Source organism: Arvicola amphibius, chromosome 8 (genome assembly GCF_903992535.2).
Source record: "Arvicola amphibius chromosome 8, mArvAmp1.2, whole genome shotgun sequence".
NCBI classification, from domain to species: Eukaryota; Metazoa; Chordata; class Mammalia; order Rodentia; family Cricetidae; genus Arvicola; species Arvicola amphibius.
In genome coordinates, this window is record NC_052054.1 from 490,376 (window position 1) to 634,554 (window position 144,179).

At 37.0% G+C, this 144,179-nt stretch overlaps 1 protein-coding gene, 1 long non-coding RNA gene and 1 pseudogene across 2 annotated transcripts; all 3 read left to right on the forward strand.

Moving 5' to 3' along the window:
• Positions 1 to 523: 523 nt before the first annotated feature.
• LOC119821143 lies at positions 524 to 94,604 on the forward strand. The gene is made up of 4 exons (XR_005286581.1): positions 524 to 588; positions 86,384 to 86,441; positions 91,024 to 91,062; positions 94,547 to 94,604. It is a non-coding gene; the product is annotated as an uncharacterized LOC119821143 (long non-coding RNA).
• Positions 80,988 to 81,415, forward strand: LOC119821142 (transmembrane protein 14C-like). Its single transcript, XM_038340022.1, has one exon. It carries the CDS (start codon positions 80,988 to 80,990, stop codon positions 81,327 to 81,329), a length of 342 nt encoding a protein of 113 aa, XP_038195950.1. The 3' UTR covers positions 81,330 to 81,415.
• Positions 94,605 to 126,055: 31,451 nt separating the features above from the next.
• Positions 126,056 to 126,814, forward strand: LOC119820671 (annotated as a pseudogene).
• The last annotated feature ends 17,365 nt before the right edge of the window (positions 126,815 to 144,179 follow it).

The window sequence follows — 144,179 nt, forward strand, 5'->3', positions numbered from 1 at the left end:
TGTGGTAGGTATAAGATAAACATACTTCGTTTATGTTTTGCTGGTATTCTGGTTGTTTAGAAGTTGGGATTTTTTCCTTGCTTTGGGCTGTTCTTTTAGAAAACCAAACAATCACCAGTTTTTCCTGGGACTTTGATCTTTGTTTTGTATTTTGCTATGCAAGGCTCGAAGCCTTACCGTTTGTTGTGTTTCCTACTTTGTCAGATCATCCACTCTCTGAACATATTACCAACAGATGGCTGGAAGAAACAAGTGAAGAAAAGGTAGTGTGTCTTACATTGAAATTTCTCATAAATCCCCGGAGACTGTTATATAAATACCCACATACTTCTGCAGGTGCTAAAATAGATTTCTGTGGCCTTTCACCTGACATAACTAGCCTGCCTTTCAACCCTACTGTTTACCATATCTTTCCCTAACCTTTGTGTTTCACAAGAGTGCCTTTGGCATTAAATTAAGCAATACAGACACCTGCATGCCAGAAGGTAAACACCAAAACTCACTTAAGCCCCAGGACAACTATGCTACATGCCAATGCTGCAGATGTCCCCAAATGTGCTTCACACCAGGACAATCAATCATGCAATGGTATGTAATCAGACTATGGAAGAATTTTGCAATTATTTGTTAATTTTGACATTCATAGAAATATTAGTACGTTGAGTACCTAAACTTTACAAGATTATGGGTTTTTTTTTTTTTGGTTTTTCAAGACAGAGTTTCTCTGCAGCTTTTTTAGAGCCTCTCCTGGATTATGTTTTAAAACTCATACATGAATCCCTCTCTTCCTTTTTTTCTTGTTTGTGTGTGTGTCTGTGTGAATGTGTGTTTGTGTGTGTATTTTGCTGACACAAATTTGAGTAGTTTCTAATACATAGTAGCTTCTCAATGAAAAGAGGATTAAATTGAATTTCTAACATTATACATATTTAGAAAATTTTTATTGGGGAGACAGTATTTATGTTTTAAGCAGCTAGATCCTGTAATAATAGATTAATTTAATGAGCACACACATGTTCACCAAGCAGCACATCACACCTAGAGTTGAAGTACTCAGTATTATGTTTAATTTTGACTTAGTCCTTTCTTACTGTATAATTTTTTGAGAAAGAAAGATTTATTTTTAATCACTTCAATTCCAGATTAACAAGTTAGAACCTTTAGTTTTGTAGGCCATTAGTTACAGAAGCAGTTGAACATACATGTGGTAGAGTTGTTCTAGAGGATAGCTGAGTAAATGGCAAAGGAAAATACATGTTTCTGTATGTTACAGCATGTTAGACCTGGCATAGACACCAAGATAGCCTTGTGCAGATGGATGCATGATAATTAGTGGGCTTCATGGGGGTAAATGAAATGAATACTCAAAAATTGTTTTGATGGTGGATTTTACTTAATGTAAAATCTACCTCTTTAAAAATTAAAGCACACACATACTGTATAGTCTGAGGACAATAACTATAGAGTAAATTTCTTTTTTTAATTTAATTTTTAAATTTCATTTTACATTCCATCCACAATATTATTCCCCAAACTCCTTCTCCCACTCCCTTCTCCCCAGCCTCCCCACCCTCACCAACTTCCTCCTAACTGGAAAGGACTCCCATGAGAAGTCAATAAAGTCTGGCAAATTAAGTTGGGGCAGGTCCAAGCATCTCCCCTCTGCATTAAGGCTGGGTATGGCATCCCACGATAGGGAATGGGTTTCAATAAGCTAGCTAATGCCTCAGGGATAGGTCCTGGTCCTATAGCCAGGTGCCTCACAGGTGGTCCAAGCTTCACCGCTGTCTCACATGAGGAGGTCCTAGTTCAGTCCCATGGAGGCTTCACAGCTGTCCATCTAGAGTTCAGTTTCCATGAGCTTGGTTCCGCAGTCTCTGTAGATTTCTCCACCACGATCTTGACCTCCCTGTCGTCTATTCCCTCCTCCCTCTCTTCAATTGCATTCCCAAACCTTAGCTGTGTGTTTGCTTGTGGATCTCTGCATCTGGTTCGGTAGTTGTTGGATGAAGACTCTATGATGATAGTTGGGGAATTCACCCATCTGATTACAACAGAAGTCCAGTTTGGGCTCCTCTACACTATTGCTAGCAATCTTAGATGGGGTCATCCTTGTGGATTCTCGGGAAAATAGCGCTGTGTTTCTCCCTAACCCCATAGTGGCTTTCTCTATCAAGATTTCTCTTTAACTGCTCTCCTACTCTGGCCCTCTCATCCCTCAGCCATCCCATTCCCTCGTGTTCTCATCTCCCATCCTCTCTCCTTTACTGCAGATTACCCAGGAGATATCATCTAATTACCCTTCCCTGTGTGATTTATGTGTCCCTCTTAGGTTCTTCCTTGTTATCTAACTTCTTCGAATATGTGGATTGTAGTCTGCTTATCCTTTGTTTTACATCTAGTATCCATTTATGAGTGAGTAAATACTGTGTTTGTCTTTCTAAGTCAGAGTTACCTCACTCAGGATTTTTTTTCTAGTTCCATCCATTTACCAGCAAATTTCAAGATGTCATTGTTTTTTTACAGTTGAGTAATATTCCACTGTGCAAATGTATAACATTTTCTTTATCCATTTTTCAGTTGAGGGACATCTAGATTCTGGCTATGACAAATAATGCAGCTCTGAGCATTGTTAAGCAAGTGTTACTGTGGTATGATATAGTATCCTCTGGGTATATACCCAAGAATGGTATCACTGGATTTTGAAGTAGATTAATTCCCATTTTATTTTTGAGAAACCATCCTACTGGTTTTCAAAGTTGTTGTACAAGTTTGTACTCCCACCAGCAGTGGAGGAGTGATCCCCTGACTCCACATCCTCTCCAACATAAACTGTCCTCAGTACTTTTGATTTTTTAGTCATTCTGATAGGTACAAGATGGTATTTGAGTCCTTTTAATGTACATTTTCTTGATGACTAAGGATGTTGAGTAATTCCTTAAATGTCTTGCAGTCATTTGAGATTCTTCTGTGAGAGTTCTATGTTTAGCCCTGAACCCCATTTTTAAATAGTTATTTTGTATTTTGATGTCTCGTTTCTTAAGTTCTTTATATATTTTGGAGATCAGTCCTCTATGAGATGTGAGGCTGGTGAAGATCTTTTCCAATTCCATACTTTGCCATTTTGTCTTATTTACAGTGTCCGTTGCTTTACAGAGGCTTTTCAGTTTCAGGAGGTCCCATTTACTGATTGCTGCTCTCAGTGTCTGTACTACAAGTGTTATATTTGGAAGTACTATGTATTCAAGGCTACCTCCCACTTTCTTTTCTATCAGGTTCAATGTAACTGGATTTACTTTGAGGTTCTTGATACATTTGGGCTTGAGTTTTGTGCATGGCAATACATATGGGTCTGTTTGCAATCTTCTACATATTGACATTCAGTTATGCTAGCACCATTTATTGAAGATGCTTTTCTTTTTCCATTGTACCATTTTGACTTCTTTGTCAAAAGTCAAGAGTTCATTGGTTTGTGGATTATTTTCAGGGTCTTCGATTCGATGCTATTGGTCTACCTGTCTGTTTTTATGCCAATATCAAGCTGTTTTTATTACTATAACTCTATAGTAGAGTTTGAAGACAAAATAGTGATATCCCTGGAAGTTCCTTTATTGTACAAGATTTTTAAAAATCTATTCTGAGTTTTTAGTTTTTCCATATGAAGTTGAATATTGTTCTTTCAAGATCCGTGAAGAATTATGTTGGGATTTTGATGGGCATTGCATTGAATCTGTAGATTGCTTTTGGTAAGATTGCCATTTTTATTATGTTAATTCTGTCTATCCAAAAGAATGGGAGATCTCTCATTTTCTGGTGTATTCTTTGATTTCTTTCTTCAAAGTTTTAAAGTTTTTGTCATATAGGTCTTTCACTTGTTTGGTTAGTATTACTCCAAGATATTTTAGGTTATTGTGGCGTTTTAAATGGTGGTGTTTCTATGATTTCTTTCTCAGCCTTTCTATCATTTGTATATAGTAAGGCTACTGATTCTTTTTTGATCTTGTATCCTGACACATTACTGAAGGGTTTTTATTAGTTTTAAGGAGTTCCCTGGCAGAATTTTTGAGTCACTTATGTATACTATCATATCATCAGCAAATAGTGAAAGTTCTACTTTCTCCTTTTCAATTTGTATCCCCTTGATCTCCTTTTGTTGTCTTAATGCTCTAGCTAGAACTTGGAGTACTATATTGAATAGATATGGAAAGAATAGACAGTCCTGTCTTGTTCCTGGTTTCAGTTGAATCACTTTGAGTGTCTCTCCATTTAATTTGATGTTTGTTGTTGGCTTGTTGTAAATTGCTTTTATTATGTTTATATATGTTCCTTGTATTGCTGATCTCTCAAGACCTTTATCATGAAGGGCTGTTAGACTTTGCTGAAGGCATTTTCAGCATCAAATGAGATGATCATGTGCTTTCTTTCTTTTAGTTTGTTTATATGGTGATTACATTGACAGATTTCTGTATGTTGAACCAACCCTACATCTCTGGGATGAAGTTACTTGGTCATGGTGGATGATTTTTTTTCAATGTGTTTTTAGATGTAGTATGCCAGTATTTTTGCATCAATGGTCATGAGAGAGTTTGGTCTGTATTTCTTTTTCTCTGTTGCATCTTTGTGTGGTTTGGGTATCAGGGTAACTGCAGCCTTGTAGAAGGAGTTTGGCAATGTTTCTTCTTTTTCTATTGTGTAGAGCAATTTCAGTAATATTGGAATTAGCTATTCTTTTCTCTCTCTTTTTTTTAATACAGCACCAGGTTTTAAAAATTGATTTTATTGAACTATACATTTTTCTCTGTTCCCTTCCTTTCATCTCCCCTTCCCTTCCACCCTCTCCCATGGTTCCCATGCTCCCAATTTACTCAGGAGATCTTTTCTTTTTCTACTTCCCATGTAGATTAGATCCATGTATGCCTCTCTTAGGGTCTTCAATGAATTAGCTCTTCTTTGAAACTCTGGTATAATTGTGTGCTGAAGCCATCAGTTCTTGGATTTTTCTTTTCTTGTTGCTTAGGAGACATTTAAAAACTGCTGCTCATTCCTTAGGGGTTATAAGTGTATTTAAATTGCTTATCTGGTTTTTTTTTTTTTTTTTTTCGAGACAGGGTTTCTCTGTAGCTTTGGAGCCTGTCCTGGAACTAGCTCTTGTAGACCAGGCTGGTCTCGAACTCACAGAGATCCGCCTGCCTCTGCCTCCCGAGTGCTGGGATTAAAGGCGTGCGCCACCACCGCCCGGCTGCTTATCTGGTTTTGATTTAATTTTGGTGTATGGAACCTATCAAGAAAGTTGTCCATTTCTTTTAAATTTTCCAATTTTGTGAAGTACAGAAATCTGATGATTTTCTGGATTTTCTCAGTGTCTATGTTATGTCCCACTTTTTAAATTGTGATTTTGTTAATCTGAATATTCTTTCTCTGCCTTTTGGTTAGTTTGTGTAAGGTTTGTCCATCTTGTTGATTTTCTTGAAGAACCAATGCTTTGTTTCATTGATTCTTTGTATTCTCTTTGTTTCAATTTTTGATTTCAGTCCTCAATTTCATTATTTCCTGGTGTCCATTTCTCCTGGGTGAGTATGTTTCTTTTTGTTTCAGAGCTTTTAGATGTGCTGGTAATTCACTAGTGTGAGATTTCTCCAACTTCTTTTTATAGGCATTTAGTGCTATGAACTTTCCTCTTAGTTCTGCTTTTATAGTGTCCCATAAATTTTGGTATGTTTTACCTTCATTTTCATTGAATTCTAGGAAGTCTTTAATTTCTTTCTTTCTTTCTTCCTTAAACCAGGGGTGATTCAGTTGAACATTATTCAGTTTCCATGAGTTTTTAAGATTTCTGTAACTTACATTGTTATTGAATTCTAACTTTAAGCCATGGTGATCCCATAAGATGCAAGGGTTTATTCCATTTTTTAAAAAAATAATTGTTGAGATCTGTTCTGTGATCAAGTATGTGGACAGTTTTAGAGAAGGTTCCATGAAGGTATATTTTGTGTTTGGGTGGAATATTCTATAGATGTCTTTTAAGTCCATTTGCGTCATAACATCTGTTAGTTCCCTTATTTCTCTGTGTTTTTTGGTCTGACAGACTTGCCCATTGGTGAGAGTGAAGTGTTGAAGTCTCCCACTATGAGTGTGTAGGGTTTGATGTGCCATTTAAGCTTTAGTAATGTTTCTTTTTACGAATGTGAGTGCTTTTGTATTTGGGGTATAAAAGTTCATGATTGAGCATCTGTCATCTTGATAGATTTTCCCAGTGATGAATATGAAAAGTCCTTCTTCATCTCTTTTGGTTACCTGTAGTTTGAAGTTTATTTTGTTAGGTATTGGGATAGTTACACCAGCTTGCTTCTTAGGTCTGTTTGATTGGAAAGTCTTTTCCTAACCATTTATTCTTTGAAATGTCTGTCTTTGAAACTGAGGTGTGATTCTTGTATGCAGCAGAAGGGTGGATTCTGTTTTTCTATCCATTCTGTTAGTCTGTGTCTTTTATAAGAGAGTTGAGTCCATTAATATTAAGGGATACTAATGACCAGTGATTGTTAATTCCTGTTATTTATTTATTTTTTGATGGTAATGTGTATGTCTGTTACCCTTCTTTAGGGTTTGCTGATGTGGGATTATCTTTTGCCTGTGGTTTGTGTGTACAGCTAGCATCCTTGGGTTGGAGTTTTCCTTCCATTGTTTTATGTAGGGCTGGATTTGTGGATAGGTATTATTTTAATCTGGTTTTGTCATGGAATATCTTGTTTTCTCCATCTATAGTCATAGAAAGTTTTGCTGGGTATAGTAATCTGACTTGGGATCTGTATTCTCTTACTTTATGCATAATGTCTGTCCATGACCTTCTAGCTTTCAGAGTGTCCATTGAGAAGTTGGATGTCATTCTGATGGGTCTTCCTTTATATGTTACTTGGCCTTTTCCTTTGCAGCTTCCTAATATTTTTCTTATTTTGTATATTTTGTGTTTTGATTATTATGTGGCAAAAATTTTTTGGTATCCAATCTGACAATAAAGTAAATTTTATTTTCCCAATTTAGAATTAAAATATTTTTTCCATTATGAGTGATATGTCAAAAATTGAGGTTTAGACCTAACAATATCTCCTACATTCTCCTTATGAGATAATGAAAGGTCTGTTAGCAAAGAAATCTTGGAGATACTGTTTATAGTATTATTGTGCCGCGCACCGTGCCCCCTGCGCCTGTGTTCGGTGCGCTTGAACCCTGTTACCGAGCTTCCGGCAAGGGGCTAGAGGTTAAAATACACAGACACAGACACACAGAAAGACAACGACATGGATCATCCTTGAATTCCCCAAGAATGCCCCCTTTATTGTGTTCAGGGGCAGATTATATAGAGATAGCCACGCCCCAGTCAAACCCACCAGAAACCACTCTGCCATTAGGAACTCCTGAAGGTCTCGTGCTCAGAGCAGCTGTAGGCACTCAAATCAGGGGATTACAAGAAATTCAGGATCTGGGGTCTCACTGCTTCCAACATTATTGTAATAGCAATATTAATATTGCGAGTGGAATGAGAACATAACTCTCATCTTTTCTGCAAATAAGAGAAGTTATAGATTCTCAACAATCTCTTTATGCCTTTCTGAAACACACTGATAAAGTCTATCTTGAAACAGATTTGAATTTAGATAGTGCAATGGCTTTGTTCTAGAAAATCTTAGTATTCACACTTTTGTTCTCTTTGCAGGATGCTGAAATCTATAGAACGTCTTCATTTGTTGATGCAAGTGCCACTAAATCTGTTCTGGCATAGGCCCCAAGTGGCAGGCCAGCTTGTAATGCAGCCTAGATGCTACATAGCCATCCATTCTCTAATCACATCAAGATTTTGTAGCCTTCTCTATTATCCAGTTGATGGGTCAGATCATTTGATTTTATGCTATTTAAACATTAAGTGAGAAGAAATCCCAATGTCCACATTTTTAGCAATTGTCAATGTAAGGTGTAACAACTAGTCTTTTGTCCCTGGGAGATTTTCCAGAGATGCTTTAAATCATTGGGTTCCTAGATACACCATATTGTAAAGTTCCATTTTCATGAGTGTATTTTGTATTTTATGACATGGACATGTCTTCCAAAGATATTCGCCACATTTGGCTTATTTGGTCCAGTCAATGTGATGTCTTCCATATAATGGAGCAAATTTTCTATGAGACAATGGGACAATGACCACTACAGGCTAAGTGAGGAGAGCAGAAATTGACACATTTCACTGAAATGAACATTCAGACATATTTTTGTTCATCCTGCATGAGAATGACCTGTTTCTGTCTATCCACACTTTAAACATATTTAAAGGACATTTTTCAAAGCTAAGCTGTATACCAGGTGCCAGTTGTGTTGATTTCCCCCAGCAATACACTAAAACAGAAGAAACAGCTCCTCTGAGGTCAGTTTACTAGCTGAGTAAGTCAATGAGGCAGGGTAAATGGGCAAGCAGTATAAATCAAAACATTGATTTTTTTTTTAACTCTTTAATGGTGACACTAATGGATTCAGCTTTCTTAGGGGAAATTGTTTTTAGTTTTCCATCACGGTGAGGAAAGGACTTTCCAGAGCTTCCACACGCCTGCATCATCATTCCTCGCACAAACAGCCACACGTGTGATAAATTAAGTCACTCATTGAGCATGTGATTTTCAAACCTATATCTAGAAACCAAGAAGTTCTGATGAGCCAATCTGAGGAAAGCTCCATCCATCAACACCGCCATGAGCTACTATGACATTTGCAGTTATTTCACAAAAGTGATATATCCTCTAATTCAAAATATGTATCCATATTGAGACTGATGCACCCACACTGTTAGCAAGAGGGAATGGAAAGATTCTGTATTCTTCACAGAACAGTTTCCCGGGATAGTGTGATGATTTCCCAGTGTGGTCTAAAAATGACAAGAGAAAACAAGGAAAAAAGACTTGGACCCACCACCCACATTGTCATTTATTTCTGGCAAGCTACTTTGCCAATAAGGGAGTATAGGTATATTTCAAAACACTCAAGATTATGAAATGTTTAAATTGCCAAATTTAAAAAGATACATCATATGTTTATATTCTTTTTCTGATAAATAATAATGATTATTTTAATGTTTATAGAGCACAGTATTTTAAGAGTGATTACATGGATGATATAACTAGTCATGTGAAGACTAAATTTGTTATTAGAAAAAACTCAAAGGTCAAGATTTACCCTAAACAGTATTCAGTTAGAACCATTGATTGACAATATAAATAAACAAATCCGTTCACAAATCATTCTAACCTGCCTCCCCTTTGAAAAGATGATCCCACAACACTGAGACTTTTATCTTACCTGACTCTTGTAGATGTGATCCTTTTATCAGGGCTGCTCTCTCTCTGGCTGCACAATTCCCTTATGGATTGGAACTCTCTCACTGTCTTTCTGGAATTTGTAGGCATCTGAGGCTGCAACCCTCATTAGGTTGCATTCTTCATTCCTAATGCATTTTCTATAGTAGAAGAATTTGTAGGGTTTTTTTTTTTTTTTTGAGGACCATAATTTCCCTTCCGCAATTTGTATATTCGGGTATTTCTAAGGAAGTGTTTGTTTAAACTTCAATGTTATTTAATTTTTTTTAAAAAAGACAGCTTTCAATTAATAAATAATAATTGTACTTATTATTAAATATTACATGTAGGATGATGAAATCAGGATGGTTAGCATTTCTTATTAGTTTAATAACTTATTCCCTTGTCTCCCTGTATTTTGGCACGTGCTGTCAGTTTTCTGTCTCTCCTCCTCTTGACAATAGCCTCTAGAAATCACTATTGTATTCTGACTTACTTAGATAAGTGTGTGTGTGTGTGTGTGTGTATGTGTGTTTAGTTACCACATATGAATGAGAATGCATTATCTTTCTGTGTCTATCTTATTTTAGTTGACCTAATACCACCATCCCATTCTATTTTTCTACAAGAGACAGGACCTCAGTATTTCCTGTGTTGAATAATATTCTATTTCATGTATATGACACATTTTCCTTGTTCATTCATCAATCAGTGTACACCTTTGTGGTTTTTTTATTTGGTTATTGTGAATGGTGGCAATAGATAAAGGGGTGAAGAGTTTCTATGGATATATACCCACAAGAGGGACATATGAGTCATATGTTAGATATGTTTTTAGTTTTTTTAAGGAAATCTCATTCTTTTTCATATGGCTATAATGATTATAATTTTACCATTAATGAATATTTTTTTCTAGGCTCAAAGAGATGACTCAGTAAGTAAATAACTTGCTGTGTATGTCAAGTTTGACAAGTTTGGTTCTCTTAAAAATCTCATGTAAAAACTGGATGTGGTAATCAGTGATCTGGAATCACAGCACTCCTACAAATGAGATGGAGTCTGAGGCTGGAGAATCACCAAGAAGCAACAAAAACAAGAACAGCTTTTCAACTTTTCCTCAATAATGTGGAAGGAGAGAACTGGCTTCCAAAAGTTGCCATTTATCTACCACACACATACCCAGTACCACTAATATATGAAATAAAAAGTGTAGAAAGTGTTATGTTCTCTGCATCATTGCCAGCATTTTGCTATTTCTTTTCTTTTAGAAAGGAGGCATTCTGACAAGTCTGAGATTATATCTCATTCTGGTTTGGATTTGCATTTCCCCGGTATCTCATGATGTCAAGCATTTTCATTTTTCCCATATTGTATTCACTTGTGCGTTTAAAATATTATTTCTGAAAATAGTTATGAAATTCAAGAGAACTTGATTATTTTACTCAATTTAAATTTTAAAAAATAATATGAGAATTGGTTTGTTTAATCAAAGCAAAATGCATGCATATAAACATGGCAAATGTCATGCTGTTTATTTTCATGATATAACATCTGTAACCAGAGCTACTACTTAGAACTGTAGGTATTTTATCATTGAAGGATAAATAATTGAACAAAACAGATATTTGTCCAAAATATTTGCATGTATGATGCAAATAACATGAACACACACACATATATTTGTATGTAACACCTGCAATGTTACAACTAGACAATTATGTTAGCATGTGTTATGTGCACATTAACCATCTCAGATAGTTAAGCTAAAAGTGAATAGATGGAGTATTACTATTTTCCTGAAAATACAGCTGGTTTTCTATCCATACTCAAACCTCAATGAATTTTCATCTGATTAAAAAAAACAGACATTTTACTCTTCTAATATTTATGATCTTTAAACCACTCCCTTCCTTTCTGAAGGCCAAGATGACTTATTGAAGCATTTTTCTAGGCCAATTGTTAAATACCTTTGCTATATCACAACATTATTTATAGGTGATGTAATTTTTTTGCAAGAGAAAGTTATGTCTCTAAATTACTCAAATAGTGTCATGACCATTATTGTCAAAAACATTAAATCAAGTTGCTTTTTTGGCTCAGAATATAATATAAATATATGCCATTTGGACAGAATAAAGAAAAGAAAGATGATAAAATATATCTAGGCCCTGAATGGCTTCTATGTACACTGAACACTAACACCAAACAGAGAAACTTTCACTGAAGAGCCCATGGTTTGTTCAGATTATCTGTGATGATGCCGGGCAGTGGTAGCTCACGCCTTTAATCCCAGCACTCGGGAGGCAGAGGCAGGCAGATATCTGAGTTCGAGGCCAGCCTGGTCTACAAGAGCTAGTTCCAGGACAGGCTCTAGAAACTACAGGGAAACCCTGTCTCGAAAAAACCTTCCCCCAAAAGCAGATTATCTGTAATGGGAAACTCCTGCATTATCTCCCTACTTTAAGTAAAGGCAACATGTCCAAAATACACAATTAAATACTTAGATGCCTAATGTTTCTTTGAAAACACTGCAAAACAAGCAATGGTTGACTGAGAGAAAAGTCACCTACTGGAAAGCCAGGTTTAAAATATTTTAAAATTTGCCTTTGATATTCTCTTCCTCTATATCTCTTTCTTTATTCCAAGTTTACTTTTGTCTGACTCTTTGCAGTATTTTCCACATGTATTTCTTCATTTTTAGTAGTGATTCAGATACTGAGTGCACTTTCTGTGGGATTATTGTAGGCTTGTTGTTGCTGTCTGTTGTGTGATCCCCGTTTCCTGGGGTGGGAGCAGATGGTGAGAAGTCATGGAGGCAACAGCACAGACTCTAAGAAGCTCTTTATTGTAAAAAAAATAAAAGTCATTTTTTTTCCCGGAGTTAGGGGAAATTAAGCTGCCGCAGAAACATTTTTGGTTGGTCCTTTTGAAAGTGGTGGTCACTGCTGGATTGTTGTCATCAGCTAGGAGTGCACATCATTAGTTACCATGCTTTGGGTTCACTGACAGGTTGTTTTGGCCATTTTGCTTATTTGTTGTGAGTTTGCATGCACTTGCTTGTGCTTACATTATTGCCCTGCCTCATGGGATGATTCTTGACACTATGACTGACTTTTGTACAAAGGCACAGTGAGGCACATATTCAAAGAAACCCTCAGAATTCCTTAACTACTTACACAGTGTTTCAGAAATCATGGTAACCTGACTAAAAAAAGGAACCAAACATTTTGAAGGGGTTTGATCTCCCTACCACTACCCAACTTATCTATTTGAACTTATCTATTGCCTTATTGAACTAATTTACTTAATTTAATGTAAATTCTAAGTTTTCTTAGGACATTAACTCTGTCCCCAGAGACAAAGTAATATAAAGCAGATTGTAGAGATATACTGCTCATGGTTAATTCTTTTTTTCCCATTAGCTATCTGGGTGACTTTGAACAAGTTACTTTTAAGTGCTTTATGGCTCATCCCAAAGGGTAAGGTGGTTGTGAGAATGACATAGATAAATTTTTACAGGCTGCATATACTTGTTCTTGAATTTTGCAATTCTCTCATGGATCTTTGTGACCTCTGAGTCTAGATATGATATTTAACACAAAGGTGTTTGGGTTAAGTCTCACCCCAGTCCCTGGCATCTAAATACCTAAAGAGTCTGGAATGTTTGGATTTAGGCTTCACACCAGCCCCTGGCATCCATATATCCAAAGAGTCTGAAATGTTCCGCTGGAATTTCCATTCCAAGCCCCTTCCCCTGGAACTTGCCTCAGCCCAAACTCCACCCCTGAGAAAGCCTTCCAAATGAGGACTGCTCCCCAGAGGTACTCAAGACTACTCCTACAGGGTATTTAAGGGCACCGCAGAGAACAAACATGTGGTTTTTTGGTCTTCTTCCCAGACTTCTCATTAGAGGACTAGAAAACCATCCGGGAGCATTAGTATCCATTAAACCTGGGCTTTTTCTAACTTGGTTTGATTTGGTCTGATTCAGATTATTGTGTCATCAGGGAGGTTTATTGGGGGTGTACTGAGGTAAAAGTTAATGAAATAAATGGAGGAATTGAGGAACACAACTCATCTCTGTGGAAATGGATGCTTGTACCATCAAAAGACTCTCAAAAGTTAGATCTTTAAAGTTTCCCTATTTCTGTCCTAGCGCAGATGATAGAGACATTTTTCTAGAACCCAGGCCATGATGATTCAAACAACAATTTTACTGAATTACTAATCCTAAATAATAAATTCTATCCTTCTTTGACATTGACAGTCCTTTCCAAAGGATTTAAGTGAAACTGGAACCAAGTGCATTGGAAATATTGCTCCTTAAGAGAGTTTCCAAAAGTTAAAATCAAGTGGAGATAAGTCTGATTTATAATAGTGAAAATTCTGTGACTTTTAAATGTCTCTTGATACCTATGTCCATAGTCCCAATAAACAATTAAATGTTATATTTTATATTTAACCAGAATACATCTTTTCCCAGCTAAAGTAATATTTTTACCAGTTTCTTTCCTTTTTACATCAATGCAGCCTATATCTTCATCATTTAAACACTTGTAATGGGCCTATGTATTTTTGTTGTAGTTTGTCTTCTACATTAGATATTGCCAGAGACTTTCTGCCAGAATTGCTGGTGACTTATGGGTCTGATTATGTCAAATTCTTAATCTTTTTCCAATGCTGAAAAAGATAAAATTTTAGACTTGAGTTTTCAGCTCCTTTTATTCCATTCTGTCCTTTTATGAATGACAGTTAAAAGCATGTCTTATTATATATACATTCTAATCCTTGGAGGACATATATCTCAGGAGTAGAGTCCTATGTTCCAATATGAGTAATACTGTGTATGAAGAAGGAAGATTAAAGTGCAACCAAGATATCTGCAAGGACATGAAAAATCAGATACTAACTTGAGGATGCATAGATGTTTTAATCAGTAAGAAAACATTACCCATTTCCTCTATTTGATTATGGGTTTCTATGGGTAGAGATGCTGCTCATTTGTCTTTGCTTTTCTATCACAAAATATAAAATTTTACAGCAAATACCTACTATGTGCCAGATAGTTTACCATAGCATAATAGAGAAAATCGCTATGGTTTGTGCCCCATGGAATATAAATTCTTCTTTTTAAAGATTTATTTATTTATTGTGTATATAGTATTCTGCCTACACACATGCCTGCATGCCAGAAGAGGGTACCAGATCTCATTACAGATGGTTGTGAGCCACCATGTCGTTGCTGGGAATTGAACTCAGGACTTTTAGACAAGCAGGCGGTGCTCTTAACCACTGAGCAATCTCTTCAGCCCTGGAATATAAATTCTAGTTTAGAAAAGTGACAAATAACTGAGTGAACAAATCAACAGAAATATGATTCCAGCTTGTAATAAATGTCTTCTTGGAAAGTATGCTGGGGAATTTTAGTTAGGATGATCATGCACAGTGTCTCTGAGGAGAAAACCTCTTCATGAGCCATGGACAGGAACATGGATGGTGGAACAAACATCAAGGCAGGACACTGGGGAACAGCAGTCTGCTAGCAGGACTTGAACAGAGTATTTATTCAGAAACAGAATTGATGAAAATGATACCAGCAGGGCATCAGGGAAAGACAAGAACGCTTGGCTGGTAATTGGGAGACCTGAGTTTCCCACTTTGTGCCATTCAGCTTAGCTTTTACTTGTCTAACAGAAAAGAAGTTGGTCAATGAGATCTAGCATTAAGGCTTTTGGCGTCTGCTTCCTGTTTCGGGGATTGAAGTACTCTGGGTTTCTTGGAAATATGAATGAGACAGTAAATTAGCTTTATTCTTCCTTGCTTGCTCATGGTATCTCTGACCTGTGATAGGATATGTTGTACCTGTGTGCCTACCAAAATATGTCTAAGGATAGAGGGGAAAGAAAGCAGCAGATGAAGGGTTTCCTTCAAGGAAAAGTTGGTTTCCCAGAAAGGCATACCTTCACTTGGAACAAATGGAGCTATTTGTTTCTTCTTTTTTTTTTAAATTGAAAAAAAAATTTAATACAAAATATTTGATCATGGTTTCTGCTCCCCCATCTCTTCCCCACCTCCCCACCCATCTCCATGACTCCTTTCACTCCAAGAAAACAGGCAAATATAAAAGTCAAAGAAGGATAAAACAAAAGGAATAAACTAACAAACAAAATAAATAATGATCAGAAGAAACAGATATACACACAACAATGAAACTCATCAAAATACAATTGGAATGTACAAGCAAAAGATCATGAAGTTCAATTAAAAAAAAAAGTCCAAAGAAGGAATTATGTGACAATCTCCAAAACTACCTTTGAGTTTGTTTTGTGTTGGTTTTCAATTGCTGGGCAAGGGTCCTGCTCTTAGTTGTATTATCATAATGGTTTGTATACCTAGTGAGATTTCCTTGGAGAAGATTAAATTTTCTTTTGCGTTTTCCAATTGGAATTAACTTTGGTGTTGGAGATTGACGCTTGTGTCTATTTTCTTCTCTCAATACTGAGACCCTATCTGACTTAGAAATGTGCAGTCCCTGTGCATGTTCTCACAGTCTCTGGGAGTTCATCTGTGTCTCAGTGCTGTTGTGCCTGAAAGATACTGTTTCCTTGATGTCCTCTATCCTCTCTGGATCTTACAATCTTTCTGTGTCCTCTTCTGTAGAGTTCTCCAAGTGTCCTAAGGGTGAGGGATTTGGAGACATCCCACTGAACACTGAATATTTCAAGATCTCTCTTTCTCTGCACATGAACAGAGCAATTTCAAGGAGATGGAGATAGAGAGGATAAAGATACATTTTGATCTTAAGCCTTATGACACCACAGACACAGGCAGAGAGCATGTGGAGCTTTCCGTTGGCATTTTTACACCTGTTCTGTTGTTCTTATGCGTGACAGACCAGATTGCGAATGGTCTGAAGTTGTCTTGCTTCTACACTGACATGTATGCTACTTCCACTCTACCTCTAACAGAAAAATATCCTGGTTGATATACAGATATAGCCTCAGGACAAATGATAAATACTCAGTTCATTCTCGCAGATTTTCAAGAAATTGAGTTTGAGATGGTACGTTTCCTGAAGAGGAGATATGACTGATTACCATGACATATTTTTGAAGTCAGTAATGAATTTTTTTAAGTCTTTACTTCTTAAATTCCAATTACAATGAGCCAAAAAAGCTAAATTTAGATTAAAGATTAATTTGAATTCATTCACAGATTGAATTTAGACTTAAAAAAGAAGTTATTTACCTTATTTAACCTGTTATCTATGCTAAAGCTGAATAAATGGCAACATATTGTATGAAAATGATTTATGAGGCACAAATGCATTTATTATTTAAAATAAAACATCCTGATTTTAAAATATCTAGATGGCATTTTATACTGTTATAGTTCATAAGACTCCTGATTTGAAAGTTTAATGACATAAAATCATTTTATTTGTAATAATTTTAGTTTTTATACTAAGCTGAAATACTGTGTATCATAGTATTTACATATTTTATATTTTATACCATTTTAAACAGATAATAATTACATATGCAATAATAATAGACATACTTCATATATCTGAATATTAAGAGTTGTATAAGGATTATATTGGATTTTTTCTTTTATATGCACACACATTTATAAGCAATGATGAGACCAAAATATTCCTATATGCTTTTAAACAAATAAAACTTTCCTATACATATTTAATCTTATGAAATTGTAGATTAAAATGTCTGATATTTTTTCATGGCTAATAATAAAGTTTATGAAACAGTGACTTACACAGAGATGAGAAATTTCCATGCTGTTACCTACCATGTTAGTTATTTAGCACTGTATAGGTGAAAGGTTTTTGGGTCACCAGCCAGCTCCCAAATAAAGACATGGAGACTTATTGATTATAAATACGTGGCTCTAGCTTATACTTCTCCCACTAGTCCTTTTTAACTCTATTTAACCTGTTTCTATATCTATTCATCTACATTTTGCCTTCAGGCTTTTTACCTTTCTTTCATTCTATATGTCCTACTTTCCTGCTTTCTTCATGTCTGTCTGTCTGACCCTTGATGTCTCCCTGGTGTCTCTTTTGCCTAAATTCCTCCTCCTACTTACTTTCCCTGTCTGAAAGTTCCACCTATACCTCCTCCCTTGATATTGGTAATTCAGCTTTTTGTTGGATCCATCAGTTGTCTTAGGCAAGGTAAAACAGCAACACATTTTTACATAATTAAACAAAAGAAATACATTTTTACTTAATTAAGCAAATATTATGAAACATGAATGAATGCAATACATTTTTACATAACAGATGCAACACATTTTTGCATAGTTAAATATTCTTCAATAGCATGTGGGTATTGTGTAAAATGTATTTTCTCTCCTTGGTCTTAAAATTAATGAAATTACTCAGAACTTTTCAGCTTGTGTTTCAACTGGCTATCTTCAGAAATAGATACAATCCATTGTGAATCTGCTATCAGAACCACCCAGCCAGTGAAGTCAGTATACTTCATTTTGAGAAGAATTTCTACAGTAGTCCCATTTTATTGTACTGAAATAACCAAGAACTGCACATTACTTGTAAAATAAAAATTTATGTTAAGTTATGGTTTTGGATGTTCTGATCTAAGTAATTCATTTGATGATAAATGTAGAAGAATTTCAGATCATGTGGCAGAGACAGTTCATGTGTGACTCTTTCCCTGTTCTTATAAAGCCATTAAGATGCAACCATAGGGGCTTTTTCTGTCCTAATAACTTCAAAAGATCTACTCTTTAAAAAGTCATAGGTGAAATAAGTTCCCAACTTCTCAGTACTATTAGAAAATAACTTTGGAGATTAAACTCTTTTATGAGTTCTGGGGAGAAATATTTTTTCTTTTTTAGTTTTTCAAGACAGGGTTTCTCTACAGCTTTGGAGCCTGTCCTGGAACTAGTTCTTGTAGACCAAGTTGGTCTCAAACTCACAGCGATCTGCCTGCCTCTGCCTCCAAAATGCTGGGATTAAAGATGTGTGCTACCACCACCCAGCTGAGTTCTGGGGAGAAATAAAATTTAAAGCAAGCAAAGTTCTAGACATACTATTGTAAAGCTATTATTGATAGTGTGAGACAAGCAGATTAAAATCTAAGGCTTAGAAGTTGTCTGTGGGGGTTAAATGTCTGCTGAACAGGCATGAAGACATGAGTTTCAGTCTCTAGCCCTGACATAAAAGCTGAATGTGGTGGTGTACATTTGTAACCCCAGTGTTAGGGGAGAGGAGTAAATATTCCTGATGCCCACAGGATAGCCAGTTTAGAAGAAATATAAAACTTGTATTCAAGAAAAAACCCTGTCTCAAAAAATAAGGTAGTAGTGTGGTAGAGGATGACACCTGAAGTTGATCTTTGACCTCCACATGTGTGCATAAGCAAGTATACTTGCACACATATGTGCAAACACATATAGGCCCACATAACACACATACACACACATGCATGCATGCACACACACTGTAGAATACAAGCTAAAGTGAAAAATAATTTGTTCCTCAAGTATATGACTTAGTGGCCTATACTTGTAATGCCAGTAATAGGGAGAATGTTAAAAGGCCTCAATAATCTAACCCAGCTACGAAACATGAGAACGACAAGGCCAACTTTTCGGGCAAGATATGATCAATGATAAAATATAAAACTTTAAGAGATTTAGCAAATATATACCTAGAACACCTAACTAACATGACTACAAGCTTGAACATTATAGATGACTATCTATTAACCTATATTTCTTAATTATACATTACATTTTTAAATGAACTACACAATTCCAATATCTTAATCAAGAGCAGAAATATACATATAACAAGATTGACCTTAAATTTTTATCAAAAGAGCAAGATCCATACCAATGCAAAGTATCCATCTCTATAGCATATCCCCCTTTAAAGGAAAAGAAACATTATAGACAATATTTGGGAATATGGGCATAGTTTCTCCAAACTGCTTCCTGCTGTTTGCAAAAGTATTTTCTTTGTGTGGGTGTTCACAGCAACCTTTCAGGGGATCTTGTTCCATCAAACTATATTGGTCTGGAAGCAATCCACAGGTGCTCATCTTCTGTGGAGACAAAAGAAGAACCTCTTTTCCAAAGCAACATATCCTTAGACTCAAATTTTGAAATCAAGAAACCTTGATAATATACAAGCTGGTTGAGCTTAGTAGCCCATACAATGAAATGTCTCACTCTACTTAGCTCCTTCACAGTCAAAAAATTCAAAGAAAACACAATAATTAACATAATCCAGACTCTCTGTGAATTTTCCATTTTTACATGGCTTATTTTTCTTTACTCCTTTTAATCTATGAATATTGGTACTCTGTGTCTGTAAAGACTTTACCATTTTTAAAGCATTAACTTTATTTTATGACTCTCTATACTCTTTTACTTCTCTCTTCCAAGCCTATGTACATTTATCCAAAGCTATGACTCATCTGGATTTGTCTTTATTGCATATCTGTAATTCTTTACTGTCCAGGAGCACTTTTAGTGCTTCTTAAAATTTAAGCTGCACCATTACTACGGCATATACAGTACTCTCTGCTTGCTCCACATAGTCCAGCATGGCGGAGCCACTTGCGCCTTTGAGCCATGCATGCTACCCCAGTTCTAGGCACAAAGCTGGTCCACATTGCCACCAAGGAAGTTGCAACTGACTGCTCTTAAACCCCATCCAAACACTTGGTCTCCCAAAGGGCCAGAGCTTGCACTGGTAGCATGGCCCAGAAAACCACATTTTAAAACCGCACAGCTTTTTTTTTCTGCTATGGCTGAATCAGGAAAGCCTCTCTTAACAGAGCTGAGGCAAGCCTCCAGCTGAAAAAATGCAACTAAACTTTGTTTTATTGTGTCTAGAGTTCATTTTCAAGCCCTCTCAGGTTTTACATTGATTTCGTCCACCATGCTGGCAAGCCAATTTGTTGGATGGAGTGGCTTGTTCATCCCGGCCTCCTATAACTGAAATAACCACATAGAAACTGTATTAATTAAATCACTGCTTAGCCCATTAGCTCTAGCTTCTTTTTGGCTAACTCTTGCATATTAATTTAACCCATTTCTATTAAGCTGTATATTACCATGAGGTCGTGGACCACCAGCAAAGTTTCAGCACATCTATCTCTAGTGGTGGCTCCATGACATCTCTCTTTCTACCTTTCTTCTTTCAGCATTCAGACCAGTTTTCCCTGCCTACCTAAGTTCTGCCCTATCAATAGGCCAAGGCAGTTTCTTTATTCATTAACCTATAAAAGCAACACATAGACAGAAGGATCTCCCACACCACATGTGGATTTTAATAACTCAGTTTTTCAAGCTTGGTGGCAGATGTCTTTTCTCATGAGCCATTGGATGTAACATGAGGACCTGCTGCTTGGGGTTTATGTCCTACCCAGTTCCCATAGCCGGTAAGCCCCAAAGAAAATCACACAGAGAGTCTACATTAGATATAAACTGATTGCCCGATTACCCCAGGCTTTGTATTAGCTCTTATAACTTATGTTAATGCATTATTCTTATCTATGTTAGCCACATGGCTCAGTACCTTTTTCAGCGGGGTAGGTCACATCCTGCTTCTTCGGTGATCTGGGCAGAAATGAAAGAAATGGGCTTCCTCCTGCCCAGAATTCTCCTGTTCTTATTTTTTTTCTGCAATGGAGTACTCCATTGTGTAAATGTACCATGGAGATGGAGTAGTTTGCTTTTTCCAGTAAGGAAATATATTTTTAATTCTTTCTTTGAGGTTTGGATTTTTTTCTTTAGAATATGAATGCCATTCACTTTAATTTGCTTTTTATGAATCTGGCCACATATACTATATTTGTTTCATCTGTTTAAGAGCTCACTCCATGTAGAGTTTTTCTGGAGACTTCTACAGCTGTTAGGATGGTAATGACTTTAATACTTATTTTTGATTGTGGAAATAAAGTAACCGAATAAAAGATAATCTGGAATTATCAAAGCATAGAATGTTAGGTTGGTTTTTGTGGTACAAATAATTCTTCCTTGGCATATAACAATAGTCAGACATATCTTTGCATGGTGGACACCTACAAGAAGATAGAATTAATTGGATGTGGAACGGAGTGGCAACTAAAGAGAGAAAATGACGTTTACTACTCAAATGATCCTGTGGAATATTGAACTACATTAGTATGCATTTTACATTTGATGCTCATATTAATAGTATGTTTACAGAAAACATCATTTGCTCTTAGTAAATGGTGGTACTCACAACACTTTTGTACATGATTTATGGAGCATGCAGGGGCACACTGCTGTTCCTACAGAGCCAACATGGCTTTAACTATGTTTTCAGCAAAACATATAAATCACAAATGCAAAGTAAGCAAAATAGAGCAACCATTATTTGTTTTAATTATGTGGTATTGAAAATTCCTCTTTCTATTTTTCTTGAAAGGCACCACAAAAATCCAGTATTAAAAATCCAGTATTAAAAATTATGTAGTTGTGAGTACTCAGTCTTGCTGTGCTTGTAAAATAGTAAAACATTTCTATTGTGTTCGATCTCATTTTATTCCTTCTGTGATTCTTTTATTGGAAAATCACAATAAGTTGACTTCATTCTACACCTTCAAATGTCAAAGAAACTGATCATGTTTACTTCTGCACACTATGAAGTACATGGCATTGCTAATTACGTATTAATATTAACACAGAAAGCAAGGAGGGAGCTTTTAGCTTTCACCCTTTGTCCAATAAATCACACACAAACATGGCTTGCACATGGCTTTTCACTGAACTCTGTCATTTTATGTGTCTTTTATCCTGGAGATTTATTGTTTTATGTGGATTAAAGCAATTCAGGGTTTGAAGTGTTTAATCTGGGTGTTTAGGTTTTGATGTCTCAGCCAGATTGTGTGAGAAAGTCAGATGCTCAAGCTCCTTGCACATGTGCAGTAGGTGCCACATGTGTATCTAAATGAGTCATTCCCTGGTATGTGAACATTTTCCATACTTCCTTTGAACTTCATTTAATTTATGAATGATTAATTATTGGCTCTTTTCTGTGGGTTATTCTATCTTCCTCAAGCTCAAAACTTATCATAGACCATAACCTTGTTCTACTTTCAGATTTCCTATAGTGAGATCCAGGAAAAAATTCAATAATAGCTAAGAATTTATTAAAGTCAGCTAAGAAATTCATGGACATGGTTATACAAGAGAAAATACTTATTTGCCATATGCTTCCACATCACAGTCCATCACTGAAGGGAGTCTGGGCTAGAACTCAGGGCAGGAACCTGGAGGCAAGCACAGTACCAGGAGCCATGGAAGAATTTTGTTTACTGGCTTGTATCATAAAGCTTCCTCAACCTGCTTTCTTATCCACCCCAGGATTATATACACAGGGATGGCATTGCTCACAATAGGCTGGACCCTTCCACATCAATCACTAATTAGGAAAATCCAACAGGCATGCTACAGGCCAATCATTTGGAGGCATTTTTTCTATTGTGACTACCTCTTCTCACATATATCTAGGTTTATGTCATGTTGACAAAAAGCTAACCAGAACATTGTACTAACATTCTTTATATATGCTTTGCACTTAAAATCTTGTTGATAAAACATGAATATCAATAGTTGGTATATGTACACTGAAATTTTTAAAATCATTAAATACTGTATATGTGCATACTGCTCTATGAGATAAAAAATTAAAGTGATTTCTATAGGTAAGAAATATCATAAGCACACAGAAGAAAGAACAATTAACATAGGCTTGTTTTGGAGAATTAAGGAGAAAACACAAGTAGAACAGAAAGAATGAACCTACATTTATTACAATTTGTTTGACATGATACATTTCAAAAGAATTTCTGTGTATTGTTCATTTAAACTTACAAAACTTTTTAAAATGAATATTTGTGTCATTTATCTTTTACAACACAAAAATGAAATTAAAAAGATTATTTTTTTATTTTAAAAATGTCCATCTCCTCCCCTCTTCCTCCCGCTTCCCTCCCCTCCCCTCCCCTCCCCCCATACCCTCCCTCCCTCCCTTTTCAGGCCAAGGAGCCATCGGGGTTCCCTACTCTATGTTAAGACCAAGGTCCTCCCAATTCCCCCCGGTTCCAGGAAGGTGATCAACCAAGCTGAGAAGGCTCCCACAGAGCCTGTCCACACAGAATAGTCAAAGATCAGCGCCTTTGTCCTTGGCTTCTCCATCAGCCTCCACCATCGGCCACATTCAGAGAGTCTGGTTTGGTCTCATGTTCCATCAGTGCCAATCCAACTGGAGTTGGTGATCTCCCGTTAGTTCTGTCCCACCGTCTACATGGGTGAACGCACCCCTCACGGTCCTGACTTTCTTTCTCATGTTCTCTCTCCTTCTGCTCCTCATCAGGACCTTGGGAGCTCAGTCCGGTGCTCCAATGTGGGGCTCTGTCATTTTCTTCATCTATCGCCAGGTGGAGGTTCTATGGCGATATGCAAGAAATTCATCAGTATGGCTATAGGAACTGGCTTTTTCAGGCTCCCTCTCTTCAGCTGCCCAAGGTACTAACTGGGGGCGTCTCCCTGGAAACCTCGGAACCCCTCTAGGGTTACTGCCTCAATTAAGCCGATGACACACCTCCATTTGTTCCAACAGCATGTACTCTATTTCACAATACAGCCAGGTTATGATAGGCTTCTGTTAAAAACAATCTGATGGCTTTCAATCAGACTTTACAAAAAACTTAAATTCTTCACCATGACCTACAGTAGTTACAAGAGTTGACTTCTGCCTATTGTATGATTCTACTTCATTTGATTATCCACCATTTGACAACACTACTAACCTGAATCTTCATTGTCTCTCCTATGAATACAAAATTTTGAATGAACTGTTTTGAGTGGGCCTTGTTTTCTCCTCTTCAAGTTTCTACTCAGGTCCAGGCCCCTTCTGCTGCCATCTTTGTTTCTTCTCTGTTTTTACCCTACAGGTTCTTTGCCTACATATTAGAGCTTCCAGTTTAGTATTTTTATAAGATCCCTGAGTATGTGAATGTGTGCATTTCTGTAACTATATCTGTTCCTTGTGCTGTTTCTTGGGGTCTTTTCCTTTTGTTTGTTTATTTGATCGCATTCCAATGTGTTAGCTTTTGATTTATCAATATATTGTATTATATTGTATTGTATATTATGTTATATTATTATCCCTTAAAAGTCTGTTTTCTAATGAGAGACAGAAAGGGGGTGGATCTGGATGGAAGCAGAGATAGGAAGGAAATGAAGGAGTAAAGGGAGGGGATAATATAATCAGGATATGTGTGTGAGAAAAATCTATTTTTAGCAAAGGAAAAAAGAAAAATATTAAATAAAACTAAATAGAAGAACTGGGAGTTTGAAAAATACAAATCAATTGGATTTTAAAATTAAGAAAGCAAAAATTTACTGTATTGAGAGATCAGTGGAATAACTCATGTGCAAAAAAGAACTTTCGCTTGGTGTAGGAGGTTCTTCTGTTCATGTATTGCTTTAATTGATTAATGAATAGAGAAACTGCTTTGGCTCTGATAGGGCAGAAATTAGGTAGGAGGAGAAGACAGAACTGAATGCTGGGAAGAAGGGCAGAGTGAGAGACGCTATGGATCTTCTGCCTGAGATGGGTGCTGGTTAGAATCTTGCCGGTAAGCCACAATCATGTGGAAAGACACAGATTGGTAGAAATGGGTTAAACTAACATGTAAGAGTTAGTTAATAAGAAGTTAGAGCTAATGGCCAATTAGCTGTGTGGTTATTTCGGGGGCTAAGCTAGCAGGATGGCTGGGACAAACAAAGGGCACCCCACTCCTTACAACATTTGCTAAGCCTGATGCCTGAGTTCCATCCCTAGGACTCATGTGGTAGAAAGAAAGAACCAACTCCCATAAGTTGTCCTCTGACCTTCATTTGTACAATGTGGGATGTCACTCACATGTGCACATACAAAAATAAGCAAATAAATGTAAAATATATTTTGTATGCATTTACAGATTAATTTTAATAACTACAATGAACATATTAAGCTACAACGAACATAAGATAAAATATGAGTCTTTGAACAAGGTGGATATTAAATAAATGTGTTTTCTCCATTATTGAGAAACATTTTATCTTCAGTGAATTAAGCTATAGCCCTTTAGACTTTAGACACCCTAGTCAGAAGCAAGTGCCAAGTCCTAAAGAGAATTGATACTAGAAAAAAAATACCAGACTGTTGCAGGGTGAGGGCCTGCTTGTTCATTCTGGCCACCTGGCTAGCTTAGCCCCAAAATTACCACACAAAAAATGTATTCATTAAAATACTGCTTGGTCCATTAGCTCTACCTTCTTATTGGCTAACTCTTACTTATTAATTTAACCCATCTCCATTAATCTGTGTACTGCCATGCTTCCGTGGCTTACCAGAGATTCTAGCCAGCATCTTTCTCAGGTGGAGGATCCGTGGCTTCTCTCTGACTCTGCTTTCTTCCTCCCAGCATTCAGTTCTCTTTTCCATGCCTACCTAAAGTTCTGTCCTATCAAAATGGCAAAGCAGTTTCTTTATTCATTAACCAATGAAAGCAACACAAATATAGACGGACCCCCTACACCATTTCCCCTTTTACAAACAAAAAAGAAAGGCTTTAACTTTAACATAGCAAAATTACATATAACAAAACAGGTATCAAATAAGAATTACAGTTAAAATACTTATATATACTTTATCTTTATCTTTTATCATAACTAAGGAGAACTATAACTATAGATTCTTTTATTATCCATAATTCTGAACTGGTGTGGGATTGTTTTGTGACTTATGCCTTCACCAGACCCAGAGGAATTATGGGAAGTGAAGGATGTTGTCAAGGATGTTCTTCTCCAGCTGGGTAAAGCTCAACAAAATTTTATAATGGCAAGTGGTTGGTTGTCTGGACACCAAGAAACTTTACCGAATACTATAAGACATATTTTCCAGTATGACTTTTCAATCACAATAACCTTGAGTAAGACAGTTAAGAATAGTGAATTAAAGGCTAGTCTTTATACTAACACGCATAAAATGAATCTCTGCTCTTTCTCCTCTCTAAATTTGATTAAACCCCATTTATCCATATCTTTATCTGAAAGAAACGACCAAGAAAAGCTACTTCATAGAGTTTTAACAATTCATTGTTTTAGAATATATATATATATATCTCCTCCCCTTGCTTTATTTCCAAGTTCTTCCAGAAACCCCTCATATATCCCCAACTTCCTGTTCTATTTTCATAACCCACTGAGTCCAACCAGTGCTGTCTGTGCACATGTGTAGGGCTATACACTAGAATAGGGGCAAATTGCCAGACATCACTCTTCTGAAGAAAACTGAAACCTCCTTTCTTAAAGGGTCACTATTACAATGATAAAACAACTTGACCAAAGGCAACTTGAGGAGGAAAGGTTCATTTCTTTCACACTTCCACATAACAGTTTGTTATCAACAGCAGCAAGGGCAGGAGCTGACTTTCTCTCTGTGGTTTTCTCAGCCTGCCTTCTATTAGAATCAAGGATCACCACCCAGGGATTGGCCCCATGCACAATGGTCTGGGCCCTCCCCAAAAATCACTAATTAAGAAAACACTCTACAGCTGGGTCTCATAGGACCATTTTCCTATGGTTCCCTCTTAGGATGACTTTCTGAAAGGCACAGTGGCCAATGTGAAAAGAACAATTGACAGTAAATGACCGTGTCCAAAATAACAACAGGGTGACACAAACCCAACAGTCATTCTTAAAGTTGCTCCAGCAGTAAGTGCTAGAACGCTCAGCATGCCTAGAAAGGGAGACCTCACCGAATGGACCCTTCAAAAAGAGAGTCAGATGATAAGGAGGTTCAAAAGCCAGGAAGTAGAAAGTAAACCACCACATCTTAAACCAGCTACTAAAAACATTTAAAAAATTCTCGACAAGCATTTCCCTGAGAAGGTTCATGGAAAACTATTTGCAAAAATATTACTGTTTACAGGCCAAATTCTTAAAAATATTGTTAAAGAGAAAAGGAGAATAAATATCAAATTAATGTCACTCAATATCAGTCAAAACATGTCAGAAAGAACCCTCAGCATTAGAAACTTAACTAATATATTTCAAAATAAACTAAAAGTAGTGAATAAAGTATAGTAGATACAAAAGCCAGAAATAAAAGGACTCAATGAGATGAGAGAGCCCAGGACATAAACACACCTAAAAGAATAATTTAAAATAAAAATTTAACTGTAAATAAGAACACAAGTAAGTACAGTATATAATGACTTAAAAGAAATAAAATGTGTGAAGGCATAGAAAATGTGTGAAGGCAAGAAAGTGAAGAAAGAAAAAAGGAAAATGAGTAAAAGTGTCAAATATTGAAAACAAAAATCATTCAACTTGTAAAGAATAGGAAATGTTGAAGAATAAAAAAACTAGCACACAGAAAAATACTACTACTACTAATGATAATAATAATAATAATAATAATAATAATAATAATAATAATATAATCTTAAGTAAATGTAGTTGAAGGAAAAGTACTGAAAGATCTTACATTAAGCCTTTTTAAGTAAAGGGCTATAAAGACGGATCAGTGATTAAATGCACGGCCTACACTTCCAGAGATCCTGGGTTTGATTCCCAGCACCCACATGGAGACTCAACAATCATCTCTAACTCCAATCTCAGAGGATCTGATGCCCTTTTGACCTCTCCAGGTACTATATACTATGTACACATGGTGTACCAAAGTGCGTAGAGGAACATGCAGCAAAACACTCATACATATACAGAAAAAATTAAAAGTAAAAAAGTAAATATATCCTGTATTTAACATAACCAGAAAATCCAACACACACAAAAAATGTGTGAATCAAACTACTACAATAAGAAAAACATAAATATGTGTTTGAAATGTGGTAAAAAGGTAAAGATTGCTGTTTACTGCTCTAGAGGATGTGGGGCATGGAAAATGGAGCTGACAAATTAGACTGACTAAAGTCACACACAATAGACAACTTTATTTGGAATGTTAGACAATTTATAATCTGTTTAAGAGGAGTTGCATGAGTAAAGTGTACAATTACAAGCCACGTGTGACAAAAACATGTTTTTCTATACATGCATATAAACAAATGACAGTCAGTTGTAATGAATAATCTTAGTAAACTCACTCCCATGTCCTATACCTGTCAGGGGCACAAAAGCATATTGATAGAACAATTCTGTGTTTTTATAAGAAACTGAGATCACAAGTTCTTTTGGAGTTTTCTCATAAACACTAAGAATTCTCCTCACATGATTCTTTTATTGAATTGTGTTCCAACAGACTATTAAAGAAAAGAGGATGGGACAGCCATTTGCCCTTTCAATAGCCAGTGTTTATAGCTCAAGAAAATGAAATAACATCTTCAAAAGACACAAGAGTGTATAGGCCAATGAATTTATATTAAGAAACAACTGCATTTGACTTTCAAAGGACACAGGGAAAATGTTATCCACATGTAAAGATAGAGACTATTGGTCTTACACACTTTTACTGAGGAATCAATTACAGATTTCTAAAGTGAAATCAATCAAAAGCATTAGAGAACTTTCATAGTCAATGTATATGATTACCTTCTGGACTATTCGTCAATGATATAAGGAAGAAAGAATTATAGTAATCACAGCTATGTAGACCAGGCTGATTATGAAATCGTAAAATCTGCCTATCTATGCTAAGAGTGCTATGTCCAAAGGCATGTGTTGCCATACCCAGTCAATAGCCTGTTTTTAAACACAAAAATTCAGGGGAAACATTAAAGTCATAGATCTCAGTCAGGGATGATTTTGATTCCCAGAAGTCATTTGAAAGTGTCTACATCCTTTGCTTTATTGTCACAAATGGGAGTGTGTTACAGGAATCTAGGAAGTCAGTGATATTGCCAAATATCCTACAAATCTTTCTTAGTTTAGTTTCCTATTACTGTGATAAATACCAGGACCAAAAGCAACATGGAAAGAAAATGATTTATTAGATTTACATTTCCAAATCACAAGATATTATAACAGAAGTCAAGACAGAAAACCAAGGCAGAAACTGGGAAGCAGGAATTGATGTAGAGGCTGTGAATGAGTTCTGCATACAGTCTTACTCCCCATGAACTGCTCAGGATTACTTCCTCAGAGGTGACACTACACAGAGTGAGCTAGGCCCTCCCACATCAATTGTTAATCAAGAAAATTCCCCTATAGACAGGCAGCTTGTTGGAGGCATTTTCTCAATTGGGGTTTCTTTTTCCTGAATGACTGTAATCTCTATCAAGTTAGAAGACAAAACATAAAAAAAACCAGCACAAAACCGGGACAAAGATCCCACAATAAAGGTTTATTCATACTAAGACATCAATAGTGGCAAGTCAGAGCTGGGGCTATAAATCAATGTCAGAGTGCTTGACTACCATGTCTAAGGCCTAGTTCAATCCCTAATACTGTTCCCCACAAAAAAGGAAAGGTAAGGAGGGAAGGTAGGAAGCAAGCAAGAAAGGAAAAAAAGGAGTTCTACTGAGAGATAGTGTTCTAGTCTATTTGCATCAAACAATTTTCAAATTACTTTTTTATAAATTTATGTATAAACAGAATATTAACTAATCTGTGTATAAATCAACAGCCAAAAGAAATTAAACATTCAGACTTGTTTCAACCACATAGGCCATAGCCATAATTAAAACAACCAAGTGTGTAAAGATGCTGTTGTTTGTTCTGAGAACTGGATCCATGTTTCCTGGTTTGTTTTATCACTTAACTTTCTTTTTTATATTTCAGCAGCCAAAGATTTCACTCATATATATATATATATATATATATATATATATATATATATGATTAAAATTGAGTACGATAGCTGCTGACCAAACTAACTGGAAAATTAATTAGAGAAAGTAATGAATTAAGGGGTATAATATAGCAATAATATTAAGAAGCACTAACTTCAAGATTTGCATACTTATATTCCCTCTGCTTCATCTGATCAGAGTCATATAAATATTCCACACAGTTATAGATCTTAAGTAAATTTCTTTTCCTGCCATTAATCTGCAAAAACAAGAACAGTTCTGAAATAAGTTCTAGTTTCTATTTTACCAAAAGTAATTTAAAACATTTAAAAGTCATTTAATGATTTTCCTTGTGTAGGGTTATTGCTTTCTTAAGACATACTAAATTGGTTCTTGGTCTTTTTAAATAGCTCATCCTCAAAATGCCACAGAGGGGTTTAGAGCACGACACTAAATTCAAAAATATACTAATTATATTTATAATATAAATATATTTTCTCCCACTGTGCTTATTCTTCTGTGTAACCAGAGACTGCACTTTTGTTTCCTGGATTCCCAGACCCAATGAATCACACAAGTTCTGTGGACAAAATGAACAATGGCAATGGCCTGTATTGTTTTGGGGGTCTCTTGGACTGCTTTGACTAACAACTCAAAGCAAATATCCTACACTTGTGACTGGACTTTTGGTTTAATAGTCTATGGTTTCTGGGATGAGCATTAGTTCCCGGTATGGGGCAATTCCAATTAAAATATATATGAAAATTCTTATAATTCTTATTTAATCACTTATCTGTCCTTCTGATTCTCTTCTTTGCCATCATTATTCTCCCTCAATTATCCCCCAACTCCTGATTATTCTCTTTCCCTTCATATCACCTGTGTTCTATTATTCCTCTTAATTGAGTTCTTTTTTCCTCTCTCTCTACAGTGGCTTCTTTTTACTCTCCCATCTTGTACATATACTTTAAGTGACACACATAATTCTAAAGATGTGAAGCTATGATCTGTACATAGAATATGCACCATTTTTTTTTCTCGGTTGGTTTACCTGCCTCAGTATAATTTTCTGTAGGCCTATCTATTTACCTGCAAATTTTATAGCTTTATTTCCTTTACAGTGGAGTAAAATTCCATTGTGTATAGTTTTCAAGGCCTCCTGGGTAGGTAGAGTTCTTTAGACTAGCACACCCAGGACTCTAGTGTGCGTATCTTTTCCTCTAGGGTTGCATGTGCCTCTGTGCACAGATATGAAGTCTTCCTCTGAGTATTCTAAAACCTTGAGCCCCAATGTCAGTTTGATGATTTATTCTTTTAAGGCATTTTATGGTTTGCAATATTCGTGTGGTTCTTAAGAACAGTTCTGACATGGAGACCTGATTTGGATACTCTCAGCAATGCACCGGGAGATGAGAAAGAGGGCAAACAGAAGGAGAAAGAAGAAAAAATAAACTAAGTAGTGAAGGCAGTTGCAAGTAGTTAGAGATTTGTGTTGTCTTTTTCGAAGATTGATGTGGGACAGTGTTCTGTTTGTGTTGATTTCATTCGCTAATAAAGAAACTGCCTTGGCCAGCCCTTAGGTGGGTGGAGTAGACAGAACAGGAAGAAGGAAGTGAGGTAGATGGCTCAGTCAGATGCCACGCCTCTCCTAAGTTAGTCAGACCGCCGTGCCTCTCCTCAGGGAGAGATGCGATGAAGCTCTAGCCCAAGATGGACATACGCTAGAAACTTCCCGGTAAGACACCGCTCATGGTGCTACACAGATTATTAGATATGGGTTAATCAAGATGTGAGTAAGAGGCAGAAAATAATGGGCCAGGCAGTATTTAAAAGAATACAATTTGTGTGTTATTTCGGGTGTAAAGCTAACCATGCGTGAGCCGGGCAGGATGAAAAGCAAGCCGGCCCGCAGCCCCTCACTACAGAAGATAAAAAATAAGTCTGAACTGTAGCAACAAACGGCAGCAACCATGGAAAAATTAGGACGGAAAGAAAGCAGAACTCTACTTCAGCTCAGCAATGCAGATTGAATTTTGAGCTAGGCGTGACGGGTTTATTTTTATGACTTAGGAACACTAAGAGCAAATTGTTAGAGTCACCTCCAAATACTCTGGTCACAAAATTCATTGGTGGTTTGGTTTTCTCTTTCCTTGATGTGTTTGGTCTTCTAAGATTGGGACATGTCTGTACAGCCAAAGGGTGAGACAAAGTCATTGGGGTTAATTTCATCTGCCTCCCAGAGGGTTACCTGGCAACACTGAAGGATTCTGTGTTTCATTCTCAGTGCTCCACTGAGCATCATGTCCCTAGCCACTGTTCTTCAGCTGGCCTGTATGTATAGTGGCCATATGCACTCTTGTCTATCTTGCTCTGTCTACTTCATGTCTTGTTAAGAAGCTGTTACTGACAGACACTGATAATCTACATTTAATGCTATGTCTTTTCCTTAGTCTGAAAGTCAGTGGTTTTAGCCAACACTTTGTGAAATTTCTTTTTTTCCTCCTCTTAATGATTTTGCATCTCTAACATCAGCCCAAATGGCTAGCAACCAAAACACAGGGGAGGAAAGATTCTCTTGTGACTTTTTGATCATGCTGTTCATGACAACTCTCCACAAATAAGCATTTTTTGGTCTCTTGGCCTCCTTCACAATTTATTATAAAATGATTGGCTACAATGGGATCTCAAGATTTTAAACTTTTGTCTCTGTCTTTGATTACTGAATGTCCACATAGGACATTTTTTTTTTGAGCTGTTTAAAATCTAGAACAAACCAGAACAGGATTTTATTTACTCATCAATTGTTTTCTTTCCATTTACAGTGAGAGAAAAAAGTATTTTAGCACAGCTAAAACTTCTGCTATGACGGGGTTATCTTATCGGATCACAGACTCATGTGATAGTTTTGCATCAATCATCTCTCTCAAGGTTGCTGGACGAGGAGGCTCAGTGGTCAAATACTAGATCAGCAGTGCATCATTATTTTAGAAATTAGCCTATTCTCTTTTGCATCTCATTGGTCTTCTTTTATTAGCCACTCCCATATTTTCATAAGTAAAGAAACCCATGTTTCCTTATTTATATAAATGGGATTCACATTCATTAATTTTATAATCTTTACAGAGGAAGCCTTATCAAACTCTTAAATTTTCTGGCTTTGGTTTAATTTGTACAGTCAGCTACAGATGTACTACTCTTTGATCAAGAAACATGACCTCCAGTTTCCCATGCTGTAGATTTCTTTTCTCCCCTACAAACTTCAACAGGGAAGCTTCAGAAAATACTGTATGAACCAACACTCCTAGAATTAAAAATAAATCACACTATGTAGAGTCAACGTGCAGGTGGTACCTTGGTTTTCCAGCGAATCAAAAGCACAAAAGTACCAGTTTTACTTGTTTGAGTTCAGTAGATCTACATGGAACTTCATCTTCCCAGCTGCACTGAGAGTCATGAATATGATCAGGTAGGGCAGCCATTTATCTTCCTTTATTGACCTGATGTCTCCGAAATTACATTTCTTTTCTGCAATCAATCACTTTTTCAGAGTATCTCTGGAGATCAATGACCAAAATCCAACTTTATTGTTTTTTCTCTCTAGTGAGAAAAAAAAAAACACTGTTAAATGACTGCATTTGCAAGAGCCAGTGAGTAATGGTGCTATATACTCTTTCTCACCATTATTGAAAACACAGTATTTGTTTCACCAAATAGTAACCTACTTAGATTTTAGAACTTTACTTCTTTCTTTGTTTAACAATGTGAGTTTTTGTACCTTCTGATATTAGGTCATTCCTCGCTTATTGACCACTTCTTTTAAGAAAATGTTTTTGTGCGAGAGAGAGACAGACAGAGAGAGAGAGAGAGAGAGAGAGAGAGAGAGAGAGAGAGAGAGAGAGAGAGAGAGAGAATGTTCCACAGCACCTGTGGAAGGCAGAGGACAGCTTTCCAGAGCTGATTCTCTCCTTTTACCACGTGGGACCCAAGGATTAAACTTAGGTTCTTAGAATTGGTGGCAAGTGCCTTTACCCTTTGAACCGTCATACCAGTCCCTAACATCTCTAATTTTGGTCAGTAAGTTATATTTCCTAAATTGCAAAGTGATTGAAAGAGCTAAAAAATTTATAACTTCCCTTCAAATCTCACAATATCTGTCTCTTTTTGTTCTTTTTTAACATTGATTTTATTGAGCTATACATTTTTTCTGTTCCCCTGCTTTTCTCCTTCATCCTCTTTTACCCTCCCCCATGGTTCCCATGCTCCCAATTTACTCAGGGGATCTTGTCAGTTTTTTTTACTTCCCATGTAGATTAGACCCATGTATGTCTCTCTTAGGGTCCTCATTGTAGTCTAGGTTCTCTGAGATTGTGAATTGTAGGCTGGTTTTCTTTGCTTTATGTCTAAAAGCTACTTATGAGTAAGTACATATGGTATATGTCTTTCTGGGTCTCACTCAATATGATGGAAAGGATGTGAGGTAAAGGAAACACCCCTGTATTGCTGGTGGGAGTGCAAACTGATACAGCCCCTCTGGATATCAGTGTGGCAATTTCTCAGAAAATTAGGAAACAACCTTCTTCAAGACCCAGCAATACCACTTTTGGGTCTATACCCAAAGGATGCTCAATCATACCACAAGAACATGTGCTCAACTATGTTCGAAGCAGCATTGTTTGTCATAGTCAGAACCTAGAAACAACCTAAATGCCCCTTGACCTAAGAATTGATAATGAAAATGTGGTACATTTATACAATGGAGTATTACACAGCAGAAAAAAATAATGGCATCTTTAAATTTGCAGCCAAATGGACATATGGCTGTCTCTTTTAGTGTTGCATTAAAAGTGGGAAGGGCAAACTATTCACTTCCTACTCTAGTAAATCATTGGCACTACTTAGCTACTATAGTTTATATCTATTGATTACAGGTAATAAAATTTCTTTAAATGTTGAAATAACTTGTTTTCTTCTGTTAACATTACCAAAGTTTTAAAAAATACATTTTATTTTTATTTCTTGCAAATATTAACTTTTTAAATCATGTAAGCAAAATGTAAATTTTACACTTTCTAGAATGTCTGTTGCTTTAATATTAGTTATATATTTCACCACTATGTTAAGTTTGGCATTTACAGGCTCTCTATGGCCAGGAGAAAGTTTTGAATAAAATTTACTCTGCCTTTGTGTTTATGTAAGTCTTTAGATAAAGGCACACAAAAAACTGGAACTTTCAGAACTAGTACAAGGTCTCAGAATGCTTCTGGTTTATTTTAGGTTGATTCACTTTTGTATTTATTTTTATTTTTTCATTCAATGTATTTTGATCATATTTTCTCCCCCAGATTATTACTCAGTCAACTTTGTGTTCTTTCTCTCTTTGAAAAAACCCAAACTCTGAAAAACCACAAACCAAAATTCAAAGTAAACAATAAAAGACCAGTAAGAAAGAAAATGCCTGAACATGATTTCACTAGCACTGAGTAGCTGGGTAAGATTCTAGTGCCAGGCATGCTATTCCTCTTGATGAGTGGATCTTAAGTCTAATTAGAGAGATGTTGGTTACTGCCAAGGAATGTGTGTTACCCATAGGGTTATCATGCCATGTTGGTCATTGATGTAGCTCATAGGCATCATAATAGGTCTGCTGTTTGCCTCCCTACTTTGGAAACTCACATGAATCTAGTTCTTAGAGAGGGAACATTTAAGTCATTCTAGATCAGATTTTTTTCTGACCCTGTTTCTGAAGGATATATATCTTCAGCAATAGAGACTTAACCTTTCACCTCCAGGGGTTAACCAAATGCAACAATAATAGATTGTATGTTTGGGGAGTCTTTTAGATAACCTGTCCAAAAACTCAAAAGAGTACTTCTCATGTCTGATACTGGGGTATTTGTTAGGTAGTCTTTGAATATCGAGGGGGTACTATTAGCCCAGATGAGAAAATGTCATTAAATTAAGTGTGCATACCTATACACTGAATTATGTGCCATGCTAATGAAATCACTCTTTTTTTTTTTTCGAGACAAGGTTTCTCTGCAGCTTTAGAGCCTGTCCTGGAGCTAGCTCTTTTAGACCAGGCTGGTCTCGAACTCACAGAAATCCGCCTGCCTCTGCCTCCTGAGTGCTGGGATTAAAGGCATGCACCAACACAGCCTGGCTGAAATCACTCTTATGGGAGAATCTACAACCACTAATTTAATAAACTAGCATAATCCCTAGCAACAATCTACCATTTGTCTTTATATCCACAGATACATGGAGTCCTTACCCTTTATAAAAAAAAAAAACTTTTCTTTGCAACACATGGAGACCATTACAGAAAAAAATATGATCAAAACTCAGAGCTGTGGAGTCCAATCCCTGATATGGGAAGTCCTTCTGTATATGTGTTGCTTTTGTTGGTAAATGAATAAAGAAACTACTTTGAGACTATAGCAGGGCAGAACAGAGCTAGGTGGGGAAAACTAAACTGAATGCTGGGAGAAAGAAGGCAGAGTCAGGGAGACACCATGTAGCTGCCAGAGGGGAAAGATGTGAGCTGCCAACTGGAACCTTGCCAGTAGGCCACAAACCTTATAGTAAAATATAAAATAATAGAAATGGGTTAATTCTAGATATAAGAGTTAGCTAGCAATATGCTTAACCTATTGATCAAACAGTATTGTAAATAATATAGTTTCTGTGTGGTTATTTTGGGTCTGGGCAGCCAGAACTAACAAACAGCCTCTGCCAACAGATTATCCCAGTGGATACATCTACAGAACACATCTACACATAGACTCAGGAAACATTACAGAAGACAGGGTAGAAAGATTGTAAGGGCCAGAGGTTCAGGGAGTTCATAGGGAGATTGTGTTTTCTTGTAATGTCAGAGATGCACCCAGAAAGTCTTACCAACTTCACTGCCTCAAGGACTTGAACAAGGATGACTTCAGGGAAGAACAAACCAATTGATAGTTCAGTGTCAAATGGCCAGCTTTGAAAACATGTATAAAATAATATATGGCATCAACAAGTTTTATTTAGGAATATGGATTTTTACACAAATACATTTATTCATGTGATAACTATTTGCAAAAAAAGAGGTCATAAACTTGAAGGAGAGAGGGAAAACTTATAATGGAGTTTATAATGGAGAGTTTGAAGCAAGGAGAAGGAAGGATAAATGTTGCCATTAAGTAAAAAGGTAGCAAAAGAAATAAAATGTATATTAGGTTTTCAGAACAAAACAAATGTATTATAAAATGTGTCATTAAAATGCCTGAATAAAACAGCAAAACAGAGTCACCCCAACAAAAATAAAAATGTAGAGTTCACTTTGTATTGATCACTTCTTCCTGAACATGGACTTGCTGAGATGTGGTTGATGTACACAGTTTACTTCATTGTAGAAAACTGATTTTTCCTTTCCAGTGGGTATCAATTGCAAATAGCTCTTTGCATAAGAGTGGGTTTGTGTGTCCACTTCCCTCTCTTAGTGCTGGGATTCTGGTGGCTCAAACCCGTGAAGGTCTTGTGATTTCCTCAGAATTGAGCAGTAAAGTATTGTGAACCTTACAATGCAAGGTACAGTCCTATGAACTGGTGCTCGGTTCTGTCATACAAGACAACTGCATGCAGAGTGGAATAAGTTATACGTGTACCAGATATTACAACCAAAATATGCGACAAAATAATAAAACAAGCAATGGAGAAAGCAAGCTTTATTTATTGTTGAACTTGATGCAACCTAGAGTCCTCAAAGAGGAAGGAGCCTCAATTGAGGAAATGTCTCCATGAGATCCAGCTGTAAGGCATTTTCTTAATTAGTGATCATTGAGGGAGAGCACAGCATATATCGGGTAATATAATCCCTTGGTTGTTGGCCTTGAGTTCTATAAGAAAGCTGACTGAGCAAATCAGGGGAGCAAACCAGTAAGCAGCACCTCTCCATGGCCTCTGCACCAGCTTCTGTCTCCAGATTTCTGCCATGTTTTTACTTCCGTTGGTGATGAACAGCAATGTGAATAAACCCCTTCCTTTCCAAGTTGCTTTTAGATCATGGTGCTTAACGGCAGCAACAGAGACCCTAATATATATAGGCTTCCTTAAAGAGTCAAAGCTCTAAATATGGACAAGAAAGCATTGCTCAGCTGAATCATGTATGAATTAAAGTGTTCATATGACAAAACTGGCTCAAACAAATTTAAAAAGCTAATAACACTGATAAGAATTATTTGTGAAGTCATACTATGAAAGGCTTGATTTTGCTAATACCAATATCACAAGAAAAAAGGTTGGTGAGATCAAAACTGGTCACTCTATAAAAAAAAAAGCATAAACCTTGGCAGTTCACCAGAAAAAAGAAATACAAATATATTTTTTTGAAAATTCACAGGCCATGCTTTTAATGTTTTTTCCTCATTTTTTTATTAAAAATTTCCATCTCCTCCCCTCCTCCTTTCCCTCCCCTCCCCTCCCTTCCATCCATACCCCCATTCCCTCCCTCTCCAGGCCAAAGAGCCATCAGGGTTCCCTTCACTATGTTAAGACCAAGGTCCTCCCAACTCCCCCTAAGTCCAGGAAGGTGAGTAACCAAACTGACAAGGCTCACAGTGAGCCCGTCCATGCCGTCTTCAACAAATGGTGCTGGCATAACTGGATATCAACCTGTAGAAGAATGAAAGTAGATCCATATCTATCACCATGCACAAAACTCAAGTCCAGATAGATTAAAGACCTCAATATCAATCTGAACACACTGAACCTGTTAGAGGAGAAAGTGGGAAGTACTCTACAACATTTGGGCACAGGAGACCGCTTCCTACATATAACCCCAGCAGCACAGACATTAAGGGCAACATTGAATAAATGGGACCTCCTGAAGCTGAGCAGCTTCTGTAAAGCAAAGGACACTGTCACTAAGACAAAAAGGCAGCCTACTGATGGGGAAAAGATCTTCACCAACCCAGCAACAGACAAAGGTCTGATCTCCGAAATACAAATATCTTAAAACATGAAAATAGCATCTGATTGTGGCTGCTTTGGGAAGCTGAAAGTTGCTGAATTAGTGTCATTGTCTCAGAAATATTATCTCAAGAGCCTTTAAAAATTTTCCAGTGGGTAAAGGTTCTTGCTGCCAAGTCCGACTACCTAAGTTGGATACCTGGGTCCCACATTGTAGGAAGAGAGAATTGACTCCTGCAGGTGTCCTTTTATGTCCCCATGTGTTTTGTAGCATGCATGTCCTTCATTTATAGATTAAGTAAATAAAATATAATTATTTTTAAAGGCATTACCTCTAACAAAAGATAGTTATACAAGAGTAAAATAACATCTTTTCACTAATATGATAGTCAAAATTTGAACAGTTTGGTGAGGTCATATAAGGGAACCCACTGTTTGAATAATAACACTGTGTGTCTGTCACAGATTATGGTCAGGCATATTGATCAAGGTGACCAACTTGGACATGGTGTCAACGCCAGTACTCCTAGCTATCCTGAAGTTCAAGACCACTCTGAGTCATATATAATTGCCTGGTCTTTAGAAGCTTCTAGTGCAATACTCTGTCACCTGATTATTTAGTTTCTGGTATGTATCCTTAAAAGGTTTTCAACAAAGTGTGGCATTGTGTATTAACTTAATAACACATTAAATTTATTAATAAAAGAATATATACAACTTAAATGTCCACAAACTATAGACAAGTTTGATAAATGATGATATAATCACGTACTGAAATGCTATATACCAGTAAAAATAAGGCAGCTGTTTATGTACTATTATGAAAAATGGCACAAATGGAGCAGTGATGATGAATGCTATATATCACTGTTTAAAATATTGAATGAAAATGTGTGTGTGTGTGTGTGTGTGAGTGTGTGCATGTGTGTGTGTGTGCTAGATCACTGAAAGAATTCCCATGATAAAAATATTGATGGATATTGGTATGGAAACTGAACAAGCATGAGGTCAGATGAAAAATTCCATTTCATGTTGTAAACCTGTATAATGTGTTTCTTATTCAAAAATCAAATCACAACCACAGAGTTTACAAAACCACAGAGAGTTCCTTCATCATCAAAAATAATGTACTCTGAGCAAATATTTATTTATTCTTACAGATACTAAAAGGCTTCTAATGCTACTGCACTCATTCAACAACAGGATTTAAGGCTGAGATTACACACTGTGCTGAAGACAAGGACAGTTTAACGAAGTGACTTGGCAATGAGAAGATAGCTCCATCATTCCATCACTTGACATGTAACCATGGGGACCTGATTTCATTCCCAGCACCCATGTAAAATCTGGGGTGGTGGCACACACCTGTAATCCTAGTATTGGGGAGACAGAGACAGGAAGTTTCTTGCAGTATTTTGTCAAGCCATTCTAGCCAATTCAGGAGCTCCAGGTTCAGTGAGACTTTTTCCTCAAAGAACAAGGTAGGGAGAGAGATTGAGAAAGATGTCAAACCTCCTCCTACACATGCCACACACACACACACACACACACACACAAAGAGAGAAACATACAGACACAGACATAGACAAACATGCACACACACAAGCAATTACAAAAATACCTAGACAAAGTGATATAGACAGCCTTTGGAAGAGGCTTACATGCTCGAGTGGTTTCTGGAACCTGTATGAGTAAACTTGGTCAGAATTCATAAAGAAATTCCTTCTTTCCTTTCTTTGCACGCAGCAGAGTAATTTTGGACATTTTGTAAATGTGTAAATAATTGTTGCATGTGGATTAGGATTAGAAAATGTTGTCACTTTTATGGATTATAAAAGCTGTAGTGTTCATTGCTTCAAATTTTCCAAGGTTTTCTAGGATTTGTTAAAGAGCCTTGGAGAAATGATGAAATATGTGTGTGTTTTGAAACTTTTATTCAAAGGAAGGAAGAGGAACACATTTATGCTCGGTAAATTCAGAAATGTTTGGGAGGCAAAGAAGTTTACCATACACAAAGAACGTGCAGTTAACTTAGAAATTATGCAATATTAAATGAGACCAAAGGGTAATAGAAAGTGAAGCTGGGTAAGGTAAGTGATGGGAACTATTAAAAGGCCCAGCATGGCACTCCAGCAGAACACACTGCTCTGACAATCAGAAGTAACTGAATTTTTAAAGTAGGCGAGTAACACACAATTTAGACAAACACTCTGAGTATTGGCATGGACTTGGCAGTCTGGAGGAGACACTGTGGGTAGTTGGACTGATTAGGAAATTTTGTTTTCCTGGGTAGAAAAAAGATAGTGAATTCTTGAACTGAGGTAAAATCAGAAATTTTATTGTATGTGAGGGTGTCTGGCTGTTTACTCACAGCATGAATTTAGTTTCACTAAATCTTGGGAATTAGAAGGAATCAAAGACATCTCAGACATATTGGCTCTTTTATCTGCCTCCTTTCTTTTAAGTGCAGTCAAAGTTAAACACTTCTGTAGGAGGTTAGTTTTTATCTTCTCTTCCTGACTTTGCTGGTCCTTGTCTTTGCTATTTCTTAAATGTATTTTCTGTATCTGATATAAAATATAATATTTCATGTTTTTATAACATATTAAAGTTTCATTAATAGATACATTTGAAAAACTAAAGTAGTGGGAGCCGGAGCAAACTGAAGATGTGCTCAGACAAAGGGTAGTGATTAAGCAACGTAGTACACCCTTCCGGGGCCCCACCCTGCTGACTGGACTCTGGTGTGGTTTCCCTGATTCTCATAACCATCTTGGATGACATACAGAAGGAAAGGTGCTTCCAAGTCAAGAAATAGGTATTTCTAACTCAAATCAAAAGGTATATTTTAAGCCATGTTTTTTCTTTTTCTCTTAGAACTATGGTTGGTTTTGTGTCCACCTCTGCCCCAACTGCTCTAATAAAGTCCTCATTTTAAAAAGAATCTGTGAAGCTTGTGCTTTAGCTTGATTTCAGGTGCAGACAACTTTCCTACAATAAATAGAATTTCAAAAACAGTTTAATCACACACAGTTGTTTTTATCAGTTCCTGTTTACTGTGCATGTTCATGACACTTTAAACAAGTTATGGAGTTAGCTGTGAATCTAAACTTCAAACTCCTTTTTTAATGTTTGATGTCAGAAACAGCATTTCTTCCCTTGTGCTCTTTCCAGCAACTTGTAAAGGGTCACTGGATTTCTAAATTGAATATCCTCTTCCCCACATTGATGTAAGTAAAGAAAGAACAATATTTGAATGTCAGAGACAGTTTTGATTCCTCTTTCCCCATCTGTGCAATGTGCTTTTTGGTTGATTGACACTAAATAAAACACAGACATATGATTAAAGATCTTCTTTGTTCCTCAGTCTTTGATATTTTAGCTAAGAGCAATTGAATCCATTAGCAGTCTTGCTATAGGGTGTGAAGTTGGCTTTGCCATTGGGGTCTCTGGTCCATTGGTGCCACTTAGACCCGACATTAGCTTCTCTATGAATGACAAGTATTATTATGTTAAGCACCATATACAGTCTCATAGTCGAAGGATTCATTGCTTAAAATTCCAATTCAGATTTTTTTCATCACAAAACATTGTTTGGTTAATTTATAATTTGTTCTTCTTAAGAGTGATAGTGTACCACACACCTACTCCATAGCTTTGTGGGCAATGGGTGACATTGCCAGTACTGGTTTTCTACTTAGCCCACAAGAAAGTAATTCTTGTTATTTATATCTTCTGCAGTTTATATATCATTTATTATACTTGAGGTTAAAGTAATCAAAAGCTGCAACTTAAGTTAAAAATGAGTATTTAAAAAATGCAATAGAAGTTTAGAAGCCAGGAAGACTCCAGACATGGTGTAATTAGTATTTAAATAATTTACTTTTAGGGTCTTTACTCTGCCATCCCTGAGATCATTTGTCTATTGTGGTGAACTAGTCTCCTATAGTTGCTCATCTTCTGTAAGATAGTCACCAGTAGTCATTGAATCTTGGAGTTTCCTTGTTGTAGTCCAGCAATACAAAAAGGAATATTACTCAGACGACCTGCAAAGCCATCTTCATAAATGCTGTTAGCCCCAGATGGTTTGTGGCTCCTGACATCTGAGTTAGAAGGTGGTGGAAAGCCATCTATTTTCCCGTGAAGGAGAAAATATAAATGGGCCATTTAATCAAGATCTTGCTTAGTCTTGTCAGAATGTCAGCATATATACACAGTTGTGTGTGTGAAATGGTTTACCAAACTCATTAAAAATATTCTTGCCATTTTTAGATGGTTCTATAATGTTATCCACAGAAAATCAATTTTGGTTGTTACAAGAAAAAAAAGAAAACAAGAAAGAATTCAGTAAAACAGAGAAAGAGTAGGAATATTCTTCAGGCCATCTACTCATATATATAAAATGTCATTAAAATAAAAATTCTTATAATTATACATAGTATTTTCAAAAGCTATACATACATACTGAGTAAGTGGGATTTAGGAATATATTATATATATGTATATATATACACATATACTAATGTAAAACAATTAGTAAAAAAGGCAACTAATTTGAAAGAAAGTAATGAGGGATATATGAGAGGGTTTGAAGAGATAAAAGGTAAGGGGGAAATTGTGTAATTATATTATAACCTTAGAATTAAAGAAGTAATAAAATAGAAGAGAAACATGGATTTTTAGAGGTCTTAAATGCCTCACTCTAGAGCACATGGGACACAAAGAACAGAAATAAAAACTAAACACACACATTATATTTTTTTTCAAAAAACTTTTCATTTTCTAAAGGTAATTGTATGCACATAATCATGTCAGGTACTAGTTTGAATTCCAGGAAAGAACATATCAGAGATACCCCTCTTTGAAGTGATCAAATATTATCTTAAAGGCACATGCTTTGTTAGTTAAAGATAATCTCATAGTAGACAAAATGTAAGAAAAGTGGGAACTCTCTTCAGCTGTCAGGAAAAAGATGTAGGCCTCTGTCTTAAAATTGAAAGTCACTGAGATCTGATGGTGTAAGTTCAGGCTAACTGATATCTTGACTTTTTATAGAACTCTGAAAAGAAAGTCAGCTTTAGGCATACTAGGCCCAGTTTCTGACATAGGGAAAATATGAAATAATAATGAGTAGCTACCTTCAAGGTCATTCATATGTGAGTGGTTTTTCTATCTTCTGTGTTAATCTGCTGTATGTAGAGACATCTGAGTCCAGCTAAACATACAGACATTGGTAAGGGAGGGACGGCTGCTGTCCTTTCCTATATGGCACCATGTCCCAAGAACGCAATAGAGCCTTCTGGGAGCTGAAGTTGTCTTGTGTGCTGTTAGGTTCTAGGCTGCCCTGTTCTTATCTTTCCATTCATCAGTCACCAATACCTGAGGAAGGGTTTGTGTCCTATAGTAGACAGTATAAGTAAGTAACTGTCAGCATTTTTCTGAGACTTCAGGAAAAGCCAAGGGCAGCATGGCTAACACCTGTACCAAGGAACAACCATCTACATGAAGAACAGTGAGTACTGAAAGCATCAAAGTTGGAAGTTTTCTGGCATTCTTGTCTTCTACCCTGAATACAAGCTACATCTGAAGGAGTATCAATCTGTAATTTGTAGACCCTTTTGCTATACTCTCCTTGTAGTAGCTCTGTGACTCCAAAGGGGTACTGGCAGATGTTATTTTATTTGGCAGAAGTGTCTTAACATGTTTGCTCAATTGATGCCCACCTTTTTACGTTGCTATTCTTGATGCCTAGCTATCCTGACACAGAATAGGTTCTAACTCAAGATTTTAGATGAATGTGGATGATACATTGAACTTTGCAATGTTGCCTTTTCTAAAATATCTTCTGACAGGGATGTTGAAAATGAATGGTAAAATCAAATACAGACATTTCTTTTTTTTTTTTTTTTTTTTTTTGGTTTTTCGAGACAGGGTTTCTCTGTAGCTTTGGAGCCTATCCTGGAACTAGCTCTTGTAGACCAGGCTGGTCTCGAACTCACAGAGATCCGCCTGCCTCTGCCTCCCGAGTGCTGGGATTAAAGGCGTGCGCCACCACTGCCCGGCTAAATACAGACATTTCTATCACATAAATATTTTCCATTTTAGTGGTTGTATAAATGTGTTTTTGCTATAGGAAGTTGTAATCAGGGAAATTAGTAATATGTAGAATAATAAGATGATAGACATGGATATTTTTTAACTTATAAATATTAAAATTACTATTTTGAGGCTGTGGCTATAGCTCACAAGTACAAGGTCCTGGATTTGACACCTCACACAACACACACAGAAGTTCCTACAATCATTTCAGAATTCATCAAATATCTGGCTAAATATGTTACTCTAAAACATTCCAACATAATCAAAATTATGGTAATTTTTATGAAGCTTATTTTAAAACTGATTTCTACCCAGTAACATTTTAGGAAATTTATAATCTACTAAATTTTACTATAAGTTTTAAGCTATTGCATACCTTAGATATGGTAGCTATTTTGAAGTTGATAATAAAACTGTTGGAGAGGAAAGGATTTCTCTTTATTCTTAGCTAGATTCATGACCTAGCCCTTAGAACAGCACACAGACTAGTAAGTTTAGCATATTCCAAGTGACATGACAGGTGTCAGTCAGGAAGAGTGGTGAATTGTTTAATGATGCTTGTGTTGAAGGGAGAACAGTCATGGGGAAAACATGTATATTTACCTGTAGGGAAGGTCCTTGTTCTCTTGATTGTGGGTCTGTGCCCTGCTAGATGGAAGAGGATGAGTTCACAAAAGCATCAACTCGATCCTCTGCTCCTTCTCTAATGTCAAGGTGCCAAAACTTGCCAGAGTTAGAAGTGATTTTGTCTATGGCATCAAGATCATACTACCATTTATCTGCCATCAACTAATAGTGCATTTAATCTTCTCCAAATATGAAATTTCTCTTCTTTTAAATGTAGTTGTTTTTTTTCACTTACATATTAAAATAAGTATTTAGAGACTTTTAAATAAAACTTTGCCAAATAGTTGTGCTTGGCAATAGTTTCCTCCTTGTTGTTTAAGTGACATCAGTTTTGAATATTTGAATCAGAACACATGTTTCTGTATTCAGAGTGACAAGAAGTCACAGAAGTGAGCATGGAGAAGCCTGGGGCATTGGTGGAGATGTTTCCTTCTAGAATGACTGCTGCTTCTCCTGAGCTGCAATTTTATCAATTTAGACAAAACTTAATGGAGCCTGGATGATACTCGAGAGCGATTAAAGTAAGCAAGTACCTCTGTTAGGATAAACTGTCTCCCTTCCTCCTTGGTTGTATGGATGGTGAATCAAGCTAAACCGGAAGGAGTAGCAATTTGTAATTTGGAGACCCTTTTACTTTTCAAGTGAATGGAAGAAATAAACCATTTTATGACAAAAACTGAATTGAGTAGAATTTGAGGAGAAAAATTGTGATTTAAAAAGAAAACTCAAGAGTGGTGTGTATGGCCTTTCATCATATGTGCCTTTGACCTGACATGAGCACACAGTCCTTTGCATGAAATTTCTGAAAGAGCTACATGCAAGCCTATGAAAAGATGAGGTTCTGGCATACACAAGCATCTGATAGGTACATGGCTGTAATCCTTAATCCTCAAACTGCCACAGAATTTAGGTGCCACTGAAATGCATGAAAGTAAAATGCCTTTCAACTTTAAAACATTTTGATATTACTCACTCCATCAGTAATTATTACCTATTTTATATAAAAAATCCTAAATTCTGTTGATTAACAGAGAGTAATTCATAGGGCTTATTTAGGACATTCATCCATTGCTTTCAATTGTTAATAGCTGTTCATCCACTCTTCCCTCTGGGTCGTATCTTAACAAGATTATTCTCCTTTTCCTAATTTATTGAACAAGCATGAAATATATTTATACTCAAAATTAGCTGCTTAAATACTTCCTTGATGAAAAACATAGCTGTTGTAATTTTATTAAGAATTTTAATCAGGGAAAAAGATGACCTTTGAAATTTTCTTCTACCTCATCTTCTATTTGTGTGTGTGTGTTTCTTTCTTTATATGATTAGAAATCTTTATGACTTAATTAAATTTTATGTAGAAAACATGTGACTAGACAGTAACAGTTTGTTTTTGAAAGAAAAGCCTTAAGGAAACAGTTAATAAATGAATATGACTAACAGGAAACCTGTTGTCTTTGAAAATATTAAGTCTTCCAGCACAGTGCATCTCTTACGCAAGAAAAACATACTTTTCCTTGCTTTGAGTTGAGAAAAATATCCTCTGAAGCTGATCCAAAAATGCCTGTTTTCCTATTTCTTTTGATGCAAGGTTCCAAGCCCTTTGGGAATCAAGTGTAATTGTTGCCTGACTCACATCTCACATCACCTCTTCATACTATACCCCAAATACCAGCTCCTGAGAACACTGCCTTGATAAGATGAACCAAATTTGTGTCTCATGAATGTTAGTAGATGAGAGAGGCGGAGGCAGGAACAATGTAAGGCTGGAAAGAAACTTTAAATACATTTTTATCTTTTTAAAACTTCAATGTATGAAACAGTTTGTCTAGGAGTATTGCCAGATGCTTAATTTTCAAGTTCCAATCTAGCTTAAAGATCATTATCTTCAGACTGGAGCTTGAAAACAAACTTTTAATATCATTGTTGTATATTATTTTCTATATCAAAATTTTCATGCTGATTAGCACAAGATCACACTAAGAAGGTCAAGAATTGTTATCGAATTCCTAATGCAATTACTCATATGAATGTCACAATAAAAACCAATTCAGATCTTTTCTACATAGGGGTAGAAAAATGGGTGATCCCATTCCTATCCATCATAAAGGGTCAAAAGGACAGATTAACAAAAGAAAATTATAATAAATTATCATTTTGATACTGTATACCTTACTTTGAGATAGGGGGTTGAATTTCTATGATTCATTTTCGGTAACAAATTGGTAACTTGGAGACAGAAAGATAAGTATAAAAGAACCATTTCTGGGGATTCCATCTTGGAGCATCATGTTCTGAGCAGCAACACTTATGAACGAATGCTTCAGGTCAGGATATTTGGTCTCAACTTCCCTCTCTTAATAATGGGAGCAGCAACCAGAAACTAGGCAGACAGTTTTAGGCTGGGAACTCAAAAAGGAAGCAGTTTTGATTCTTGTCTTCAGCTAGAAGCCAGAAATATCCTTGGTCTTATGGGGAGTTTCCCCTTTACTAGAAGTCAGAGTTGTGAAAAGTCTGGTTTGTTATTTTTTTCCCCTGCATGAGCACCTAGGCCTGGAAACTAATTGTGAGAAACAATTTTAACCAAGAGGCTCCTGGACCCATTCTAAGAAGACCAAAACTATGATCAGCACATCCCCTACCTACTGAGCCTCGCTGTACTTTCTACTATAAGTACCATGAAAAGACCCTAGACTGGCAGCTCAGTGTACTGTGTTGCAAGGAGGGTTGCTTGTTCTTCCTGGCTGCCCAGCCAGCTTAGACCCAAAATAATCATACAGAAACCATATTATTGAAATCACTGCTTGGCCCATTAGCTCTAGCTTCTTATTGGCTAACTCCCACATCTTAATTTAACCCATTTCTATTAATCTGTGCATCACTACAAGGTCATGACCTACCAGCAAAGTTTCAGCATGTCTATTGCCAAGCATAGCTCCATGGCATCTCCCTGACTCTGCCTCCTTCCTCCCAGCATTCAGTTCTGTCCTCCCCAACTACCAAAGTTCTGCCCTGCTACAGGTTCAAAGCAGGTTCTTTATTCATTAACCAATAAAAATAACACATAGACAGAAGGACTTCCCATACCAGTACTACATATCCAGGAACCAATCCTACATAAAACTTCCTTCTGAAACTTACTTTTTTGTGGTTCATGAATTCCATTTTTCAACTTTGAGGATCAGGAGCCTGGATAACACTGGACTTGGGTGGATTTGATAACTATTTAATTCTACCATCCTTGATCCCCAAGATACATATTGATCCTCAAGCTATAGACATGGCTTTCTTCCTCTTCTCCCACACATGTATCCCAACAGCTAGCAAGAGTTACCATTTAACTGCCTTGTTATTTTTTTCTCTCAAACTCCCATACAGTGGTTCTATAGTTTTCTTCTATGTCCATTTAAAAATCATTTTATCAACATAACTAAAAACCCACAAAAGGGAACTATTGCCAGAGGCATGAATTCACTTCTGTCTTCCTTACAAGAACTCCTGGCAGATCTCATGACAGCCTTGTTTTCTGGAGTGCCTGGGAGACATTATCAGATATGTGTAGTGGGCAAGTCCCAAGCCTTGTCTAGGATTTAAATCACCCAGGGAGTGTTGTAGCAAGGAGCAGGCGGGTCCACGTCCTGCCACCGGGCTAGCTTAACCCCCGAAATAACCACACGGAAATTGTATTAATTAAATTGCTGCCTGGACCATTATCTCTAGCCTGTTATTGGCTAACTCTTACATCTTGATTAACCCATCTCCATTAATGTGTATTGCTACTTGCCTGTGGCTTACCAAGAAAGATTCAACATGTCTGACCTGGCAGCTTCATGCCAGGCTGCTCTCTTGGCCTGCCTTCTTTCTCCCAGAAATCTGTTCTGTTTACTCTACCTACCTAAGGGCTGCCCTATCAAAAGGCCAAGGCAGCTTCTTTATTCAACTAATGAAATCAACAAAAATACAGAAGGACCTCCTACACCAAAGGAGAAATTTTGGAGAGCCCACTTTGTCTACCTGGAAGCATAGGGGTGAGTTATATATAGAATCTGCTCTAAATTATGAGTCAAGAGAGCAGGAACAAACATATTAGTTGGTGATCAGTGGGAATTTGATGGTATTGGAGGTACTGTCTTAATAGGCATTGGGATAGCTGAGTTAGGGATCACTTTAAGGTCATGTCTGGGTGCTCATGTGCATAGTTAGTCCTGGGGTAGGTTTTCAAAATAACAAAACTAGAGGGCTCTAGATAAGACTCCCTATGTCTTCACTGTAGCCCTTGCTTCCCAGGCAAGTGTGAGGGGCTTCACTATCTTGGTAGCATCTTTGCCTACCTCCTGATTGCTGGGATTTTAGCTGTTGGCTGTCACATGCAGTTTATACAGCTCTTGAGTATTGACCCCAGGATTTCTACATGCCTGGAAAGCACTCTGCCAATTAAGTAGGCTACACTCTCAGCTGAGAAATTACTTGATAACAAACATTTCCAACTTGAACCACTTCCTCATGCAATTATTCTCTCCAATCTCTAAAGGTTGCTACTCCTTTTTATTTTTCTTTAACCTTCCAATGATATTTTCGTTAACAGATAACATAGCACACCCTTTTTTGTTTTGCAAGAGATGGATTTGAAGCCTGGGAGCAAATGAGACTGAGAGTAACTGGTTCAATTGCCGTGTTTATCATAGAATCTGATTCGAAGAGGCCTGGAATGACTAATTTTGCTGGAAAGTTCAGAGCCTGGAACATATGTTTGTGCTGCTAATTTTTAAAAGATATACAAAACCAAGAAGCAGGGTGTGGGAGAAAAGCAGAGGAGGAAGAGTATATTCCCATGACACCTACCCCAAAAACACTGTGGAAATGAATGCACTTCAAGCAACTGTACTCAGAGGCAAGAGAGGATATGATTGCCATTGGATTTTACCTCTCATGGTTCAGCTTCAAATTTCTTGCATTAAAAAAAAAACAACTTCCACCCATTGATTCTCTATCTATGAATGACTTTGTCAGTGAGGTCTATTGGAGACAACAAATGGATTTTTCCCCTATCAGCTATCGTTATCTTTTAAATGGTGATATGAGGGACAAAGAAGTATTTATTTCATCTTAAAAGTAAGTGTTACAGGTTAAGAGTTCTATTATACCTGAGAACAGATGCCTCTCCTATTTCTTCTATCTCTCTCTCTCTTCGAGAGAGAGGAGAGATCTCTCTCGAGGGCGATCTCTCGGGGGGTGTGTGGGGGTGGGTGGTGAGAGAGAGAGAGAGAGGACAGAGGGAGAGAGGAGAGAGAGAATAGTAGAGAACAGAGAACACCTGTTCTCAGTTATAATAGAACTCTCTCTCTCTCTCTCTCTCTCTCTCTCTCTCACACACACACACACACACACACACACACACAGAGAGAGAGAGAGAGAGAGAGAGAGAGAGAGAGAGAGAGAGAGAGAGAGAGAGAGAATAAATTAGTTGTTAGTTTTGGGCTATGACTTCAGTTACAGGTATACTATTGAAAATCTGACCAATATGAAAATTTTTAGTAATTAAAGTCTTCATTAGAAACTTTAACTGTAAAAATATAGAGAATTTAAATAAAATAGAAATGAACATCAATAGTTAAGTATTCTAAAATTGGTTAATTAAGAGACTGAGTTAAATGGTCTGATGAAATATAACCTCTGCACACATATCAATACAAAGGTTTATTTGTTCACCTTTCTTATACTCGAGTGCCACAAATTATGTCATTTCTTTTTTTGTAAGTCAAGTGGTAAGCACTTGTGTTATAATAGCATTAATATGCGTAATGCTAACCTTAAAACCTGTTGTAGCCTAAACTGTATTTCCTTGAAGCTGGTTATCATGAAGAAAAAGATGTGTGGGCTTTATGATGCTAAGTATAATTTAATTTCTACAAGTATATTTCTTTTCTACTGCAAATAATGTAGTTGTACGTTTTTACATTTGGCAGAGGATAATACAGAGGAGATATCTTTTCTTGCCCTCCCTAAAAATATCCTAAATAGAGGAAAGAACTGGATTTTAGTGAAGAGGCTGTTCCTGCAGTTAGTGTATTTCTGAAATATTCATGCATTTTATATTCTTGTGTAAGTTAAATACAATCTTTCCTCACCTGGATTTAAACTGGTAAAAGCTCATCCTCTGTTATTACCACCCAAAAGGCATTAGGCAATGGAGCTGATGCTCAATTATCAACAAGATTATGAAATTCCCATCTTATCTTCATTTCAAAGAGAAAATGATAATTTCCATTCCTTTCAAATATAACAGGGTAGTCTTACATTTTTTTCTTTTCTAGTTTGTCTCTAATCAAGAGAAGATTGGCAATATAATATACCAATTATTTGTGGCAAAATGCTATCACTTCTCTGTATCCTTCTCCTTTTTCTTTCTTTCTACTTTCCCATTATATCATATAGTCATTTAGAAACTACTTAGTCATTATTTAAAGTAACAAAATGAGAGTCAGTTCCCCTGTTATGTAAGTTAAAATTAAACTTCTTCTCTATTAAATAATTATCAGATAATAAGGAAAAATTGGTCAGAATGTAACTAACAGCTTTCCATTTTCAAATTCTCCATTTTTTTTTTCCTGGGTGAATGAATTACCAGCATTGAGAACCTGAATAGAATGTGTGTATATATCTGATCCCCAGAGTAGGGTTTGTGATGATGTCTGGCTTTTACTGGACATGTGATACTTTAGTACACAGGTGATCTTTGCACGCTTCTGCTAGGTACCTAGTGATGTTACATTTGCAACCTAATGACGTCAGATCTGGTGAATGACTGTGCTAAAAAAAAAGTCATAATAATTTTGTCAGATTTCTGTAGCAAGAGAAAAATATGCCCTTTGCTATTATCTGCAAAACTAGCTGTTGATTAGGAAATCTGATGGTACCTTTCTGTTTATTATTTTGAAAGGCAACAAGAATTCATTTTAATACTGATTATTAAGCTATAATGTTTTTCCTCAGTTTCCACTAGGGTTATTACAGATTGGTAATTGATAAACAGCCAAAAAAGTGGGGAATATATGATTAGTTTTGGGGGAACACACTACTGTAACTACAATGTTTACAATATAATTTCCTCTTCTGAAGATAACTTACACTTTGTTTCTGATAATGATGAATCCTCATGGTAATAAGTGATCAAAAAGCAGAAGAGTAATACCTTTGGGTCATTAAGTCAATTAAAAGGGAGCTATTTAAATCAAGACGAATAAGGAAATGTATAGAACATCCTGATGAGATGATAGTGATATGGTTTAGCAGTTAAGAGAGTACGGGTGGGCACGATATATGTGTTGGGGGTGAGCTTGCCTGCTAACATGTGTACATGGTCTCAGAAAACAACTCTGTACACAGTTCTCTTTCTCCACATTTACATGTGATCTAGGCTTGACAAACTCAGGTCTCTAAGCTTTCAAAGCAAATGTCTTTTCCTCCTGAGCCATCTTTCAGGCCCTAATTTTTTCCCCTTCCTCTATAATTTAAGATGAAAGACAAGGGAATGGTGCTAGCCACTTTTAGGGTGAGTCTTTTAATTTCAATTAACCTAATTAAGACAATCCTTCACAAGCATGTCCAGGGGTGAGTGGTGTAGGAGTTCCTTCTGTCTCTGTCTTGATTTTCTTGGTTAATGAATAAAGAAATTGCCTTGGCATGTTGATAGTGCAGAGCTTAGGTTGGCAGGGAAGACAGAACTGAATGCTGGGAGAAGGAAAGAGTCAGAGAGACACCATGGAGCCACCAGAGACAGATGCTGAGAATTTTACCTGATAAGCTACTGCCACATGGTGATATACAGATTAATAGAAATGGGTTAAATAATATGAGTTATCCAATAAGAAGCTACAGCTAATGGACCTAGCAGTGTTTTAATGAATATGGTTTCATTATTTATATGGTGTGATTATTTCAGTTCTCGGCAGCCGGGACAGAGCAGCTGGCCCTCCTCCTATAGGTGAGGGTCACAAATACTAACTTGTCAAGTCAGCATCAATATGAACCATTGGAAGAGTACAAAAGATCACAAACACCTAAAAAATCATGAGCAAAAGATCAGTTCAGAGGTTATCACAGTATTTGATTTTGTTACTAGGTAAAGTTTTCTCCTGGGTTCATTACAAAGAAAATGATTCAACCAAGACACAAAAACAATTTAGGCACCAGTTTATTCAGTAAGACAAAGTAAAAGGTAGTATACTCCAGAGAGATTTTGGAGTGGATTTACCCATATAAGGTAGATAGCAACCCATTGGTTATGTGGAGTATTTTTGTTTTTGTTTCTGTTTTTGTTTTTTTTTCGAGACAGGGTTTCTCTGCAGCTTTGTAGCCTGTCCTGGAACTAGCTCTTGTAGACCAGGCTGGTCTTGAACTCACAGAGATCCGCCTGCCTCTGCCTCCCGAGTGCTGGGATTAAAGGCGTGCGCCACCACCGCCCGGCCCGGTTATGTGGAGTTTTAAGAATTTTTTTTAACAAGATATTGGCATATAGCACAGCCCCTTTTAATTCTTGTCATATTTTAATTTTCTCTTTTAGAGTATTTCTTCTCATGATCCTTTAGAAGGTTCACAAAAATGGTGATGAGGTAGGGATACCAGACAAATGATACTGTAATGCATCAAAGTCTTCTAAGGATGCAGATACTTTTTTAGGGAGTATGTGAGGCAAGTGATAAAGTGCCCATTCCTAGATTTCTTTCTCTTTCCCCAACCTTAACATAATATTTTTATTAATTATTTGGGAATTTTGTACAAAGCATCACAATCATACTTGCTTCCCATTCCACCCTTCTATCCTTGTCCCCTCCCTTCTTCAAAACAAACAAATAAACAAATAAACAAACCCATCAAATCAATTTTGTGTTGCCCATACACTCATTGGAGCACCATTAAACTTCCATTGACCAGCTACTTAGAGAAAATTGAGTCCTTCCCACTCCTGCCAGAAGTCATCAACTATAAAGAGCTACATTTCAGAATTTTTTATCATAGTTTTTTATAATTTAATTTTTTATAAAGAATTTTAATACAACCTTTTCTCATTTTACATAGCTATGCCCATTCTCACTTACTCCCTTCCTCCTGCTCCACCCTTTCCTTACCCCACTCCCCATCCACTCCTCAGAAAAGGCTTCCCATGGGGAGACAATAAAGTCTGACACTTCACTTTGAGGCAAGACCAAGGCCCTCCTCCCTATATCTGGACTGAGCAAGATATCCCTCCAAAGAGAATGGGCTCCAAGATTCTTGTTCAAGCACTAGGGATGAATTCTGGTCCCACTGCCAGTGGCCCCACAGACTTCCTAAGCCTCACAACTGTTCCCCACATTCGATGGCCCTAGTTTGGTCTTATGTAGATTCTCCCTCTATCAGTCCATCATCAGTAAGCTCTCACTTGTTCAGGTCACTGTTTCTGTGGGTATCACCATCATGGTCTTGAGCCCTTATATCATTTTATCACTCCTCCTACTCTTGGACTGGTCAATCCAGTGTTTCAGTGTTGATCTCTGTATCTGCTTTCATTAGTTACTGGATGAGGATTCTATGTTGACAACTAAGGTACTAAGAAGCTTCTGTAAGGCAAAGGATACAGTTACTAAGACAAAATGTACCTTACAGAATGGAAAAAGATCTTCACTAACCCCACATTGAACAGAATATATAAAGAAATCTCCAAAATATATAAAGAAATCAAGAAACTAGACATTAGTTTACCAAATAATCCAATGAAAAAATGGGTACAGATCTAAAGAGAAAATTCTCAACAGAAGAGTTGCAAATGGCCAAAAGACATGTAAGTAAATGTTCAACATTCTTAACCATCAGGGAAATCCAAATTAAAATAACTCAGAGATACCATCTTATACCAGTCAGAATGGCTAAGACTAAAACACCAATAATAGCATATGCTGGAGAGGATGTGGACTAAGGGGAACACTCATCCATTGCTGGTGGGAGTGCAAGCTTATATAGCCACTTTGGAAATCAGTGTAGTGGTTTCTCAGAAAACTGGGAATTAAAGTACCTGATGACCCAGCAATACCACTCGTGGGCATATACCCAAAGGATGCACACTCATACCACAAGGACATTTGCTCAACAATGTTTATAGTACCATTAGTCATAATAGCCAGAACCTGGAAACAACCTAGGTGCCCTCAACCAAAGAATGCATAAAGAAAATGTGGTACATTTACACAATGGAATACTACTCAGTGGTAAAAAACAATGACATCTTAAAATTTGCATGTAAGTGGATGAAACTAGAAAAAAAACCATCCTGAGTGAGGTAACCCAGACCCAGATAGACAAACATGGTATGTACTCAATCATAAGTGGATACTAGATTTAAAGCAAGATAAATAGTCTATAGTCCATGATCCCAGAGAAGATAAGTAACAATCAGAACCGTAAGAGAGACATACATGGATCCCCTAGGAAAAGAAAACAGACAAGATGTCCTAAGAAAATTGAGAGTGGGGGATGAAGAAGGGAGGATAAAAGGAGAAAGAAAGGGGAGAAAAGGACAGAGGAGGAGAACATGAAGAAATGGGATGCTCAAGAAGGGAAAAAGACACAGAGAGAGGTAGAGGAAAGCAATGTCTTATTTAAGGGAGCCATTAAGGGCTTGTGGTAAACAGGGCACTAGAGAAATGCCTAGGAATCAACAAGAATGACACCAGCTAAGACTCTAAGTAGCAGTGAAGAGGATGCCTAAAGTGGCCTTCCATTGTAGTCAGAGTGATGACTATCTTAATTGTCAACATAAAACCTTTACCACAGTTTTTAAGGATTCTCTACAGTAACTTCTGGTCTTGACTGTTTCATTGGGGGAGCTACCATAGAAGATTTCAGTGTCATGAAAAGTTGTAAGTTCTTAAACATTTTAAATGCTATATTCTGAAGGTCTCTGAAAGATTTGAAGAATATCTATCTAACTGAAATATATCTCTATATATCTAGAAAACCTAACATGATTAGAAGATTGACTATTATAGATAATTATCTATTTACCTATATTTTTAATTATAGTTTTTTAAATGAACTGCACAATCACAATACCTTAATCAAGAGCAGAAATATATATACACAGTATAAGAAAATTGATCCATGCAAATGCAAATCTCTATATCATATCCCCTTTTAAATGTAAGAGAACATTTATAAACAATATTTGGGAATATGGGCATAGTTATTTTCGAAACTTCTTCCCACTGTTTATTGGGTGAAATATTTTTGGGGGTGTTCACAGCGACCTATCAGGGTGTCTCAGTCCATCAAACTACATTAGTCTGGAATTAATCCAGAGGTTCTCATTTTCTGGGAGGACAAAAGAAGAACCTCTTTTCTAAAGCATCACATCCTTAGACCCAAATTTGGAAGTCATGATACCTTTATAATATACATGCAAGTTTATCTTAGCAGCCCATACAATAAAATGTCCCTCTATACTTACCTCTTTCACAGTAAAAAATTTCAATAATACATATAATCGAGATTCTCTGTGAATTTTTCATCTTTACATGGCTTGTTTTTACTCTATTACTTTTAAATATTTATTTAATTATCTTTACTCCCTTAATCTATGACTGTCTATATTCTGTCTCTTTAAAGACTTGGTTTTATTTTTAAAGTGATTTACTTCTTTTCCAACTATCTGTACTCTTTTTCTTTTCTCCCCCAAGCCTACGTATATTTATCCAACACTGTGACCCATTTAGAGGTCTTTTACATCTGAATCTGTCCTATTGTGTATCTGTAATTCTTTACTGTCCAGGAATGCTTCTTAAAATTCTAAGCACTTCTTTAAAACTTAAGTTTTGGTATTACTAGGGTATATAAGGCACTTCCTGCTTGCTCCACCCAACCTAGCATGGTGAAGCTGCTCTTTGCCTCCAAGAGCCATGTACAATGCCCCATCTCTAGGCACACAGCCAGTCCATGTGATCCATGTTGCCACCAAACAAGCTACGGCACATTGCTCACAAACCCCATTCAAATGCTCGGTCTCCTGAAAGAGCCAGAGGTTACCCTGGCAGCATGGCCCAGAAAGCCAAAACTTAAAAAACGGCATGGCCTTTTTCTTTTGCCACCACTGAATCAGGAAAACCACTCTTAAAGGAGCCGCAGTGTGCTGCCAGCAAGCAAAGCCCATTCAGAAAAAAAAGTGGCAAAACTTTGCTTATTAATGTCTAGAATTCCTTTGCAAGCCCTCTCAGGTTTTAAGTGGATTTTAGTTAGCCATGTGGGTGCCAATTTTTTGTAAGGAAGCCATTTTTTTTTGTTCCTGGCTGCTCAGCCCTGAAATAATCACACAGACACTGTATTAATTAAATTACTGTTTGGCCCATTAGCTCTAACTTCTTATTGGCTAACTCTTACATCTTAATTTAACCCACTTCTAGTAATCTGTGTATTGCCATATGTCTATGGTTTACCGGCAAGATTCTAACAGGCATCTGTCTCTGGCCGGGTTACATGGCTTCTCTCTGACTCTGCCCTTCTTTATCCTAGCATTCATTTCTATCTTCCCAGCCTACCTCTTCTCTGCTCTGCCATAGGCTCAAGCCAGCTTTTTTTTTATTAACCAATTGTATTCATAGCATACAGAGGGGAATCTCAAGTCATGTCAAAATGGTTATCAAGGAAACAATGTAAAGTTTACAGTAAATACTTGTACACCCAGGTCTTGGGAAGTGGAGGCAGGAAGGTCAGAAGCTCAATACAATTTTCAGTTACATAGAAAATTCCGAGTTAGCCTAGGCTACATGAAAATCTTATCTCCAATCAACAAACAAACTAAATAAGCAGGCAAACAAAATCTGAAAAATAATCCCAAACATAAGCTTTCAAGCAAAGTTAAACACCTAAAGCACAAAACAATGAATATGTCAACGATGTGGGGAAAAGATATTATATACTGTTAGTAGAAATGTAAATGAGTGTAGCTACTATGAAAATTTGTGTGAAAATGCTTTATAAAACTAAAAATAGAATCACTGTAGGATCTATCTATTCTGTAAAATTCCTGGGTATTACCCAAAGAAATCAATTAGTAGAGAACAGAGATGCCTATTTACAATAACATCCCTATTCACAATAGTTTTTTTTTTTATAAAACCAATCCAGATGCCCATCAATGTTGAATGCCCAATGAAAATGTAGTCTTCTTGGCCAAACCTTGCTTGTAAAAGAATGAATACAATCTGATGTCTGTTTATTTTTCTTTCTTTTTCCTTTTTATCCCTCTCTGCTTTGGAGATTGAACTGAAGGGACCCTGAAAGCTGCTAGGGTCTATCAATGAGCTGAGCCTCCAGCTCTGGAAGTAAAACACAGTAAGCAAGACTCAGATCTATCAAAAACAATATTTTGTTTCATATTCTGAGTATAGATTTGAAAACAAGACATAAGAGAAGAAGCAATATTATTTGGGAAGAATATGGGAAATATTAGGAAGTGAGTGGGGGAGTATTGAGGATAATGGGAGGGGTGAATATGATCAAGCATCCATTTATCTACATGTAAGAAAAGTTACAAAAAAACAATGTTTCACATGTTTCATGTATGCTAATAAAATGATTAAATGTAAGTCATTGTAGTAAAGGATGCATGTCTTTTTTCTCAAAAACTACAATTTCTGTCATAGATACCTATATAGGAGATTAGTAGTATAAAAGATTATCTTACAGGAAGCATTATGTAGTAATGGTAAAGGGTTTGGATTTTGCATCACTTGGAGTTTGGTTTAAGTTCAGGTTTTCCCATTTAGAAATTGTTCTTTGGGTTACCTTTTCTTCAGATTCTTTATAGCTAAAATGGGAATGATAATACTTCTCACACATTATTGTGATGATAATATATCAAATGGTTATTCAATTATTATATATCACTGATTCTTCATTGGGATGATGAATTTTAAAGTTTTGTATAAAGGTCATTATATAAAATATATTTTAAAATGAGTATTTATTAACAACTATCAGATGCCTAATCCAAAGCCCAATCATTTTGCTCTGACTACTTCAAGGTGCAACAAAAATTAACAGAAATATCAGTGGAAAATTTGAACTGGGTTGCTGTGGGAGCTCCTTTCTCTCTTTCAGCCAATAGCCTTTAAGATACCAGCCCACTTGGGTGTGGTCTCTTTGGCTTGAAAAAGTAGTGGTAGCTGTGCTCTCCCTCTCTTGCTTAGGACTCCACTCCCAGCTACCAGACTCTTTTCCTGGTCATGCAGAGGTCTGTTGTCTAGGACAGTGATCTGTAAGTTTTTCCCTTTAAATAAATAACTCTTTTATTAATCATAATTCCAAACTTGTTTGGGATTGTTTTATGACTTACTCTTTACCTCCATGTTCCCAAATATTGTTTATAAATGTTCTTTTACATTTAAAAGTGGATATGATATAGATATGAATAATTTGCATTGGTATAAATCTTGATTTATTGATACAAGTTTAAGGTCAATTTTGTTTTATGTATATGTATTTCTGATCTTGATTAAGCTATTTTGATTGTATAGCTCATTAAAAATGTAATGAATAATTAAAAATAGAGGTTAATAGATAATCATCTCTAATAGTCAAGTTTGAAGTCATGTTAGTTAGATTATCTAGATGTACATAGATATATTTCAGAAAGGCATTCTTCATATCTTTCAAAGACTACAGAATATGACATTTAAAGTGTTTTAATAATTTAGGACTTTTTATTACAATGAGACACATCTGCTCCTGGCAGCACTAATCTACTTCACAGGAAGATGGGCATTGAAGAGGCTATTTATGGAGTTGGTTAACCATTTGGGAAGAAACTGCTCTTCCCTGGATTGTTGCATAAACTGGACACAAAGAACCTGCAGAGAGAGGACTGCTGAATTTGCCTAAAGGTGAGATGGTCCTTCGGGGTTCCTGATTCATAAAAGAGTCTGTAAGACATTCTGCAAGATACAAAAGAAAATAACTGAAATGTCTTTGAAATTTCCTGCTTCGTGGAAAAGTCTGCTGAATACTATGGTCCCATAGGCTGAAGATGGATGCCCCAATGGTACAGAAGAACTTTGGGTGACTGTAAAGGCAGTGAGATATCTCTGTCATTTCTAGATTTTTGGAAATTGCTTACTTCTCACTTACTTAGGTAATATTATATCCTTCTGGAGTCTTTGATGGAGTTGAAGAATGGATATATAGTTATAGTTTTCCTTTGTTATGATAACTGTAATTCTTCCTTGATAACTGTTTTGTTATATATAACTTTACTATGTTAAAGTTAAAGCTTTCCTTTTTGTTTGAACAGAAAAGGGGGAAATGGTGTAGGAGATTCTTCTGTCTATGTGTTGCTTTCATTGGTCAAATAAAGAAACTGCCTTGGCCTTTTGATAGGCAGACTTAGATATTTGGAGTAGACAGAACTGAATGTGGGAAAGAAGGGCAGAGTGGCAGAATGTCATGGATCTCCTGCCTGGGACAAACACTGGTTAGAATCTTGCTGATAAGCCATAGTTATGTGGAAATACACAGATTATTAGAAATGGGTTAAATCAAGATGTAAGAGTTAGCCAATAAGAAGCTAGAACTAATGGGCCAGGCAGTGTTTAAATGAATACAGTTTCTGTGTGATTATTTCAGTGGTTAAGCTAGCTGGGTGGCCAGGCCAAAAAAACAGACCCTCTCTCCTGTTATACTGATTCCAGTCTTAGATGTAGGTTAAATCATAAAACTACCATCATATGTCTTTTATAACTAAATATTGCCTGCTTGGTTCTTTGCCTCATTGGGTATAGCAGTCTCAAATGTAAAGGATAATTGTACATTGCAAAAAGTCTGGCAGATGAAACATTTCAGTCCATCCATTTGGCTCAATCAGGGTGATCTGCTTTTTCTACTGGTTAATGATTCCATTCTATATGGGAAGTAGAAAAAGACAAGATCTGATTATGGAACTTTACAAAATAATCACACCCTAGTTCAAAATTACATAAAATAAAGGGTTATTTATTTAGGGGAGACTCACAGGTCACTGCACAAACTGGAAACAGGAACAGAATCTAGCAACTGGAAGCAAGAGCCAGAAGCAAAGAGAGAGTGTTACATTTATAGTATAAGAGACTACACCAGGTGGGCTGGTATCTTAAAGGCTATTGGCTGAAGGAGCTCCCAATTGTTCAGTAGATGACAGAGACAACTGGCTGCCTGAGCAATCACCCAAAGTCTCATTTGCAATGTTGAGGCAACCAACTTTGACTAAGACCTAGAATAACTGACAGACCATTTTCAGAGGTAGGAACATTTTCAGAACTGTCTTACTTTGTCTTGACAAGGTTTGGCAGTCTTTTTTCTTGTATCCTGCTTGTCCAGTCTGGACATTGTGCACTTTGTCAGTGGTTGAGGCATGGGCAGTTCCTTGCTCAAAGGCCAGTTGTCCCATGAAGAAAACAAACTCCAAATAAAGTGTTCTTTGGTGCTTAAGATTCTTTTAGGAATAGATTGGTGCTGACAGGAGCAATTGTGTCTTATGTCAACAGAATCCTAAGTTATTTACATGCCATGTTCTCCAGATCTTGGAAGTGGTTGAAGGTTACCTATCTATGCAGAATATAATTTCTATTTATCTAAAGAATCTAATTAGTCTGACTAAAAGTATAACAAACATGAACGAATATTGACCTATAATACTTAATACATATGTAACTTAAAGATTAAGACTTCATATCAGAATATTAAACAAGCTTTAAACAACTGTGCAGTAAAGGATGAAAATGACCTTAAAATGTAAACAATGTATAAATATCTTGATCACAGAAATATATAATGCAATATAATGAATATATCCTAAAATTGTATCAATATACAAAATGTCTTAAATGAAGGTAAAAACATGCATGTATACAGTCTGACAAAATAACTTTGTATAGATCTACAAGTATCTTAAACAGAAATAGGAGCATATTCAATATAACAAATATCATTTGAACTTGTATCAATATATTCAAATCTATATCATTGTAAATTGTCCATAAATAATAGCTCACAAGTATTAACTATGTTACTCAATATTACTATGATTAGTGTGAGCAAGTTCACACTAATTTACCTATTATCCCATTTAATTTTCCCTCTTTTTTGAGATCTCTGGGTCTACATAATTTCCACCCCAACCTCCAACCCTATGCGAGGAATAATTGACCCCGAAATGGTGTTCCTAACCCTGAGGACAAACTTTGTTGGGAGAGGGGACATCATCTAGAATTGCTTCCTGTTGTTATGGTGGTGATGCTTTTTCTATAGGAGTCTGTAAAAGTAAAATGAAGATTTAGTTTCAAGATTGTTGTTTTGTATAATTGCAAATAGTCTCCGAGTAGTTAATGAGTTTTTTCTGAAGTTCTTATTTGGAGTTCTGGCCAGAACATTATAAGAAGGTGCACCATTTCTGCAGTTGTCACCCAAAAACTGGTCTCATAGTATCACTATCAGTATCACGACATGATGGAGGATTCTCATTGGCTAATAAACAAACTGCCTTGGCCAGCCCTTAGGTGGGTGGAGTAGACAGAACAGGAAGAAGGAAGTGAGGTAGATGGCTCAGTCAGATGCCCCGCCTCTCCTCTCTGGAAAAGACCGCCATGCCTCTCCTCAGGGAGACAGATGCGATGAAGCCAGCTGCCAGGTCAGACATGCTGAACATTTCCTGGTAAGACACTGCTCGTGGTGTTACATAGATTATTAGATATGGGTTAATCAAGATGTGAGTAAGAGGCTGAAACTAATGGGCCAGACAGTGTTTAAAAGAATACAATTTATGTGTTGTTATTTCGGGTGTAAAGCTAACCATGCGGGAGTTGGGCAGGACGAAAAGCAGCCCTGCCCGCAGCTCATCACTACAATGACATCATATCAACCAGCTTGAGTCATTGTTGTGGGGCCACATCTTCTTGCTGGAAGTTTCAAAGATTACCACAGGAAAATATGCTGTTCAATGTGGAAAAGTTAAACATTATTCATTTAGACATATATTCAACAAAAGATATGATAGAGACAAAATAGACATGGAGAAAAGTAAAATATTTCATTAAAATCTATCTTCTTTCTGTTCCATACCAAATGACTACAGAAATGAGACAGAAATTCTGAATTTTTCTTTTAACAACATGTTTAGATTTAGAGAAGTGTAGCCATTTTCCAACTCCAAAGCCAGATCTTATTTTTACATAGAGATGTATACATGTATGGATAATCAAATTTTAACATGAGAATAATAAAGCATCATAAGTCAGATTTCTCTTTGCTTATTGATTCTTTCTGGATAGCTATCTTTTCATCTGGAGGCATCTAGATGTTCAAGGTCACTTGACTCTTTGAAGATGAATATTTTTCTGCAGAGACAAGAACAGAACCCTGATCCAACCCTTATGAGGTTTCCTTCCTACCTGTATGGTTGTCATTTCTGTGGATGAGTTGTCATTTCTCTTTCTCAAGAGGTTTCTCTTTATCAAAATGAATCTTTATTAATTTTGATGGTAGTCACAGCTTTTCTTATTCTGTGGAAAAAAGAGCTAAACCCCTTCCCCAACATAAGTACATCTCATGGTTTCCATTGTGAGGTCAGCACATCCTTGATATACACTGGCTGATTTAATTCAGAAATTTTTTCTATTATCCAATGTCTCTCTGCTGTCTTTGTTCCTTTCTCATTAGTGCTAAGAAAATTCAAAATTAATAAAGCATTATGCAATCTATTTCTGGGGAATTTTCCATCCCTTTCTGTTTGTTTAGCATATCCTTTATAGTTTGATTTCTTCTTTCTATAACTGCCTGACCTGTAGGATTGTTTAGTATACCCATAATATGCTTTATATTATAATAAGCAAAAAGTTCTTTCATTTTCTTAGACACATATGCTGGACAATTATCTGTCTTTATTTGTGCAGGTATACCATGATAGCTATGGCTTTTAATAAATGTGTGATTAGTGAATAGGCATTTTCTGAGCTCAAGGCAGTTGCCTATTGAAAACCTGAATAAGTGTCAATGGTGCGGTGTACATATTTTAATTTTCCAAATTCTGTAAAGTGAAACATATCCATCTTCCATATCTCATTCCTTTGAGTATCCTTTGGGTTGCTCCCTGCATGCAACAGTGTTTGGTTATAGAAAAAACAATTAGGACATCTCTTTATAATCTCCATAGTTTGTTGCCATGTAATAGAAAACTCTTTCTTTATACCTTTGATGTTGACATGATCTTTCTTATAAAATTTTGAGGTCTTCAGCAAACTTTCAATCAATAATCAATCAATTTCTGCATTACTTTGTGGTAGAGGATCTGACAGACTTTCTTGTAAAGTTATAGTGAAGAAATAATCCCTTAAATTCATAAATACAAGAAGCCATCCTTTTGGCAGTAGAAAAAGCAGAGGCATTCCAGATTGTAGAGGGCCCATAGGTTGGATAACCTTATTGAGAGCTCTTAGATCTGTTGCCATTCCCCATTTTACAGATTTCTTTTTAACAACAAATACAGGAGAATTCCAAGGGCTGGTTGATTCTTCAATATGATGCGCATCTAGTTGCTCTTGTACCAACTGTTCTAAAACTGCAATTTGTCTTCTGTTAAAGGCCACTGTTTAACCTACATGGGTTTTTCAGTTAACCATTTTAAAGGCAATGCTGATAGTACCTCTGAAGGCTTGCTAGTTCCTTTGTGTTTTTGTATAGCCTGAATTGCTGATGACCATTGCTTATAATATTATAATATAATCTTATAATATCCCAGAAACATGAATTTTTTGGAATTGCAGGAATGTTAACCATTGCTGCAATAGGACACAACCCCATAAATTCACTGTAATATTAGCTACATATGGCCTCAGCTTTCCTTTCTGTCCTTCTGCTCATATGTATTATTTCCCATGCATATTCATTGACTATCTTAGGGTACTTTGTGCCAGATAGTCTTTCTGAGGAAATTACTGAATATGCAGTTGAAACTCTGTGTAAGTCATCCCAGGGTCTGAGATGTGCTGATTAGGCTCAATCGTGTCCTTGTACCTTCTTCCCCTGTGCAACAATTTCAATAAATTCCTCAATCTTTTCAATTCTTTTTACTACTGCCTTTTTAAAAGTCTGGATCTCCTGTCCAGTGTTCTGTTCTAATGTCCTCACTGAGGATCCCAAGGTATGAAACTTGTCCAGTAAAGATAATGTCTCATCCTTGGACATATCATAACTTTTCAACAGATTCCAACAGTTAAATTCAACAGCACAGATTCTTTCAGATAATTTTGTCAAATTGATGTTATCCCTTTCTGTAGTATTGAACCATTTTTTAATGAGATAATATTGAAAACAAAGCTAATTCATAGAATCAAATAAAGGGATGTAGAAGGAAAGTCATCTAAGCCTTGCAGAATACCTTCTATGGTATAAGCAAAATAATTATTGAACTCCTGAATGTTATCAGTAATTTTTTGTAGTTTTTCATATCTTACCTGCCATAAGGCAATTACAATGAGTTGGAGTAAGGGTAATAATCGTTATCGGCCAGCAGGTATGACAGTTGCAGCCACATGACCGAGAGACTCTAGCAGCAGTGAACAGCATGTGTTGCTTATTTAGGTATTGAAAAAGATGCTTTGTTTAACAAATTAAGAGTAGTTATTAAGACAATCAAACAATTCCGAGAGTTGGGGCCCAGGATAAAGAGAAAACCCAAAGTTTTCCATCAGTGCGAGTTGCAGACTGTGGGTATCACAGGGAACACAGGCAGCAGTAGTGTGAGATGGCATGTAATGTACAGAGACATAGCATATGGGTTGCAAGCCAGGGAGGTCTGAACAGTAACCTTCTGTGTCTGAGGGCCAGCTAGATCCTCAGGCAGGAAAGTCAATGCTCAATGCTCTACCAGGCTAGTGAACTGACTCCAAAAATTGTGGATTGGTTCCCATGTTTGGGCACCAGATGATGACAGAAGTTACAAAATAATCCCACACTAGTTTAGAATTATGTATAATAAAGAGTTATTTATTTAGGGGGAACTCACAGATCACTGTCCTAGATCACAGTCCTCTGCAGGAAAGGAGAACAGAAACAGTCTAGCAGCCTGTTGAACAGTGGAAGCAAGAGAGAGAGAGAGACAGACAGAGAGAGAGAGAGAGAGAGAGAGAGAGAGAGAGAGAGAGAGAGAGAGAGAGAATGCACAGTTTATAGCTACATTTATAGTATAAGCGACCATGTCAAGTGGGCTGGTATCTTAAAGACTATTGGCTGAAGGAACTGAAGGAGGTCCCACAGCAAAGATCTCCTGAGCAAATTGGAAGCATTGGGACCATGGGAGAGGGTTGAAGGGGAGAGAAGGAGATAAAGGGAAGGGAGCAGAGAAAAATGTATAGCTCAATAAAATCAATAAAAAAAGAAAAAAGGAAAAAATATATATAGTTTTTGAATTAAATAAAATTTAAAAATATTCCATTCTGTCATAAGGGGATGGGAGATATTACAAGGTATTGGAAAACTTTACCAATTTATTGTAAATATAATACATATATTTTTGAAAATTTTGCTAAAGGAAACCAATTTATTAATTCTGTATTTCTGTATTGACCTTAACTTCAGCTAAACAATAAAATTACACTTGAACTTTTATTCCCATCTTATACTCCTACATTTGCTATATTTCTATATGTAATGTATGTGGTATTTTAAATTGCCTGCTTTATTTGTATAACATATGCATTAAATCTAGAAATATACAAATATTTATCAGGAGTTGATAGAAAATATCATTTCCAAAGTATGTGTAAATAATAACACATTCTCCAAAATCACTATCTTTTTTCCTTTTGTGCTCTGTAACTCCTTTGTCTCTCAGGAGAGAGCACTTGGATGATCAGAATACCCAAGTATCTATTTATTAAATGCTCTTACAAGGTTGCTATCGTGTCTCCTTTTATCTCTAACAAATGTTAATAATATTGACATTCAGTTGGCTTGACTTTCCTTTTCTTAGTGCTGTCTTCTTTAGGCAATTTGCTGTGTCATCTCATTATATTCATGGCTTGAAAGAGGAATGTAAAACTTGAAGTGTTTTATTGATCTCCAAAGATGAGGTAATTTACTGCCAGGATAATTCAGCCCTATTAAAAAAAAAACAAACAAAATTTTCAACTATTCTTATGAGATTATGTAACAAGAAGAATTAAAATTCTAGTTTTTGCTTATTATTCCTGCAACAATTTATTCAGGTCAAAGTCCAATTTTTAAAACTCATTTTGAATTCTTCTCTGCACACATATTTTTAAAGAGGCTTAAAAATATGCTCTTTTGTACAACGGTAGTAATTGCTGCTAATTGTCCTAAATGAAGGTATATGTTTGATTCACTTCCTTCAATGTATCGCTTGCCATCTGACCAATGTCAGGATTTCTAATTTTAATTTGCATATTAAATATATTCCTAAAGATTATACCCTAGGGCTGTGAAGAGGAATACTTTTGAGATGAGATATTACTTAACTATGGAACTGAACAGAGAGTAATGAAACAATGAAGGGAATCATGCATATTCCAAATTACCCAGGGAACTCAATTACAATTTTTTTTCACAAACATGAAGATGAAAATTTATTGTACAGATTAGCAGCTCTTGAATGAAATAGCACATGTGTTTATTAACTTTGTTTGGAAGAGATCATCAGGAAAGACATGATTAGCTGTGATCTCATCCTTCCATAATACTGTAAATATTTCCTCATAAATAGTTGCTCATGTAGAGAGATAGTTTTATGTCTTAGAGATTAATAAAAATAGCCTTTTGAGTGGCCACTAGCTGCTAATAGCCAACACAGGGAACTTCACATACTTCACATTTTAGTTTTACACAAATGTTTTCCCTCATCTCCTATGGTCTAATAGTAAAAAAATTATTTAATAGGGCTGTAAAGTTAAGTAAAGTACATGCTTTGCAAGCAGGCAAGTCTGAGTTGAATCTTACAGAATTCAAGTAAAAAAGTCAGGCACACATTTAAATGCTGGAAAGGAAGAGACAAGGGATCTTTTGGGCTCATTGGTCAGCCAGCCTATCCTGGTGCTCTCCAGGACAGTGAGAAACCCTGGTTTAAAAAATGAAGTGAATGGCAATACCCAAGAATATCTTCTGTCCTCCACATGCACATACACAAATGCATACTGGCACACACATACAACCCATCCTTCTACACATACAAGCAGAAAGTGCATATCACATAAAACTTCTTAAATCTTGATATTAATCACATGGTAAAGAGCAAATGTTTTTTTTTATTTTTACCTATTTTGTTGATAAAGAAACTGACAAAGCTAGCTGAAATTCAGTTTCAAGAATTGTATTATGTGCTTAATTGTGATACTTAATGCAAATTACCATGGATTCACATTATTTAAAAATGTCCGATATTAGTTTAGCTAGATCATTCATGGACTAATTTGGAAATAGCACCTATATAACATTTGGACTAGACAAGACTAAGTCTTTAATTTTGCTGAAAAGAAATGTACGTACATAAAGATACAGTGTGTTACTAAATGTCCAACAACAGGTCAGATCTTGGTGAAAGGAGTAGTGTGACACCGTTTATTTCTCTTAAAATTTAATTCAATTGGCCAGCCTGGTCTACAAGAGCTAGTTCCAGGACAGGCTCTAAAAAAAATTTAATTCAATTTACTTATCTCTCTCTCTCTCTCTCTCTCTCTCTCTCTCTCTCTCTCTCTCTCTCTCTATCATCTATCTATCTATCTATCTATCTATCTATCTATCTATCTATCTATCTATCATCTATCTATCTATCTATCTATCATCATCTATCTTCTATCTATCTATCATCTATCTATCTATCTATCTATCATCTATCATCTATCTATCTATCTATCTATCATCTATCTGTCTCTGTCTCTCTGTAACTCCCTCTCTCTCTTTGTGTATGCTATTATCATCTATGTGTGGTACTGTGTGTTTTTTTTTGTGTGTGTGTAGGTCAGAAAACAGCTTATGAAAGTCAGTTCTAACCACAGCATGGGTTTCAGTGATCCAACTCAGGTCATTAGGTGCCTTAACCTGCACAGTCACCACACTGACTCTAATATTCTTGTGTTTGAGTACTTATCCATCCTGCCATTCACACCATCATCAATATGCTTTCTTGTTGGAATTGAGGCATGTGGTACTAACACTAAGAACAAGATTAAAGGCTATAACACACAGAAACAGTTGGCTTGGATATTTTCTTTATTGATGTCTAGCTAAGCTAAACATTTCTGTGGTTGAGGGACTGTAGATACTTGAAATTCATCTTCGAAGAAAATGTTAATATATAAGACGCTGTTACCATATATATGGATTTCTTTTAGATTCTTAAATTGTAAATTAAACATTCATTCACAGCTTCAGAGCTTTAATATAACTTCTCACATTTGTGCTGTGCTGTCCATTCATATCAAAATCTCTGTGCAACAGGAGACAGTGGAAGTACAATTTAGCCATCCCCCTATGTAACTAATCCAATAGGGAACTAGATAAAACAGTGCTAATAGCAATGAATGGTATAATCCTACAAAAGGGGAATAAAGCAAAACCTAAACAAAATTTTATATAGCAATTGACAAGAAAAATTGTGCTATTAGCTAAAGGTATTTAGGTCAGAGTTTGGGTCTGTGTTTTTTATATGGTTCCCTTAACAACCATTCTCTTCTTTCCTAAACTCCTCCCTCAGCTAGAGGGAGAACAAAAATACTAAGAGGAGGGGCTGAAACACAATGTTATTAATCTAACTAAAGCTAAGGTTGGAATTAGAGAAAAAATGAATTTTAAAAATGAAACCACCTTTCACAAGTGGAAAGAGAAACATGCATTCCATGCATTTCAGAGACTCACCTTTCTGAAAGGAATGATAGAACTTGGGGTAAGGACTTTTTTTTTTAATGTATCTGTTGGAGGAAGGGGCCATTTGTTGGTTCCCAGCTGCCCGGCGAGCTTAGACCTGAAATAATCACACAGAAACCATATTATTTAATCACTGCTTGGCCCATTAGCTTTAGCTTCTTATTGGCTAATTATCACATCTTAATTTAACCCATTTCTATTAATCTGTATATTGCCACCTGGCTGTGGCTTACTAGCTAAAGTATCAGCATATCTGACTCTGGCAGTGGCTCCATGGCATCTCTCTAATTCCAACCTTCTTCCTCCCATCATTCAGCCTAGCTTTCCCTGCCTACCTAAGTTCTGCCTTGCTAGAGGTCCAAAGCAGTTTCTTTATTCATTAATGGTAATCACAGCACACAGAGGGGACTTCCACATCACGCATCAAACAGTTTTCAAGGTGCTTTACAGTGTTTTAATTTAATCTGCATGGAAAAAAATATAAGTAAATTAAAAGATATGTGGGAAAATTTGAAAAATATCATGACTGGAGAGATGGTACAGCAGTTCAGAGCATTGGCTGCTCTGACAGAGGATGTGGGTTCAATTGCTAGACCCACATGCTGGCTCACAACTGCCTGTGACCCTACTTCCAGAGGATCTAATAACATCCTCTTCTGGCCTGCTTGGCTACTGAATATGCACATGGTGCACATACATACATCTTTAAAATGTATCTTTTTCTTTGTGTGTGTGTGTGCATATGTGTGTGTGTGTGTGTGTGAGAGAGAGAGAGAGAGAGAGAGACAGAGACAGAGACAGAGACAGAGAGACATACAGATACAGAGAATATGAAATCCTGGTTTTATATTGAAATGAACATGGGTAACCAGAGCAACGTTAGAACATTCTCATTCTCATATACTTGGAGGATTGGAAAATTAATTAGAAACTGTCTTGGGTGAGACACAGGTTTACAGGTTTTTTGCTGAATTAAGATGAGTTCTAACAAGTGTTTAGTATAAACAAGTGCCCTTCATCATTTGATATTATTATGGTGGAACCTTCCAAAGCCTCTGAAATGTAACAATTTTCCTGTCAAGGAGCACATCCTTAGGAGAATGTCAATGCTTGACTCAGCTTATACTAACAGATGTTGTAAAGTAGCTCAGGCCAGGAGAAAGAATCCATGACTAGCTGTTTTATAGTCTATAATTACATCCTTCATAAAATGAATCACTTCCTTTGGTTGGTAGTGGCTGCGGCTGGACACGGCTTTTCCTGACTTAGAAGCTTTGGAAGCAGTTTTCTGTGGGAGCTTTACCATGCAGGTCTGAGAAATGAGGCATGGAACAACAGTTGTCCTGCCTGTCTGTAAATGCATGTTAGTAGCCTGCTGAGCTCATATGAGAACACTCATCAAATCCTTGGTAATGTAATTGGTTTGACTTATTAGGCTGTAGTTTAGAATATAAAAATCCAACTTTACAATATCATCTGGTGTACAGTGTGCTAATTAACCAGCTGGGTCAGCTTTTATAGACTTAATTTTACAGATTTCCTTGAGGACCTAATGTACTTTGATGACTCAGAGCTGTATCTTCCTCCTGCTAGAACTTAATAGTGATAGCTCCTGTTTTTCTTCTGTGGGATGTCACAGATCTCATCTTTGTTTCTTTTGTCAGATGATCTTCTTTTGCACAGAAATCCCTTTGTAGATATCAATATTAGACACTGCCTTGACAAGGTTCCAAGATTTCTATTGCAGCCTAGACAACTCTTCACCTGCTATGTTTAGTGGTCATATGCAGGATAAAGCATTATGTTTCAGAACCATCATCCCAGGGTGAAATAGAAGAACAGAAACAGAGTACCAATAAGGACTGTATTGAAGATATGAATATGAGCTTGGTGTAAAGAAGGAGAGGAGGTGGGATGTAATTAGCTGCAAGCTTTTATCGAGCAAAGCAGTGTGGACTGTGAAGAAAGGAAAAACAACCATAATAAAAGTCCTCTTTACAGACTGAAGCCATTAGTTACGGAAGCAAGTAGAACAAAATACCAATCAAGGTCTTTAATTAATATTTTAATATTAAAGATATTTTTTCTTAATATAAAATAATAAACTACAGAAGAAAAGCAGTTACATACATGTTCTGACTGTGAATATGGCCATGTATTTTTTATCCTACTTTCTGTCCTGTAGCATGATTAATGGAAACCCAGAGACAGAAATTGGGGTTCAACCTGAAGGTCATAAAAGCAAAACATCCAGCCATTGGCTCTTACCTCTACCTCAGTCCAAAATGGTGATACTGCCTCCAGGAATCTTAGAATGAGACTGTAACTGAGAGCTGTCTTCTCCCGATTTATAATTCTCTCTAGTTCTGGGATAAAAGTTGTGCACCACTGGGATTAAAGGCATGCACTGCAGTTTCTATGGCAACTAGGTGGCTACTGGGATTAAATGTGTGTGTTACTGAAACCTTGCCTGTCAGCCTACCAGTGTGGCTGCTTTACTCTCTGCACTTTAGGCAAGCGTTATTTATTAAAATAAAAATGAAATGCCACTATGCTGTTCAAAATTTAACATTTCTAGTCAATGTAAGTCTTTGAAAACAACATCTATACAATATTATTGTTATTTTTATCAACCAAATTTCAGTTACAGAAAAAATTAGAACTTATAGGAAATAAAAGCCATCACTGATTTTGATAGTTATATATACAGTCACACATTAAATGGACCATGTACATCAAATATAGAACTTACTATTATTATTTTTGTTACTCAGCAAGATATTATGACTATTTCCTGGGCATTCATATGTGTACTTACGCACATACAGATGCTTTCTAAAAGGTGAAAGATTCATGAGATTTGAAGAGAAAGCAGATTATGAAGTACTTACATTTTAATAAATAGATACTGGTACACATTGTGCTAGATTTAATGAACTCTCTAGTTTATACTTTTTATATTCTCAGAGTTTATATTGTTTTATTTCATATGTAATACTGCAATAACATTATAATGCATATCTTTGTCATTTTTAATTTTTTAAAGGACATATTCAGAATCATGAGTTTGTGGTGAATTCAAAAATAACTTGCATGCATGCACAATGGGAGACTGATTTTTTTTTTGTTTTTTTGAGAAAGGGTCTCCCTGTAGTTTCTAGAGCCTGTCCTGGAACTAGCTCTTGTAGGCCAGGCTGGCCTCGAACTCAGAGATCCGCCTGCCTCTGCCTCCCGAGTGCTGGGATTAAAGGCGTGCGCCACCACTGCCCGGCTAAGAGACTGATTCTTTTAATCACATCTGACTCTATAGGCAAGAATCATATTATTATTTTAATTTATATTTCTTACATTAATAAGATTTGTTTGATAATTTTTATGGTTTCATAGTTAATGCATATGCATGTATTTGTATTTCTTTTGTAATTGACACATTTCATTGTATTTTTGTAAGGAGAACAATTTATTTTACGTGGAATATTCCTTTACACTGTGTGAATATATGTCATTGTGATTGGTTTAATAAAAAAAAAACTAAATGGCTAGTAGCTAGGCAGGATTTTGGGGGCAGAGCAAATTTGGGAATGAAGAAGGGCAAAATTAGGGGAGTTGCAAAAAGACATGGAGAGAAGCAAGATGAACGTGCTGTGGCAGAGATAAGAAATATGTGTTAATTTGATCTTGGAGAGAGCAGGGATATAAGGAACATACGTAAACATAATAAAGGCAATATACAGCAAGCCAACAGCCAACATCAATGAAGAAAAACTCAAAGTGATCCCACTGAAATCAGGAACAAGACAAGGTTGCCCACTCTTGACATATCTACTCAATAGAGTGGCATCTCTGACCCAGATGAGGAGTGTGGTCCTTCTAGGGACTTCATATGATTACAGTGGGTCTTTCAGATGACACCTTCACTTCACATTCATTAACCTTAATCAGATTTCTAAATTCCCTTTTGCATACAGAGTAAGATACATATTCTATAGCTTGAGGGTTGATTATCTTAGGGAGCCATGACCTTATTTGGCCTCCTGTAGAAGAGAGGCAGCATTTGCTATGTTTCGTGTTTATCACTGCTGCCCTCTAATATGTTATCTCATTCCTTTCAGAACAGTTTTCTTACAATAGTGATTACTGTCTGTTCTCCCAGTTTCCCATTTCACAATCTCTATGATCTCTTTTAGTTAATGTAACTTCAAATCCCCCATGTTCTGTCCAAATCTGGCATGGACATCCTAATCATAAAACTTGTGTGTTTTTTATCTCTCTGTGTTAGAATGTGTCCCAAAACTATCATTCATACATTCTCATTACAAGCAGGAAGCAAGGATCTCAAAGCCCTGCCAGCATCCCTGTCTCCTGGAATCTTATTGACTACTCTTTCACTTATCAGAAATGTCTTGCTCTCCTGATCATCCATGCTTTTCTGTTTGGAATTCTCTAGCTTCATACTTTTTTTCCTGAAAATTAATTGTTCTTAAATAATGCTTTTGAAAAATGTTATCTGCACTGTTCACCTCTCTAATTACTTAAAAATATATGCATCTTAGTGTTCTCTTTTATTTTTAATTTTATTTATTTATAAAAACTATCTTTTCTCATTTTACATACTAATCCCAGTTCCCATTCCCTCCCCTCCTATTTCCTTCGCCTTTCCTCCCATCCCATGCCCCATCCACTCCTCAGGGAGGGTAAGGCTTCAATAAAGTCTAGCATATTGCTTTGAGGCAGGACCAAGGCCCTCCTCACTATTTCTAGGCTGAGCAAGGTATCCCTCCAAAGAGAATGGGTTCCAAAATGCCAGTACAAGCAGTAGGGATAAATCTTGGTCTCACTGCCAGGGGACCCACAGTCTGCCCATGCCATACAACTGTCATTCAGAGGGCCTATTTTTCTTTGCTATTCTGCCATTTATTTAACATCTAAGTTCTCATGATACTTGAAATCATGTTATCACTTCTCTTAGGAGCTACCACTCTTGTCAACCAATTGTAATAAAAGAATACAAATTAGAAGATGGGCTCTAAACTACTTTACACTAATCGAAATGATCCACTTCAGATGTAGATTCAGTGGAATTCTTTATTTAGTGGACTCTTCTTCTTCTTCTCCTCCTCCTCCTTCTCCTCCTTCTTCTTCTCCTTCTTCTTCTTCTCCTCCTCCTCCTCCTCCTCCTTCTCCTCCTCCTCCTTCTCCTCCTCCTCCTCCTCCTCCTCCTCCTCCTCCTCCTTCTTCTCCTCCTCCTCCTCCTCCTCTTCCTCCTCCTCCTCCTTCTTCTTCTAGACAGGGTTTCTCCGTAGCTTTGGAGCCTGTCCTGGAACCTGGAACTAGCTCTTGTAGACCAGGCTGGCCTAGAACTCACAGAGATCTGCCTGTCTCTGCAGAGGGCCTAGTCTTGTTTTATGCTGGTTCCCCCACTGTCAGGCTGGAGTTTGTGGGTTGCTTTAGCTCAGGTAAGCTGTTTCAGTGGGCATTTTAGCATTCTTTTAAAAAAAATTAGATTTTTTTAAAAATACCAATCCAAGTTCCCATTTCCCCCCTCCTCCCATTTCCTCCACACACTCTCCCACTCTACCCCTATCCAATCCTCAGAGAGGTAAGGCACATTGCTTTGAGGGAAGGTCCAAGGCCCTCCCTACTATATCTAGGCTGAGCAAGGTAAATATCCAAAGAGAATAGAATCCCAGAATACTAGCACATGCAGCAGGGATAAATCCTGGTGTCACTGCCAGTGGCCCCTCAGTCAGCCCCAGCTATGCAACTGTCAACCACATTCAGAAGTACTAGATTGGTTCTATGCTTGTTCTTTCCCAGTCCGGCTGGAGTTGGTGAGCTCCCATTAGCTCACGTAGACTGTTTCAGTGGGTGTACCCATCATGGTCTTGACCTCCTTGCTCATATTCTCACTCCTCCCACTCTTCAACTGGACTTTGGGAGCTCAGTCCAATTCTTATCTCTGTCCTTCCTCCATCTCGACTATCCCATTCCCTAAAGTTTCTCTCAAACCCCTTCTCCCCTCCTCTTCCCTTTCTGTCCTCCCATCTACCCCCACCCCTATGCTCCCAATTTTGTCAGGTGATGTTTATCTGTTTCCAATTTCCAGGTGGACCTATATATGTTTTTTTTGGGGGGGGTTCACTTTATTACTTAGCTTCTCTAGGATCATTAACTATAGGTTTAATATCCTTTGTTTATAGCTAGTATCCACTTCTGAGTGAGTACATACCATATTCATCGTTTTGGGTCTGGGTTACCTCACTTATGATAGTGTTTACTACTTTTATCCATTTGCATGCAAAATTCAAGATGTCATTGTTTATTACCACTGAGTAGTACTCTAATGTATAAATGTGCTACATTTTCTTTATCTATTCTTCAGTTGAGGGGCATCTAGGTTGTTTCCAGGTTCTGGCTATTACAAGTAATGCTGCTATGAATATAGTTGAACAAATGCCTTTGTAGTATGATTGAGCATTTTTGAGTCTATGCCCACGAGTGGTGTTGCTGGAACCTGAGGTAGGTTGATTCCCAGTTTTCTGAGAAACCAACATACTGATTTCGAAAGTGGTTGTACACGTTTGCATTCCCACCAGCAATGGATGAGTGTTCCCCTTACTCCACATGCTTTTCAGCATAAGCTATCATTGGCGTAGGTGTTTGCTACAGTTGAAAACACTATGTCTCCTGTTAGGGGTCAGAACAAAGACTTCCAGTGCTTAGTTTTCTTTTTCCTTTTGTATTCAACATAGGTTTCCATCCCATAAAAGAGTCCTGTTCATATTTTCATAGGTCTTCCTACTGTAGTTATCTTAACGTAGATAATTCCTCACAGACAGGGGCAGAAGCTTGTGTCTTAGGTGAATCCAAATCTATATTAACATCACTCCAAACCATAAAAATTTATTCTTCTACTTTCTGTATGAAGGATGAATTCTCACTACTTTAATCTACATTGATATCATCATAAAGCAATAAATAGATGTTCAATTAAGACAATGGACTATCCTTCCCAATAAACCTTTCAACAAGTAGATTTATCTGTGGAAACATGTTACTCACATGTGACTCTTACCTAAATGTAACTCTTACTCCATGTGACTCTTACTTTTGTGTGACTCATATATGTTTTTGGCTTCTAAACTGGGTGCTCTTTTTCTGAAGGAAACAGTTCTGAGAACAATAGTTTTTCTGAAGTTATTGGATTGCCACTCTTATTACCGTTCCTTACTATCTTTCTCACTTTGGACAAATTAAGAGCATGATCTAGGAAATAGCTGAGGAACATTGTTTTGAAGAGGTTTGCTATTGGGCAGGGATGAATTCTGCCTTGATCCTGAGTGAGGGTGACCTCTGGTGGACACATTTCATCATCACGAGACCTTGTTACTGTTGTGTTTGTTTTTAAATAATTGTGCTAAATCATATATAGCATGGTTAGTCCATATTTCTGCATCTCTATATTCTATCTATAATACTATTTTACTTAGGCTCAAACCTTAGTCATTTTCAACCATCTGTATCTTGTCAACCAATGATTTAGTATTTAAGCTTTCCTTGCTGACATTATTTGTTGAAGTCCATGAATTAAGAGTCACCAGGAATACGTCTTTAGTCAAACAAAGCTATATTTATCCAGCTTGTAGTATCAAAGAACACACTTGAGGATAAAAGCATGTCAGTCAGAGGAATAGGGATCATTTACTTACTGGGTATAGTTTTAATTCTGTGAGGGATTAGGGGTGTGTAGATAAGGTAATAGTTGGATGCTGTCAAGAATCAGGGACAATTCATGATTGGTGTTAATAATATTTTTGTACTAAAGATGAGAGAGATTAAGCAATGCTAGGTTCATAGGTAGGATAACAATAAACATCCCCAGAGGAGAAAGGTGGAGTTAGTAATGGGATGGAAAACGGCATTTTGCGTTCAGAGAATACCACGGCTTTGGTCTGGATCTCAGCATAACGAAGTACACTGACACTTTGCCATTTTCAGCTTTGCAGTTTATTGATTTTACTCCCTCTATTCATTCTCCTTCTATGCACAATTGAACTTATCTCTTGTATCTGAACAAGCAGCACAGCCACTTTACCTCTCCTTGTTCTCTCACCCTGCCACTCCATAGCTCATTGCTTATTCAGTGAGTAGCTTACCTAGCCACTTTTCTTTTTTTAATTTTAATTTTAATTTTTTAAAAAGAAACTATTTTTTCTCATTTTACATGCCAAATTCATTCCCCCCGCATCCCCTCATCCTGCTCCCTCCATATTTCTTCTCCCCTCATTTCACCCCCCATCCACTCCTCAGAGAGGGTAAGGCTTCCCATGGTGAGTCAACAAAATCTAGCACATTGCTTTGAGGCAGTACCAAGGCCCTCCCCACTATATCTAGGCAGAGCAAGGTAGCCCTCCAGAAGAATGGGTTCCAAAAAGCCAGAAAAAGGAATAGGGATAAATTCTGGTCTCACTGAGAGTGTCCCCACAGTCTGCCCCACTCGTACAACTGTCACCTACATTCAGAGGGCCTAGTTTGGTCCATTGCTGGTTCTCTCACTATCAGGCCAGAGTTGGAAGGCTTCAATTAACTCAGGCAAGCTGTTTTAGTGGGTATCCCCATCATGGTCTTGACAGTCCCAGTAACCACATTTTAGAAAGAACATGACAGAATTTGAGCACTATAACAGGTCCTAGGAAAGTTTCCTGAGAAAATATACTTAATAAATTTCAAAATTCATCTCACGTATTTTAATGTTCAAAGTGTCACCATAGGTATTTACTCCCAGTTTAAAATGTTTTAAAAGCTCATGCGTTCTTGTTCCTGTACTCTTTGGTACCTGGATAATGTTTCTGAAGATATTGTCTCCATGTCAGGCCATACCATATCTTTCTATATTCGATATTTATTTTTTTACATAAAAGAAAATCGTACTTTTTCAGTGTTAGGGCAATGACAGGTTTTAATAAAATCCAGAAACTGGCCTCTTGATAGACCAATCCAAATGGCTAAATAGTTGAGGTAGTTTGTTGAGGTGAGCAGGTCATATTCCCATCCTAAGTACTGGAGGAGCCAGCCACTCACTTGCATCCTGATACATAAATGCACCACTCAAAAGATGCAAGGTGGTCAATTCTCCAAGGTCTGTCGGATTCTGCTCAGCAGTGGTAACTGTCATGAAAATGTAGACTGTTTTCAAACATCAACGTTCCTAAAATCCAACAAATTTCCATTTTATGTTTCTGACTTTATACCAAGCATTAGCATAAAGGATTTTATGTCTTCAAACTATACTGTAAGGATGAACGTTTTTTTCTTTTCAGCCTCATTCCCTTTACACAAAAACAAATATAAATGTACACAATGTAATGCACATATACAAATACATGCATGTGTTTATATATATGTATGTATGTGGTAGCATTTCACCTTTTTATTCTTTTATTTTTTAGTCAGGGTGATAGATATCTGTGCATTGCTGCTTGCTTCTGTGAAACCCAACAGTGGCTACTTATCCAATGCTATGAATTTGTAGTGATTATATTCTTGCATGGTGATCACATTTTAAACCATTGAACTGTGGGAATAATTGCTTAAACATTTTAATATGCTGGGTCCATCACACTGACATAATGTTAGGGACATGTTCATCTGTTTGCTTAGAAGTTAAAATCTGAATGCAGCTTGGTACAGAATGGAATTATAGTTGGCAGAGTTCCACAAAAGTATCTTTAAAATCACATTTTATGTTTTGCTTTGTCACATCAAGATTTCCTCTCAAGGTGAAAATCCCAATAACAACTGAGTATACAGCGATGAACTAGAAAATGAGAGGAAATTTATTCAAAGAGTGAGGGATACACTGGTTTTCTCCCATGAAATTAGTTTATTCTTTTTAGCTTTATATTGCACTTGTAAAAATATTTCTTTCTTTTACCTACCACTTTAAACAGTAAATACCATTGCTTTCAGTATAATCATTAGCAATTCTTAAATCAATTTTAGAAAAAAAGACTAAACATTTTCCACTTTGTACATGAAAAATCTAAAAACCTGGGTATATTAAATGGTTGGGCCAAAGCCACATGTTGCATTACTAGCAACACTGCATTCTGATTTATTGTTTGTATCTTATCCAATAAAGATACAGAGTCTAGGCACGCCTGTCCTTCAGCGCAGGCCTCCGGGCTCCGATTCCGGTGCAGGCCTGGTGTGATCAACAATGCAGAAGGACAGATGCCCACTGGTGCCTTTACATTATCTTGGCTTCGGCTATGCAGCCCTGGTTGCCACTGGTGGGATTATTGGCTATGCAAAAGCAGGCAGTATGCCGTCCCTGGCTGCTGGACTCTTCTTCCGGGGCCTCGCGGGCCTTGGCGCTTACCAGCTGTCTCAGGATCCCAGGAATGTGTGGGTTTTCCTAGCTACATCCGGGACCTTGGCTGGCATTATGGGGATGAGGTTCTACAACTCCAGGAAATTCATGCTTGCAGGTCTAATCGCAGGTGCCAGTCTGCTGATGGTTGCCAAGCTTGGAATCAGTGTGTTGAGTTCTCATCCGTAGTAGCCACACCTGTGCTTGGGCTCCTGAAGAACTGAAACTCCCCAAATGTCCACATTTACAATGTCTGAAGCAAAAAGTGCAGCGTATTTACATATTCTGACACTTTACAAATGTCCACGCAGAGGTGACGATGAGCTTCTGCTGTTGTAACTGGTAAGGGGTGGCGAGTGTCCAGCCTGAGAGCAGATGCTGCCTTCATGCAGTTTCGTTCTTGTGTGATGGCATGTCTCCTTTCTGGACCAGTAGACAAGGATGTCAACAAGGGGGGCCCCAGAGCCACAAGTCCTGCCCAGGAGTGTGTGAAATCTCTTGGTGACATTTGTGATGTGGGATCTTTTGTATAGGTCTGCTATGAAATCATGTTACTGTGAAATACCAGTGAAAATAAAGTTTGTTATTAAGAACAATAACAAAAAAAGATACAGAGTCTATCAGATCCCCTGCTCCTGCTAAGAATGCGGTAAATAACTAATTACAACAGAAGTTGGCCTACATAATTGGTATGGTCATGATGCATACTGATGAAAGGGGAATCCTGAAAACCATGAGGATCTCTATTATCCATTCATCAATCAGGCTGGTTTCTCGTAGGGTTTATTTAATTTAATTCTTATTCTCAGTGTCCTAAAATTCATATTCAAATAAAGACTTAGAATTTAGATTATTGGCTCTTGGCTGCCCATGTTTTCCATGAATTCACATTTAAATGTATGATGGAAATGTAGTGAGATTATGGTAAGAAAGATAAGCCTGTTTATTGATAAAAATGAGGTAAGTTAGTAGTTATTAGGTCTAAGAACTAAAAGAACTGAATAAATGTGTGTGCTAGGTAGTTTTTACTGTCAACTAATAATCTAGAGTAATCTGGTCATGGGGAACCTCAACTGAAAAAGTGCTTAATCAGATTGGTCTGTGGCAATGTCTCTGAGAGATTGTCTTGATTGATGAGTGATGTGGGAGGGCCTAATCCATTATGCGTCACCTCATTCCTAGGCAGGTATTCCTGGGCTGAACAAGAAACCTAGCTGAGCATGAGCTAGGAAGTGAACCAGTAAGCAGCATTTTCCCAAGGTTTCTGCTTTAGTCCTTCCTTTGAATTCTGGCCCTAACTTCACTTAATGATGGATTGTTAGCTGGGATTTGTAAACCGAAACCAACCCTTTCAGCCTTTCGTTGCTTTTGGTCAAAGTGTGTTTTATCATAACAACAGAATGAAAATAGAGCACTGTCTTAGTTTGCTTTTTTTTCTGTGATAAAACACCATTTCAAAAAAGCAACTTGGGGAGGAAAGTGATGTGGGAGGGTCTTCTGTTTGAGTTGATTTCATTGGTTAATAAAGAAACTGCCTGGCCCATTTGATTGGCCAGCCCTTAGGTGGGCGGAGTAAACAGAACAGAATGCTGGGAAGGGAAGTTAATAAATCGCCATGCCTCTGCTCTCTGGGTCAGTCACGATGAAGCTCCGGACCAAGATGGATGTACGCTAGAATCTTCCCGGTAAGGCACCACTTTGTGGTGCTACACAGATTATTAGATATGGGTTAGTCAAGATGTGAGTAAGAGGCTGAAACTAATGGTCTAGGCAGTGTTTAAATGAATACAGTTTGTGTGTTGTTATTTCGGGGCATAAGCTAGCTGATGGAGCAGGGCGGCAGGAACACAGCCTGCAGCTCCATCACTACAGGAAAGGGTTTATTTGGTTTATATGCCCCAGTTACAATCCATCATGAAGAGAAATCAGGGCAGGATCTCGAGGCAGGAAGCTGGAGGCAGGAACTTAAGCAGAAGCCATAGAAGAACACTGATGACTGACTTTACCCTCATGGCTTGCTAGACACTTTCTTATAGCACATAAATCACGTACAAGGGGCTACATGGCCTATATTTGAGCTGACATTAACTGTTTTATTAACATTAACTGTTAATCAAAATACTCTACAGACTTTTCCATAGTCCACCTGAGGGAAATATTTTCCTAATTGCAGTTGCTTCTTCCCAGGTGATTCTAGCTTGTATCAAGTTGATAAAAAGCTAACTAGTACAAGCAAGAAACTTAAGTTGCACACACATTAAGAGTAGAACTGAAGCCCAAATGAGGAAGTAAGAAGTTAGGAATCACTTAAAATTAAGTTAAGGGAATCCTTAAAACATCATCTAGATGCATTTCTTACAGTTCAAAGGAAAAGAAACAGAAGGAAAAAAAGAAGAAAATAGCTGTAACAGATTCACCAACTAGTACCTACAGTCATTCTTTAGTTCAATATTGTAACACCACTACAGAATTCCAATGCACAGACACTTTAAGAAACAGTGAGATTTTTTAAAAAGTCCCTTTAAGAAAAGCATGCTATGAAGTGAACATCTTTCTTCTTAAATTTGGAGAATTGTCATACACAGAGACATAGAATTGAGGCAGGCATTGGAGACAGATTATCTTGGGACCCCATTTTGACTCACATTGAGCACACACACACACACACACACAGACCACACACACACACACACACACACACACACACACACATCAGATTGTAACAATGTACTTGGTAAACTGGTTCCTTCACCTGTACATACTATGGACATGTATTCTTCTCCAATCAAAGCACCTAGAAACCACCAAAATTCCTTACTTCTCCCACTTACATTGGCTATACTTACTCCCATTTCTGAACAATGGTGTGAATTTCTCTTTTTTTTGAATCAATCAGATTTGGGCAGTTTTTTTTTTATTCAAGTACAATTCCAAAATATTTGGGTATGTGCCAAAAGAAGGACCAATCCAGACTTACTTGGTTTGGGGTGCATGTGTAGTACATGTACTAGTAACCTTTTAGAGAGACCCTTTTTATCATTATATACACATAATTGTGTTTACATATGATTAAAATCAAATGGATAATAAAAGGAGTATGCACATTAGAAAAAATATTATACAACTTATCAATCAAAATAGAGAAGCCCCCAAAGTACATTCTTTAGTGACTAAACTCCTTCTCTTGGGTCCTCTAAAAGGAAGCCATGAACGATTTTTGAGGCACTTGAATACTCCCACTCTTGTGGTCTTTTGTCATTCTTGATAGTGCCTCTTTTTATAACCTGCATGACTGCTTTGGTTTTGTTTCAACTGAAGGTGCCTTGCTTTTTTGAAAATCTATGTGCATTTTTATTTTTGATTCTTTGGATAATAGACCTGAAAACACTGGACCCAGACCCCAACTACCAGTGCCAGAATGAGAGCCAACCACTTCATTAAATTATTGAACAAAATAGTTTTACTTGGGAAATTGGTTTTATCTTTTTTTTAATCATAGGGAAGGAAGTTAGGAAATAATAAAACACCACTTAACAACTCTACAAGCAATAATATGAGTCTTTACTAAGAATTGTTAGGTTATACATGGTACATGTCTGTGATCTGGGAGCACTAAGAGATGAAGGCAGAAGTCTGATGCTATCCTTGACTAACCTGTAATATATAGAGAGAAGCTGCTTTCAAAAAGGGAAAAAACACATATATATTGAATATTGGCAGAGGCTGATAGTTCATTTCCTTATTGTCCTGACTTGAAATAATCACACAGAAACTATATTATTTGCAATACTGTTTGGTCAATAGCTAAAGCATATTTCTGGCTCTTATATCTTAAATTAAAATTAACCCATTTCTATTAATCTGTGTATCACCACATGGCTGTGGCTTACTGGCAAGATTCTGGTTGGCTCTGGTGGAGGCATCTATCTCCTGTGGGCAGCTACATGGCTTCTCTCTGACTCTGTCTACTCTCTCTATATATCTCTTTCAGTGTGGCTTTACTCTGTTAAGCCATTAGCTGAGAGCAGCTTCTTTATTAACCAATGGCAATAAAACATACTCACAACATACACCACATCCCCTTTTCTGTCTAAATGAAAAGGAATGTTTTAACTTTAACATAGTAAAATTACATATAACAAAGCAGGTATCAAGCAAAAAATTACAGTTACAATATTTATATCTACTTTATCTTTTATCATAACTAAGAAAAACTGTAATTATAACTATCTGTTCAACTCCATCAAAGATTTTAGAAGGATGTAATATAACCTAAGTAATCAGGAAGTGCATTGTAAACAACTTCCAAAACTTTAGAATTGACAGAGACATCTTGCTGCCTGGATAGTCACCCAAAGTTCTTTTTTAACGTTGTAGGCACCTATATTCAACTTACTAGCCCATAGTATCCAGTAGACTTTTCCACGAGGCAGGAATTTTCAAAGACAGTTCCGCCTGTATTGGCAGTTTGTCAGTCACTTTCTTCTGTATCCTGAAGAATGTCTGGCAGACTCTTTCATGAAGCAGGAACCCTGAAGGACCATCTCACCTTTAGGAAAGTTCAGCAGTCATTTTTCTGTGGGTCCTGCATATCCAGTTCACACAGCATACCATCAAACAGTCCAGGCAAGAGAAGTTTCTTGCCCAAATGGCTAACAAACTCCATAAGGAGTTTCTTCAATGCCTATCGTCCTCTTGAAGTGATTGGTGCTGCCAGGAGCAGATGTGTCTCATTATCATGAAAAGTCTAAGTTTTTAAAACATTTTCAATGCCATGTTCTGACGGTCTCTTCAAGAGTTGAAGAATAGCTTTCTAACTGAAATATCTCTTTATATATCTAGAAAACCTAACATGACTAGAAGCTTGACTATTATAGATGATTATCCATTTACCTATATTTCTTAATTATACATTACATTTTTAATGAGCTTCATAAACATATACTTTAATCAAGAGCAGAAATGTACATATAACAAAATTGACCTTAAATTTGTATCAATAAACCAAGAACCATACCAATATAGATATAGTCATATCTATAGTATATCCCCATTTAAATGTAAACAAACATTTATAAACAATCATTTAGGAAGTTTGAGTGTAGTTACTGGGGGAAATTTTGAATAATAATTATTAATTGCTTTTAAAAACAACTCTTTTTGAAATTTGTTTTCACTTTGTGTGAGGCAGGGTTTCACTATGTGTGTATCCTGATTAGCTTGGAATTTGCTATTTCACCCAGGTTGTCTCTGCTTTTTGAGTGCTGGAATTACACTATATGCTACCACATCTGACTCCAAGTAAGTATTTTTATACTAATTTAATATTTAAGCCTGTGAACACGTTACTTTGATGGAGATATTTTTGATACACAAGGGGAAGTAACTACTTTTTCCAAACTTTTTATTTTGTGATAGAATGGGGAGTAAGACATAATCAGTGAGATTGTATTATAAGCTCAAAACTTGGATGAAACAGAATTTTCGTCAAATGATTTTTCATTAGTTCCTAATCTATTTAAAATGAATAGCAGGTGTTAAACCATAAAACTAAGAGACATTTGGCTTCTCTTCAATGCCTCCATTTTAGCTTCTTGGTGACTCATCCTGAAAATAGGAGTTAGCATGCCAGAAGCGAGAAGTGAAAAGTTCTACAATATACACCAGAACCAAATCCTCTGTAGTTACTATTTTAGATGGATTGCATTATTACTTTATTATTTTGTGTAACTAATTAATAATTGGCATGTTCAAAAAAACCTCAATATTATTCAAAGTAAGCACAGATTCATTATAAAATCCACTGGGCATTCCTAAGGAGAAAAAATTGTTACTGGTGTACTTATTTCATATCTAAATCTTCTCTAAGAGGCATCCTGAATGATCTGTCCCTCAGTTTGCCTGACATGTAGATCATAAAAATGTGAGCATTTAATGACCATCCAGGACACAACTTATCATCCTCCCTACTGTCACACCTGAACAATTATCACTGAAATGACAGACCTTTGAAAACCTACGTTGTATCCAACTCATTAAATCAATCTGGACTCATGGAAAGGTTGCATGGTTCACATGGAGACAGCAATGCTGGATGCCTTTTCTCTCATTATTTCCTATGGGTCCTGGAAAGCAACATTGCTACTGGGAGCCTTTTAATTGTCTCTATACCAAGAAGCCCAGCTGTGATATGACATTCATTCTCTGCCTGGGAAAGGCCATGTGATTTACACAAAGGGGAAAGTGGGAATGCTGACACCCTCACTCTGAAGTGAGTGAATACTTAAAACACTGCTGTCATTGCACCTGACTGGTAAATAGTGACTTGAGAAGCACAAAGCAAATGAATTTTTCAGTTATTTTGCTTCTGACTTAAAGATGCCTAAACAAAGACTACCTTAGCCTCAAAAGCATATCATATTTAGTACAACCATCTGTACCATGTCCTAGAAAATGTACTAATATTAATAATTTATACTAAAATATTTCATGAGTATCCTTAATTTTTATTATTTTATCACTAATTACATGAACTGAGATTATAATTACTGACTTTTCTATATCCTAATTATAGGGATTTTATAGGTAATTTTCTCATATTGTGTCCTTTCCTCATCTCTAAAATGCGGTCCTGGGCTAAACCATAGTGCACATCTTATTTATCCAGCCCTTCACAATTATGTCAAAACTTTTCATTTTGTAATAGTCAGCTTTTCAATGTTTAGGAAGCAGGTGTTTTTCCCCAATACAAATTCACATTTTTTATTTTGTTGGGAATAAAGCATATCTCTTAACACTGGGAACAACCCACTTGAATGCAAGGCCATGGATGGCTGTGCCATCTAGATAGAAAATGTGTTCTCCAGTTCATCTCAGCTTTGCAACCCAGAACTCTGTTTACTTACATCTGACATACTTGGCCTATTACATTGTCATCCCTGTGACCATGTTTGTGGTGTCTTGATCCCAACTTCTAAAATGTTTAAAATTCATTACTTTATTCTCAAGAGAGGTCAAGAATAACTTAGTCACAAAGCAAGATGTTCGGTAAATTCCTAAGCTGTGTTTATTTTTAATTCCTGAAATGTTTGATTGTTTAGAGTTCATTGAAAAGGCTGGTGCTTTCTTGGCTCTCAATGGCATCCAGGCAGATCTGAGAGGCTAAACACAGTTCTTTGTCACAGAGATTTCAGTAATATAGTACCTCTCATCATCAAGCCAGGAAGGAGAGTTTCTCCCTCCAATTATTATATAGCCTTTATTCAGTCATTAAAAAAGTGTTTAAAAACACAAAGTTGCACAAGAGATAGTCCCTATTTCTAGGAGCTCACAGGCTGTTAAAAAGGTCAGATAAAAAGCTATTATACTTCTCTATAAATATGTTAAAATGTTCTTTTTCACTATCTAGGACATTATGTGTATATATTAGACTATATTTACTTAAGACAATAACTAAAAATTTCAACAAATTATTTAAAACCCTAATATTGTAGATAATGACATCCATTTTCCACTAAATGCTGCTTGTGTTAACTATTATACAAAAGTAACAAGGGAAAAGTGGCTGCTAGGCACAGACTGGTAATAAATTCATGTTTTAAAAAACATTTGTTTATCTTCTCCTTTAAGTAAGATGAAGACTATTGGTGAAGAAGGTATGGCATAGATCTAGGCTAGGTGGTTTGAAAATGCTCTAACCCCAATGGTTGTTAATGGAGATTGCTTATGGAAAAAATACTAAATCAGACAAAAACAAACAAACAAAAAAGCAAGTCAGATCTTTTTATCTTTCTTGAGTTTACCACAGCCTAGCACTTATTTTATTTACCCTATCCTATCTCCATACCTCTCAGCAAAAAATTTAACAATATAAACAGTCACACAGTTTCATACAAACCAAATTATAGCTAAATAATTTATTCTCAACATGGAAAGGTGGAAAGGATACAAACACTTAGAACAATATGATTTTATAAAGGCTGCTTAATATGAATGCTACCATATCTCTCATTGGATGCTAATGAGACCTGTATTTACTCGAGAAGCAGCATGTGGTCTTTAACTAGGAGGGAAAAGTGTTTCCACTACTTCGTTGTAACATTTTTAGCAGGGGGAAGAATGGAAGACTACTCATATGTTTGTTAGAATTATCCAGTAATTTTTTTCTATAAACTCAGAAAAATTCTGAGTGTTTTTTAGAGTATTTAAGAATATTCTAGGTGTGTGTGTTGTATATTTGCACAAATAATGGCACTTATACATATACAATATGAGTGACTATTTCCTTTCTTATTGAAGAAAAAGTCATAATACTTTCTTAGATATTATAGAAAGGAAAACGTGGCCATGTATTTTTATTTATATGTTATGGATCAGACAATCATATTTAAATTACTCAATAATCTTTTTCTAGAGATTATATTATAATTACAATTCTTCCATTCTTTTTCTCCCTGCAAACCCTCATATATACCACTCTCCATTATCATTCAAATTTACAATCTCTTTTTTCACTGTTGCTACGTTCATATATCTATGTGTGTATACATACATATATTCATGCATACAATATACATACATATACACACATATCCTGCTCAGTCATATAAGTTTAATTGCATGTGTGTTTTCAGGGATGACCATTGGCCTTGGGTCAACAATTGATGTGCTCTTCACTGGGAACATCATCTCTTTTCCCACTTCCAGATTTCCTTAGTTGCCCATAGTTCTTTGTATAGGGTTAAGACCTTGTAAGCTTTCCTTGGTTAACTTGGAATGTTCATTGATGTAGTCCTTGCTCAGCTGACATTTGAGAGGTCATGTTGGTGAGACTGTATGGGTGTAGCTCTATCAATATTAGAGACAGTCTCATGGGAAACCCCCATATCCACTGACTCTTAACAATCTTTCAGGCCTCTCTTCCACAATGTTTCCTAAGCCATAACAGTGAGAGTGGTTTGTAGGTATGTCCACTGAGATCAGGCTCCACAATTCTGCATTTTAATTGGTTGTGGTTTTCCTTTTTGCAGACAGAAGTTTCTGTCCTGCCCAGGCCAGCAGCCATTCAGTCACAAAGAAACACAGAGAGTCTTATATTAATTATTAACTGTTTGACCTATTAGTTCAGGCTTATTATTAACTAGCTCTTACAACTTAATCAATAAATCTTGTCTATGTTTAGCCACATGGCTTGGTACCTTTTCTCAGTAGGGCATTTTCATCTTGCTTCTTCTGCATCTGGCTATAGACTGCATCCCTACCTTTCCTTTCCCCAGAATTACCCTAGTCTTATTTCCCTACCTATATTTCCTGCCAGGCTACTTGCCAATCAGTATTTTATTAAGCTAATATGAGTGACAAATCTTTACAGTGTATAAGAGCATTATCCCATAGCAGTTTTTATTAATCTTTCACTTATTTTACATACCAAGCACAGTTTCCTTTCTCTCTACTCTTCCTGTCCCCTCCCCCACCTCCCATCTACCCTTCCATTCACTCCTCTGTTCAGAAAGGGGCAGGCCTTCCATGGGAGTCAACAAGCATGCCATATCAAGTCGAGGCAGGATTAAGCTCCTTTCCCTACATCAAGGCTGGGCAAGGCATTCCAGCATGGGGAATAGGTTCCAAAAAGCCAGATCATGCACCAGGGACTCTAAAATACAGCTAGGTTGTTGTTTTGTTTAGTTGTTTAGGTAGTTTCCATCTGTTGCATCTAGTGAAAAATAAACTTATCTATGGGTAGAGAGAGACACAAGTCTTTAGATTGATGTTAGAGATTATTCTGGTTTAGTAAATTGAAGATTATAGATTATTCTCCAACAGCCATGACTTCATTAGCACTGAAGTTCTTAGTATGAGTTATGGTTTCTTTCTTATTGAACAGGCCTCAAGTCCAACTAGAGAGTTGCTGGTTACTGCTAAGGTATGTGTACCACTACTCAACTCCTAGGGTTATTGTACCATCTATTCCTTTGTGTGGTTCATAGGAATCACAGTTGGGTGCAATTGTTCCCTTTCATTGGCACTTTCTGGTACCATGAAATTTAGTTGTCAGATAAAGGATATTTTGGGTAGTTTAGCTCAGAGGCTTCTGGGTCTTGTTTCTAAAATGCTTGGTGTCTTCAGCAATAGGGATTTATGTTACACTTTTGTAGGAAAATCAAGGGAAGTAATAGCATGTTTTGGGAATCTCCTGGATAGCCATGGCCAATATCCCAAAAAGGGGGCTTTTTATGTTTGGTATTGGGGTTTATGTCAAGAGGTCTTTGGCTCTTGGAGGGAGTTCTATTATCCCAGATGGTAAGGGTATGTCAAATGTATATTTATTCATTGAACTGTGTGTGTTTTAGTTTTCAGATAGTTAAAAATATTATGATTCCTGATGGCGTTTTCAGTAATATATATTGTTATTCTATCCTTCTCTATTCTTCTGTATTTACTTCCCTCCTCTTTAAAAAGCCCTCCCTTTCCTATTCCCCTGTCAAATCACTAAATCCTGGTATCTACCTTTTCTTTTTTTCTCTGTCTGTCTGCCTTCTCCTTCCTAAAGAGCCACACTTTTCCATTTCCCTGATCATATCAGTTTAACAACAATTATTGCTAGCTTGTTCTTTTGTTATTGAAGATGCTATCGATTCGCTTCCCCCTGTATCTTGGAGTTAAAAATGAAAAATGCTCAACATGCTGTGTATTTTCTTCCTTCATTTACTGCTGACCAGCAAGATATTTAGAGTAAAAAGTTTCTCCTCATTTACAGAGATAAGATTAGGGTGTTAACATCTTGGTACTTCTTGGTAAGGAACACTTGGACCAGACAAAAATGAGAGACATGAATTAGCTCTCTATTTTATAACATCAGATATTCCACAGTCTCATGTACACTGAACAGCTAAGAACCGCACATTTACACCTTGCTTGTGCATCTGGATAAATGTAATGTGGATCATAATTCTTTTGTCACAGTGAACTTCCAAACACCTGGAGTTGATCTACTTCTTAAAGTTTTCTGAGCTCCAGGGTTCTAGCTGTTTCATTGGGTAACTGATTTCACCAGGAGATTGGTTCATTTGCAGCATCTTCTTTAAGATCATCCACTAATCTTTCTGGGAACTATAATTTGAGATTAATTTAGTGTCAGTTGTTACAAGAAAACTGTGGGAATTTTCCTTTGTTAGACTCCAGTCAAATATCTAAGTATGAAAACATTGTTGGCAGTAGCACATTCAGCTGAAGTTTAAGGCAGCTTCTAGACGGCAATGATTTGATGTGGAGAGTTTTATGCTATTATTTTCATGCAAGAAGGGGTTTGTTCAGTTACTTTTTATCACTCGAGAAAATGTTAAATTAGATTTTGAAGTCTGTTGGATAGATGTGTATTAAGAAGTGTCAGCGATGGGAAGAAACTTTTTGTACAAGCCTAGAACAGGAAAAGTTGTTTGGATCTGGCTAGATTAATTCTCAAAGTGAAAGAGCACTTCAGTTATGTACATTTCACTAAGTTGCTTACTGTGGTGTCATAATTTGTTTCTTACCAACACTTTATGATCAACTCAACCAGACGTCTAGTTGAATTGCCAGCCCTCTATTTTATGTCTGAACCAATGTTCTTTTACCAGGGTGGGGAATAGAGTAAAACCTTAATTTCTTACAAAACTATATTTATTTATAATGATAATAAGAAACACTTATTCCTTCCCTGCTCCTATATACACCCTTCCTCCATCTCAACCCTCCCACTCCCCCAAGCTCTCCCCAATCCTTCCCTTCTCCCTTCTCTCTCCCCATCTCCCCTCCTCCCAACCCCCCACCCTCATGCTCCCAACTTTTGCCCAGCAATCTTATCTGCTTCCAATTTCCAGGAGGGTCTATATATGCTTTTCTTTGGGTTCACCTTATTATTTGGCTTCTCTAGACTTGTAAACTATAGGCTCAGTGTCCTTTGTTTATGGCTAGAGACCACTAATGAGTAAATACATACCATATTCCTTTTTTTGGGTCTGGGTTATATCACTCAGGATAGTGTTTTCTGTTTCCATCCATTTGCATGCAAAATTCAAGATGTCATTGTTTTTTTTACCACTGAATAGTACTCTAGTATGTATATGTGCCATACTTTTTTATCCATTCTTTCATTGAGGGGCATCTAGGTTGTTTCCAGGTTCTGGCTATTACAAATAATGCTGCTATGAACATAGTTGAACAAATGCTTTTGTAGTATGATTGGGCATCTCTTGGTGGAATTGCTGGATCTTGAGGTAGGATGACTCCCAATTTCCTGAGAAACTGCCACACTGATTTCCAAAGTGGTTGCACAAGTTTGCATTCCCACTAGCAATGGGTGAGTGTTCTCCTTACTCCACATCCTCTCCAGCATTGGCTATCATTGGTGTCTTTGATTTTAGCCATTCTGACAGGTGTAAGATAGTATCTCAAAGTTGTTTTAATTTGCATTTCCCTGATAGCTAAGGAAGCTGAACATGACCTTAAGTATCTTTTGGCCATTTGAACTTCTTCTGTTGAGAATTCTCTGTTCAGTTTAGTACCCCATTTTTTAATTGGGTTATTTAGAATTTTAATGTCTAGTTTCTTGAGTTCTTTATATATTTTGGAGATCATACCTTGGTGTGATGCGGAGTTGGTGAAGATCTTCTCCCATTCAGTAGGATGCCTTTTTGTCTTAATGACAATGTCCTTTGCTTTAGAGAAGCTTCACAGTTTCGGGAGGTCCCATTTATTCACTGTTGCTCTTATTGTCTGTGCTACTGGGGTTATACGTAGGAAGTGGTCTCCTGTGCTCATGGGTTGCAGTCTACTTCCCACTTTCCCTTCTATCTGGTTCAGTGTGGTCGGATTTATATTGAGATCTTTAATGCATTTGGACTTGAGTTTTGTGCACAGTGATAGATATGGATCCATTTTCATTCTTCTACAGGTTGACATCCAGTTATGCCAGCACCATTTGTTGAAGATGCTTTCTTTCTTCCATTGTATAATTTTAGCTCCTTTGTCGAAAATCAGGTGTTCATAGATTTGTGGGTTAATATCTGGGTCTTCTATTCAATTCCATTGGTCAACGTCTCTGTTTTTATGCCAATACCAAGCTGTTTTCATTACTGTAGCTCTGTAATAGAGGTTGAAATCAGGGATGGTAATGCCTCTGGAAGTACCTTTATTGTATAGGATTGCTTTGGCTATCCTGTTTTTTTTTTCCATATAAAATTGGTTATTGTTCTCTCAAGGTCTGTGAAGGGAGCCATTTTAGGGTTGGCAAGAGATTTGGCTCTAGAGGGGAATCCCAGGTGTCCATGGGGATGTCCCCAGCTAGGTTCTTGGGCAGCAGACGAGGGGGTGCCTGAACTGGCCTTGTCCTATAGTCACACTGATTAATATCTCTAATATCACCATAGAACCTTCGCCCAGTGATGTATGGAGATAGAGACAGAGACCCACATCAGAGCACTGGACTGAGTTTCCAAGGTTCAGCTGAAGAGCAGAAGGAGGGAGAAGATGAGCAAGGAAGTCAGGACTGCAAGGGGTTGGACCACCCACTGAGACAGTGTGCCTGATCTAATGGGAGCTCACCAAATCTAGCTGGACTGGGACTGAATGAGCATGTGATCAAACTGGACTCTCTGAATGTGGCTGACAATGGGGGCTGACAGAGAATCCATTGATAATGGCACTGGGACTTGTTTCTACTGCATGTACTAGCTTTTTGGGACCCTAGTCTATTTGGATGCACAGCTTCCTAGGCCTGGATGTAGGGGGGAGGGCCTTGGACTTCCCACAGGTCAGAGTACCCTGCCCTCTCTTAAGACTGGAGGGGCAGGGAGGAGGGGGAGGGAGGGAGCAGGAGGGGAATGGGAGGAGAGTAGGAAGTGGAAATTTTTGAATGGAAAAAAATAATAAATAAACAAAAAAGAAAAAAAGAAACACTTATTCCTTAATAATTAATGTGTTATACAATGAATATCTAAACTTTACATTACATTTGCTGGCTGTCATGATGTACTTCCTATTTGAAGTAATTATATAAGGGCAGAGATTTAAATGTTAATCAGCTTCAATTTTATGGTGCTTAATATAACTTTAGTAGTTACTTCTGCTTCTTAGTTCCAAAAATGAGAATATGATTTTCCTTTTTAGTAAAAATAGATTATACATATATGTCTCATACTTGAGTTGGTGTACCCCCAATCTGGCTGTCTCTTATGGTTCAGTCTATGAGGCTGAATACCTCAGAGTCCCAGTCTGGTACTAAAAATCTGATGGGTTCCTGGAGATCTGCTGCTTCTTAGCCAACAATGGAAGCCTAGAAATACCGATTCACTTATCATCAAAGAATCATCATCATAAAACTGTGACCAAATACAACTTGGGGAGCAAAGAGTTTATTTCATCTTACAGGCCCATCATCCAGGGAATCAGGGCAGGAGCTCAAGATAGTAACCTGTAGATAGGAACTGAAGCAGATGCCATAGTGTAATGCTGCTTTCTAGATTGCTCCAAGACTCATGTTCAGCTATCTTTGTTAAACAATTCAGATCCATCTGACACTTGATGGTACCACCACAAGTGACTTGATTCTTCTACATTAACAAACAATAAGGGAAAATGTTCCATAGACAGGCCCATGGGCCAACTTGATGAAGGCAGTTCCTCAGCTGAAGCTTCCTCTTCTCTTATATATCAATTTGACAACTGAAACTACTATGACTTTTTTTGTAAATGATAAGTTTTAGGAATATTATTTATAAAAAGTCTATCTACACCTATACATAAAGAGATAACCACTTATTTATTTATTGAGTCATTCGTGTAAGAAATATCTCCAGTTCATTGTCAATAGTTGAGGCAGTTGGCTAGATCTGGAGGCAACATCATCAGAACAGATGGTGCAAACTCGTTGCTTTTAGGTTTTCTGTGGTAATGTGTCCTTAGTGGACTATATGAAGTATACATACTGAAGAGCAGAGATTTGACAATGTCAGCAATCCACAGAAACATCTGTGATCAAATGACAAATTCTGTGGGGATTTAAAGCAGAGGGGAGTTAACTGCTCATAATGAGAGTAGTTTTCTTAAAACTGGCTTGATGCCAGGTGCCATCTAATTCCGATATGTGCAACAAATTTGGTAGACAAGTCATGGCAATAACACGGATTTTAAGGTATTTTTTAGTTTTTGTTTTGTTTTCTTTTGTTTTGTGGCAGGTGAGTTTATAATTTAATTGAATTATTTGGAGGGGAAAAAAGAAAAAAGAAATTTGAAGTGAAGAAGGACTTTTAAAAAGCTAAATCTGAGGAACTGGGGACTGACAGTTAAACAGAGACGTTCGATGCAATGTGTGGAACTGCTTCAGACTCAATGACTGCCTCTCTATAAACCTGGCAGCAAATGGCCTGACTTTTAGAGGGAGATTTAAAGTTTGGGTGGGTGAGCATAGCCATCCAGAGAGCAATAACAGCAAAAGGAGGCCCTCTCTCTTTTAGTTTTCATATATATCTTCAGTGGTATTTATTTTACATTCTTTTCCCTGGTTTTTTTTTCACTTTCAAGAAAGTAAGCTAAGCTTACTTTACATCACAAAGTAAGTTAGATATCATTTTGGTACTGTCCAAATAAACATCCTAGTACCACCACCTCTACTCTGTAGAGCAGATTGAAATATCCATTCCCATTCAGATTTCTTCCAGCTATGGGATGGTGACAACAACAATTATGTGTGCATATGTGTATGTACACACGTGCATGTTTATATGAGGCAGAGAACATAATTTGATACTCCACGTTCAAGTTTTTAAAATTTATGTTAGCAAGGAAATCTAATTACATACACAATAAAATAAAATGCTTACCTAAATTTTCATTTGTCTGAAATTAAAAAGAGTCAGTGCACTAGACTGATCACTACAGATATGTTATGGTTTTGGTGCCTCTGAGCATCCCTCAACTGCTCAGAGATCTTGGGAATGTGATATTTAAATGTTTAATTATTAAAAACTTTTCATAACAAAAAGAGACAGGTTGGCTCCTAGCAGCAGCTCTCTGCTCCCTCCAAAGTAGACAGACGTGCACAGAACAACGTCCTTCTACAATTCACAGTGACTGCCGAGCGCTGACCATTGGGAAAAACTGCCTTTCATCTAAACTAAAGACGTCTAGACGTGGATAGGATCGCTGGAATTGATAGCCTAGCTGCTCAGGTCAAGATAGGCCTGTCTTCCTACAGATTTCTTAGCCCACAAGGTCTTCTGGAGCCTGGAAGGCCTGCACTAACCAACAAAGGTCAAGTGCAACCTTCAGCGACTCTTAAAAAGAGTAGCTATGGGTGCCAACCAAGTAAGTTCTCTGTCATTTTTTAATCAGTGACTCAAGTAAAACCTTATGCTTCTCAAAGATCTCTGACAGTTTGATAGCTGAGAGGTTTTCCCAGATTACCTCACCAAACAAATTTCAAATCAAATTTATCTCTTATGCTACAGTCATTATATGTCTAAAACTTCTGTTTTCACAAATTCAAGGAGTTCTTGTGAGTTCCAGGGAGCCAAATTAAGAATCCACCTTAAACAGGTCAGATATCCCCTCAATTCCCTGGTCCAAAATTTTTTTCCTTAATTTAACTTCGTTCTTTGTTCTGCCAATACCTTAGAGACACTAGACATTTCCATGCCACAGACACTGGTCAGAAGCAAAGAGACCAGCTATGCCAGGATGTGACCAGCACCCAGCCTTCTCTCGCCCCCCCCCCCCAAAGACTACGCCCACAATCAGCAGGAAGCAGTTTTGAGAATTCGCCGCCCCAATTCCTTCAAACTGTTGTGTCTAATTTGCTTTTTATTATAAGGAAGACCTGGGAATGTTATGGTTTTGGTCCCTGTCCCTTTAAGAGATAAGCCACGCCATTCCCTCCCCATCCACTGAGGCAGGCTGATCTTCAGCTTCCAGCCTGAGCTCACTCTCTTTTCCATCTTCCTCTCGGAGAGGCAGCTTCACTTCTTCCTTTCTCCCCACTTCTCTGCTTCCCCCCTCTCTATCTCTCTTCTCTCTCTCTCTCTCTCTCTCTTTGCCCCCCTCCTGCCCTTTCACCCCACTGTGGAACACCCCCTTCCCTAATAAACAACCTTTCCATGCACGTGGTCAAGTCCTGGGTTCTTCCCTCCAACTCAGCGGTAAACACAAGCCGCAGAAAGAAACACAACAGGATAAATAAATATAACTAGCACTAAATATGATGCTACCAGATTTTCATCTCTAAAAAGCCTTTGAGCTAAAAGCTCTCTTTTGCTCAGTTGGCCCATGCGATTTAAATAAATTTCTGCATCAATAGCCTCTGTTACTTAACAGTGCCTCTGTATAGGATTAGGCCCAGGACTGAATGATACTACTGAAGGAAAAATTAGTGATGTCTATTAAATTACACCCTGAACTAATTACTAAGCAGAAAGTGTGACATGGATCTGAAAGGACAAAGCAAGTATCTAAATGTTGACAACTGGTTACAAAAGTAAAGGAGAAAATAAAGTTTTCAAGCTTATTTATGGCTCATCTGTAGATGTCAATGTTTATTCATATCTGCAATGAATGTGGACTTCCCAATGACTAGTGTGCAATGCCATGAAGTTCTGACTTTCTTGTTTTTCCTTTCCATAGAGTGCTTCCCTATATCAGTTTCTCCCCTAGGATAATAAAACTTCTCATGTTCTAATTGCTTGATGGAGGACCCACATGGTTGGAGTAAGAATGAGTTGGCATACAGCCTGTTTCTGGAAAGCTCTGTAGATTCAGGGAAGTTAGTGCACAGACCCCATGTTTGGAGAGGAACTTTGTTCAAGGGAGGGCAGATCAGCCTCAGAGTCATTTGCAAATGAATCGTGAGGTGCTCAAGTTTTACTGAAGTGCTGCTGGAATTACAGGAGCTGGCTGTGCAATGTAAAATCACCTTTCCCTGACTCTAAGCTTGCAAAGCATTCACATTAGCGATTCTGTTGGAAGCTTGCCTAAATGTTTGGGGGATTATTACTACAAATCCCATGTACATGGTGTGAATATTAATTGCCTCATGAAAGGCTGCACAGTGGTAAAGTTTGCTGTCAGTATCCAGAAGGAATCCTCAGCAGGACAGAGGGCAGGTGGCTTTTATCCTTGCAGAGAAGAGAAGGAATTTTGTGAACTGTTTTCCCCTCAAGTGTCAGTAGTGGTCTCCAGCAGCACTTCAGTAAAACTTGAGCACCTCATGATTCATTTGCAAATGACTCTGAGGCTGATCTGCCCTCCCTTGAACAAAGCTCCTCTCCAATCATGGGGTCTGTGCACTAACTTCCCTGAATCTACAGAGCTTTCCAGAAACAGGCTGTCTGCCAACTCATTATTACTCCAGCCATGTGGGTTCTCCATCAACGTGACTCATTAAATATGCAGCTACAATGTTTGGTCTGAATTCTTGTTTGCTTGTTTTATGCTTTATTTGATATTTTAAGTATTGTTAAGATATTTTAAGTATTTTTAAGTAGGCCTGCCTATACTTTCTGCCTGGCCAGTCAGTATTTTATTAAACCAGTACAACTTACAAAACTTTACAGGGTATAAGACCATTGTCCCACAGCATAATATCTATGTTATAAATAATAGACTCTTGGGCTTAAGACAACAAGAAGATGAGCCTTGCCTCACCCTCTGATTATGACCTTCCAACATTTCTCCACAGTGTGAGAATATGTGTTATAATGAGAATGAAAACGAAGGGTGCCAGGAGGGCTCAGTCAGGAATGGCTCTTGTATTAAAGTCTGATGGCCTGGGTTCAGTTCCTAAGGTCTTAGTAGGAGTAGAGAATCAATTCCTGGTAATTGTTCTCTGATCTCCATACTCACACCATGGCACACACATGCTGAACCCCTCAATAATAAATAATTGCAATGAAATTATTTTTAAAGTCATTAGGATATTTAAAATATCACTAGAAGATTTTGAAGGGTTGTAAAATCTGTCCTCTAATATTCGCTTGTTCCATGGATCTACTGAGTGGATGTGTATGAGTGAATGGACCAAGCACATGTAGAGGCACCTGTAGCAGCACACAGAGGCTGAAAAATAGGAAATACCTACATACGGAAGCTATTACTTTCTAGTATGGCAAGTAGGATCAGGAAAAAACAGTTTCTGAGTATTTGTGTAGAACAGAACAAACAAATGTAAATATTTAAAATGAGTTTCGTCAAACAAAACTAGAAACCTGGTGGAGGCCTTTTAGAAGGCTTTTTATAAGTTCTGAGGAGTCAAAGAGAAAATAATTATACTATTAAGGGCTAATAGAGAATATTACTGTTTTCATTAAGAACCAAACATTTTTTTTAGTATTAAACTTATACCTATTACTTGTTACACACACACACACACACACACACACACACATTACTTGTTATATATTAGAGAAATAATGAAGGGATATAGCATTTTATGTGTTCATTAAGTACGACTTTAATAATTACTGGCTTATATTTTAATTATATGTGAAAATGTGGAAAACATTAATATACCGATATTGTATCCTAAACCTCTTGGGCCTCTTGTACAATCCCCGGTTCCCGCAAGATGGGAGCAAGGAGACAGGAGGCAATGACACAGACTGGAAGATTCCAATGCAGAGACTTTTTATTGTAAAAGGCTGGGAGGAGCGGGGAGTGGGGGAAGGGTTATGGAATCAGGGAAATTAAGCTGCCACAGGAACACCTCTGATTGGCTTCTTCTTGTGTTGGTGATGGAGTTGACATGTTGTGAAGGGCTAGGCATGAACATCATTATTCACTGTGCTTTTGGTTCACTGGCAGGTTATTTTGGACAATTTTGCTTATTCATTTTGAGTTTGCTTTTTTTTTCTGCCCTGCCTCATAAACGCACCTATATTTTTTGCAATATTATTCTGTTTTCTGGTTATCATTATTATCATTATTATCATTATTATTATTATTGATCTTTGTTGGAATAGGCAAAGGGACAGAGATAGGCAGAAAAAAATCAAAGGATACATAAAGCTGTACATGTTTGTGGAATAACATGATATTTGATATATCTACATATTGTATAATGCTCAAGTCAGGTAAAATAACTTTTTACTCAAGCAACATCATGTTAAAATGCTTAAAACAGTCAAAGCATTGCTTTCAAATTTTAGAATTACATAGTGAATGATTGTGATCTGTCATTCATGATCTATCATTATAGTACTTCTATAATACAGAATCACTCCAGAACTTCCTGATTCTATATAGTATTGCTCTTATTTCTTCTTCTGGCCAAGGTATAATAAAGCAATCTGGGTTAAGCTTCCTCCCTTAAACAGCTGCAGTGGTAATCAGGGCCATCTTTACCACTTGGCCATCCTTTACAAGCTCCCTTGCAGGAAATGTGAGCCTCAACACAGCCTATAACATTCTTGTTTGATTGACACCTGAGAGTTATATGAAGTCAAGTATGGTGGGGACTCTTTTGACTAATGTGACCCACCTAAGAAGGAATGGAAACTACCAGAAAAGGAATAGTGTTACCAGAAAGAAGTTGAAGCTTTGTCCACAGAAAGCACAGATTGGGATAGTTTGTATTTCACCGATTAAAGTGTATTTCAGGGTGACTGGTAGTGTGACCAAATCTGTGACTTAAAAATGCTCTTATTTGTACTAGATACCATTTGCCCCAATGCTTCCGAATTAGAGGAAAAGCTCAGATTGCCAACCAACAAAGCTTCTTTGACATTCTTTATAAAGTGAAACCAACAGGAAGCAAAATTCAGATTCAGCAAACAAATTCTGGAATTCCAAAGTAGTACTAGGGTTGAATATGAAGAGTCTCATGTACTGCAGGATGAAAGAGGGCAATAGTGATTAAAACTGTTCCTGGCTTAGAGGAGAGCTTGTTCAATGACTGCATACTGAAGGAACTGAAAGAAAATAGTGACTTGCTGCCTGGACTGCAAGAATAAAGTTAATAAATGTTAAATGAGGTACCCAACGATAACAGAAGTATTTCATTACAGTGGAGCAATGAATGATTTGGTCCTGAAAAGGGAACTAGGAGTGGAAATACCCAGCCATGATATGTGTATTTCAAAAGTTGTACTGAAGAAATATATATCATTTTCCACCAAAAAATAAGAAGGCAATGACATGTTCAGATTCAGTTAAAAAATTTGTAAGTATCTCCACAGACTGTGAAGATGACAGAATGAAGATGAGGGATGGCGTGAAGACATTTACACACATGCATCTTAGATTGTAAGAGGAATAACTCAAAAATACAAACTGCCAGTATTCAGTCAAGGAAGGGAAGGAAGGAAGGAATCATTTATAAGATGTCAAGCAACCAACATGACTTAATTGGGAACCAGATATTTGACTAACAAACAGAATTTTTAAAATAAGCTTGATGAATACATGTAAAACCTATGTTAGAAAAGGTAAAAAAAAATATAGGATGGCATGCAGAAATTCAGTAAAGAAATGGTAACTTTGAGAACAAATAAATGGAAATATTATGTAACTCTAGAAAAACAAAGCAGAGATGAAAAACGAAAAGAAATGCTTTTATTTGATTTTATAAAATTATAAGTAGGACATATATAAAAGCAGAAAAAGATAACTCACACTATGGAAAACACCTCATTTAATACAAGCTGTCCCTGCTATGGCAGAGATGATGGACCTAGTAGAGAATCCCATTACAACATCTATGATAACAGTTTTAGTATGGACTGGAAGGAAGAAAAAATAAACTCGTGATGAAATTGGAAGTAATTTAGCAAACAAATTGAATTTCTAAAGATAAAGATGAAAAATATAAAAGAAAATGTTGGAGCAGATTATCAGATTGAACACCGTAGAAGAAAAGAATAACAAATGTGACTCCAAAGCTGTAGAGGCAACTCAGAAAGAGTGGTGCATCAGCAAAATACTAAATCACCAGCCAAGCATCAGCTCCTCAGTGGAAAATATTCAATAGAGTTAGTATCTTTTAAATGTGAGATTCTTTTTCTTTAGTTGCTGTCATATCTTCCTCCATCTTTGAAGCATGCTAGTATTTTTAATTAGAGGAAAGAGTTAAAAAATTAAATAATCAGTAGAGGGTTGCTAGATTGTGTTGCAATATTAAAAGTTAGTGTATGTGAAATTGCAGTTGCAATAGGATAAGGGAAAATAAAAGGGGCAGAAAACTATAGATAAAATTGGAGACTTTCTTACAGTTCAGAGGGTAAGTCTGTGACTTGGAAACACATCAGCAGGCAGGCTGGAACAGTAGTTGATAGCTTACATGTTGAGACAAGAACCAAGAAGAGAGGAGGTGGGGAAGAGAGAGAAAAATCATTCTCTCAGGTTGTTGCGCAAACTCTATAGTAGTTTGAATAAAAATGTCCTCCCCCCCCAAAGGCATTGAATGCTTTGTCACCAGGGGGTGGCACTATTGGAAACACCAGAAAGACATATTTCAGGGATGAAATTGCCTTTGAACTACACATGCTCCTAATAATCAACCTTCATCCATACTTGTGCAAATAACTACGGTAGACTCATTGGTTCATCAAACTTTGATGTGGGAAGCCCTTCTGTATATGTGTTGCTTTTACTGTTTAATGAATAAAGAAGCTTCTTGGGCCTATGACACGGCAGAGTAGAGCTAGGCAGAAAAACTAAAGAAAATGCTGGGAGAAAGAAGATGGAGTCGGGGAGACACCATGCAGCCACCAGAGGAGAAAGACATAAGCTGCCAGCTGGAAGCTTGCCAGTAGGCCACAAGCCTCATGGTAAAATATAAAAGTAATAGAAACAGGTTAATTAAAGATACAAGAGCTAGCTAGCAATACGCTGAAGTGATTGGCCAAGCAGTGTTTTAATTAATACAGTTTTGTGTAATTATTTCGGGTCTGAGCAGCCAGGAACTAATGAGCATCTTCTAACTACAAAGCTAGGCTACTTTTTCATTTTGGACTTTTAAGGGTACTCCAACTGTGGCAAATAGGCATTTGTCCATGCATCCCAGGAAAGGTCATCAATATCCTTCAACATAGGTGAATTCAATCGAATTGTCCTTTGGAAAGAAAAGGTAAAATTTAGTTGTAAAATTTTAGTGGCTACTATTTTAATTTTCTCAGTAATTAAAAAGCATCTTAAGGTCTAGAGTCCTCCAGATAATTTCATTATATTTTTTATAGGATTGTATCATCTATCTTCTGATGAGTATATATTTTCTAACACTCCCACTCTTCTTTCTATAACTTAAAAATATTCAGAATGGACATATGTAAATGATGATCTCAACAGCAGCCAAATCTTGTTCCTATTCTGGTTGTGTTTACACAGCAAGGCTATAAAACTGTGCATTCTTTGAATTGTGGTGACTCTGTGAAACTATTTGGCCCATTATATAGAAGGAAAACTCCACTATGTAGAGCTTTGATGACTGGCATAATTTTGTAAGAGACTTTATTGAAGAACCAGACACAGGACTGCAGTCTTACCACTACTGTTAAATTTCCTGTATATAATATAGTTTGTAGACAACGAAGAAAACTTAGGTCCTAACTCTGTATCTATCATACTAAAACCAAATCTTCCTTCCTTCCTTTCTTTCTTCCTTCTTTCCTTCTTTCCTTCCTTCCTTCCTTCCTTCCTTCCTTCCTTCCTTCCTTCCTTCCTTCCTTCCTTCCTTTTTTTCTTCCTTTTTTTCTTTTTTAAAGATTTACTTATTTGTATACAGTGTTCCACCTGCATTACACCTTCAGGACAGAAGAGGGCACCAGATCTCATTATGGATGATTGTGAGCCACCATGTGGTTGCTGAGAATTGAACTCAGAACCTCTGGGAGAGCAGCTGAGTTCAATTCTCAGTTCAGCTGAGGAAAAAATGAACCCTTTCTCAGATGCCTTCTCATTATCAGGGAGATACCAATTTTAAGGAGAGAAAACAACAATAAAAGCTAAGAGAATGATAAATTAAAAGAACATTTTGTTAAGGTAATATCTTCCAGATGAAGCAGCAGTCGCCTACTTACTAGACTGTTCATGTTCAGCTGACTTTCTGTATGGAGCCTCCTTGTACATATCTTTCCACCAACCTCAGGCAACAAACACCTCAGACCTATTCCATCTGGGGTTCTTTGAAAACTTCTCTCAAAAAGTAAGAGAGGGAAGCTTAAAACAGTCTTTTGTAGAGTGGCAGTATTTGCTTTACCTTGGTTTTGGGGATAGTTTCACAGTGTAGCCCAAGTTGGTCTTGAGTTTATTGCACGACAGGATGGCCTCAGAGTCCTGATCCTCTTGCCTCGGGTTCTGAAGCATTAGGATTTCATGCATACTATATAAAGTCACATTAATTATTTTTTATCAGAAAAAAATGTAGCCTTCTTTATGCAGCTGACTAAGGTAGTATTTGTATAAAGAATCTTTAAAAATTTATCAGCAAATTCAATGAGTTCACAAAAAAAATTATTTTTATTCTGAGATTAGACAGTATATTATAGATATTAGCCATAAAAGCTCTCCACATAACAGAACACTAACAGCTTTTCTTCAGATCCCTTAGAACAAATGGCTTCTCTGGAGACTCAAACTGTACAGATGAAAATATGTGCTAACTTTTTTTTGAAGTATTCATATGCACATCTGGCTATGATGTTACTCTCTGGCTTGTCTCCCAGTTGGCACTATAACTGTATATTATTCAGAGTGGACATTCATGGTCTCAAAAGAAATTTATAGTTCAATTAGGTGAAAAGAATATAGTTAGTAGATCTTGGAGAATGACTTGGAGGAAACTTTTTGGGAAGAAGGCTAGTTTGTTTTCACAAACCAGGGCACTCAAGGCTGTAGAAATAAAGCACAGCTGGTAAAAGTTTTTGTTTTCAGATGTTGGTAGTTGATGGAAGTTTCTGTCCTGTCCAGTTCTGCAGCTGTTCAGTCCCAAAGAAACACACAGAGGTTTATATTAATTGCAAACTGTTTGGCCTGTTAGCTCAGGCTTATTATTAACTAGCTCTTACAACTTAAACTAACCCATAATTCTTGTCTATGTTTAGTCAGATGGCTTGGTACCTTTTCTCAGTGCAACATTCTTATCTTGTTTCCTCTGTGTCTGACTGGTGACTGTATCTCTGCCTTTCTTCTCAGAATTCTCCTAGTCTGGTTGCTCCACCAATACTTCCAGCCTGGCTACTGTCTAATCAGTATTTTATTAAACCAATTTAAGTGATAAATCTTTACAGTGTACAAAAGTATTATCCCAGAACAGGTAGTAGTATTCAAAATTATACAAGTGCTATCATGTGCCAAATACTCATCAAAACTGCTCATCCCCAGCATAACTCTACCAGCTAGAGGATGACTATCCAAACTTAACAACAGAATAATTCATTCTAAAGTTGCCTGCTACCATGTCAATGGTTACAGTTACCAACAAAGTCACTCACTTTTCAAGTTCAGTCTGGGTTTCTTCAGCCCACTTGTCTTCCTCTGGTCTCAGAAAGACCCTGGAAAGCAAGATTTACTTTCAATAATGATTTTGAAATATTTCAAAACCTCAAATGTTTCATTTTGTTTCAGATTCTGTCACTGTTTTCTACCATTGTATTTTTTCTCTTGATCACAACACATAAAAATAATAGTCATGAGAAATTGTAAATTTGGACGTAAAATTGGAAAAATCCTTAGTTATCACAGATGTACCTAAAGCCTAGCTTTACTTCAAGGGTTCATTCACTACTTGTCAAGAGCAGTAGATTTCCATAGAACATAAAATTGAGAACTAATACATTACATTTCTTCTAAATGAGCCTGAGTTCAAGGCTGTGTATAAAAAGACACTCATTTCCAGAAAGGATGAGATATTCTCATGCTTGTGTTAGTATAATTTAGGATTGGGTGTTCTCATCATTGTGTCAGTATTATTAGGCAAGTAAAGTGACTGAAAATCACCACTAGCAAGAAAACAGCTTTTTGTTTTAGGAAAAAAAAAGATTAAAATTCACCTTGTCACAATTCACAGTTACCATAATATATAGAATTCTAGACTGTTTATTTAAAATATATTCTAATTTCCTACTGACGGTGATGGAGCAAAATGTGAATTAAATTTGCTGAAAACGTCTTCATAGTCTATACTTGCTGCAATAGTCCTTCATGTGTAGTAACTGTTCGTCATATGCCCGTCATCTAAATACATATATATGTGAAATGTGAGCAATAGAGTCAACCTGTGGTGTCACGTTTATTCCTGTCAATTGCACACTAGTTACAGTTTTTTTCCTCTCAAAATATCCAGAACTTTGCTATCATGAGCGTGCTCCACCCAGTATTCTTTTTTGTAAGCACTTTATGGCTTTCTCTAGGATTTTCTTCCAGCTGCTAAGACCCACTCCCTGTGTTGTGATGTGTTGTCCGAACTATGAAGTGACAGCTGATCGGCTGTGTCATCACAGACAACAATAAAAACCTGGCATTATTGGGTTGGGACTCTGTTGCAGGGCTGGTGCCTGACTCTTAGGGACCATAAGGTTCTGATTGAGACAAAGAGCTCGTTCTCAGAAATGCTAAAGTAGAAACATGAATTTTAAAATCTGTATAATTTATTTTTAAATAGTATTAAAATGGAATGTGAAGGCTGCACATTGTGATACATTTCTTTAATTCCAACATTTATACACAGAAGCAGGGAGTTTGAGGCCAGTTTGGTTTGCATGCCATGTTCTAAGCCATCCAGAGTTACACAGTAAGATGCTCTCTCAAAAAGTGAACCAGACAACAAAAACAAAAATAAGAAAAAGGGAAATCTATGTAGTCTGTAAAAATATTAATCTAATAAGAATATACTTTTTGTCTATAGCTACTACAGAATGGGATTAATTAGCACAATGAGTTTAATTTTTATTTCAGAAAGCCAAGGTCTTAGTTAATAGTTTTGTTTCTCCCACTAGGTATCCCAGAGTGGCCTTGAACTTGTGATCCTTTTGCATTAACCTCATGATTGCTGAGGTTATGGATACGTACCCTGTGTTCAGTTTACCCTAACGGATTTTATAAAAACTTTATCCCTAAAAGTTTATCTTGATTCCTCAGGGACTATAGCATTATAATACTTGTTACATGAACTCTACATGGGGCATATAACTTACAGTATAGGTAGTTTAGCTTTAAATTCTTTCCACATTTTAATGAACAAAGTTGAGAGAACTTGTCATAGTTTCTGAAATGCTACCCACAGGCTCCTATGGGTAGCTTGACTTGGTTACCAGCTGATGGGATTTTGTTAAGTGACAGGGTCCTGAGCCCTTGTGGCCAAATCAGTGGATTATTCCTTTGATGGATTTGTAACTTGATGCCATTGCTGGGAAGTGGTGAAATACAGGTGGGCTAGTTGGAGGAGGTAGCACACTGCAGGTGTTCCCCAGAAAGACATAGCTTGGCCTGGCTCCTTCTTTTTCTGCCTCCAGACTTGCATGCTTTGATGCTGACCTGCCAGTCTTGATCTGCCTCACTTCAGTCACAGAATAGTGAAAGCAGCTAACCCTAATCGTGGGCTGAAACTCAGAGACAAGTCTGAGGAACCTTTCCCTATGTTTCCTAGCTGCCTGCAGTCTAACAGAAACCAGAAGTAACCCTTACTAGGAGCAGCTTCTGGTTCTTGTGGCAGAGCAAATTAACAACAAGAAATGTCTGAGAAATGTTTGAAATTATGTAATGATGCAATCCATTCTTTTATTTTACATTCTTCTTTCCTTATGTCATAGAAGAATAATGTGTCCTGGAAACTAGACACATGATCTTACAATATACATTTTGCAAATAGTTTTTAAATGACTTGCTAATTGTGTTCCATATGGATGGAGTTAATAAGCCCTAACTTAAGAGCAGAAATCTTGGTGTGAGTGAATTGAGTGAATACAATAGGAGCTGGAACAATTTAACACTTACATTTATTAAAACGTAACTGGTGTCTGGTGGATATTTATGTGAATAACAATGATAACACAACTATTAATTAAATTTTTTTTGTTTGAGATAGGGTTTCTCTGTAGCTTTGGATCCTCCTGTCTTGCAACTCACTCTGTAAACCAAGCTGGCCTAGAACTCACAGAGATCTGCCTGCCTCTGCCTCCCGATTGCAGGAATTAAAGGTGTATGCCATTACCACCCATCTTGATTTGTATTATTATGAATAGAACTGGAGTCATTTAAAAATACTGTCTCTTTCAGGTTTTAGAGGGCATGTATCCAATAGCATCCTATGGCCTGATAGAGGCGGGTGGGCAGCCAAAGGTCAGAGTGATCTTCCTTGTTTTCACAACAGAAAAGTTTTTCTGCTGTTTCCTTCAGTGCTGAGGTGCTATATTTCAAGAAACTATGTCTGGAATTCCATCAGCTTTCAATCTTGTTGTATATTTAGAAATAAAAGAAAAGCTAAGCTTCTCTGGCATTTGTTGCATTACAGAATCAGAGACATGTGTGTCTCTACATTGCCGGTAGCAGGAGTCACTGATAAGGAGAATGAATTAAAAATCTGCTAAGGGCACCCCAAAGAAAAAACCAAAGCAGTGTCATAGCAAGAACATTCAAGTGTGTCCAGAAGTTAATGAGAAAAAGAATAGAAGCATTTGGTGACTGTGGCAACCATCAACAGACTACATGATTCCCATTATCAGGTGATGATTAAAGCTACTCAGTAGCACTGCTCCATTCGGAGTGCATGTCAGAGCTACGGTCTCTCCATTTAGTTATAACTCCTTTAAAGTACACTTTAAATTAGAATATGCTATGTCACTTGTCCCCTTCTCTTTCTTCCATTCATACCTTCTCACATTCCCCCTCAAACCTCTCTTTTTTTCCCCCATCAAATTTTAAATTGAAAGCCTTTTCCTTTATTATTGTCACATAAATGCACAAATATGTAAGTGAAACTTATGGATCCGTTTTTATTGTTTGTGTGCCTGTGGTTTGGAGGCTGTCAACTTTGTATTTGATAACCAGTTAGGGTGTTCATTCATGAGAGTGCTGATTATCCCTCTTTCAGCAGTCATTAGTTGCCTGTACATCTTTGTGTAGAGATAGGACACCATAAAAATTTCCCCTTCCATGCTGTTGATATTGTCATTGTTCAAGTTCTATTTATGCAACCATCTTTAGGAGAGACAGGATTAAAGCTGAATTCTTGAAGTTCTGGCTTTTATAATATTTTCACTTCCTTTTCTGTGATATCTCCTGAACCATGGATGCAGAAGCTGTGGTGTCAATATATTCATTGAGACTGGGAACACTATTATTCATTGATCTCTGCATCATATCTTGTTGTGGTTTTCCGTAATGATTTTCATTTGCTGCAAAGAAGCTTCTTTGATGAGAAGTGTGATAAACAATATCTATATATATAAGTAATATTTGGAATGAAGCTAGGAATTATATTGACCTAACAAAATGACTGTAGTAGACTTTCTTTTATGAATCATGACCTTTTAGGTATGTGAAGCTGGCTTGTTTTGCAGGTTCAGGAAGATTTCCCACCCATGGATTGGGTGCTAAGTCCAATTAGACTGATAGTGGTTACTGCCAAATGAGAGAGGTTCTTCTGCACTTCTACAGATATCCTGCCACTGTTGTGGTTTATAGGTGTCACAACTGGGTAGGACAATAATTGCTTTCTTCCACTAGCAGCTTGAATAATACTTTCTGTTACTATGAGAGCCATAGGAAGGAGATTTGTAGATGGAGCGGTGGGGCTGTGTCCCACCACCCGGCTAGCTTTATACCTGAAATAATTACATGGAAACTGTATTCATTTAAACACTGCTTGGCCCATTAGTTTCAGCCTCTTATTGGCTAATTCTCACATCTTGCTTTAACCCATATTTAGTAATCTGTGTAGCACCACGAGGTGGTTGCTTACCAGGAGAGAGATCTTAACCTGTGTCTGTCTTGGAGAGGAGAAGCATAGCGACTCACTATGGCAACTGCCTGAAGTGTCTGCCTTCTCTCTCCCAGAATTCTGTTCTGTCTACTCCGCCTACCTAATTTTCTGTCCTATTAAAAAGCCAAGGCAGTTTCTTTATTAACCAATAAAAGTAACACATAGACAGATGACTCTCCTTTATCAGAGATTTTCAGATTAGATTCATCTCAAGTCATAGTAGACTTGTGCCTTAAGTGTACAGCACCTTTTACAATAGGCTCTTATATTCAACCTGAGAAGTAAGTGTGAAGAGAGACTGTTCTTGTGTCTCCTGACTGCCCAGACCTGAATAATCACACAGAAACTATAGTAATTACATTTTTTTGCTAGCTTTTACATTTTAAATCAATCCATTTCTGTTAATCTATGTATCACCACGATGCTGTGGCCTACTGGTAAGGTTCTGGTGTCTTTCTCCTTTGGCAGCTACATGGTGTCTCCCTGATTCCACCTTCTTTTCTCCTCTATCACAGCTTGAATTTCCTGCCTTGCTATATTCTGCTCTGTCACAGGCCAAAGCAGTTTCTTTTTTAATCAATGGTAATAAAACATATTCATAGCATACAAGGGACATCCCACATCAGGTAAGCAAGGGGAACAGAAACAGATTATATTATTTTGGGATGTTTCTTGTGCTTGGAACTGGGTTTTTGTCAGTCTATGATTCTAGAAACTTAATTCCTACTCTTATTTCATAATAACAAACTCCAAACTCCAAAGAAACAGAACAGGCTATGCACAGTAAGGCAATTCAATAGCTCGTAAATTTCAAAGGTTAAAATGTAGGGAAAGGACACTGTAAAATCTTTCTTGTTTGATAAATCACCCCAACCTTGTGCTTCAGAACAAGGATTAATCAGGTCGTGGACATAAGGCCTTGGAGAAATATTTCTCCTGAGAAGTAGTTTTGAATAGTTTTATAAATGTAGTGATTCTTACATAGCTGTGCTTAAAAACCTATATTATTTTAGACATTCTTCCAGAAAAGTTTTTAAACTTGATGTGTAATGAAATTTTTTGTTGCTAATTACCAGTGGATCTGATAGGAGGCAAATGAATATAACCACAGCTTTTTTTTTTTTGAAATAACACTATTCATACTTGTAAATCTTTTCTGGCATTATGTCTTTTGGGTTTAGGCCTCTGGATTCAAGCTAACTTGCAGCACCAATTAAAAATTTCTGTGAAGTTGATATGTATTTACTGAATATAAATAGTAACATTCCATCTTTCCCTAACATCATTAAAATGTAATCTTAAGTTCAACTTCTTATGGTCCTATATTGTATCCCTAAGCAGATATTTGACAAGCTCATTTATAATAGACAGTCAATGAAGTGGATATGTAGAATAATAGGTAATTATGCATAACAGGTTAATTGATAAAGAAGGCAATGACTTTCTTTTCCAAGGATAATAATGTTATTCACTCAACTTACTTGGGTAAAATATAATAAATAAATGTCTATCCCCAGTGGAACCCTGAAAGGCTTGAGCTTAATTTAAACTTATCCACCTAACACTTCATTACATAATGTCTAGTATTGTTGTCAATGTATTTGGTTCAAGTCTTGGCTTTCCTGGAAAATCATGAGTTTCCTGAGGATAAGAACTTGATCTTATATTGCTATTGCTCCTTCATAGAACCTGATATTTAATATTGGATAGAGTTACTTGTGGCTTGGTAGCATTCCATCGTGAATTTTGCACAGAGTATTCTACAGAGTGAATTGTGTTTTCTGTATTTTGAAAGTGATCCCTTTTATACTCCACAAACTGCCCTTTAAGCCTGGCCAGTCCCTGCTTTTATGAATAAATGTTATAGTGGCACAAGCATGCCTAGTTGAACATATATTGACTAGGATGCTTTCTTACCACAGTGGCAGAGCTGAGACTGAGACCTTGCAGTCCACCAAAGAAATGTATTTACTAATTAACACTTGGAGAATTATAGAATTGCTGACCTGTAGGCTAGATACCTACCTTCTTTGAAAACTGCAAGTACTTAAGATTTGTTGTTTTGTTTATTTTATTTTTTTATCTTACATCCCACCACAGTTCTCCCTTCTGCCACTCCCCATATCCTGCTCCCCCAACCCACCCCTATCCACTCCTCTGAAAGGATAAAGCCTTCTATGGGGAGTCACCAAAACCTGGCACATTAAGTTGAGAATGGACCAAACCCCTCTCCCATGCATCAAGGTCAACAAAGGCATCCCACCATAGGGACTGGACTCCAAAAAACTAGCTCACACACCCAGGATGGATCCTGATCCTACTGTCAGGGCCCTCATAAAAAAAATCAAGCCACACAACTTTTCACCTACATGCAGAGGATTCAGCAGGATTCCATGAAGGCTCCACAACTGTTGGTGTTGGTCTAGAGTTCAAGGGTTCCCATGAAAAAAAATGAAAAAAAAAAAAGAGTTCCCATGAGCTTGGTTCAGCTGTCTACAGATTTCCCCATCATGGTCTTGATCGCCACTTCATATAACTCCTCTTCCCCTTCATTGCCTGGGCTCCCAGAGCTTGGCCTGGTGCTTGGCTCTGCATCTGCTTCTGTCAGTCACTAGATGAAAGGTCTATGGTGACAGTTAGGGTATTCACCACTCTGATTACAGGGGCAGCTCTGACACCCTCTCCACTATAGCTAGGAGTCTTAGCTGGGTCATCCTTGTGGATTCCCCGGAGTTTCCCTAGCACCAGGTTTCTCTCTAACTTCATAATGGTTCCCTCTATCAAGATATCTCTTTCATTTCTCTCTAGCTGGGTCCCTCCTCTAATCTGACCATCCCATTCCCTCATGTTTTCATTCCATAACCCCTCCTCTCTATTCTCCCCACCCTCAGTTTACACGGGAGATTTCATCTATTCCCCCTGCCCAGAATAATCCATGTGTCCTTCTTAGGGTCCTTCTTGTTACCTACCTTCTCCAGAACTGTAGACTGTAGTCTGATTATCCTTTGCTTTATACCTAGTATTCACTTATGAGTGAATACATGCTGTGTTTGAGTCTGGGTTACCTCACTCGGGATGATTTTTTTTCTTGTTCCATCTATTTTCATGCAAATTTCAAGATGTCATTGTTTTTTATAGTTAAATAATATTCCATTGTGTAAATGCACCACATTTTCTTTATCCAAAGAGGGCATTCAGGTTGTTTTCAGGCTCTGGCTTTTATGAGTAAAGTTGCTATGAACATAGTTGAGCCAGTGCTCTTGTGATGCGATTGTGCATCTTTTGGGTACAAATCCAAAAGTGGTATCACTGGATCTTAAGGTAAACTGATTGGCAAGTTTTTGAGAAACCGCCATACTGATTTCCAAAGTGACTGCACAAGTTTGCACTCCCACCAGTGGAGGAGTTTTTCCCTTACTCCGCCGCATCCTCTCCAACATAAGATACCTTCATTATTTTTGATCTTAGGCATTGTGACAGGTGTAAGATGGTTCTCAGAGTCCTTTAGATTTGTGTTACCCTGATGATTAAGGATGTTGTGCAATTTCTTAAATGTCTTTTTGGTCATTTGAGATTCTTCTGTTGTGATTTTTCTGTTTAGATCTGTATTTATTTATTTATTTATTTATTTAGCTTTTATCAAGACAGGATTTTCTGTATAACAGCCCTAGCTGTCTTGGAACTAACTCTTCTAGTCAAGTCTGACCTCGAACTCACAGAGATCCACCTGCCTCTGCCTCCCAAGTGCTGGGATTAAAGGCGTGCCCCACCACCACCCGGCTACAGCTGCTTTAAAAGAGGATTGTATTGTCTGCTTGTTGTAAGCTGCCCTTTGAGGCTGTCCATCTATTGTATGTGTATTCTCAAAGTACTACTAGCTGGGTGAAATAATGGTTTGCTTGTGGATGTTAAGAAAACAATTGTTCATCATTGTGTTGATTTTACAGCAGTGTTCATATTAAAAAGATGAAACTTTGTCCTGCTTACATTATGATAATATGATTACACTGTGGACATTAACACACATCTTTGATTATTATTATCTCCATAGGAGTAACTTTAGAAGCTACATAAAACACCATTAGACAGTTAATTTTTTATTTGAATATTTTTAAAGAAACCTATGATTTTGATATTTGGTGAACATATGCCTCTACCAGTTATTCAGCATCTCATGTTTCCTTATTTCAGTGATATTTTTTCCACTTTTAGTGTTCTTCCATAATGCTTGTCAGTAGATGTTCAGTTCACTATATTAAACTGGATGATTGACACAAAAGGATCTTTTATTATAACAACTAGATAATTTAGAAAGAATAATGATAAAATCAGATAATCAAAAGTTCAATATTTCATAAGTTTTGATCCCTAGAATCTACATGGAAATCTGCATGTGGCTATGCATGAGCCTGTAAGTCCAGTGCTGGGGGTTTATTCGGGCAGAATACAGCTTTCCTATAGAAGGGAATAAGGAACACAGTGATAGAGGAACACACTAAATGCTTTCCTCTGCCCTGTGCATACATGTGTATGAATGTGCACCTGCATACATATATGCACTCACACACATACAACAAACACATGTAAATAATAATTGCCACATATAGGGCACTGTCTACTTATTGATATTGTACTGACTACTTTATGTATTCCTTTGTAACAGCACACGTAGGGACTAGTATTCCCAGTCTATAAAGCTGGACCAGGTGTCACTGATTCTGTCATATTTGTGAATTATTTCAGTGGCTTCCAAAGCAGATAGAATACCATAAAGATCCTTTACCTTAATAAAGGGTCTGTATATATATAGGTATATGTATATGAAAATCACTAGGATATTCAGAGGAGAATTGAATGGAGGTTTTAGTTGCACACTGAACTCTCATCTGTAGCTAACTTTTCTGGAAAATATTCTGTATTCTACATACTAACTGTTGCCCATTCACTCCATACCAATAGATGTGGATCCTGAATTTCTTAAATTAGTTGTAAAACAGCTGTTACAATTGATGTGGACAGTATTCAATCTTCACCTGTCCATTAGTACACAATCTCTGTGTTTGGCATCTTTATGTTATTCAATAATATGAATGATAAATCTTTCATAAAGACTCACTGGATTAAGCTTAAATTGATTGATATTTTGTACAACCTCAGAAGCATTCAGAATTGGTAGCAGGTCTATAAGTTAATAGAAAAAGTTGATCATATTTTTGATAAGTATTTTCATAATACAATTTTAATTGGTGCCATCACAAGGTGGCTTCAGAAAGAAGTTCTGTTTTGTTGTTCCTATTCTTTTGTATTTTTTCTGTTTTTTTTTTAAATAAAGGTCTCCCTATGATGCTGAGGTTGGCTTAGAACTTGTGAAGGTTCCATCCCTATTTCCTGAGTGGTGGGATTATTGTTGTGTGTCATCAAGTTCAGCTGAAAAGTTCTAATTATGCAACCTTTAGTTATTCTATGAATTATTAAAGAGAACATTATATCAGAAAAGGTAAATCTAAAGTGCTGGAATTATATGCCAGTGGTAGAACATTCATTTTCATGTAGATTTTGAATACTATAACATAAGAAAATATATTAAAATATCTTATAAACCAACTGTTGTGTATCCATTATACAACAGTATGTGTAAAATTAGAAACCAAGTATCACCTGCCCATGCTAATGTCACCCTAACAGCATCTGCAACCTCTACAGTCATTTTCCTATGCAGAATGTAGAAAATTATGAAAATACTTATGGCAGGTGTGTAGTGAACCAAATTTAGTAGTATTAACTGAGGTTTACAAGTATTACTATCTCTTCTTTCTGGCTCCTCCAAAAGTGGATTTTATTCCCTCTAAGAACAGTTATTTTACGAAGGAGACGAATCAAATAATTTTCAGAAATAAAAGAGAATCTAAGAAACACATTTGTTGTTTTTGTAAAGCAGCATTTTTAAATTTATGAAATACTAAATTTAATGTGAGATTCCCCTCTGTATGCTGTGAATATCATTGGTTAATAAAGGAACTGCTTTGGGGCTATAGAAGAGCTATAGGGTAACAGAGTTAAGCGAGGAAAACTAAACTGAATGCTGGGAGAAAGGAGGCGGAGTCAGAGAGAAGCCATGTAGCCCCTCCAGAGCCAGATGGAACTTTACTCGGTAAGCCACAGCCACATAGCCATACACAGATTACTAGAAATGGGTTAAATTAAGATGTAAGAGTTAGCTAATAAAAAGCTAGAGCTAATGGGCCAAGTAGTGTTTTAATTAATACAGTTTCTGTGTGATTATTTTGGGGCTGAGCAGTCGGAAAACAGATGGCCTTCCAACATAAATTTTGAAAGTAAATGTTTTAGTTAGGAAGCTAAAGGTGCATAATAAAGGAATAGTTAGCCATTTTTTCTGTTTCATCCATTAAGTAATAGCATTCAGATATTATAATCTAAAAAAATTTCTGTCCTTTATGAGTCTGAAGTTTCAAAGACTCTCATCATTCTGAGTGTACTCTCACTGTTTTATGCTTGTGGGTCAAAAGGCGTGAACCCTCAGCTTCCTGGTCCTGCTTTCATGACTTTGGTCCACCATGGTGGACTTTTATCCTTCTCAAATAAACTATTCTATGATGCCTTGGAAGTAAAAGTTCACTTGTGAGTTAGGAAGAAGAAAGAAAGGAGCAGTGATGAAGCAATGGGCTGCATTCCCACCCAGCTCCTGGCCGCCTGGCTAGCTTATGCCATGAAATAACAAAACAGCAACCTTTCAGGAGGGCGTGGTCTATCATACCATATTGGGATAGAAGCAATCCACAGGCTCTCATCCTCTGTGAAAACAAAAGAAGTACTTCTCCAAAGCATCATAACTTTAGATCCAAATTTTGAAGTCAAGGTATTTTCAAAATATCTATCTTGGATTAGTTCAGCAGCATTTATAAACAAATATTTTTTAGCAGCTGTTGCTCCTTCCTCAGCATTCAAACAATTCAAAGAGAGCATAATAGCATACAGTATCAAGATTCTCTGTGTATTTTCCATCTTTGTGCAGTTTTATTTTAACCTCTATTTTATTTATTTTTACTTTTAATGTTTTGCTTTTTTGATATAGGTTCTCTGTATATTTTTGACCTGGAATAACTCTGTAGACCAGGCTGTCCTTGAACTCACAGAGATCCATCTGCCTCTGCCTCCCCAGTGCTGGGATTAAAGGTGTGTGCTACAACATCTTGAACCCACAGAGATCTGTCTGTCTCTGCCTCCCAGGCATTGGGATTAAAGGTGTGTACCACCACACCAAACTTCTCTCTTTCTTTTTTCTGTTTGTTTTTTTTTTTACTTTTAAGAACTTTAACCTTTAGCCTGCATATATTTTAAACACACTGTAAACCATTTAGATGTTTTCTTCAACTTTGAATCTTTCTTTCACTGTATACCTCTCTTTTTGTGACCACATGAGTCTTTAATTTACCAAACAATATTGGTAGGACTAAAGCCGTGGATTTGACAGCTAGATCCAGCCCATTCCTTAGCTTTCTGCTATTCCAGCCTTGTGGATGAGATACCGGCCAGAGCTGTGTTCATTGCCACAACTCTACAGGGTTTCAAGGTCCCTGCCAGCAAGCAAGCTGCAGAATTCTTCTCACAGACCACACTCAGTCAGACTGCCTGCCTGAAAGGGTCAGAGTTTGCCCTGGCAGGATGGCCCAGAAAGCCGGCATTTTAAAACAGCACAGTTTTTTTTCCTGCTACAGCTGAAAACTGAAAAGCACACGTTCAGCTTTTCATCAACACCGTTTAAGTGTTTCATGGCAGGACCTCTTAAAAGAGCTGCAGGGTTTTGCAGCTAAAGCTGAGTCAGGAAGCCTCTCTTAGATGAGAGCACTTGCTTGCCTCTAGCAAGTAGAGCAGACCTGAGAAATTACTGCTACCAAGAAAACATGCTTTACTCTTGTCTTTCCCAAGCATTCTCAGGCTTTCTGTGGATCCAGTTATCCATGTTGGGCGACATTCTGTAGATGGAGTGGCAGGGCTGCATCCTGCCACCCAGCTAGCTTTATACCCGGGTGGGAGCTGGGTGGCAGGAACCTGTTCCACACTACAGAAAGGTTCAGTTTTAGAATTTGGAAATAATTGATTATGTATTCCTTAAGTGACTTTAAAATAAGAATAATAGAATCTGAAAATTTTAAATTAAAAATTTAAAATTTTTATTATGAAGAATTTAAAAATAATATTTCATTCTGGGCAGAGGTGGCATACCCCTTTAATTCCAGCACTTGGGAGGTAGAGGCAGGCAGATCGCTATGAGTTCAAGTTCATTAGATAATGAGGGCAGAACCTTCATAAATGAGATTAATCTTCTAAATTAGGGACCTAAGAGAGGTTGATTATTTGCCCTCTGGCACAAGAAGAAGCTATTACTTCTAAGGAAATAGGATTTCCCCTGCCTTCAAGTCTGCTGCTGTCCTGAACTATGAGAAGTATTTCTCCCTTGTATGTAATGCACCTATTGATGGCAATTTATGTTGATCCACATTAGAATGAGACATTTGTATATTATAAAGAATTTTAATCCATTTTAAATAAATCAAAGATATTGAAATGCCTGGAATATTTTGCTGAAATACATAATTAATCAATTAACAAACATAAATCTGAAAGGATCCTCTAACCCACTCTGCCTAAATGTGCTTTGTGTGACATCATAAAATATTTTTAAGAAATGATTCGATTGCACTCTTTATTGCTCGTCCCTGAAAGGAGACAACTAAGAGAAGCCAAGGAAATCTAGACAAACTGTGAAATCATCACCTCACAGAAGATTTGTCTAGGCATAGCAACAGGCACCAATTCTCCACTGTCCACTGCTAGTATTGATGACCAAAACTTTAGCTGTGTTTCCTGTAAGTTAGTAGAACTTGAAATTTTCCACGATTTCACTGGTGATTGTGTTAATAAACAGGCTTAAGGCACCAGTAATCTTTGCCCAACCTGACTCCATATAAAACCAGAATACACTGTTCAGTGCCATGGTACATCATTCAATGCTGAAAAATTACTTGGATTTGGGGAGACTCTAACTGATAATACTGAATTTCCAGAGGAACAGAAAGACAGAGGTGTAGATGCTTTACTTTTGAAAAGTCATAAAAACAAAAATCAGAAAGTATAGTCCTAGTTTAAATTGACTCTGTTTTATAGATTCTGGCTAAAAACTTGTAATATTAGTACAATAGAAATGCCACTTACAAGGTAAATCCTGAGAGGATAATGTACACACTGAACAGTTGCACTGTGCAGGGATTTTAGGGTCAAAAATGATATCAGGTTGAGACAATAATTTAAATTTATTTCTTCCCCAACATTTGAGATGAGAACTATCTTGGCTTTTGATAAACTAATACTTTGTACTGTCAGCATTCAAATGTTAGACTCTACTAAGAATGATTTATAGACTTTGATAAAATACAGATTTATAGGGGTGTAGTCAATAGATTCTGAATAAGAACTAGATATATTTTTTAGTATTTAATTTTAATTTCTTGCAGTGCAGAGAATCAAATCCAGCATGTTTTTCATTGTAGGCAACTGGTCTGTCTCTCTTAGCAGCATCTCTATCCTAGGAATGTTCTTTTTAAACATATACTCCAAGATACTTAGATGGAGGACATTTGGACCTTAAGTTGCTTTTGAAGATTAGGCAAAAACATTTCTATGATAGAAATGGAATGATAACTTGGAGGAGACTCTAATATATAGGATTTATCTCCTGTTGATTTTTAATTTTGTTTTATGATCCTACATTAAGACAAGCAATAAATGGTTATATATTTAAAATACAAAATACTTAATCTATTCATGGATACATTCTGTTATTGGAAGCAAATATTTGGAAACATAAAATACCTAGATGGGAATATTAGTTTTGTTATTCCTTTTTCTCTAGAACTTATGATTCTCTCGGCCTTTCTAGTTCTTGGTGCATTGTGGACTATTTCTCCATGGAAGGCCACTTTAAATGGCATTGTTCATATGAATGAAGTTGCTAGTATTTATTTTTTGTTTAGAACCATGAGAGTAATTTCATGTGTATACTGGTAACTTCAGTATTACAAATACTCCAACTCTAATACTGAGTTGTGCCAGCTCTACACTGCAATAGATCATACCACATTGCCAGTTCAAGGAATTGTGTAAGTTCTATGCTCAATGTAAAAGATGCTTGTCTTTTACCCACTTTAATGTATGACATTTATTCCTCTTTCTCTGTCCCAATTTAAATTTGTTCAATAACTTCATTTCCTTTCCTTGTCTAATCCTGAGTTAGTTCTATAGTAATTGTTTAGTATATTTTACTTAACCTATCTTATTTGTAAAGTTTTTCTACAATCTTAGATGTGGAAAAGTGACATCACAGTCAGTTCTACCCCAAGACATTGTAGATTTCAAACTACTAAAGTTCTCTACCTCCTACCTCTCTCATGGGAAGACAAAGATTACAGCATTCAATCTATAAGAAATGCAATGATACAGTTATTGTGTTTACATACATAATAAAGTCCTAAAATATAATACTTTCTATATTGGGTGAATTTATATGCTACTATAGAATATGATAAGATGTAATTGTAGAATACCAACAGGTTTGTCTTGCTTTATTTCCCCAGTGGGTAGATAGATCCTAGTCACTGGAATCCACATCATTTGGCTACTATAGGATTTATCTTGATAGAAACATCAGATATTAATTTCATGTGCAAATCAGAATGGCAAGTGGCCATTTTATGCAGAAAAGCAGATTTTCTACAATAGGTTTGTCCCACTTCAGTGAAGTAAAAAGACACAATCAACAATTTTGGAATATAGTAAAGATCAACACTTCTAACCTTGTTTTTCCAGAATCTCGGTGGCAGAGAAGTGCACCTGGGAATTATTTTCAATACACAGAAGTGCTTAGAGGAAGCTTAGAAAGGCTGAATTAATTTCAGTGTACCTCATGTTGTATTTATGGAGAATTCAGGACCTTTAACCAAGCATCTCAATTGTATCCTACTTGGTAGTCTTGACTTCAAGAGACAAAGTGGTGATATTCATCCATTTGGTGTCAGCTTTAAAATGATGATCATTTCAGTTTCTCCATTGTAGCCATGATACAATAAAAAATACCCCGAGATTTAACACTATCTGAAAGAAAGAGAAGGAAATATTTAAATCCACTCAGGGCACAATTGAAACAACTAAATCTATAACTAACTTTTCTACTACTAGGTAGAATGAAGAGTCAAATCAATTTTTTAACTTGATAAAGTTATTTGGTATTCAAACTACCAAGTTGTGAGAACTAAACATTTTCTATATTGATGTTTAACCCTCCTTCCCCCAGTATTAGTAATGATCTTACAAAGCCTCCAGAAAATTCTGATGTCATTAAAGCTGTTTAACTGCTATTTATTCCTCCTAGATCGATTTATTTTCTATCCTCCTTCATAATCTTCTGTCGAGATAGCCCATTGATTATCTTTATTAAATTTTAAGGCTGGAAAAGCTGGCTCAAGTAATAACAGATTTATTTACACGAATCAATGAAATAGCTAGAAATTTTTGTAGGGATATAGATTTTAGATAGTTTGATCCATATGTTAATAGTGTTGAGATAGCATAACCAAGTTTCTGTGGTTTTTGAAGTCTGTTCTCTTCTGGACCTCATCTCTTGGTTGTTGTATCTCAGAATAAAAAAAAAAAAAAAAAAAAAAAAAAACAAAAACAAAAAAACCTGCATTCACAGTCACCAGTTTTCCTTTCTTTTTTTTTCTTTTTTCTTTTTTTAGGTGGGGCTGTTTGTCTCAATTAAGGTCAGGAGTTTTTCCATTCAGGTAGGGATACTCTTCTAATCATCAAATGAAAATGTTAATAGTACTATAATCAGACTATTTAGTTACATATTTATCCTTATACTATTCACTATATCAATAAAATCTCATGTTTTTTTCTCATCTTAGGACCTAATATTCCTTATCTCTGAATATAGATATATATATAATAGACTTCAGGGTCCCTGTTTGGAGCTGGAGTATCATCATTATATTTCATACTGCTTCAGTACTCTGTATATAGGGCAACATGGATACATGCTTTCTTTGAACTTCCTTTTACCAGTAAGATTCCTCTCCCCAAATTATCATGTTTAAGAAAATACTCTCCTGAAGACTGCCAAGGCACCAATTTTGTTGACTCAATAAATTAAGTTGTGACGCTGAGGGTATTCACAACTAAATATATGGATCTCTTTTGCCAATGTACTGTTTTACTTGTTACATAAAATTAAAACAATTTAAGGCTTAGTAGATAGCATCCACTAAAGAGATCATCTTTCGTGTGCCACAAATTAGACAGTTTTTGGGAAATGACCAAGTCTAAATTTTCTTTTTACATTTTTAAAGACTAGAAAGTTAGTGATGTATCAATCAATAAGGGACTGTTCTTGGCTCTGATTAGGGCAGTATTTGGACAAGATGAGTCATTCATAAACTACAATAAAATGACTCATATCTTTGCGTATTGAGAGACTCTTAACATGCACTTCATAGATTCTAGGGAGTGATTTCACTCTCTATTTGAAAGTCAAATTGAGGGCCTCTTTTTGCATGCTTATTTGACACAATAGGCCATAATGGGTCTTTTAGGCTTTTTTGGGCTCAAACTATCCATAAAATTATTCACGGTAATGGCTACATTGGAGCAGAGACAGGACTTGATATGGATGTTTGTTAAGAACACTGAACTTTGCTGATTATACTTTCAATGATGTCAAATAGAAGCTAAGAGGGAGAGCAAGGACTCTGGAAGGAAGGCATTTTACTACTGAGAGATGACAAGATACCATTCAGGAAAGAACCAGTGGGAGTCACTGATTGAGAACCTAAGGGACTTTATACATATGGATTTTATTTGGCACAATGTGTATAACATCTTACATAGATTTTAATATACATAATACTTTCAATATAAAATTATATTGAAAATATAGTGCACATAATTATATAACTTATTTTGTTTCATGTACATTATCCACAAATAACAAGTACTTATTAATTGTATGAATAAAATATGTATAATATTTTACTTGATAATTCTCTATAAAATTTCAGAGCTAATTAGAAATTCTGAGATGTTATTGACTCCTAGGAGACACATTAATTACAGTTAATTATTTTCTATTCTTAGGATAATTTAGCCTATTCTATTTAAATAAATTTGGGTAGTGATGAAGTGTAGTGTAAATTCTAATTGGTCTTAGTAATAAAAACCTAGAGTCAAATATTAGGGGTTGAAAGTTAAAAATTGAGATAAGCAGAGCGGCCAGACACTGGTTTTTACCTCTATGAAATCCTCAGACTGAATGGGGCATCCTCTCTCTACAGGTCTTCAGACTGAATGCCCTGAGCTCTTGTCTCCTCCGACCTTGTATTCCTCTCTTGACCTAGCCATATTTTTTCTATCTCCATCTCCCTAGTGTTGGAATTAAAGGCATGAGACTCCCAAGTACTGGGGTTAAGGGTGTGAGCCATCACTGACTGACTCTGGTTCTCTTTAAGACTAGATCAATCTAGTGTAACCATTCAGTCTGTGGCCTTAAACTCACAGAGATCCATCTGTCTCTGCCCCCAAATACTAGGATTAAGGGTGTGTACCACCACTGCCTAGCCTCTATGGCTAACTAGTTGCTCACTCTACACACTGATCCTCAGGCAAGTTTTATTTGTTAGATCACAAACAAAATATAACCACAATGAAGCATAAGCTTTCTTAAGAAAATTTACTTCATATTAGTGACATAATAGAAATTTTACTGATATTTTTGGTAAGCGTATTCTTGAAATGAACATAATTAAGGTTATCTAAATACAAAAAATCAGTATTGCATTTAATATTGAGCTGTGACACCACATTAAACTACATTTTAGTAGTTAATCTACCATCTGACTAAGCTAATGAAATGCTGCACGAGATAGAATTACCTGTAGTTGGAACTCTGATAAAACTGTTGTCCTGTAACCTCAACTCTTTCCTTGCAGGAAAACCCAACTAAAATGAGCCATCCAACCAACCTAACAAACAAATACCAAAAGTCTCAGGTGCATAGTTAAAGTTACTAAAACCTTATTCATGGTAGAATCGGACATAACTTTTCCCTCTTCCTAGGAATCTAGAACTATTGGCATTAATGAAGGAATTTTTAATTATACTTAAGAGAGCCCAGGGATATGAGTTAAGTTATTGTTGGTCTCACCTTTTTGCCAAGTGGTAAAACTGATTTCTTTTTTTATACTATACTTTCATATTTATTTTTAACAACTTTAAACTTTATTACATAAAAATTGCATTAACACAACTGTAACCTAATGAACAGAGAAGTTAAATACAAGTTCATCACACATAAAATGGATTATTCTATAATTGGCAATGTCCATGCTAAACACAAAAATCCTCACTTCCACAGTGGGAATGGGATATAGCAACATTAATCTAACAAATTAAGTAAAAAACATAACTATTAAATTAAAAATCTTTTTAAATAATTCAGTATAGTCCTAGCTGAGATTTGGATTCAATGAGACATGAGATTAAAATAGATATTTACTATTACAGTTATTTTTAATTAGCTTTCAAAACTAAGGCAGGTCCCCTTAATTCTGGGAAAGACTGTGTCTTTGGATGACCATAATACTTGTCTTTACAGTCCTGGACAAGCAGGCAGCAGTTTGGCCATATCCGATAGCCACACAAGTGTACATAAATCTTGGACAGACAGGCAGCAGCTTAGCCACAACCTATGGCCCACAGGTCTACATGAATCTTGGACAGACAGGCAGCAGCTTGGCCACATCCTATGGTTACATATGTCTACAACCTAGGCAATTCCAATAGAGTTTGATGGGTCAGAAAAGAAACAGTTGGTACAATTCATTTACCTTTCTTGTACGATTTTCAAATGTTAAAAAAATACATAAAAACACACCCCCAACTTCAATTTAGCAGTGAAGACCAAGGGAAGTGCAGAGGAATGGATGAAATCCGTGATATTACCGAGGACATGGAAAAAGAAATCAAGAAGACACTAGGTCCTGGACCCCAAGAGGAAATCTTATGTAGTGCATTCAAATTGCGCATTACTCGTGGCGATATCCAGACCCTAGAGCCTGGTGAATGGCTCAATGATGGGGCAATCAATTTTTACATGAATCTTCTGGTTAAGAGAAGTGAAGAGGAAGGCTGCCCTGCTCTTCATGTGCTTAGCACCGTTTCCTACCCTAAGCTGAAACACGGCGCCTGCAGTGCTGGGAAGAGATGGACTTGAGCAATGGGTCTCTTTGAAAAGGAAATTATTTTAGTGCCTATCCACCAGAACACACACTGGAGCCTAATAGAAATCGACCTACGAAAACAGGGTATTATATATTACGACTCCATGGGATACACAGGGCAGAGCATTTGTGAGACCATCTTTCAATATTTACAAAATGAGAGCAAGACTCGAAGGAACATTGAGCTGGACCCTTTGGAGTGGAAGCAATACAGCATGACATCAGAGGAGATTCCTCAACAGCTGAACGGGAGCGACTGTGGCGTGTTTACCTGCAAATATGCAGATTACGTTTCTAGAGACCAACCTGCCCCCTTTTCTCAGCAGCACATGCCCATCTTTAGGAAGAGGATGGTATGGGAGATCCTGCACAGTCGCTTACTGTAACAGCATCCTCCCGGTTGCTATGGTACCCCTGCACTTTTCCATAGATGCTTCTCTATACCTCAAGCAAGATGGCTTGAAAATATTTCAAAGAGCTGTCCAACATGCATAAATCCCACTCTCTTCAATGTAGTCCTAACTTGGGGAGTCCTACCCAGTGCCGCCTATAGGATACATGTAACTAATGCAAGCTTAGGAACTGCTGTTCAACCCACATAAGAACACATGTTCAAAAATACTGTTTTAATGCTGGATTTAGTTTATGAATTTTTTTCTTACCCTCCCCCCCATGATTGTTTGTTTCATTAAGTCATTTGGAAACCTTGGCAGTTGTCATTTTCTAATATTCTGTAACTATCAACTCTATTCCTTGTTTGAACTGTTTATCCCTGACCCTGAAAGGCATACCCATTACAGTGTTATCCCCTACTGAAGTTCAGGAGGGACATCGACAAGAGGAGGCAGGCAATGTCGACTAGCATCTCTAATGCTGGTGATGGATCTGCTAAAACTGATTTCTTGGGAACTCATAATTACTTTGGTATTTTCTCTATGGTACTGCAACAATGATCAAGACTGGGGCTCATAATTCTCTGGTTCTGTACTCCTACATGTGATAAATCTGTGTTTTATTTTAAGGCAATATTTATTACATGTTAAGAAGATACCATTCTTACCATTGTAGAGGTAAAAGGTGGATTGGGAAAAGGATGAAGTAGGGATAGAGAGACAAATTAGAGGACTCCTGCAACAAGCTACAAGGGATTTCAAGACTATGTCTATGAAATGGAGATGTTGTTCCCTTAATAGTATCAAGAAATAAAACAATAAAATGACTATTAGAAGTGGGACAGGAAAAAGTTTACTAAACTTCTGTTTTAATAGTGTAATGGGTGTTAGAAATATTTACAGATTGAGGAAAATTAGGCTGGTGAGTTCTGGTGAGTGTTTCTTGTGAAGAATTATGATCTTTGTTAAAACTACACTATCAAGTTTGGTTTAGGTAGTCTTAATACCATGCTAATACCACTTTTATCCCATAAAGTAAATCTAATTGTTCACTGAGTGATGATTATATTTATGATTTCTGTAGCATTTAGTCATATATACAACATGCAATTTTACTTTATAAGAGAATCCTATTTTTAATTTTTATTTGTGGTAGCAACATAAACAGAAAACCTTTTCCCCTTTTTCATGCAAAAGAAAGGATATAGGGAAAGAAACACATATAAAAACAGGATTGGAGACCTATATACCCAATGAGGTATATACTATTGAGAGGGGTTTCTTAGAAAGTTAGAATGTACACAAGAATTCCTCAGGTGTGTTAAATTTCTATGTAATAGTCTGCTTAAAGATTCATTTAAATACATAGCAATCAAACTTAACAAGATAATACAATGTTTTTTTAGGTACTACATCAATTAAAACTCAAGACATGCCACCCATGGGCCATTCTAATTTGGGCAACATCTCAGATTTCCTTCTCAAGTTACTATAAGCTGTGTCAAATTGACAGAGGTAACTAGGACATATGATAAAAACCATTTTTTCTGTATGTTTCATATCCCTAATTAAAGGAAGTCATTTTGTAAAAATGGCTCTATTCAGAGTCAAAACAAGTGAAATGCAAGCTAATGCTAGGTTGATTTGAAGAAGAGGTTTTAAAAAAAAGATTTCAGGAAATATAATTAGGTACATAATTTCTGTTTGAAGTCAGAAAAAACCTTTATCAATTCAACCCAGTGAAAGTAAAATATATCTTTCCCTTCAGGTGTTAAAGAGTCCCAGAGTGTTTACTCTTATGTGTGTTGATTCTAATGATACAAATGTATGAGATTTTTTGTATGTGTGAACTTTAGTTTTCAAGTACAATTACTGCAGATTTTCTTAAGGCATATACTGAATGAATAAATACCATTTTGAAATTAATGGTCTTTAAACAAGAAATAGAGAAAAAGAGTTCCTGGAGTCCAGTCATAAGGAGGGAGGAGTGATAATATGAGTAAAGGGATCAAGGCCATGATGAGGAAACCCACAGAAACAGCTGGCCTGAGCTAGTGGGAGCTCACTGACTCTGTACTTTTGTTGACAGAGGTTTCTGTTCTGCCCAGTTCCACAGCCATTCAGTCCCAAAGAATCACACAAAGGCTTGCATTAATTATAAACTGGTTGGCTTATTAGCTCAGGCTTTTTATTGATTCTTATATTTTACATTAACCCTTGAATTTTTATTTGAGTTAGCCATGTGGCTTTATACCTTTTATCAGTGAGGCATCACCTTACTTCCTCTATGTCTGAGAGACAACTGCAGACTGAGCCTTTCCTCTTCCCAGAATTCTCCTGTTCTGGTTGCCCGGCCTAAACTTCCTGCCTGGCTACTATCCAATCAGCATTTTATTAAACCAATACAAGTGACAAATCTTTACAGGGTACAAGAATGTTGTCCCACACCACTGAACTGACAGCTGGAGAAGCTGCATAGGCCCAAACTAGGACCTCTGAAGGTGGGTGGCAGTTGTGTGATTTGGGATGTTTGTGGGGGTCCCTGGACAAAGAACCAGTATTTATCTGTAATGCATGAAGTGGCTTTTTGGAGTCCATTTCCTATAGGGGGGATAACTTGCTCAGCCTAGATACAGGGAGGAGGGCCTTAGTCCTGCCTCAAGAAATGTGACAGGCTTTCAGACTTTGTTGACTTCCCAATGGAAGCCCATAAAAGACCAAGTTATACAACTGTCACCTACATACAGAGGGCCTCAATCAGTCCTATGCCAGTTCCGTAGCTGTCAATTCAGAGTCTGTGAGCTCCCATAAGCTCCGGTCCGCTATTGCTGTGGGTTTCCCCATAACGATCTTAACCCCTCCTTGCTCATATAATCCTTTTTCTCTCTCTTCAACTGGACTCCCAGAGCTTGGCCCATGGCTTAGCTGTGGATCTCTGCTTTCATCAGTTACTGGATGAAGGTTCTATGATGACAATTCAGGTAGTCACCAATCTGATTACAAGGGAAGGCTAGTTCAGGTACCCCCTCCACTATTGTTAGGAGCCTTACCTGGGGTCATCCTTATGGGTTCCTGGGAGTTTCCCTGGTACCAGGTTTACCTCTAACCCCATAATGGCCCTCTCGATTTCTTTCATTACTGTCACCCTCTTTCCTTTCCTCAACTCGATCATCCTGATCTCTCATGTTCCCATCCCCTCCCCTCCCCTCTACCTTATCCCCAGTTTACCCAGGATATCTCATCTATTTCCTCTTTCCAGGAAGATCTATGTGTCCTCTTTGTTACCTAGCTTTATCCAGTAACTGGTGGAAACAGGTGCAGAGATCCACAGCCAAACACCAAGCTGAGCTCTGGGAGTCCAGGTGAAGAGAGGGAGGAGGGATTATATGAATAAAGGTGTGTGTGTGTGTGTGTGTGTGTGTATGTGTGTGTGTGTGTGTGTGAAGATTATGATGGAGAAACTCACAGAGATAGCTTACCTGAACTCATGGGAGCTCAAGGATTTTAGACCAACAGCTGGGGAGCCTGCATGGGACTGAATTAGGCCCTCTGCATCTGGACAACAGTCATGAAGCCTGGTGTGTTTTGGGGCCCCCTGGCAGTGGGACCAGGATCTATCCTTAGTGCATTAACTGACTTTTTGGAGCCCATTCCATATGGTGGGATGCCTTGCTGGACCTTGATGCAGGAGAAGGGACTTGGTCCTTCCTCAATTTAATGTAGCAAGCTTTTGCTGACTTGCCTTATCCTGTCTGAGGAGTGGATGAGGAGTTGGGGAAAGATAAGGGAGAGTAGGAATAGGGGAAGGAGAGGGAATTGTGGTTGGTATGTAAAATGAATAAAAAAATTAAAAAAAATCACCACACACTAGAAGATGAATCAAAGCTAAGTATGTATAGAAAAGCTCTATGTAAATCTACCTTGTATAAATCTGCTGAAAAAATAAAACAAATTTAAATTGAAAGACCCTGCATAGATTGAGAAACTTCCTCCTAGAATCCTGTTATTAAATGAAAATTCAAGTACCTGATTGTGATGCTTCCCTACCAGTTGTTGGTCAAGGAGGCCCCAGAGAATGCCCCCTCCAAACATTGTAGGCTAACATCCTTGATTGACTACCACAAGTAAATTATAAGACCATATTGTTTAAGATATCACATACTTGAGTTGCAGGACCTTGTGCAATCAAGCTATATATGAGCTAGAGTTATTCTTCTGGGTAACTTTCATAGTGCCAGAATGTGTTATGTAAATTGTTAGTGGAGAAAAGCCATAACAGTTCTATCCAACTGTATATACCCTATGAACTACAATAATTGCCTGTCTGGCAAGATGTATGATTGGTGCAATCATGGCATGGCTAGTCTTATAGGGACAACCAACTGCTTTTGCTGTGTAGTACTCCATTTGTAAATGTACCACATTTTCCTTACTCATCTCTGGTCGAGGAGCATTTAGCTTGTTTCCAGGTTCTGGCTATGATAAACAATGCTGCTATGAACATAGTTGAGCACATGTCCTTGTGGTACAATTGAGCATCATTTGGGTGTATACCCCAAAGTGGTATTGTTTTGTCTTGAGGAAAACTTTTACACCTGTAAGAATGGCCAAGATAAAAAACATTGATGATAACTCATGCTGGAGAAGATGTGGGGTAAAGCGCATACTCCTACATTGCTGGTGGGAATGCAAATTGGTATAACCCTTTGGATATCAGTATGGCAATTTCTCAGAAAATTAGGAAACAACCTTCCGCAAAGCATTGTTATGGCCACATTTTGAAAATATAAAAATTTAGTGATAACAAAAAATTAACAATTTTCTATTCTTAAAATCATAAAGAGCAAGTAAGGCTTTTTTTTTTTTTTTTTTTTTTTTTTTTTTTTTTTTTTTTTTTTTTTACTATTCTCTTAGATCCTTTCATTTTCCCTGTTTGTTTACCCTTTGATGCTGTCACTTAAATCACACATGTAGTATAGTTATTTCTTAAAACATTTTTCTTTTCCAATTACAAATGGACAGCAATAATTTCAACTAATAAGAAAGTTTACAAAAGATTTCTATGAAATAGGCATTTTATTGAGAAATCTGGATAGATAAGAAAGTGTCAGAAGCCAAGAGACACCAACCTGATTTCACAAAGCACTAAAACCAGATATATAGAGAAGCTGGTCTTTTCTAACAGAGGTTTTCTGGTGTTTTTACCGTGTCCTTCAAGTTTTGTATCATCCAGAATGTGTTGTGACTGTACTAATGGGAAGACTATTTTGTAGAACTTTTTTTTCCTCAGATATTTTTAAGACAAATGGAGAAAATTGCGTATGATTTTGTTCAGGCAAGTAGCAAGGGTCTAAAAATCTACATACCTGCCTTTCAAGCTCCATCACCATTTGCAGAAAGAAAACTGATATGAGTGCTTAATTCCCTGTTTAAAAAAAAGTCAGTTTTCACCCTTTCCTCTAAAAGTAACATGCATACATCACAGTCTCCGTGGAAACAGAGGTGACTATGGCACTGGCCTTATATTTTGATTTTTACTTTTTATACAGTAGTTGGGTAATTCCTCATTGACTTATACAATCAACATCCTGCAACGTACCTGGCTTCATTGTGTGTAAAGTGCTCAGTGAGACCTCATCCCAACCTTTCTGGATTAAAACAAATGCTGAACCTGTCCTGTTTCATCTCCTTGGCAGCCAACCTATAAATTAGCAAGATAACTGACTCCCCTGTGGGTCCATAAAGGTGCAGGGCAAACTTGTATAATGGAATTATTTAGTTATTCTTAAATGGGCCTGCCTGAAAAAAAAAATGGTTGGTTTTCTGATCTACCAAAGAACTGTAATAAAGAAAGGAAATTCAACACCAAACCAAGCAAAAAGCAATCTGCTAACAAAGAGCTATAGTAATGGACAAAACCCTGACCCCTGATCTGCTTTCGTCTCTCTGTCTTATGGATGTTCTTCTCCGGAGTTTTCCACAGTGCCCTTCCTGCTCCTGGTGGCATTTATGTATCTGAGACTACTTCATTGTAGTCTTTCTGCAGTTTGAAGAAACAATTTTATTTTAGACAATAATGGATTTATAATGAATCAGATCCATTTTCTGTCACGGTGTTATGTTTGAAAAGCCTTTAATGTTGCTAATGTAAATATAAAGAGGATAAGGCTAGGAAGAATCACAAGGTTTTCCTTCCTTCCTTCCTTCCTTCCTTCCTTCCTTCCTTCCCTCCTTCCTTCCTTCTCTCCCTTTCTTTTTTTTTTTTTTTTTTTTTTGGTTTTTCGAGACAGGGTTTCCCTGTAGTTTCTAGAGCCTGTCCTGGAACTAGCTCTTGTAGACCAGGCTGGCCTCGAACTCAGAGATCCGCCTGCCTCTGCCTCCCGAGTGCTGGGATTAAAGGCGTGCGCCACCACTGCCCGGCTCTCTCCCTTTCTTTTGTTCAACAATTTGTAAGAACAGATCAATGCCCCGAATCACTGGATAATTACCTAATCCACACACTTATTTCACATGAGAAATTCTTTCAGCCTAATAGGACGAGTACATTTGATCACACTGCTCTTGTTTAAAAGACTCATTACCACAGGTAGTTTTCCTTACAAAAGAAATAGTCTGCTGTTTACTGAAGTATTTAGGAACATTCACCATCATATGGGCTTTAAACTAAATGAAGTAAGTTGTGCACAGGTAGTAAAGGCCACTAAATTTTCCTTTAGTTGCCTGTCTTGTTCCAAGTTCAGAATAGGGAAACAGCTTCTGGGAATGAGCAGGAATCAAATGACATTGTTCTATGTTCTCTATACCCTTGTACAACTATTTTTCTCTATATTGTCATAATCACATTTTATTTCTTATTTATGGATCCAAAATTACCATTTTAAAGATGAACTAATCTTTTGACTAGCTTAAAAATGAAAACATAGCACACAGAAAATGTAGGACTAGAACTCCTATAAAGATTTATTCCTTAACAATATAAAGGCTATCATTACAGCATCCATAGTACTCTCCAGATGGGAGATATCACTTCCTTGTTATCTTACAAACAATGCTCACATGGGTAAAATGAATATGAAGTATTACAACAAAGGCAAACTTAGGCCATGTCTTTAGTTTGGGTATGAAAATTTATACTTGTCTCTAGTATTAAATATGTCCTTTCTTTTAGCCAATAATAGAAAAATCCAAAGGCCTGAAAGCAGCAAAATAACTGCATCCACATCATGTGGTAAAATTTTATGATTTTTTTCAAAAGTAGCTCAAAGATTCTAAAGGTAAGTAAATGGATGGGGTCATGACCTTGAGCTCTCTCTGTTCATCTAGATCCCAGTGCTGTGTTGAAGATCAGCAAATCGTCTTCAATACTCAAGAGGCTATGTGCTTTCTGACAACTGAATTGATGGTGCTGAATTTACGGTGTTTCACAGGACGTAGGAGGAGAGGGACCTGCTTTGGGTGAGTGTTCTCAGTCAGTGCTCATTGTTTCAGCATTGCCATTGCTTTATCATTAACAATACATGTTCCAATTATGAGTGTGAAAGCAACCTTAGATGTCAAATTCAGGCATGAAAAGAGGAGTGCTTTTAAAGACTTATTTATTTTCATTTTAGGTGTATGAGTTTTGTTTTGTGTGTGTGTGTGTGTGTGTGTGTGTGTGTGTGTGTGTGGTGTGTTTGGCCCGGTATATCTAAGTGTATCACATATACATCTGGTGCCCACAAGGGCCAGAAGAGGGCATCATATCCACTAGAATTAGAGCTACAGATGTCTGTGAACTGTCATGAGGGTTCTAAGATCCAATCTGGGTCCTTTGCAAAAACAGCAAGAACTCTTTACAACCAAACCATCTTTCCAGCCCCATGAGGAGCACCTTTAAACTGACTGCCCATGTAAGAATGCCAACAGGGAAATCAGTCTGGCTTTGTTAGGAAAGACACCGGGATGTGCGAGAAATAACAGCTCGTGGAAAAGCACATTTTTAATCTTCCGTTTGTGTCATCCACACACTTTTGAGCAAACAAGGCATATTTCTACATATTACATAATTCTTAAAACAACTTCAGAGTTTAAAGATGTTCATTGATTTATATTTGGGGAGTCATATGAGCGTGCTATGTCAGCAACATAAATGAACATGTTTAATTCTTTCCACAATGTTAGAACTTATAGAATAACAGCATAGTCCCAAGGCATATTTGTTTTCTAGGGAGAAATTTGTCAGGTGCCTTGCTTTGTTTGGTAGTTGGCTAAGACAAATGCAAGTTCTTTGTTACAAAACTTAACTCTCTGATCACATATCACACACCAAATAGTAAATATACCTAAGCATGTAGTTTACACAATGGCTACAAAGAGTTAGGAAAGTCATAGCAGGGTTCAAGGAATTTTAAAAACTCTAATTGCCAGGCAGTAGCTAGGATCCTGACAGAGATGCCAAAAAATCTGGGGTAGTAGTAGTTGTATAAATAACTGTGCTGAAGGTCTGTGAGTGTGGCAAATGTAAATTGAGGATGACTGATTGGAACCCTGACCAGGGTTGAGTCTAGCTACAGAAGATAAGTACACAATGCACAAACAATAAAAACCCATAGACAGATACTGGAATTCAAACTGAAAGGTAAACAAAGCAAAGCAGCCAAAGACTAGAGAGCTCTTGGTGCAGGACAATTCTGTATTCTGTCAATTATGTTTTAAATAAACACTGATTGGTCAGTATCCAGGCAGGAAGTATAGGCAGGACAGCCAGATAGGAAGTAGAAGCAGGTCAATGAGAGCAAGAGAATCCTGGGAAGGAGGAAGCCCATTCCACCCCAGTCCTGTCCAGATACCAAAGAAGCAAGATGTGACTGCCTCACTGAAAAAGGTATTGAGTCATCTGGATAACACAGATAAGAATAATGGGGTAATGTAAGTATAAGAGTTAATAAGAAGCCTGAGATAATGGGCCAATCAGTTTAATAACCAATGCAGACTCTCTGTGTGATTTAGTTGGGATTTACTGGCTGTGGGAACTGGGCAGGACAGAAACCCCAACAAGCAGGCCCTCTTGTTACAAGCTCTTACCTCTATGAAATCCTCAAACTGAAAAGAGAGTGAGTCCCTGTCTTATTCCTTATGTTACTTTCTAGTGTTGGGGTATTAAACACCTGTACCACCACCACCCAGGCTCTATGACTAACTAGTGTGGCTGCTGGGATTAAAGGTGTGTGCCACAACTACCTGACCTGTATGTCAGTCAAGAATGGCTAGTTTTTAGTCTGCTCTTCAGGCAAGCTTTTATTTATTAAAACACAAATAAAATATCATTATAAGTACATCTTCATGGAAGCTGTTAAGGTAAAGAACAATACCTAGTCTCATTAAACAAACAGGTGGACTCACAGACAACATTGTAAATAGTCTGTGGGGACTGAAACCAACTAAGACCCCTGGACACTTGGAAGTTCTCTGCTTGTAAGTCCTATTCCCTTGACGTACATTGGATAGTCCAAAGCAATGTGTGTGGGGTGGTTGCCATCCCGTGTCATTACAGAGTGCTGGTGAGGGTCTTGCACTTCTGGTTTCTGAGTCTGTTGTGTCTGATAAGTTTTTGTGTCTAGTTTTTCTCATATGAATTTAACATACCAATATGATTCTACAGTCTCAGTTTACTTTGATAAACTTATAAGGTTATAATTTTTCTAATTTTACAAGTAAGTTATTAGTCATTCTGTATCTCTGGGTGGTGTTAGAGAGATGTATGCATTGATGTAGGAGGGTCATCTGTCTATGTGTTATTTTCATTGGTTAATAAAGAAACTGTTTTGGTCTTTTCATAGGTCAGCCCTTAGGTGGGTGGAGTAGACAGAACAGAATTCTGGGAGAAAGAAAGCAGAATCAGGCAGACGCCATGCTTCTCCTACCCAAGACGGACGGTGGTTAGACTCATGCTGGTAAGCAACAGTCAAATGGCGATACACATTAATAGAAATGGGTTAATCAAGATGTGAGAGTTAGCTAGTAAGAGGCTAGAGCTAATGGGCCAGGCAGTGTTTAAATGAATACAGTTTCTGTGTAATTATTTTGGGTGTAAACTAGCCGGGAGATGGGATCCCGGTGGGAATGCAGCCCGCTGCTCCTTTTGCAACAATGCATTATTCATCAATGTGTAGAACCAAGCTACTTCTGTATTTGTGTTCAAAATATAATCAAATATTCTTCACAAAATGGAGACTTTCAAGGTAAGGCATGGCCTAAAATACTTCTGTTTTTATGGTATGGAATAACTTAGGATAGCATATAGCCTGATGTTAGCAGGGACATTGAGACTCAGAGACAAAATATGAACTGCCAATATACAACAGTCCAGTCACTAATGGACTCTGTCATACAATAGTCCAACCTCTGCTGGATTCCTTTATGTATCAATTTCCACCCAACAGATCATAGTTTTGATGTAGTTTTGATGAGTGCCAGAGAGAGGGGATGGTAATTCAAGTGGTGCTTTTGTCTGCAGATTAACTCTGCCTCCTTGCTCCTTTTGGGTAAGTGTTGCCTGGATCTTCTGTATATTTTAGTGGTCCCTACAACTCTGTTTCTTTCCCACTACTTACATCAAGTTATCATGTTGCTCGAATCTCACTCATACCATGATTATTTAAAGCTTCATTTTTAAAGCAGTCAGAATTCAGAAGGATGTTGAAACAATTCACAGTGCAGAAATATGCATGGTCTAATTCTTTTACAAAATAATAAGCATTCATAAAGTGTTGGGGATGAGGGGAGGGTTGTTTTAAGTGAAATTGAAACCAGACTACATGTGAATAGAGCATTAAAGGGATTAATAAATTCCAAATTACCGAGAGAGAAAGCACAGACCTCATTCTACTTAAGTAGAGAGATCTCAAATCCCATACTGGAGGTGTGTAAAATGATAGGTTATTATATCTCCAAGCTGGGTCTGTCCTTGGTTTCTCTGGAGACCAACACTAACAATTGCTATGCAGAAAATGTGTATCTATTATGATGTTCAATAATTAACAGGGAAGCAGCCCTGTAGCTACTTGTTTTCTGAAATATATTCAAAACAAACAAGGTCCCAGGGCTTTATTCAGCCCACAGATTAACATTTTAATACAATTTCCTATGTGAGAAGCCTTTAGATTCTGCTGCCGGGCCCTTTTCTTTTTGTTTCAGTTGAACAGGATGTGTGCCTCTTACTAGTGAGGAAAAACTGCAAATTCCTGCAAGATAAACTGGGGGTTGAAAAATCACACAAAACAACAGCAGTCCTATTGTTTACACATTTGTCCAGAGACAGATCACTGTTTAGCTGACATTCTGTGTGTCTTGTGAAAGTTGGTAGATGTTAGATCACATGTTCAAGAAGAAATGTATTTACAGTATTGAATAATAAATAGCCTTTCCTGACGCCTTAAAATCTGGTTTTCCAGTTTTTTCTTTTCTTTCTTTTTTTTTCTTTGTCAGTTGTACCTGTTTCCTCGCCGCCTCCACTGTCTGGAAGATTTCAGGTCTGTTCCCACTGGAAATGCTGGATCATAATCCTATAATAACGAGTGCTGCCCCTAAATCCTTCCAAGGATGCCGCCCACACAAATTCTTCTAACTCATGACTATTTTTCATAATTTCCTGCTTCTCCAAAGGGCAGGCCAGATGGCTTGGCTCCAGAGCACACACTGCTGACAGTGGCTCTAGGTTTGAAGCTGTCAGAAAGACTTGGCCTCTAGGTTCAATATATTTTGAATTTAATGTCAATATCAATTTGGGTTGGACAATGGAAGAGTACAAGTCTATATTGTACTATATTTTAAAAGGGGTATCTTTGAAGAATATGTCACAGAAAAGATAAGCATTGCTATTTAATTATGAGCTCTGTTCATCTTCTAGGTGAGGTCTGGAGACAGAACCCAGGGCATAGTGAATGCTAGCCAAGTGTTCCAATACTGACCTGCACTCTCAGCCTTGTTTGTACAACTGTGTCAGGAAGGCTTCTAGTCCCTGCCAGTATCATGACAATGAAACTTTGAAAGCTTTAATTTGAAAGATATTTGCTTTTATTAATTTCAAATGTAATTAGAAATCTTGTATATTGATACTCTGATGGCTTTATCTTTGACTTTTTAGTCATTCCTGACTTTAATAGCTGTGTAATTTATAACTTTTTTTAGATTTATTTATTTATACAGTATCCTGGCTGTAGGCCAGAAGAGGGCACTAGATCTCACTATAGGTGGTTTGAGCCACCACGTGTTTGCTGGGAATTGAACTCAGGACCTCTGGAAGAATAGTTAGTGCTCTTAACCACTAAGCCATCTCTCCAAAAGCTCTGTGAGCATACTGAATCAGGGGTTTACAGATAAATGAGGTAAATGTCTTTTTTGATGGTCTACTTGGGGAGAATTTATGAAAATTATTAGCGGAATTCCAATGTGATAGAATATATTTCTAGGGTAAGCCCAATGATGACACAATTGAATAGAGGTCAGGAAATAATTGATTCTGCAAGTGGGATTCAAGTCAGGCTTACAGTGGAGGGGAGATATCTGTCCTGAGGATCCAGGGTTTAGAAAGATGGAATAGGTAAGAGCAAAATGATAAACACAGGGGCTGGAGAAATAGGTCCGTAGGTAAAGCACTTATTACTCTTGCAGAGGATCCAGGTTCATTTCTCATCACTCACATGGTGGCTCAAAACCACCTGTAACTCCAGTTCTAGACCACATATTCTTGGCTGGCTTTTTGGATACCAGGCAAGCACCTTGGGCACGTTCATGCATGAAGGCAAACACACATATGCATTAAATAAAAATAAAATCTTTTAAAAGATACTGTTTATAAAATGAATATCAGAATATGTGAAGGCACGAGAGGGAATTGTGCAGGGGGCATGTAAAGTAAGATGTAAGACTCAGCATTGAAGATGAGTTGGGGAAATGGAGATAAAAAGATGATCATGTTTTAAAATATTAAATTTATTAATACAAGGCAGTTATATGAACTTTTGAAGGTGAAGGTCTATTAAATTGTCTGGCTGTTTTAAATGCTAGTTGCAGTATAGGATATATGAGCATTCTAAAAGAATATTTCATTTGATTCTACAGAATATGTAGTGATGGACCACAGGAGTTACAAAGTTTCTAATTATTTTGTTTCATTAGCTTAGTTGAATTAGACTGAATATAGGCAATATAATTATATTTCTTCTTTAATTTGTCAAATACCAAAAACATCTTCTGAGTTCTACATTCTCTCATTTAAAAACTTAGGATTCACACCAATGTAAAAACTTTCAGTCATACTCAGCTATTAAGATAGTTTCATTACAACAATGGAGACCAATTTAAGGATACAAAATCATATTCCACTAAAGTTGCAATCCTTATTCCAACCTCTTTCATTAATCTAAGTAAACCTACCTTATGAATTAGGAGGCATCTGTAGAGAAGAAAAATTTGCTTTTCTGAAACTCTACTTTTATGCATCTTTAATTTTCAAGGTTTTGAAATTGAAAAGAGGGACCAGAAGAAATGAAGATGTTTTTATAAATGGTGTTCTTTTTTTCCTTTAAGATGGTCTTAAATCTCTAGTTCTTCTGTGGACCCAAATATAGATTCCTTAGAGACATGCCTAGGTCACCGGTTGTCTGTATGTATCTGTGCATGGTCTTGTAAATTGGTGATATGCTCTGTGTAAGGTATTTTTGGAAGTTATAGGCTTTCATTGCTGCAAACCTCACTTACTAGACTTGTTTCTTTAATGAGATGACTTCAGACTGACTCAAGGGTGTGTGTGTGTGTGTGTGTGTGTGTGTGTGTGTGTGTGTGTGTGTGCTCGTGTGTGTTTGTGTGTGTGTGCCCCCTCTTTAACTTCAGACAACTTCCCTGTACTGTTTCTATAGAAACAGGGTTGAGTGTATTGCTTTACTTCCTTTCTGCCTTTAATGAAGAGTGGGTACATGCAATTTCTTGCATTCAGACTATTCCTAAGCAAAGCATAGCCAGCTTTCTTGGTTTAAACTAGAAAATCTGATGGGAATGCAAGCGATTTATCCTATGCTGGTTTGAACATTGATCAGGCTCAGTCTCATGAACTGTCTACCAAGGGTTTGTAGCCCTAGTTTGTTTATGGTCTACTTTAAACCTATGGTGTTTCTTCCGTGGATTTATTCCCAACATTTCATGGGGCATGAAGGCAAGATGAAACTACTTCACAACTTGCAGAGAAAGGTATGTCATTTCTTAAACAAACAAAGAAAACCTCAGGATAGAAGTGAAGATGAAATACTACTTTGACTTATTTTGAAAAATCTGAAGAGATAGAGGCATCTGGTAGCTCCTTGATGGCTTCCATTATAATGCAGGGATAATTTTTCTTGCCCTCACTTTTTGGAGTTTTAGCTAAAATCATAAGAAATCAGGGCAAAGTCTCATTTTATATTTTGTGACAAATCCTTCTTTTGAATATTTTACTGCACTGTTTTGTTCAATATTATTTTAAATGTTTGCTTTGGCAATTCTTGTCTGTCTTATTAAGATAATGGGAACTAATGAGAGGAAAGGTTTATAAAATGTGGAGTAATGTCCCTCTGGGCCCCAACAGTGGCAAATGCAATTAGTCAAGGTGAGGTTCTAATGAAAATGCCATTAAGGTTTCTGGATTGAGATATACCCACAACCACCTTTTTCCTTTAGGGAGTTGTGCCCAGAGCTTTCTCACTGAAGAGCTGAATGTCATCAGAAGAGGATCTCATTTGGAAAATATTCCTTTATACCAGGCAAATAATTTCTGTGCCGTATGTATAAATCCCTTTTGCTATAGGAAAAGCTTGTCTCATCTACTCTAGTCCTATGATTTAGGTGGAATCTAAATATCAAAGGGCTATTTATTACAATATATTGTAGACCAATAACTCCTACCAATAATTTTTAACAGCTGATGCCAGCTTAGGAATCAGAAATAACTTAACTGACATCATTTTTCTAGGAGTTACAGTATTGATGTGTAGCTATCCTGTCCTCACAAACATGCTATTTTAATCCAAAAGTTCTATTTTATTGTGATGCCTGATATATGATCAAGCCACTAGTAACAATTTCTCTTAATAGCTAGTTTCTGAGTTTCTGTATCTAGTTATAGTTCTGTGATGGAAATACCAGTAGATAATGAAGAAAGTGAAGAGAATAAAGATGAAAGATAATCCAGTTGAATTTAACAATGTAAGAATATTGAAGATTTATTTACTTATTTTTGTGCATATGTGTGAGGGTCTGAATGTACTCATGAATATCAGGTCTATGTCTAGTGACTAGAGAGGACAGAAGAGGGTGTTGGATCCCTTAGAACAATCGATACAGGTGGTTGTGAGCCATCACATGGGTTCTGGAAACTGAACGCGAGCCATATGTATGAACCATCTCTTCATCCTCCAAGGAGAGTTTTTATTTAAATTTTAAATGATTACAGGAATCTTTTTTATTTTCTTTATTTTAAGTATGGTGAAAACTGCAAATCTTGGGAATAAGGCCTGAGGGCTCTCATTTCAGAGATTTTGCTATTCAGAGCTTTGCTAGGGAGCTTTTTTCCTGAATGTTTCTACAATATAATTGACTTACATTGCTGTATGTTGATGTGAAAATAGAGATGGTTTGTGCACATTGTGGTGTATCAGATGTGTATAGAAATGAGTTTGTTTATCCCATATCACAATTAGGCATAGAAATACTAGTAAGAGTTACTAGGCCAAGTTGTTAGCTTTAACTTCATTGAGGCTCTGGATTCAACCATACCATTCTTTATTATAACTCATACTTGTCATATTTAACATGTATTGTTTTAGGATGAGTCTTATAATTCTAAAGGAATGTGTACTATATACGATTTAATTTTAAAGAAGTAATGTAAGCATGATATTTTAGCTTAGAAAAGGCAAAACTATCTCTTCTGCCTCCTTTTCTCTCTTTTTCAATCTAATATGCTAAAGAAGTCGCAAATTTCTAAACAAGAAGGAGGGTTGGATCCTTACTGAAATCATAACTTCTTAGAACTCAATGTTCCTATCTCCACACTGGAAATTATAGTGTTAGGAATGATCAACCTCTTAAGACTCTGAACGCAATGTAAACTTCAAAGAAATTATGGTAAACCCACACTATTATTATTTTTATTTTATGGAGAAGAAGACAGGGAATCTTATAAATTTAGTTAGTCCGAGGTCATACTCTTCATAAATGAAAAAGATGGGAAAAGATACAATTTTAACTCATGTCTAACTCTCCCTGATGCCTTTGTTCCACATTCTTTCATAGCCTGAGTGTTCACTTTTGAGAAAGTAAAATCACTACAGTGCAATATGTCTATGTCGAAATTAATTTTAAGAATAGTTTTTAGTGAGGGTTCTCTGGAGGAAAATGACTGATTCCTAACTCAGTCTGGCTAAAACAAATAGGCACCATTGTCACGTGACAGTAACAGTAGAAGAGTTGCGCAGGTGGGTGGATGCCTGTACGTAAGAGTGGAAGAGCTGCATGGGTGGATACCTGCGTGTCTTTGGTAGAGGATGGAAAAACACAGACCCGCCTGTCTCCTGTCTGCTGGTGCTAGACAAATGCTTTTTTAGCATTACCAATGTGTTGAAGGACGTGGTAGCTGGTATCACTGGGGATAGATTTTGGCAATGACCAAGGGGAATTATGTCTTCCATGAAGGTTCTGACAGATCTGGGGAAAGACTGATTGTTCAGCTTTAGGCACAAGCTCAATACTTTGAGTTAGAGGCACCAGGTTTGCCACGTTTGTCTAAGAGCTCTTTATTTGCTCCGTTTATGGTCAGGAAAATGGATTCTGCTTCCAGAAGGAGGAAGGAGTCACAGTGAATATCAGGCAATAGTAATCACTCTTTCTGTAAATAGCTGCACATGATTATATTCCAATTCAAATTTTCTAACTGGGAAAGTTAATCAAATCCTAAACTTTGCAAATTTTTCATTTTTTTTTTATCAGTAAGAGTGCTTTAGTATGAACAAACCACAAGGATAATTCTTGTTTTGTAACTCAAATATTAAAACATTCCATTTTCTTTAAATAATTCATCTGTTAATTTGTTATAAATCCAAATATTCATGAGAAATGTCTTTCTATCTTGGACACAAAGGAATAAGCACATATGCACATGGCACAGTCATTCTGGATGTTCAAAACAGAAGGTATTGTGGGGGCTGGTGCTATTTGCTTCCTGTCGTGGTGTTACATACTTAATGAGCAGAGAGTGGGAGAAGCTGGCAAGCTATTCACATAGTCTCATTGTGTGTTACCTGGGAAAATTAATCAAATCTTATGTAATTCATTGAGTTAAATATGTTTA

Excerpts from the sequence above, each read along its gene's own strand:
- LOC119821142 (XM_038340022.1), top strand. The coding sequence starts at position 80,988 with ATGCAGAAGGACAGATGCCCACTGGTGCCTTTACATTATCTTGGCTTC.